The sequence below is a fragment of the Neolamprologus brichardi genome, chromosome 15 (assembly GCF_056152115.1).
Source record: "Neolamprologus brichardi isolate AB-2024 chromosome 15, ASM5615211v1, whole genome shotgun sequence".
Classification (NCBI taxonomy): Eukaryota; Metazoa; Chordata; class Actinopteri; order Cichliformes; family Cichlidae; genus Neolamprologus; species Neolamprologus brichardi.
In genome coordinates, this window is record NC_142118.1 from 27549523 (window position 1) to 27692939 (window position 143417).

Here is a 143417-nt window from a genome sequence, read left to right on the forward strand (position 1 = left end):
TCAGTATGGTGACTGGCACATTGCCTATAAATATTCCTTCAATATGAAGAGTGAAAATAAACTAAAGATAATTATTTTTGAATGCTCGGGCACCAAGTGAAGTTCTTGGAAAACATGCAAAAATGACATTATAGATAGTGAAGAAAATGACAAAGTCATTTGTTTTTTATTACTGTATATACCATACAGTGCTTTTACTCTCACAAACATGCTACTGACTTGGCTGTAACAATGTATCAGGTTTTTTACCTATTTTTTTTTCTAATATTATAGTTTTCTCCGTTTTTTGTAAAATATTCTGCTCTGCTGCCATGTTGGTGAGTCATCATATGCTGCCAACACCACCTCTTCTTATGTAAACATGCTTCTAAATTGGGAAAACACTGGGTTGACTTACTGAGTTGACAACACCTTCACATAGCATCAACTGTTTTCCCAAGTTTTGGCAATCAGGTTGCTCTATAATGACTTAGACATTACATAGTTAATATGTCACAGCGTAGAGCACTCAAACAGCCATCCGTTACCATATTTTGCCATATCTGACTTTTTAAACTTAATGCATCATATTCATACAGCCTTGAAAAAATAAACTGCGCTAGGCATTGTTTTAATTTATAGATGGGATGGTTTTGACATGTCTTATATTTGGAGAATATAATCACAGACAGATACACACTAAAGCAGAAACAAGCACACACACACACACACACACACACACACACACACACACACAGTGCCTCTAAGGATGGTAGGAAACATGAAGCATCACGTCTGAGTCACAAACAAATCGATTACTGTGTCCTCTTCACTTTTCCTCACGGTGCTCAGGGGCCGGACGGCAGTGGGGAACCCTGTAGGAGTCAATAAGCTCAGATATCTGACACACACCGCTGACGACAACAATAGCAAGGCAAGCTGTGTGTGTGTGTGTGTGTGTTTAGGAAAGATGGAAATAAATAATAGTCAAGTAGTCAAATCCTTAACAGAGACCTCCAATAAACTGGTTTTAGGCTAGCACAGACTGTTTATGGGCTAATCTGAATATCAGTTTTAGCTCAGTAAAATGGCCCTCAAATGACTTCACCTCCATCAAATGCTCCCCCCCCCCCTTTCTTTCCTCCACTGTTTTTCTCTCCCATTTACTCTCTAAGTGACCGCTACAAAATAAATGCTCTTCTGCAGACATAAAAAGTGACTTCATTTGCCCGAGTGATGTGCACATACTGCACTACAAGGCTTAATGGATACTCAGGGAATGACATACATTATACATTATGTGTGTGGTGAGGTTCATGTGAGGATCATGTGACCTGGGAATGTTTTTGAAACCTTGTTGGAGAAGGGTTTAAAAGACTGGAGCCAGATTTATGCACTGGAAGGGAAAATTATGTTGTGACACTTAAAATCAGAATCAGAATCAGAGAGACTTTATTTATCCCCAAGGGGCAATTAAGATATAACAGAGCAGCATGACATTAAAAATAATATGTGACATAACCCTTAAGTGCGCCTATTAAAAGACATTTATTGGTGTTTAAACAGTGTAATTAAGCCTTAAGCAATGCATTGTAATAAATTCTTATCTAAAACAGTGGCGAAGACCATCATTACACAAGTGAAGGCTGGCCGCAAAACACTTGACAGGGAGGTCAGTTTACCTGTAGGCATGTCCAGTGTCATTTCAGGGTTATATTCTCTTATTGTTTGTTCCTAATTTTTGCTTTAACATGTTTATAGTCTCATCCCAGTTATTTCTTCTTTGCCTCATATTTTACTGATGTTTGATGATCATCGAAATAAGGTTGCATTTCCTGTGGCTTGTTTTATATTAAAAGCTTTAAAAGGAATTCTGAGAAAAGTTTGAGTTTGTTAGGATGGTTGAAATAACTCAAAGTGAGCAGCAAAACTTTTTATTATGACTAGCAACCATAGACCGCATGTAAAAGATGGATGCCACAGTGACATCAGTGGTTTTGTACCCTGGCTCTCACCCTATTGTAGCTAGGATAGGCTCCATCCCCCTGATAAGGATAAGCGGAAGAGAATGAATGAAAGAATGAATGAACTATTAAAAAAAAGGGTTACCAAAAGCAACCAAATTCAAGTGTCCAAGTTTGTGTATTCTTTAAATTCAGTGTTATTTTGCTTGTTTTTTAAAAAAAGGTCCATCCACAATTTGTACGTAATTAATGCATGTAGGGTGTAAACTGTCTAGCAATATAAGCCACGTCATGAAAAGGAGTGTAATAACATGATTTATTGATGTATGAGGATCAGAAAAGGTTGTTTTTATTGCTTAAAGGGGAACACAGTACTTGTTTTTTGTTGTTGAATGAATTATTCATTTCCATAGTTCCACATAGTTCCATTTCCTACATTTAGGTACATTTACGTATTAGTACCACTTTGAGAGCAATGCATCACAGGCTGGACTTACTTGAAGCTTTTTGCTATTTTAGTCACTGCTTTTAGGCTATTCACTCATTCACATTTCCCTCTTACTTCTATTCATGACTCAGCATCACTCATGCAAAAGTCACTGAGCAAAAAGTCACCTTTCCCTACAGCTGTAGGGACGAGTAGGTGATGATGGCTTTTCGACTGGACCTTAATCTACCTTTGATTGGGTGGAGTGCACCATTAGGATAGGGGATTCCTGTTGATTTATTCCTCAACAGCAGTGTCCGTAAAAAACATCTGTCAGCACTCCATTCCAAATGACCAGCCTGTGAGACCAGGGAGAGACCAGCCAGCCTTTGAGGGAAGCTCATTCCTGCTGGTTTCTGCAGTGTCATTCTTTATGTCACTACCCAGAGCTCATGGTCATAGCTGCTGCCCTCTGCTGGTCATTAGAAAGAATGGAGCACTTCAGTATCGTTGGGCTAACACATGAATTATACTCTTGCGTTAGATCTGCATCGTAACTTACACCATAACCGGAAAACCATTTTGGCACCACGCCGCAACCTTCTACGTAACCTGATGTGCATCTACGTGTCAGGTCAACACATACAACAATGACTTAAATGGTGTACGAGTTTCCAGTTACTACGTAAGTTAGGACATAAATTTCCCGCAAGTATAAATCAAGCTTAAATCAAGCATTAACACCAAGACTTAACACCCTTGTGAGATGTCCTACGAGATGTGTCCTCTTACACTTTGAGCTGGAATCCTATATTTGTTGACGCTGTTACCTACTGTCACAATAAATGCTATATGATATAGCAGAAAGATGATTTCAGCTGTTTTAGCCTGCTTACACTTGTTGCAAGCTGTTTTACAACCCACCTCCATCACAGGTCTACCTTTCTGGCTTAATCAGTGTCATATCTGTTATCACTGATGCCTCCTCTATAATGTGATTTATTTAACATGTTTTTGGTAATATAGTGGCCTTGACTTAGCTTAAAAGCATTATGCAATAAACAAATGAACAAACAAAACAACAACAAAATGACAGCAAAGACAACAATAACCTCAAGATAACAAAGAAAACAATACCTCTTTTAGATACACAAAAACTACAGAAAAGTTTAGAGACCAGAAGAACAGGTTTAAAAAGAGAAGCAAAAAGAGTTGCTTCAGTGTCTACAGTTTTCTTTGTTTTGTTTTTATTTTGGGTTTTCAAAATGAATGGAAAAAGGGATCAACATCGATACAACGAGACATAAATTAATCACTACCAAATACAAAGCAACCAATAAGTACTTCTTTTTAGTCATCATTTTTTATCATAATCATGTCACAGAAAAGATAACTGTTTGTATAAAGCCAGTGTGCTGCTAGATTCATGGTACAGATAAAAATACAGATCCTAAATGCAGATGACAATTATATTAAAGCAAGAATAAAAAAATAAACAAAAAAACAAAAATGAGCTCTGTGTCAGCCTGGCATTCAGACTCTATGTCAGCGTCACACGTTCTCAAATGTGCATCCGGTTGCAAATATCTAAACAGCCACCAACCACAAAAGGAGACATTTTTAGATATTTTTCAAGCTACGGTGCCATAATCAATTACCAGAGATATGAATGGTTGTTACGCACAGTCAAATTGCTGGTGACACATTGACAGCGTAGCTAGCAGCACCAACAGCAATTTTATCACATCCCTACTCCTCCCAATTACTCATTTTAAGCAACGACCTGCTCCCGGTAATCACAAGGTAGTTAGAAGGTGCACTGTTATTTAAACTCAATGTGATCACATTAGTCCGTGCTTATCTGTGCTTGACACCATCCATCTTACCTAAATCCAACAAATTCGTACTGTGTTCTTTAAATATTGAGTGAATCTGACGTTAAGGCAATGAAACAGTGTGTTGTTACATTTGATACCTCAACATTTCTACATATTATTCAGTTTAATGTGTCAAAACAGTGTTATGTCAGTAACTTTTGGCAGGCTGTAATAAAGTAATAAATCATACTTTCTGTCAAGGCGGTGTAGCTGACAGTTCGATTTATCACTGCACATGGTTCAACAATAAGACAAGGTCTTCTTGTGAGACACACATCTCTTTCGTATGGATGCTATTTAGCAATGATAGGTGGGTGCCTTGTTGATCTGGCCTGTGCAGCTGCAAATAAAGAAGGCTGGTAAATAAAAGATTTGCATGGGTGCAATGTAGGAATCCAAATCGTAACTAAATCTTTTCTTTATATTTTATAAAGTGTGTACTGAAACAAATAAAAAATCAGTTGCATGCAATAAAGTTTTATTTGCGCAACATTTGTTTTCTAACTTATATGTACTGTGACGCAGACAGCTGACCTGAGCGCATACACGCACCACCACCATTAGATTCTACACTGGCTCACAGGACAAGGCCACATTCCTGTCCTGCCAGAAGAGAAGAGAAACTTCAGAGTCTTCATGCAGTTCAACCACACCTGTCATATTCCGTATGACAGGGGTCTCAAAATCTAGTCCTCAAGGGCTGGTGTCATGCAAATTTTCCATGTGTCCCTGGTGCAACACACTTGAATACAATTAGTAGGTCATTAGCAAGGTTATTATCGTTAACGAAAACTAATGAAATAACAAAAACTAGAAGTGAAAAAACATTTTTGTTAAGGGAAATAAAAATAAAAACAAAAAAAGGAAAACTAACTAAAACTATAATGAGTGTTCACAAAACTAACTAAAATTAACTGAATTTATAGCAAAAATATCTTTAGTTTTCTTGATGTGTGCGTGTCATACAGTAGTCAAGGGTGAAAATGAAGTTTAGTTTACAGATTTTTTTCTTGCTGTGTCTCATTATGCCAGCAGGTGGCAAGTACGTTAGTCGAGTCGTCTGTGTTGCTGCTCCGTCCACGCGCAGAATCATGTCAGGAAAAGTTGGGAGCCAGAGTCCAATTTGGGATTACTTTGAATATGACTGTGTTTTGGATAAAGCAAGTGTCTTGTAGTGGAAAGAGACAAATTATGAGGGACATTTCTAAAGGGAAAAAAATCCCACAAACCTTAAAGTGCACTTGAAAAGCTCACACAAGAAGGCTAACCTAGCTTACCTTGAGAAGGTAAGGGAGCACACTCAACCCTCATCCCCAGAAAACAGAAGCTAACCCCAGGCAAGGCAGCGTGATGCATCCCGAGACAACAGGACGGGGATATCTACATAACTGTGTGAGTCAATTGCCTTCAAAAAGTTTATCAATTCACTTGAACCAAAATTACGAACACCCGGTGCTGCGAGAGTTAATAGTCTCATTGGGGCCAAGATATACATTTTATAGTTGCCTGGTATCAATGGTTGTTCATCTGCCTTTATTTATTTATTTATTTAAAGAACCCATAGGTGGGAATGTGAGTTGTCTGTCTCTGTGTGTTAGCCCTGCGACAGACAGGCGACCTGTCCAGGGTGCAGTATGGTAGCTGGAATAGCAACATACCCAAGGATGAGCAGAATGACTGATATGAAACTGGGATTTTGTTACACTTAATTATTGCAAACACAACTAAAACTATAACTGAAACTAATCAAAACTAAACTGGAACTAAGGATTTTCAAAAAAATAAAAACTAAACTAAACTATAAAATTGAAAATCTGAAGTCAAAACTAAATAAAAATAAAAACTAATGAAAATTGCAAAACTATTAAAACCCTGGTCATTAGCAAGAGTATAGAACTTGACTGCGTGGTGAGGTGGCAACCCCTAACCCCACTCAAGTAAATTTAAGTAAATGTATTTGGAAACATATACTTCTAAAAATACTTTTATTGCACCATGTTCATTCACTCATGAGCTGCTGTAACATGAATCAAATGGCTGAATTGCCAACTCAGCATGCAGTCAAGTTCTTTAGTCTTGCTAATGACCTATTAGGTGTGTTGCAACAGGGACACGTGGAAAAGTTGCAGGACAGCGGCCCTCGAGGACTGGAGTTTGAGGCTATGTCCCAATTCAGGGTCTGCACGCTTGAAGTACGGATTTTAAGTGCGATTACGTCACTGGCATGCAACGACGGCTGTCCCAATTCGAAGTGTACTTCAAATGCGTACTCCAAATGCGCCGTCGATTTCCCCAAATATAAAGCGTGGTCCGGTGCACGCTTCGTGGTCCCATATATCCCACAATTCATAGCGCGGCGGTGGGTGTGGATAATTTTGCCGCAAAATACGGCAGAAGGGAGCGGCCAAAGAGTGAACTGTCAAAAGTAAGTGAATATGATGTCACTTATTTATGTGTGAATGTTTAATAACGAAGAACATTAAAACATCACTGTTGGCCACATGTCGGCAAAGTTGTGGGACATTAGTGATGTTTGTACTTTCAGCGTTAACTTGGTTTTAAAGCCTCTACTTCAATATATATATATATAGTTGACCTTAATCTTACAGAGAATGTGATGATTTCATGGACAATTAAAGTCAGTCATATATCCACAAACACAACAAGCTGAAAGTCAGTGATGCTGCTCGGTTTGCAGTCCTGAATATCACGGTACAAGCAGGATTCACTGCACTGTTAATGCTAGCTATGTTATATTGCTGCCTCTGTTCGGTGGTGTCGAGCCAAACGGAGTTTAACGTGTGTTTGAACGAGCTGATGGTTCACTCGTTAAGCTGAATAAAAGATGCTTTAATCACAGGAGTCACACATGTGTCCACTGTACCATCTGGGAACTCTTCTTGTTTAGCACTCGTAATAACACAAACACAAAATCCTCCTTTCAATTCAATTCAATTCAATTTTATTTATATAGCGCCAAATCACAACAAATGTCGCCTCAAGGCGCTTCATAGATACAGAGAAAAGCCCAACAATCATATGACCCCCTATGAGCAAGCACTTTGGCGACAGTGGGAAGGAAAAACTCCCTTTTAACAGGAAGAAACCTCCGGCAGAACCAGGCTCAGGGAGGGGCGGCCATCTGCTGCGACCGGTTGGGGTGAGAGAAGGAAGACAGGATAAAAGACATGCTGTGGAAGAGAGACAGAGATTAATAACAGATATGATTCAATACAGAGAGGTCTATTAACACATAGTGAGTGAGAAAGGTGACTGGAAAGGAAAAACTCAATGCATCATGGGAATCCCCCGGCAGCCTACATCTATTGCAGCATAACTAAGGGAGGATTCAGGGTCACCTGGTCCAGCCCTAACTATATGCTTTAGCAAAAAGGAAAGTTTTAAGCCTAATCTTAAAAGTAGAGATAGTGTCTGTCTCCCGAATCCAAACTGGAAGCTGGTTCCACAGAAGAGGGGCCTGAAAACTGAAGGCTCTCCCTCCCATTCTACTTTTAAATACTCTAGGAACAACAAGTAGGCCTGCAGAGTGGGAGCGAAGTGCTCTAATAGGGTGATATGGTACTACAAGGTCATTAAGATAAGATGGGGCCTGATTATTTAAGACCTTGTATGTGAGGAGCAGGATTTTGAATTCAATTCTGGATTTAACAGGAAGCCAATGAAGGGAAGCCAAAACAGGAGAAATATGCTCTCTCTTTCTAGTCCCTGTCAGTACTCTTGCTGCAGCATTTTGGATTAACTGAAGGCTTTTCAATGAGTTTTTTGGACATCCTGATAATAATGAATTGCAGTAGTCCAGCCTGGAAGTAATAAATGCATGAACTAGTTTTTCAGCATCACTCTGAGACAGGATATTTCTAATTTTAGAGATGTTGCGCAAATGGAAGAACGCAGTCTTACATATTTGTTTAATATGTGCGTTGAAGGACATATCCTGGTCAAAAATGACTCCAAGGTTCCTCACAGTGTTACTGGAGGCCAAGGTAATGCCATCCAGAGTAAGAATCTGGTTAGATACCATATTTCTAAGCTTTTCAGCGCCGAGTACAATGACCTCAGTTTTATCTGAGTTAAGAAGCAGAAAGTTAGTGGCCATCCAAGTCTTTATGTCTTTAAGACATTCCTGCAGTTTAACTAATTGGTGTGTGTTATCTGGCTTTATGGACAGATAGAGCTGGGTGTCATCTGCATAGCAGTGAAAATGTATGCTATGTCTTCTAATGATGCTGCCTAGGGGAAGCATGTATAATGTAAACAGAATTGGTCCTAGCACTGAACCCTGTGGAACTCCATAATTAACCTCAGTGTGTGAAGAGGACTCTCCATTTACATGCACAAATTGGAGTCTATTAGATAGATATGATACAAACCACTGCAGTGCAATACCTGTAATACCTACAGCATGTTCTAATCGCTCTAACAGGATATTATGGTCAACAGTATCGAATGCTGCACTAAGGTCAAGAAGGACAAGCACAGAGATGAGTCCACTGTCAGAGGCCATAAGAAGATCATTTGTAACCTTCACTAAAGCTGTTTCTGTGCTGTGATGAACTCTGAAACCTGACTGAAACTCTTCAAATAAACCATTCCTCTGCAGATGATCTGTTAGCTGTTTGACAACTACTCTTTCAAGGATTTTTGATATGAAAGGAAGGTTGGAGATTGGCCTATAATTAGCTAAGACTGCTGGGTCTAGAGATGGCTTTTTGAGTAAAGGTTTAACTGCAGCCACCTTGAAGGCCTGTGGTACATAGCCGATTATTAGAGATAGGTTGATCATATATAAGATCGAAGAATTAATCAATGGCAGGACTTCTTTGAGCAGTTTTGTAGGAATGGGGTCTAAAAGACACGTTGATGGTTTGGAGGAAGTAATTATTGAAGTTAACTCAGAAAGATCGATTGGAGAAAAAGAGTCTAACTTAACATCAATGGAACTAAGAGTAGCTGTAGATAATATTACATCTGTGGGATGATTATTGGTAATTTTTTCTCTAATGATAAAAATTTTATTTGTGAAGAAGTTCATGAAGTCATCACTAGTTAACGTTAAAGGGATGGTTGGCTCAAAAGAGCTCTGACTTTTTGTCAGCCTGGCTACAGTGCTGAAGAGAAACCTGGGGTTGTTCTTATTTTCTTCAATCAGTGATGAGTAGTAAGCTGTTCTGGCTTTGCGGAGGGCTTTCTTATAAAGCAACAAACTATTTCTCCAGGCTAAATGATGATCCTCTAAATTTGTGACACGCCATTTCCTCTCCAGATTACGAGTCATCTGCTTTAGGGTACGTGTTTGAGAATTATACCACGGGGTCAGGTACTTCTGATTAGAGACCTTAGTTTTCACCGGAGCTACAGTATCCAGAGTCGTACGTAGTGAGGAGGTGAAATTATTAACAAGATAATCGACCTCTGTTGGGGTAGCGTTCAGATAGCTGCTCTGCTCTGTGTTGGTACAGGGCATTGACGATGATAACAGTGGCTGGATTATATTCTTAAACTTAGTTACAGCGCTTTCAGAAATACATCTACTTTGATAAAGTCCACTCTCCACTGCTGCGTAATCAATTATTGTAAATGTAAATGTTATCAAGAAATGATCAGACAGGAGAGGGTTTTCAGGAAACACTGTTAAATGTTCAGTTTCTATGCCATATGTTAAAACAAGATCTAGAGTGTGATTAAAGTGGTGGGTGGGTTCTTTTACATTTTGAGAGAAACCAATTGAGTCTAACAACAGATTAAATGCCATGTTGAGGCTGTTATTTTTAGCATCAACATGGATGTTAAAATCACCCACAATAATTATTTTATCTGAGCTCAGAACTAAATTAGATATAAAGTCTGAGAAATCAGACAGAAACTCTGTGTAAGGCCCAGGTGGACGATAGATGATAACAAGTAAGACTGGTTTCTGAGTTTCACAGCTGGAGTGGACAATGTTAAGCATCAGGCTTTCAAATGAATTAAAAGTCTGTCTTGGTCTTTCATTAATTAATAGACTGGTGTGAAAAATTGCTGCCAAACCGCCCCCTCGACCTGTGCTTCGAGATTTCTGGTAGTTAGAATGACTCGGGGGTGTTGATTCATTTAAACTAACATAAACATCCTGCTGCAACCAGGTTTCTGTAAGGCAGAGTAAATCAATTTGTTGATCAATTATTAAGTCATGTACTAACAGAGACTTGGAGGAGAGAGACCTAATATTTAATAATTCACATTTCACTGTTTTACTCTTTGGTTCAGATGTGGATACTGTATTGTTCTTTCTTTGTAAATGTTTAAGTTGTTTGTTGCTGGTTTTTAGTTTGTTTTTTGTCTTTTTGGAAGCAGACACAGTCTCTATGGAGATGGGTTTTTGGGGGGGTAGCAGGAGGAGAGAAGCTGCAGAGAGGCGTGTAAGACTGCAACTCTGCTTCCTGGTCCCAACTCTGGATAGTCATGTTTTGAGGGGTTTAATAAATTTGTCGATATTTCTAGAAATGAGAGCTGCTCCATCCAAAGTGGGATAGATGCCATCTCTCCTAACAAGACCAGGTTTCCTCCAGAAGGTTTGCCAATTATCTATGAAGCCCACATCATTTCTGGGACACCACTCAGACAGCCAGCAATTTAAGGAGAACATGCGGCTAAACATGTCACTCCTGGTCTGATTGGGGAGGGGACCAGAGAAAACTACAGAGTCCGACATTGTTTTGGCAAAGTTACACACCGATTCAAGATTGATTTTAGTGACCTCCGATTGGCGTAACCGGGTGTCATTACTGCCGACGTGAATTATGATTTTACTGAATTTACGTTTACCCTTAGCCAGCAGTTTTAAATTTCCTTCAATGTCGCCTGCTCTGGCCCCTGGAAGACAATTGACTATGGTTGCCGGTGTCTCTAGCTTCACATGTCTGAGAACAGAATCACCAATTACCAGAGTTTGACCCCCAGCGGGTGTGTCACCGAGTGGGGAAAAACGGTTAGACACATGAACGGGTTGGTGGTGTACCTGGGGCTTCTGTTTAGGACTATGCTTCCTCCTCACCGTTACCCAGCCGCCTTCTTTCCGCAGCTGCTTGGGATTTGCCGGGGAACAGCTAGCGGGGCCTACGCTATCTTCGGCTGCACCAGCTACAGGGGCCTGGCTAGCTAAGGGTGAGAGAAGGGTGCAAAGCCGAGTCTCCAGATCAGTAATCCTGGCCTCCAGAGCTGCAAATATGCTACATTTGTTACAGATATCATTACTGCTAAAGGAGGCCGAGGAGTAACTAAACATCTGACACAATGAGCAAGAAAGTGCAGAAGGGACAGGTGAAGTAGCCATGGTGCTAACGGGTCGGCTACGAGCTAAGCTAGCGAAACAGTACAGAGACAGTGAGTGAATACTTTGGCTATAAATTAGGTAGTGAGTACACAGAAAGTGTGCTTCGGATGAAGCACGTGAAGATTATACTGTGAAAAAAAGAATGTATTTAAAAGTTGTTAATTAAACTGCTAAGCAAATAAGCTACTCAGAAACACCACTGTGTTTGAGCAGGAACAGGAAGCGATACTATACCACAGAGCGAGCGAACACCAAGTGACAGCGCCACCGACAGGATCAAAGTCCTTCTCTTGTGCTGTTTTGTAGCAGTGTATACACCTGAGACTGTCACCTGTCTGTCTGTCCTGCACTCTCTCTCTTTGTCTTTCTCTCTGATTGTGGAATAAAAGTATGAACATGTATTTATAAGTTACACTTGTGTTTGAATCCTGCAGCTTATCACACATTTGATTTCCATGTGTGACAACTGCAAGTGTCCAGAGTGAGGACAGACTGAGGGACCCACTGTTGCACATCATGTGTGAGGCTTTGCAACCCTGATGATCCACCAGGACAAACTCAGCAGTGTGTGAGGAAGAGGAGGAGGAAGAGCCAGCAGCCGCTGACAGATGGAGAGAATAGACAGACTGTTCCCTGTTTGTGAAGGACTGCTAGGAAAGTTTAAAATAACTAATTGTCTGTCCTGAATCCATCTTATTAGGTAATGTTCAAATAATTTCATCATTCCAGTGTTTTCAGTGTGGGAGAAAGTACTCAGGGCCTTCAAGTTACACACTATGAAAGGCAGAAACAAGTTTAATATTCAGAAACCTAAAGTATGTATCAGCAGCAGAATGGAGCTAAAAATAAATGTTTGTTTCAGTTCTATGAAGCTTTGTATTTTGCATTAGTAGTCCTGCTGTGTTTTTTGCATCATATTGCTGTAATTGTTTATATGCTTTATATATTCTGAGGTAAGTTGATCTATAGTGTTACATCATATTCTATAAGGATGTTATGTGTTTGTATACTTTCTGCCCAGTTTGACCCATTTAGCAGAAGTCAGCCTGTTTAAGGCTCTGATATCTATTCTGTATGACTTAAAGCAGTTATGACATGGTATGATTTTCTCACCCAATACAGGAATATTTAATATATCAGTCTACTCTTCATTATATCAGAAACAGTTTTCACAGCTCGTACATTTGCTTTTTACACACGTATGTAAGCATTGAGCTAAATGTAATAATGCCAACATATTAAATGAACAATACTTGTCTCTTATGTATAATACATCTGTATATACACTTTTGAGTGAAGATTTAAGGTGATAGGAAATATGAATAACTGCAACTTGAATCTTTGACCCAGAGTTCAAGCTCACTGCTGTAATATATATATATATATATATATGTATAAACACCCAGCACGCCCCTGCGGGCGGTTTATCCTTCAAGCTCGGGTCCTCTACCAGAGGCCTGGGAGCTTGAGGGTCCTGCGCAGTATCTTAGCTGTTCCCAGGACTGCGCTCTTCTGGACAGAGATCTCCGATGTTAGTCCCGGGATCTGCTGGAGCCACTCGCCTAGCTTGGGAGTCACCGCACCTAGTGCTCCGATTACCACGGGGACCACCGTTACCTTCACCCTCCACATCCTCTCGAGCTCTTCTCTGAGCCCTTGGTATTTCTCCAGCTTCTCGTGTTCCTTCTTCCTGATATTGCTGTCATTCGGAACCGCTACATCGATCACTACGGCCGTCTTCTTCTGTTTGTCTACCACCACTATGTCCGGTTGGTTAGCCACCACCATTTTGTCCGTCTGTATCTGGAAGTCCCACAGGATCTTAGCTCGGTCATTCTCCACCACCCTTGGGGGCATTTCCCATTTTGACCTCGGGACTTCCAGGTTATACTCGGCACAGATGTTCCTGTACACTATGCCGGCCACTTGGTTATGGCATTCCATGTATGCCTTGCCTGCTAGCATCTTGCACCCTGCTGTTATGTGCTGGATTGTCTCTGGGGCATCTTTACACAGCCTGCACCTGGGGTCTTGCCTGGTGTGATAGACCCCAGCCTCTATGGATCTTGTACTCAGAGCTTGTTCTTGTGCTGCCATGATTAGTGCCTCTGTGCTATCTTTCAGTCCAGCTTTGTCCAGCCACTGGTAGGATTTCTGGATGTCAGCCACCTCCTCTATCTGCCGGTGGTACATACCGTGCAGGGGCCTGTCCTTCCATGATGGTTCCTCGTCTCGCTCCTCTTTTTTGGGTTTCTGCTGCCTGAGGTATTCACTGAGCACGCTGTCAGTTGGGGCCATATTCGTGATGTATTCTTGGATGTTTGTTGTCTCATCCTGGACTGTGATGTTGACACTCACCAGTCCCCGGCCCCCTTCCTTCCGCTTAGCGTACAGCCTCAGGGTGCTAGACTTGGGGTGAAACCCTCCATGCATGGTAAGGAGCTTTCTTGTCTTGATGTCAGTGGCTTCTATCTCCTCCTTTGGCCAGCCTATTACCCCAGCAGGGTACCTGATCACGGGCAGGGCGTACGTGTTGATGGCCCGGATCTTGTTCTTATCGTTCAACTGACTCCTCAGGACTTGCCTGACCCTCTGCAGGTACTTGGTGGTTGCATCTTTCCTAGCGGCCTCTTCATGGTTCCCATTCGCCTGCGGGATCCCCAGGTACTTGTAACTGTCCTCTATGTCTGCAATGTTGCCTTCTGGTAGTTCAATCCCCTCAGTTCTGACTACCTTCCCTCTCTTTGTTACCATCCGACTACATTTCTCCAGCCCGAACGACATTCCAATGTCATTGCTGTATAGCCTGGTAGTGTGGATCAGTGAATCGATGTCTCGTTCACTCATGGCATACAGCTTGATGTCATCCATGTACAGGAGGTGGCTGACAACTGCTCCGTTCCGTAGTCGGTATCCGTAGCCAGTCTTGTTAATGATCTCACTGAGGGGGTTCAGGCCTATGCAGAACAGCAGTGGGGACAGAGCATCTCCTTGGTAGATCCCGCACTTGATGGTGACTTGTGCTATGGGCTTGGAGTTGGCCTCTAGTGTTGTACGCCACATCCCCATTGAGTTCCTGATGAAGGCTCTTAGGGTCCTGTTGATCTTGTACAATTCTAGGCATTCCAGTATCCAGCTGTGGGGCATTGAGTCATAGGCCTTCTTGTAATCAATCCAGGCAGTGCACAGGTTGGTCAGTCTGGTCTTGCAGTCTCGGCTGACTGTTCTGTCTACCAGTAGCTGGTGTTTTGCGCCTCTGGTATTCTTGCCAATTCCTTTCTGTGTCCCGCTCATGTATTGACCCATGTGCCTGTTCATCTTAGCCGATATGATGCCTGACAGGAGCTTCCATGTAGTACTGAGGCAGGTTATTGGTCGGTAGTTGGAGGGGACTGGTCCCTTCTTGGGGTCCTTGGGGATCAGGACCGTCCGACCTTCGGTTAGCCATTCCGGGTGTCCCTCGTTAACTAGCAGCTGGTTCATTTGTGCTGCCAGACGCTCGTGGAGTGCAGTCAGCTTCTTTAGCCAGTAGGCGTGAACCATGTCGGGCCCTGGTGCTGTCCAACTCTTCATACTGGAGACCCTTTCTTGGATATCTGCCACTGTGATGGTTACTGGACCCTGTTCAGGGAGGTCGCTATGGTCTACCCTCAGATCCACTAGCCACTGAGCATTGCCGTTATGGGTTGCGTCCTTCTCCCATATGCTCTTCCAGTATTGCTCCGTCTCCAGCCTTGGTGGTGCTGTTCTCTTATTATTGTTCCCTTGCCACTGAGAGTATACCTTTTCTGGTTCTGTGGAGAACAGCTGGTTTATTCTCCTGCCTCCTGCTATATATATATATATATATATATATATAGGATGTTATGTGTTTGTATCTGACAATACTATAATATTGTCCATATTATATTTACATTACCACAGTGAGATGATCTTAGTCTCATGACCAACATTAGCTAATTGTTATTTACTAACTAATATTAAAATGACTGTTTAGTACAGAAATGAAGCCCAACAATCATGTTTTACAGTCCTGTGGTCTCAGCCTCAGATACTCAACTAATCAAAGTGATGTCATGACAAAAATGAATGACCAACAAAACATTTTTTCTCCTTCATTTCTGTCAAACAAAGGTGTATGTAACGTTTCCAGCGGTTAGTATCATGGTTGCTAGGCAACCTGAACAGGGCGACGAAGGCTAGACCGTCCCATTTCACAAGCCTCTCACTTCCGCACTTCTCGTACTTATAGTACGCACCGTACGTAGTGCGCGTACTTCAAGCGTGCAGACCCTGAATTGGGACACAGCCTGAGAACCCTGCCGTATGGTGTTCATGCAGTTTTCTACCCCACAGTTACAGCATGTCTGACTGCCTGTTCAGCATATGCAAAAATATAGGAGGAGTTTAAGCATGTGATGACAAAGATCTTCCATTATGGTGTTTGTCATCACATGTCACAGACATCCGGATGATCATTTGGAAAAAACTAAAAACTTGTTACTTCATTTTTTATCTTTATTATTATTATTGTTCTTATTTTACATTTGTCATTGTTAGGCATTAGCTTTATTTGTAGTAGTCCTTTCCAACTTCTTTCCCTCTTCCATGTTACTGTGTCAGCTTGTCAGCATCTATTTGGGGTTGGGAGTGGAACAGAAAGTAAGGAAATCCAAAGTGCCATTAAAACCAGGAGAGGTTCTTATATTTCAGAAGAAGGCATTAATTCAAAAGAAATTACCTCAATGCCATATTTTATTTAGAAACCCTAGAGAGCACTTTGCAAAATAACACATTCTTATAATTTCACCCTCAGATGAGCCAAGCTACGACTGTCAGGGAAGGTGATGTAGGTACAGAGCATGTGAGAGTGGTTAAGTTAATGTCTCTTGTCTAGATGAAGGCACAAGAGGGATCAATGGCAAGGCGTAGAGATTCAGTATCTTCAGTCTTCAGTGGACACTCCATTTCTGACACAAAACACCTGTGGTCGATTTAGGAGGTGACCTGACAACTTCAGCCTATCAAACATAGCAATGGAGTAGTATGTTAAAAAAATAAATAATAATAATTAAGCATGCACTCAGTACCCTAAGAATTATTATGGTAGTTAAACACAGTGATAGTTATATATCATATTATATCACTTCAAACAGAGGTGATCCAGTAATGCTGTATTAATGAATTAGACTAACTATTCACTTCAATCTGAAATCATTTGAGAGCTAAATTTTTAAAGGATAAAATACGGTTTCAAAGCAAATTAATTCATTTTCAAAATCTAAAATTCAATTTCAATTTAGTGATGATCATTTTCAAACCAATAAATTGAACTTCAAATTAGGCTAATTCATATTCAGTTTGTAAAAGCATTTATTCAAGTTACAATTCAGATTCAATCCTAGAAATTCAAATTTGAATTTAACGTATTCAAATTCAGTTTCTGATGGCACAGATTTCTGCCCATATTTCAAGGCCTACCTGTGCATTCTGTGAGATGTTACAGTGAGAGTAACATGCAGACTGGCTCAGCCACTTCTGTTTTGTATGTAGATTTTTGTGTTTTGTTTTGAATTAAGTCAGTTGTTTATTTTCTTTGTAAATAATCTTTTGTGTACCTGGGAGGCCGGCAGAATAAACTATACACACCGAATGCTTCCTGACTACGCCTGCATTTGTTCGGGAGATTATCTCAAGATCTTGAAGGATTGCATGGGAGCAAGTCTCAGGTGGGTGAAAACCTCTCTTCCCTTTTTGTTCAAACAAAAAGTGTACGTGGACTGACATATTTGTGGGAACATAAATTCCGCTTGAGTTGTCACACAATCAACATGAGCCATGTGAAAAAAGGAACAAGTTTTTACGTTAAGGGCCAAGGTCTGAAACTTCTGTAAGACAATGCCCAACCATCTGTCTTAGCTAATTATAGGCCAATCTCCAACCTTCCTTTCATTTCAGAAATCATTGAGAAAGTAGTTGTCAAACTGCCAGCAGATCATCAGGAGAGGAATGGCATATTTGAAGAGTTTCAGTCAGGTTTCAGAGCTCATTACAGCACAGAAACAGCTTTAGTGAAGGTTACAAATGATCTTCTTATGGCCTCTGACAGTGGACTCATCTCTGTGCTTGTCCTGCTAGACCTTAGTGCAGCGTTCGGTACTGTTGACCATGATATTCTATTAAAACGATTAGAGCACACTGCAGGTATTACAGGTATTGCACTGCAGTGGTTTGTATCATATCTATCTAATAGATTCCAATTTGTTCATCTAAATGGAGAGTCCTCTTCACACACTATGGTCAATTATGGAGTTCCACAGGGTTCGGTGCTAGGACCAATTCTGTTTACATTATACATGCTTCGCTTAGGCAGTATCATTAGAAGACATAGTATACATTTTCACTGCTATGCAGATGACACTCAGCTCTATCTGTCCATGAAGCCAGATAGCACACACCAATTAGTTAAACGGCAGGAATGTCTTAAAGATGTAAAGACCTGGATGGCCTCTAATTTTCTGCTTCTAAATTAAAATAAAACTAAAGGTTATTGTACTCGGCCCTGAAAATTTTAGAAATATGGTATCTAACCAGATTCTTACTCTGGATGGCATTACCTTGGCCTCCAGTAACACTGTGAGGAACCTTGGAGTCATTTTTGACCAGGACATGTCCTTCAGTGCACATAAAGCAAATATGTAAGACTGCTTTCTTCCATTTGCGTACTTACAGAGACTAGAAAGAGAGAGCAGATTTCTCCTGTTTTGACTTCCCTTCCTGTTAAATCCAGAACAGAATTCAAAATCCTGCTCCTTACATACAAGGTCTTAAATAATCAGGCCCCATCTTATCTTAATGACCTTATAGTACCATATCACCCTATTAGAACACTTCGCTCTCGCACTGCAGGCTTACTTGTTGTTCCTAGAGTATCTAAAAATAGAATGGGAGGGAGAGCCTTCAGTTTTCAGGCTCCTCTTCTGTGGAACCAGCTTCCAATTTGGATTCGCAAGACAGACACTATCTCTACTTTTAAGATTAGGTATAAAACTTTCCTTTTTGCTAAAGCATATAGTTAGGGCTGGATCAGCTGACCCTGAATCCTCCCTTAGTTATGCTGCAATAGACGTAGGCTGCCGGGGGATTCCCATGGTGCATTGAGTTTTTCTTTTCCAGTCACCTTTCTCACTCACTGTGTGTTTGTAGACCTCTCTGCACTGAATCATCCTTGTTATTAATCTCTGTCTCTCTTCCACAGCATGTCTTTTATCCTGTTTTCCTTCTCTTACCCCAACCAGTTGCAGCAGATGGCCGCCCCTCCCTGAGCCTGGTTCTGCCAGAGGTTTCTTCCTGTTAAAAGGGAGTTTTTCCTTCCCACTGTCGCCAAATTGCTGGGGTTTTCTCTGTATCTATTATTGTAGGATCTACTGTACAATATAATGCGCCTTGTTGTTGTGATGTCAGCTTTTGAGGTCGCCTGACAGAAGGTATGAATGGGGATTCAAATTCAAATCCAATTTATTTATATCGCACGTTTAAAAAAAGAAAGTTTAACCAAGGTACTGTACAGAAACAAAAACAACGTATAAAACAAAAGATAAAACCACTCACATAAAATAAAACAAAGACAATAAAAAGAGCATATTAACTCACACCAGTCCAAATGCTACTGAAAAAAGACATGTTTTCAAAAGAGACTTAAAAACAGGAAGTGAAGATGCCTGTCGAATATTTAAAGGCAATGTATTCCAAAGTTTGTGAGTCACAATTGAAAAACCTTGTTCTCCTCTAAGTTTCTAGCAAAGTGGGTCTAGTTTGCCAGTGATGCAGCAGCAGCTTATGAGTGAATGAACATGGTGCAATAAAAAGTATTTTTAGAAGTACATTTTTCCACTTACAACACTTACATTAACTTAAATTTACTTAAGTAGGGTTAGGGGTTGCTACTTCAGTATGCAGAGAAGTTATGTACTCTTGATAATGACCTACTAATTTTATTCAGGTGTGTTGCAACAGGGACACATGGAAAAGTTTCAGGACACCGACCCTCGAGGAGTTAAAGACCCCTGATCTAGCAATCTAAGCTATGATCAGGGGTTTTGTTGTTGGGCGATCGTGGCTCAAGAGTTGGGAGTTTGCTTTGTAATTGGAAGGTTCCCAGTTCGAGCCCCGGCTTGGACAGTCTCGGTCGTTGTGTCCTTGGGCAAGACACTTCACCCGTTGCCTACTGGTGGTGGTCAAAGGGCCCGGTGGCGCCAGTGTCCGGCAGCCTCACCTCTGTCAGTGCGCCCCAGGGTGGCTGTGGCTACAATGTAGCTTGCCATCACCAGCGTGTGAATGGGTGGGTGACTGGATGTGTAAAGTGCTTTGGGGTCCTTAGGGACTAGTAAAGCACTATACAAATACAGGCCATTTACCATTTTGTTGTTTTTTTTGTACACAGGCTACTTTAAAATTTACAGCCATACCATAAATGTTGTCATATTTTTTGTAAACAGATGAAAAAAGTTTAGTTCATTATCTTAGATATCACAGAGCTGCACTGATGCTGCTTTCAAAGGCAGGTACTGAATAAAAAGTGCTGTTCTGCATAATTATAAGCATATTTTCATCAATACTAAGTTTTCATTTGTTTCATAATTCTCCATGTACTGCTTTCTGTTTCTGTGTCTGTTACCACACAAGCAATCAGCATGGTGCCGCTCACTGCTGCCAAAGCTGCCTCTGTCCAAACAGACAGCCAGTGTCTGAGCAACACTATATTGATTCTCATCAAATTTCTATCTTTGCTGAGAGCTACCACATCATTCTAAGGAACATGGGGGAAATGGGTGCAGGTTTAATGGAAAACCAGTCTGTCTTTGGCCAGAGCAATAATAATAATAATAATAATAATAATAATAATAATAATAATAATAATAATAATAATAATAATAATAATAATAATGTATCCGTTATTGATCCCCGTGGGGAAATTCCTCTCTGCAAATAACCCATTCACTCAGTGAAGTTCATAAAATCACTGCTTCATGTGTCCTCAGACACATAAATTACCCTAAATGGGCAGTTTATTATACTATTAATCGTATCTAATAAAAAAGAAATGACAAAAAATGAAAAACTATGAGAAAAATGTCTTTAGCAAAATGTCTTCTAGTTCCTACTGACTTTTGCCACAAAAACACTCAGTTCAAAGAGCAAATCATTTTCTGGCTTGATATACTTCTATGTGGGTTTCACTTTTCAGACAAGCTACATCCATCTTTTATTCTATCTATGGCTATTATATGATTTGCTGATAGCTAAAATGTACAATATGCATAAGTGGGTATCACAAATCATGCTGGCTGGTTATATTATTCAGATATAGCTCTGCCAGTGAGAAACAGTTAGCCAACTAGCTGTCACTTAGAATTAATATTGTTAGTGCACGATGTTAGCTGATGAGGCACAGAAGTATTGATGAATTTTATCTACCCAAGATTTTGTTATGTGTGATAGCTTGCTTTTGTACATGTAAGCAGACATGCTAGTTTAGAATGAGATTTGATCCCCAAATCCAAACAGTTGTTCCACATATCAAAAGGCTTGCTAATGTTGACTGTTTTCCTCTGATGTCAAATTACATTTTGGCCAGACAAAGTATACAAAACTGTTATTCTTAATGTAAATGCCAGTAACACTGTGTTAAATTTAATTTCATATAGTGCTACTTTGGCAGCATAGCACTATTGCCGCACAACAAGAAGGTCCTGAGTTCAATTCCGCCATCGGGCTGGGGTCTTTCTGTGTGTAGATTGCATGGGTTCTCCCCGGGTACTCTGCCTTCCTCCCCCAAAGACATCCAGTTAGTGGGAATAGATTAATTGATCAATCTAAATTGCCCATAAGTGCGAATGGTTGTCTGTCTATGTGTGTTAGCCCTGTGACAGACTGGTGACCTGTCCAGGGTGTACCCTGCCTCTGGCGCTATGACAGCTGGGATAAGCTCTGGCCTATGACTGAGTTAACATTAGCTAACATGGATAAATAAATCTAGTTGTTGTTGTTACAAGGAAAATATATCTGAATTTGTATCAGTATTCTTTTTGTTGTCCTTTTTTGTCTTCATGGTTGTGCTAGAAGCTAGCAGTTTCTTAATCTTTGTAGTTAGCAGAATATACTCGCTATACCAACCAGCTATTATTGCTCATTGATAATAGTGAAGGTGGAAACAAGGAGAGAATCAAAAGTGAGCATAACTGGGATTGCCTTTTGATTTGTAATAGATCTCAAGCTGTTGGAGACACCCAAAATAACCTAAGAAAGTTTATTTTTGGAATTACATTCAAGTCATTTCACACATTGTTAATACAAAGTGCTAATACTTGAAAGGTTGCCTAATACATAGTTAAAATACTTAAAAATCATAATTATAATAAAAGAGTCACTGGCCTAATTTTTGAGCTTTACCTATCATTTCTGCCATTTTATTTCTCGGTTCATTTTCATGCATTCCCAGACGTTATATGCCCTACTTAACATTGCTGGTGAAGAGGCTCATTAGTAAAATTAGACTTGATTAGTTCCCCATCCAGTTCTTCATCAAAGCAGTCTTCTCTCAATTTGGTCAAATTTCATCTTCACTGCACAGAAAAGTTCCTGACAGTTTCAACATCTGTGCGCTGTGCAGCTTCGCCATCAAAGCTGCCTCACATGTACCGATGGAACTGTAAAAGGCAGAAAACAGAAACAAAAAGTCAAGCAGAGAAACTAGGACGAAGCATGAAAACAGACAGACAGGGAGGGAGACATTATTCCCATATCTAGCATTTGAAAAGCTTTGACGAAATGATTCCTGATATACAAGTCAAACGTGTCTGGGAAGGTTATTGATTTCACAGCTGCTGTCAGACATTAAAAAGAGTCATAAAAAGCAGCTGCACAAACCTTTTGTCACTGAGTGGCATCATGAACAGAAAAATGTTTATTTATATAACCATGTTAAAAATGTATCAAAAAGTTTAGAAAGGTTATCAATCATATAAAGAGGAAATACTTATTCAGTAAATAAAATATAAATGAAGAAAAACACAAGCCATGTCTAAATAAGAAGTTCTGTACTTCTATACTTCTGTACAGTGACCTCGCTCCCGGAGATAGGTGAGTCGTCTCCCTCATCCCCAGACTCTGTCTCCTCCACGGAAGACGTGCCAGTGCGATTAAGGAGCTTCTTGAAGTATTCCTTCCTATCAGCTGCCTCCGAAGTCCCAAAGGTTAACTTCACCTCTGGTGTCCACCATTTGGTTCGGGGGTTACCTCCACGACAGGCAGTACCTCGCAGCTGCAGCTGAGTGCAATGGCTTCGGCAATGGAGGTGCTGAACACAGTCCATTCGGACTCAGTGTCCCCAGTCTCCCTTGGAATACTGTTGAAGCTCTGTTGGAGGTGTGCATTAAAGACCTCGTTGATCGGGGCCTCTGCTAGGCGTTCCCAGCGCACCCTCACTATGCATTTAGGTGTGCCAGGACCTGCTTTCTCCCATACTAATTAGAGGAAGAGAGGTGAGAGATACAGGTCTACCAATGATAATGATCTTTCAAAGGCATGTTAGGTTCCACTGGTTCACTGAAGGCCTTTCGATGATTAAGGTCTATATGGCAGCCATTTAAGCCTGCCATGAGGACTACATAGATGGTTCAGTGAGTTAATACCTGCTAGTCTGTCATTTTATGAGAATCAAATCAAATCAAATCAATTTATTTATATAGCACTTTTCACAGGATAAAAACCACAAAGTGTTTCACAGTAATATAAAACAGAAATACATAAAATACATTCATAATAAAACACAGCACAAAGCTAATTAAAAGCCAATCTAAATAAATGAGTCTTAAGTTGCTTTTTAAAAGAATAAATACAATCAAGGCAACGTAATGATGTAGGGAGAGCATTCCACAACCTGGGGGCCACCGCTCTAAAAGATCTATCTCCTCTGGTCTTAAAACGAGTTCGTGGGACTACCAACAGCCTTTGATTAGAAGATCTCAGGCTGTGAGAGGGAGCGTGGGGTTCTAAAAGATCAGAAATGTAGGCAGGGGCATCACAATTCAAAGCTTTAAAAGTCAGTACCAAGATTTTAAAATGAATTCTAAAATGTACTGGAAGCCAGTGTAATGAACGTAACACTGGTGTAATGTGCTCTCTTTTTCAGTACATGGGCTCCTCCCAAGTTTCACAGTCACCATTTGAACCACTAAGTTAAGTGGTTGTAAAAAGTTGTCTTTAAAGATGGTCCTTTTCCTGGCTCTTACATAAGAAAAACACATCAGCAGTATTCAAGCACATAAATCACACAGGGTAATTCCAGGGTTACACTCAGGCCTTCAGGAGATCTAACCAGCTAACCACCATTTATTCCATGAGCTGATGTTTTCAGAGAACAGGGGTTATGAGATAAGTATTCTTAAGTTTTAATGACTTGTCACTAACACCAAGAATTTCTCCTCTACCACTTTTGACAGTGTTTATGTCCTAAAGCCCACCCAGTTTTGATTTTGACTGAGTGGTGAGAAAAGCAATAATGAAGAGTGCAGTGGTGTTCTATATGCTATATATATGCTTAATATTAAAAAGTGTTTTTTATGTTTATTAAAAAGAAATCTAGGATAAGGAGGTACAGTTTCAATAATTGGCTGTTATCATCTGCAGCAACTTAAGGTTTGTAGTTTGCCCAGTATATTTGGCATGCAGACTGTAATAACCAGGGATCAAAAAACCAAACCTCAAGTAAGTAAATGACCACTTCTAAATGACAGCTTTACTAGAGCACATTCTGTGTGTTCTAGTAAACATACAGAACGTAGAACTGAATTGAATACATCATCCTAATCAAAGAGTGAAGTCAAGAGTGAAGCTAATATTGAGTCTGGTTTAGTGTTGTGATTTTATTAAATTGCCCATAATATGACACTAAGACAATTAAACCATCAACCTTCCGATTAGTAACTGACCTGATCTACCTCCTGAAGTACAGCCACCCCTAAAAACTAATGCCACTTGCTAGAAGCGAACAAAACTGGCTCTTGCTTCCTGGCAATTTGATACCTATTACTCCGTGTCTTTCTGTCACTTTTGTTATTACATGTTACTTTTTTCATACAATTTGGTGTGAAGAAAAAGTGAAGTCCAAAGCAGGTCTACATGCTGACAGCACTGCAGCTATACTTGCGTGTCTATAAAAACGATCATGTATATTTATTAGGTTTTTTTTTTTTGGTGTTCTGTAAAAGCCTCATTTACTGTGGTTTTGGTGTTTTGCTTGTGATTTTTGACACTTGACTAGTTTGTAATATGTATTTTTTTTCAAGCCCTGTAATCTGAGTTACTTTCGAAACTGTGGCGCTATAATTTAACTGTCTTGTCTTTGTCTCTGAATGCATGCATCAATGAGAGAATTCAGTCTGTGACTCTGGCAGGCACAGAACAGGAACTGAGTGGAAGAGTGTATGACAAACGATTTCAATTTATGAATGCAAATCACATCCCAGTTTCTCTGTCCTTGCTTATCGCTTCCTTTTTTGTGTATAAATATATGTTGCTTTGTGTATACACAATGCAGCTGTATTTTTTTTTTACTAAATTGGTGTCTTCATGCTTGTGTGCACAATCACACATACACATACAACAACCTGGGGAAACTGTGTGTTATTGCTCTCCCACTAGCTAAAAAGGGATGTGCACTGTTGATGAGTTTAACAATTTAATCCAGAGCAGATGTAGGCTCGGTCTTCAAGTGCAGACACACATCTGTACATACAGTAGCTTGCAAAAGTATTCGGCCCCCTTGAACTTTTCCACATTTTGTCACATTACAGCCACAAACATGAATCAATTTTATTGGAATTCCACGTGAAAGACCAATACAAAGTGGTGTACATGTGAGAAGTGGAACAAAAATCATACATGATTCCAAACATTTTTTACAAATAAATGACTGCAAAGTGGGGTGTGCATAATTATTCAGCCCCCCTGAGTCAATACTTTGTAGAACCACAGCTGCCAGTCTTTTAGGGTATGTCTCTGCCAGCTTTGCACATCTAGAGACTTAAATTCTTGCCCATTCTTATTTGCAAAACAGCTCCAGCTCAGTCACATTAGATGGACAGCGTTTGTGAACAGCAGTTTTCAGATCTTGCCACAGATTCTCAATTGGATTTAGATCTGGACTTTGACTGGGCCATTCTAACACATGGATATGTTTTGTTTTAAACCATTCCATTGTTGCCCTGGCTTTATGTTTAGGGTCGTTGTCCTGCTGGGAGGTGAACCTCTGCCCCAGTCTGAAGTCTTTTGCAGACTCCAAGAGGTTTTCTTCCAAGATTGCCCTGTATTTGGCTCCATCCATCTTCCCATCAACTCTGACCAGCTTCCCTGTCCCTGCTGAAGAGGAGCACCCCCAGAGCATGATGCTGCCACCACCATATTTGAAAGTGGGGATGGTGTGTTCAGAGTGATGTGCAGTGTTAGTTTTCCGCCACACATAGCGTTTTGCATTTTGGCCAAAAAGTTCCATTTTGGTCTCATCTGACCAAAGCACCTTCTTCCACATGTTTGCTGTGTCCCCCACATGGCTTGTGGCAAACTGCAAACGGGACTTCTTATGGTTTTCTGTTAACAGTGGCTTTCTTCTTGCCACTCTTCCATAAAGGCCAACTTTGTGCAGTGCACGACTAATAGTTGTCCTATGGACAGATTCCCCCACCTGAGCTGTAGATCTCTGCAGCTCGTCCAGAGTCACCATGGGCCTCTTGGCTGCATTTCTGATCAGCGCTCTCCTTGTTCGGCCTGTGAGTTTTGGTGGACGGCCTTGTCTTGGTAGGTTTACAGTTGTAACTGATTGAAGAAAATAAGAACAACCCCAGGTTTCTCTTCAGCACTGTAGCCAGGCTGACAAAAAGTCAGAGCTCTTTTGAGCCAACCATCCCTTTAATGTTAACTAGTAATGACTTCATGAACTTCTTCACAAATAAAATTTTTATCATTAGAGAAAAAATTACCAATAATCATCCCACAGATGTAATATTATCTACAGCTACTCTGAGTACCATTGATGTTAAGTTAGACTCTTTTTCTCCAATTGATCTTTCTGAGTTAACTTCAATAATTACTTCCTCCAAACCATCAACGTGTCTTTTAGACCCCATTCCTACAAAACTGCTCAAAGAAGTCCTGCCATTAATTAATTCTTCGATCTTAAATATGATCAACCTATCTCTAATAATCGGCTATGTACCACAGGCCTTCAAGCTGGCTGTAGTTAAACCTTTACTCAAAAAGCCATCTCTAGACCCAGCAGTCTTAGCTAATTATAGGCCAATCTCCAACCTTCCTTTCATATCAAAAATCCTTGAAAGAGTAGTTGTCAAACAGCTAACAGATCATCTGCAGAGGAATGGTTTATTTGAAGAGTTTCAGTCAGGTTTCAGAGTTCATCACAGCACAGAAACAGCTTTAGTGAAGGTTACAAATGATCTTCTTATGGCCTCTGACAGTGGACTCATCTCTGTGCTTGTCCTGCTAAACCTTAGTGCAGCATTCGATACTGTTGACCATAATATCCTATTAGAGCGATTAGAACATGCTGTAGGTATTTCAGGTACTGCACTGCAGTGGTTTGTATCATATCTATCTAATAGACTCCAATTTGTGCATGTAAATGGAGAGTCCTCTTCACACACTGAGGTTAATTATGGAGTTCCACAGGGTTCAGTGCTAGGACCAATTCTGTTTACATTATACATGCTTCCCCTAGGCAGCATCATTAGAAGACATAGCATACATTTTCACTGCTATGCAGATGACACCCAGCTCTATCTGTCCATGAAGCCAGATAACACACACCGCACACCAATTAGTTAAACTGCAGGAATGTCTTAAAGACATAAAGACCTGGATGGCCGCTAACTTTCTGCTTCTTAATTCAGATAAAACTGAGGTCATTGTACTCGGCGCTGAAAAGCTTAGAAATATGGTATCTAACCAGATTCTTACTCTGGATGGCATTACCTTGGCCTCCAGTAACACTGTGAGGAACCTTGGAGTCATTTTTGACCAGGATATGTCCTTCAACACACATATTAAACAAATATGTAAGACTGCGTTCTTCCATTTGCGCAACATCTCTAAAATTAGAAATATCCTGTCTCAGAGTGATGCTGAAAAACTAGTTCACGCATTTATTACTTCCAGGCTGGACTACTGCAATTCATTATTATCAGGATGTCCAAAAAACTCACTGAAAAGCCTTCAGCTAATCCAAAATGCTGCAGCAAGAGTACTGACAGGGACTAGAAAGAGAGAGCAGATTTCTCCTGTTTTGGCTTCCCTTCATTGGCTTCCTGTTAAATCCAGAATTGAATTCAAAATCCTGCTCCTCACATACAAGGTCTTAAATAATCAGGCCCCATCTTATCTTAATGACCTTGTAGTACCATATCACCCTATTAGAGCACTTCGCTCTCGCTCTGCAGGCCTACTTGTTGTTCCTAGAGTATTTAAAAGTAGAATGGGAGGGAGAGCCTTCAGTTTTCAGGCCCCTCTTCTGTGGAACCAGCTTCCAGTTTGGATCCGGGAGACAGACACTATCTCTACTTTTAAGATTAGGCTTAAAACTCTCCTTTTTGCTAAAGCATATAGTTAGGGCTGGACCAGGTGACCCTGAATCCTCCCTTAGTTATGCTGCAATAGACGTAGGCTGCACGGGGATTCCCATGATGCATTGAGTTTTTCCTTTCCAGTCAAGTTTCTCACTCACTATGTATTAATAGACTTCTCTGCACTGAATCATATCTGTTATTAACCTCTGTCTCTCTTCCACAGCATGTCTTTTATCCTGTCTTCCTTCTCTCACCCCAACCGGTCACAGCAGATGGCCGCCCCTCCCTGAGCCTGGTTCTACCGGAGGTTTCTTCCTGTTAAAAGGGAGTTTTTCCTTCCCACTGTCGCCAAAGTGCTTGCTCATAGGGGGTCATATGATTGTTGGGTTTTTCTCTGTATCTATGAAGTGCCTCGAGGCGACTTTTGTTGTGATTTGGCGCTATATAAATAAAATTGAATTGAATTGAATTGAACTTGTGCCATACTCCTTCCATTTCTGAATGACTGCTTGAACAGTGCTCCGTGGGATGTTCAAGGCTTGGGAAATCTTTTTGTAGCCTAAGCCTGCTTTAAATTTCTCAATAACTTTATCCCTGACCTGTCTGGTGTCTAAATCCAATCGAGAATCTGTGGCAAGATCTGAAAACTGCTGTTCACAAACGCTGTCCATCTAATCTGACTGAGCTGGAGCTGTTTTGCAAAGAAGAATGGGCAAGGATTTCAGTCTCTAGATATGCAAAGCTTGTAGAGACATACACTAAAAGACTGGCAGCTGTAATTGCAGCAAAAGGTGGTTCTACAAAGTATTGACTCAGGGGGCTGAATACTTACGCACACCCCACTTTTCAGTTATTTATTTGTAAAAAATGTTTGGAATCATGTAGGATTTTCGTTCCACTTCTCACGTGTACACCAATTTGTATTGGTCTTTCACGTGGAATTCCAATAAAATTGATTCATGTTTGTGGCTGTAATGTGACAAAATGTGGAAAAGTTCACTGTAGCCACAGTTTCTGTATATGTACAGCCACTGTACATATACAGAAAAAAATGGTAAAAATGATATTTTCTGTATTAAATTACAGAAGATTTTTTTATTTTCATGAGACATTAAATTAAAACTTGTGACTTCAAATTTACATAAAAAAAATGTGTATCGGTAAAAACAACAAAATTAATAATATGGTCAAGTGCTGTATGTCCAGGGTACACCCTGGACATACACATTTCTATGTGAAAAAGTAATTGCTCCGCTGAATCTAAAAACTTGTATCACCCTTGCAGAACTGCTGCATTACAATTTGCAATAACTGGCAATGAGTCTTCACATTTGTGGAGGAATTTTGGCCCATTCTTCTTTGCAGAATTGTTTTAATTGAGCCGCATCACAGGGTTTTCAAGCATGAACAGCCTGTTTAATGTCATGCCAAAGCCCTGAGATGCTTTAATGCTTTGGGATACACAGAAAAATGTGGGGACACAAGCAAATCAGTCTACAGGGGAACATCCACAGAAAACACAAAAAGCTCAGGGCAAGAAGTCTCTGGGAGGACCCAGCAGAGAGGGGCAGACAGAGGCTTGGTGTTGTCAGATCCAGAGGTAGCTGCAGAGGTGGCTGGCAAGAAACCTGTTAGGTATTATAGTGAATAACAGCTTAAGAATTTAGATGTCTATATAGTGTTTAGTTAAAAATGGTGATAGTGTAGATGCTTCAAGGTGAAGGGACGCTAAGTCCTATGACAAGGTGGGTCATCGTGAGATAAAAACAGTATCCAGTCTCAGCCAGGATTGCTCTCATGGTCACTAGAACAACAAGTTATCAGGCGAGAGACGTGAGAGAAGCAAAAGGATCTGATACACTTATAGCAGTGTAGGAACCCCTTCTAGGTGCAGGTCAGCAGGATTGGATGAGATGGAGCGCTGAGAGGCTGGGACTAGCCTAAGTGCTAAAGAAGAGAGAAATTAGTTTAAACCATGGCTCCTCCCCACCTCTTTTAACCAATCAGATAGATGCACATTCTTATACACAAAACTCTGTGTAATGATAAGATAGTTACTTTCCTTTGGGAAGTTGGCTGCAGTTAACTGGTTACAGATTCCAGTGTTCTGAACAGAAGAGAGCCATGTACATGTTAATTATTAATCATCCAATGTTTCTTGATAAATACACTAAATGAAGAAGAGTTTTGATTTGTGATTGCTTAAGGTGGATAAATAATAACGTTAACAAACTCTAAACCACAATACAAATCTTTCAGGATCTTCATTATAGCAAAGTTCTAGTTTTTAAAACATTTCAAATGGTTACACAATGTGAACAATTATAGCAGAGTAAATGAGGCAAAACTAATCAGAGGTCTGCAAAAGTCAACTCAGAATAAGTGATTTCACCTTAATTAAAAAGGTGTAACACAAAGAAGGATTGAAGGGCACACTTAAATCAAAGTGTGAAGAAAAATGAAACGTTAATGGTAATAAAGGAGGAAGATGGAGGATGGTTAACCAGAAAAAGCCCTTTCAGCCTGGAGTGCGATATTTTCAGATATGCTGTGTCAGCATGGTAGTGGATCAACTTCCACAAGTGCTGATTATTAATGGGGTTAAGATAGACTGCTCCGATGCTGTCTAATAAGAAGCAATGTATTTTCAAGAGCAGTTTACAGAGCATCCTGGAGGTGGATAGATATACATCCTCCAACATTTTCTCCAAAAAGACTGTTTTACCAAAACAGAGAGTTAGGGTTGAATTAGGGTGATGACATGAAAACATTAATACAATAAAATAAGGACTTGATTGAAAGTGAAAGTGAAAGAGCAGTGTAGGACTGTTGGGATTTATTATATAAACATGTATAACTATTACAACTGTATAACATCGTCCTCAGTGCTATATCATGAATGTTACTATACCATCTATAGTTACCAATATTAAATCAGCCTTATTTGCAATTAATCTGGGCATTCAAAGCAGTGGTAGGAAACATGGTGCATCGGGGCCTCGCACATCTGTTTCCTGGTGTTATTATTTACAGGTAATAACATAAAGCAAAGCACCTTTAACTGCAAGTCAAAATCACACAATCATGCTGCACTTTAGAATTAACAGTTAGTCTAACATCAGAATCAGAATACTTTAATTAATCCCTAATGAAATTATGTAGTTACAGTTGCTCCAGTAACAAAATCAACTAATTAAAAAATACCATATATATTACAAAGTTTACTAAATATAACAAATGGATTAGCTCAATTATTAATATCCAGGATATTACAAAGATGAAATATATATGATTAACATTTTATTTCAACCTATAAAACTTTATTTTCATTGTAACATGCATGTTTTGGACTGTACAGGAAGGCACAAAAAATCTAAAGGTATCTCAAGCAGAACATGAAAACATCCCACAGAAAAGACTCTTACTAGGACTAGAACCTCCTTGCTGTGAGGCAACATTGCTGTCCACTGCACCACCATTTTGTTGTTTTTGGCTAGTGGTTTTTGTCTCTGTCAATCCACTCTCTGACCTCTGTGACATCCGTGGACCTTTGTGCTTGTGCAGTGATTGTACTGAGCAGTCTATAGATAAGAATTCAGTGGAAAAACTGGGAAGTGCAACAGATAATCTTAAAACAGATAATATTTTAGCAATTGGTCCCAAACTTGTCCACCCCAGTTTCTGCTCAGAAATTAGGAGCCATAAAGCAAACTAATTAAAAAGGATGGACTGACAGATTTAAACGTGGCGTAAAACGGGTGAACACACCTACATGTGGGCGGTGTGTGTGTGTGAGGAAGACAGGTGACATGCCTTCAGCTCGTAATAATCTAGGCAGAACAGACAGAGAGGACAAGTGGTGCTTGGAGAGTGTGACACACGGGCATGTTTTATAAAGCTGGAGATCCTGCCTGCATGTCCTGCATCTGCTACCTGCTAGTTCTACTCGCACAGAGACATTGCTCAGTGATTTCTGTTCTCCCTGCAGGTACGGCGATATGATGTTAGAACAACAGAGGCCAGGAACATGCCAACTCCACACCGGGCTTCCCCTATCCCCCACACAGCAGTGTTTGACTTATATCATCTACCTCCTGCTTTTTATTCTACTCCTTTGCTGCGCTGCTCTGTCTCTGAGGAGTGAAAGCTCGTTTCATGTGGTTGAGTGGTGGAAAAAAATCAAGAAGAGTATCTGTAGTCTTCACGTCATCCTGCAAAACTTTAAATCCAGTCCTTCAGGGGGTTGTTACACACTGCAGCTGCAGATTCACAAAACTGCCCCATTTTCTTAGGATTCCTGTGTCAATTATTAATGGCATGCATTTGTTTTTCCACAGTTCTTATTTAAAAGAAAACAACAAGAATAAAAGAAAAGTGAAGGAAGAAAGGAACACATGCTATGAAGTTAAAAGACATATGGCACATCAGAAAACAAGAACAAAGCACTGGAAAAACAGACGCGTGAATGTTTAACTGCTTGTAGTAAAAACACTAACGAGGCACTTTCAACAGTTCAGCATGTTAATAATCCTCTGATTTAAAAAACAGACTTGTTATAATTGCTTTGTTTCCCTTTTTGCTTTTTCTGATGGAATGGTTTTAGTCTTATCATGCATACTAAAAGTTGTGAAGTTTTGGATTTCTCCACATGTGGAGTGGGCTAAAGACTATAACAGACTACAAGGGGAGGAGCTGCAGCATGGGGGTGGTGACTGCTTCTGTACCTGAGGAGCTGAACTGCTTCTATGCCCGCTTTGAGAAGCACAGCAAGCCAGAGTTTCTGTCAGAGGAGGACAGACGCGCAAATGCATGGAAAGCTCCCAGACTGGACAACATCCCAGGTCATGCCCTCAAAACATGCACTCACAAACTGGCAGATGCTTTTGTCTGTAATTCCCTCATGCTTCAAGAGGACCACCATCTTCCCTGTCCCCAAGAAACCTAATGTAAACCACCAGTTTCCTTATTTCTGTCTTCATGTTTAGTGTAAGACTTCTTTTCTCCGTGTTCAGTATGTTTGTGTTGTTTCCCCAATGCCTCACCCACCTGAGACTATCTAAATAAGGGAATTAATATGTAGTCCTGTCATGACTGATAAAGGGGAGAGTTCAGAAATATATGTATACACGTGAGTGCACTGATGGTAATTTTGCTTGAAATGCAGTATTTAAAAATAATATATGTGCTAAAGGGGCAACACTGTGACTCAGTGGATGGTACTGTTGCCTCACAAAGCATGAAGATTCTGGGTTACCCTCTGGACCTTACTGTGTGGTTTGTAAGTTCTCTCCTGGTACCCGGACTCCCTCCCACAGTCAAAGACATGCAGCTAGTGGGGTTAGGTTAACTGGTGATTCTAAACTGCCCATCGCTGTGAATGTGAGTGTCAATGGTTGTCTCTCTGTGTTAGCCCTGACATACAGGTTACCTGTCCAGGATGTACCCCACCTGGGATAGGATCAAGCCCCTCTGTGAAAGGATAAGCATAAGAAAATGGATGGATGTGATAAATTGAGTAAAAATAATCATTCTGTAATGATTGTGAATGACAGAATGGAACGATATTATGAATGGGAAGCCATGGGGGCCTGTAACCAGATATAACATTTGTGCAACTGGAATCCTGTCAAACACCAGTAAGAACCATTAAAGCTTATGGATTAAAAAACTTAAATTTTTTTAATGGTTCTTCAAGGTTATTCTTGCCTTCATAATTAACAGATCCCTGGGCATTTTTTTCCCCGCCAACCAAAGTAAATATCCAGGAAATCACAAAGTTCCCAAATCATTGAAGGAAGAGTTGCCAGGTGCGTCAACAGAGGTATGCAGGGTAGGCATGCCCACCACAAGCCCTTTGCAAATCCTTTTAGGGCATTATCTTTTAGGAGCAGAGACTCTTTGACCCTTTAGATGGCAACCTGGTCCAGACATCTTGTTCAGGGGTAACTGAAATGTAACACCATGCACATGGACATTTTTTTTCTTTCAATCAGCAGAACTTTAAAGGAAACAGAGCGGTTTAATTCTATAAACCTAAGTAGCTTTCCCAAGGTCCCATGCAAAGCAAGCAGTCTCACTATACACCAAGTTGGACAGAAAATAAATGTTTGAAAATTTTAGACATAATTAGTTCTTTACTGTATTTTTTTTTATTTTTATTTTACTGTTTTTGAAATACCTAACAATTGAATGAGTAGTAAAAAAGGAATAACTACTCGTTTGTGGTGTGCAGCTGTGCACATGGATTCACAAGCGAGTATATTTTTGGCCTTAGGCTTGGCCATCCAGGACCATACTTATCAGAGACACCTGAAAGAGGGCTGCTCTAATCTGAGAATGATGAAGGAAATAAGAAAAATGTTCTCAAACAAGTTGCTTGTTGGTGAGGAGTGGAGCTCTTTGTTTGAGTCTATCAGGATATGATGGCCAGTTAATGACACCAAATTTGGGTTAAGTGTACTTACTATAAACAGCAGAAAGCTCATTAGAGTTTAGTCTGCAGGGAACAGTGGGTACAAGTAGAATCAGTCAGTGATATCCACTACTGAACCATTAAGCAAACCTTGTAGATTTTTTTTTGTTACATAACCAGGCAGATGAAAAAGTCTTGTCTTATTAAGATTTATCGAGAATCAAGAGGATGCTAAATTTAGCTGCAACTGGATGATAAATGCTTTCTCTGGAAATTACTGATCATTAAAGAAAAATCTGAAGTGAATAAGAAACATAAATTCACTGACAAAACCTCTTTGTTCTTGACGAAACTGGGTGAAGGGCATCTCTGTGCACTTCAGGTGGTATACACTTGTGGTCAGAGGTTTTGGCAGCAGTGTAAAGTTAGCTATGTTTCTATGACATACTGGGGAACAATCAGAAACATTTCACAAGTTTCAAAAGTTTTATAGGCAAATACATAATAATTTTGTTTTGCAGTGGTGCAAGTGCCAAACATTTTGGTCACAGTTTTTATCCATGTCCATCAACCAAGAGAGAAATAAATAATAACTGGTATGCATACCATACAGTGCTGCACTGGATGGATTCAGCACTTTTAGATGTGTGGTTATGAAACAGAGAACGAGCATTCATTAACAGTCATTGTTCCCTATGCTATTGATAGAGCAGAGACAAAAATAGCATCATAAAGGCTGTTATTTCCAGGTATTTTTAATATTTTCTTCTTGTTCTGACAGCAGTTTTCCTTTTTTTTTTTTTCCCAACATACGGGTGTGTTTTTAATTCCAAAACCAGACCCTTTGAGGAAAGTAAATACACAATAAAAACCAATTATTTACATTCCCGATATATTATGAATGACTGTGGTAGGGTAGCATTTTGATGGCTCCAAGAACAAAACAGACTAGAAAGTAATTCTGGTTGAACTAGAAATGTATGGTTGCTCAGAAGTGAATCCTCTGGAGAAGCTTGGTAAGCTAATGAAGATTTTGCAAAATAAATAAATAAATAAATTAGTAGTGGGACCACTAGCACCATTGCAGTGTATTATATCGCTATTCAAGCTATGGTAACTCCTAACTCCAAGAACCTCATTAAAAGAAACCACATTCCTCAAGGTAGTTTCAATCTCCTGATTAGATCTATGCCTATCAGTTTGAAGTTTGACGTGGTTGACAAAATTGGAGCCCTCTGTCAGTTGCAATGTCTACGGAGATGCTTTGTAAATGGAACATGCATTGGACTTGGACAGGGGTCAGCAATCCACGGCTCTGGATCCGGCTCTATTCATCTTTATACTGCGGCTCCGCGTGGCTTGGGAAAGTAAATAAGTACTTAGCCAAAGTGTATTTTGTGTGTTAGTTTTTTTTAAACTTGTAGTTCTAAATTGGAAGATTATTATGATCTTGAAATATTAAAATTAAATTATATTTTATAATTTTTCATTGCTCAAAAAAAAGCGTCACACTCACAGAAGCCGGTATACTCGCCAAAACGCAATGTATTTATTGAGAATTTCAACCCCAAGTGGGCCAAGTATGGAGAAATGTAAGAAAAGAAAAATAGAACATTTAATGATGCCTTGGCAGATTCATTTGCATTTACTTCTGATGAGAGTAGCCTACCAGTATGCCTAATTTGTGGATTGTCGATCTTCGGATCCACATACGTATGTGAGCAGCTGTTCTCCACCATGAACTATGTTAAAAACAAACACCGCTTATGCCTCACAGACTACAGCTTACAGTCCTGATTAAGTGACTTCATACAATGCCAATTTGCAGAAGCTGTGTGCAGAGGTTCAGGAGCAGAAGTCCCATTGTAACCATATCACGGGAAACCCAACGATGTTCACATGAACATGCTTTTCAGCATCTCTTTATTGACCACTTTTCACAAACGGTTGCTGTACACATACAGCCAGCTGTAGCTTTCCAGCTCACAGCCCAACACATACCAACACAACAGCAGACAGAGCACAGACTATAAGCTGACAAGGCGTGATTGCGGATGCCACTCAGGTGCGTCCGCCTCCCCTGCACCAGCACCGCAGACCATGCGGACCACATTAACCAGGTAAAATAAATATTTATGCAGATATTTTGCAAATATTTTTTTCATTGTTTAATGATGCAGTTTTAACCCACTCCTGGGTAAGCACACCTCTTTCTGGGTTCAGGGAGGAGCTGGACATGAGTGCGCATAATCATAACACCCAGGAACTTCAGTTAACTGTGACTTTAGTTTTAACTAGGTAACAGTTTCACAACAAAAATAACAATCAGAGCCCTTTACAAAATTGAATGAAAATGAAACACATTGTCCTTAATCATTTGAATTGTCCCTTTGAAGGTATTTTGTTAGGTTGCAACCTTATATTTTAGTTTGTTCCTCAGAGTTTTATAGAGTTGAGGGTCAGTCAAGTCAAAGCACAGATCAGGTGAGGGAATGATCCGTAATGATCTGTCAGTCAGCAACTCACAAGTCTAGTGAAGTTTCACGCTTGGTGTATTTATAGTCTAGAGCAGGGGTCAGCAACCCTACGCACGTGTGCCACTGTTGGCACACGAAGGGTTAACTGATGGCATGACCATAGCTGGACTGGCCATCGGGCATACTGGGCATTTGCCCAGTGGGCCAATAGTGATTTTTCGTTTTTATGAATTTTATTTTTTTTGTAACGGTATAAACAATGAAAGGTCTTGGATTGGCCAGATGCTGGCCGATGTATAAAAATAACCCAGTTATTTGGTGGTGGCTATGGCGGAGCTGCCACAAGAGGCCAGGTGGATGAGGGAAAGGTGAGGCAGGAGGAGGAGAGGAGGAGAGGCGGCTGCCGGTCCGAGTGTCAGGTGAACTGAACTTCAGGTAAGAAGTTATGACCTGCAGTCTATCTGGGTCCGATATAAACCGAGTTTAGGTGTAGTTTATTTTCGTTGTGCTGACTTTTTACAGTCAGTTATAATAACTTGTACTGCGTATTATCTAGCATGACAGTTTCTACAGCTGGGTGGGTGCTATGATGTTACTGATAGTGAACTTTATTTTATTCATAAGGTTAGTTAGTAGAGTTGCCAACCGCCCTTTAAAAAACGGAATCGTCCCGTATTCAGAGAAAATATTACATGTTTCGTATTGAGGTGAAAAGGAGCACAGTTTGTCCCGTACTTTAGCTAGAATGAAAAAAGACACAAAGCTGGAGTTATTCTGCGTCTTTACGCTGTCAGCTGCCTCTTCTTCTCTCATTCAATCATGAAACTGATCAGTCCCGTCTCTCTTGCTTGTTTATCTCCCACTTTGCGCCAGAAAGAGGAAACCAGCGGATGTCGTGCTAAACAACAGCAGCGCGTTTAAGCTTGATCAGCTGTTGTTAGAATTTATTTAATATTACTTTTTAGTATCAGCTGATGTTTGCTGGAGCCACAGCTGTAAGGCTGCTAGCCATGATGTCGGTTTGGATATCTGGGGAGAGGGAAACATGAAGCTGAAACCAGGAGATGTCCTTACTGAATCATCAGAGCTGAATAGGTGATGGAGAAACAGGTTTACCTTTTAGGTGACATGAATGAGTTGAAGGGAAGTTATGAACTGTTTCTGAGAGACAAATAACACCAGGGTCATTTTTTTATCTGATGTACAACATATAGAAATCATACATATACCAACAAGACAGTGTACATCACTGTCACAACAGCGTTTGTCTTCATTCAAAGGCTTTATGGCTTTTCCTATAATACCTGGTGGGCCGGTCTCTATTTAAAATGCCCGGGCCAATTTTTTGTCCCAGTCCAGTCCCGGGCCCTGGTGAATTAATCTGAGAGGGTGCATTAAAAAATAAATGGCCGGGCCAGCGATGCACATCGCAAATTAGTTCGCATAGACACATTAGTTGTACCGCTTCTTAATGACGGTATCTTAGCTAACAACTGGGACGTTGCTAGCTGTCAATTTTTTCAAGCGATGAAATTTCCACATTCCGACACTTGAAATGCTTTAGGAGCTCTCCGCTCAGCGCAGCAACTGTTAATATAGAGCGTAATTAAATTTATTGCTAATGCAATTATATGGCACATTGACTTCTGAGGAAATTTTAGATGGCACGCGTCATCAAAAAGGTTGCCTACCCCTGGTCTAGAGTGCACTCTTTTTGTCTGTTCACTGTTGCCAGTCAGGATGACTGGTGTACATTTTAGGACATCGTCAGGTCTCAGGAAAAAAGTTGTCAGGTATCAGTCTCACACGACAAAATGACAGGTCTTAGTCTCACGCGAAAAAATGTCAGGTCTCAGTCTCACGCGAAAAAATGTCAAGTCTCAGACTCACATGAAAAAATGTCAGGTCTCAGTCTCAGATGGAGGCTGCCATCTTGCAAATTTGGAGTAGTGACTTGAGGTGGAGCGACTGTGTAACGCTCCCGCCCACACACCCACTGGACGTGACCGCAAACACGGCCCCCTACACTGCCTGGCTGCTCGAGTTTTTTTGCTGGTTTACCACGACTGACGACTTGTTTAATTAATGCCGGGCTCACACTGTGCGATTTTTTCAGTCGCGCGATTCAGCTCCTGCTCAAACTGTACGGTTGACTCGCAGGGGTTAGAAGTTCGTAGGTCACGATGCAGGGTCTCACACTATACGGCCCGATGCTCTGATGCGACCCGAGTGCTCACACTGTGCATCCATAAAATGAAGGTTATAACAGAAATTCTGTCGCTCGCTCTCCCTCTCTGTCTTTCACTCACACAGACACGCACACCACCGCCATCAACTTTGCTAAATTGCTAATGAAAAACACTGATCAGGCAGCTGTGATTGAGCAGCAATGTCCATCCAACTATTTTCACGGTTGGTGTGGTCGTGATAATTTTGTGAGGCCACATCGAAAAAGGTTCGACAAGTTCTACAAGTGCCTCCATCGCTTGTGTCCAGATCACACGCTGCACTGCCGTGCTGCGCCGTCTTTTTCGCTGACATTTGTGTTTGCGCGTGCGCAGTGTGAGAAACTGCGGTGACATCCGCACGATGGTCGCGAGGATTTCAAGCAGATTTGAAATCCTCCCGACCAAGCGATTGATGATCAGGAGCTGGTCGTGAGGTGTTAATCGCGTCTCGTTACCCCACGTATACTACACGATGCACGACGCACGATGAAGGCCAAAATCGGGCCGATCGCCAAAACGGTCGCACGACTCAAAAATCGGCTCAAAATGGGCCAAAAATCGCACAGTGTGAGCCCGGCATAAGGCAAATACAACCATGTCACTGTTATAAAAAAAGACACACAGTTTACCATCTTATAGTTCTAAAATCGCTCTGTTGTTAATACGTTTGCTAGATTAGCTGCTGGCATACGCATTGTGTTGGAGGCTTGTTGCTAGCTAGTTAGCGATGCTACACACCTGCTACTCTAATAGTCTGTGTTATTGAAGCATTCAGCACTCTTTAGGTTTTGTTATACATTTTTAGACAGCGATGAGATCATCTGCACACTCCACAGAGGCCCAGAGTTACTGTTAATATCAAAAATATAATGCTGTCCTTTAAGATTTTAACATAAGACTGTGAGTGTAATGGATCTAAAACTGTTTAAATCTTTAAAGCCCTCTACATCCTGGTAACATGGAGACTTTAAAAACATCAGCAGAACGTCTCAGTAGTGTAGTCTAATTTGTTCTTTTCATTTAATAATAGAGTCCATATTATATCAACAGCTACATTCACCCTGGAGAGAAACTAGTGAGGGAGACCATCAGGACCAAGCTGGGTTTCCTGGGTCCAGAGGTTTGGAGAAACTTCTTCCCTTTCTTTCATCACAGCTGTCCTGTGCCAGAAGTTCTGTTGACCCACTCAAAAAGGCATCATTTAAGAAACACCAGGAACACTGAAGCTCATCGCATTGATCAAGCAGGACTCATCTCAGCATGCGTGATTGTTGTTTTTGTCTGCTTCCACTTGTCTTTGCAGGTTGCGGCGGGTTTGGTGACGGAAGATCTCAAAGCTTGCCCTTCGCTTGAAGGAGGTGGAGCTGGAGGCTAAGGCTAAGGAAGTCGAGCTCATGCATCTCCGCATACGAGCTATGGAGCTGGATCCTTCTTGAGCAAAAGACGCTGTTCCTGTCCCTGTAAGAACCCGACACTTCCATCATAGACCAGTTTAACGCTAGCAAGCAGATTGTTTTGGTGCCTCCTTTTAGGGAGGGAGAGGTTGACTCCTATTTCACTGCTTTTGAGTGCATCGCAACCACTTTAAAATGGCCAAAGGATGTCTGTAGTCTGTTGTTGCTATGCAAATTAGTAGGAAAAGCGCAGGAGTTTTTCCATTGCTGACAGTCTGGATTATGAGATTGTCAAATCCACTATTTTGCGGGCTTATGAATTAGTACCGGATGCGTATCGGCAAAAGTTTTGTGCCTGTAGCAAGTTCGATAGTCAACCTTATGTGCGTCTCTACATGCCTAGACTAGGGGCGTAACAACCACCAAACCTGCAGCAGCATCGCGGAACATGCCCTGCCACATACCCCCCTCGCCCGCTTCACCTCACCCCGCGAGCAGGCGAGGGAATCGGCCCGGACCATCGGCGCCCCATGCCCCAGCCCAGCAACGGGGGCTGGGCTGGGGCTCCGGCTCACCCCGAGCCACGCGCTGTCCACGCTCTGTAACAGTAGCCTAGATTCAATGGCTGCAGCCCTCCTGCTGCCAGCTGTACACATCAACACCAAAAACAACAACAGCACAAGCAGCGCACAGGTTTTAAGCCGGCGAGGCATCATTGTACATGCAGTGAAGGTGAGTCCATCTCACCTGCAGCGGCATTGCAGACCACGAGCTGCCACAATAATAAAATTTTTTTATTTAATTATAAATAAATTATTTCTCCTAATTATGTCCTGGGTATCGGTATTGGTATCGGTGATACTGGCCCGAATTTACTTGGTATCGGATCGATACCAAAATATGCAGTATTGCACACCACTAGTCTGAACAGTTTATGGCTGGGGTGACTGGAGTCCTTGATGATCAAGCTATTTAATAAACTCAGCCGTCTGCTCCTTGCTATCTAAAATATAACAGGACACTGGCGTAAATTCTCAACCATCTCAGACTTCTGTTTAATCAGTTTTCCGTTTGATGTTTATTCAGCTGTACTCTCAGCCAAACCAATTTACTCAGGAACAAATAAAACACTGAAAAAAGCCAAAAAAATAAATTTTTTAAGTTATCTAAGTGACTTATACATCGTGTTTAACCTGAGTAGCGAAAAACCGCGGGGATCTGGAAACAATGTGCCGGGAGTCCAGTGTTCTCGCCAGCTCTAGTGAGCCTCGACCTCCCGGTCAGCTTCAAACTGGTGGGTAACAGACGTCTACGAAACACTTTTGCAAAACCGAGATAAACCGAGCAGATATTTGAAATTTCTACATCTACAGTCTCGCCTGAAAATATCTTGTGACCCAGAAAGAGTAATATGAGGAATATTAAACTAAGTAGCTGCCGCCATTGCTGGAAACTGGGATTGGCTGGGCTGTACTATGAATTCTGGGATAGTTTGGGCCACGAAGGATACACCTGACCCATCCTACAAATTCGGGGAGATGAAAGACACATTTGTCGGCTGCATTTGGAGCAGTCTTTGAATTGGGACAGCCTTCGTCACCTGGCTGTGATGTAATCGGCCTACAAATGCGGCCTCCGAAGGATGCAGCCTGGGTTTTGGGACAGACCTATAGAGAGTATAGCAGATTAATGTAGCTACCATGACATCACCAGTATTTTAAAACCTAGTGTCAGAGTCTCAGCTCAACTCATCGTAAAGAAGATATAGACTGCTTGAGTTGTTCAGTTCTCTGTCCCACTTACAGGCAAAGTGTTATGATCCATGACGACCATGTGCCATGTTTCTTTATATTTTCTGGCTCCCCCCTTTAGAATGTTTGTGGGTGTGTGTAGCTCTTTCTCCTCACTTCAAAAACTCTTGTGTATGTGTTTGTGACCAGTGTTGCCAATTTAGCAACTTTGTTGCTATATTTAGCAAGTTTTCAGACCCCCTTAGCGACTCTTTTTCTAAAAAGCAACTAGTGACAATCTGGCAACTTTTTCTGGTGTTGTTGGAGACTGATGATGACTTTTTGACATGAACGCATGTATCGCTCTTACTCTAAACAAAGCAGCAGGTGCTGCCATGGGCACCTCGCCCATGCCAAAGTGCTCACAGGCGGCAGGTAGTCCTCATGCAGCAGTCGCCCCCAGCTGATGTCTGAGCAGGAGATATTCACCCCTACGAGTACAAACTGCAAATGAATCGCGCATGAGCGAAGCCGCTGCTTTTACTGCTCTTTTACTATTACTTTTTATGGATCACAAGGTATAAAACTACGCACACACACACACACACACACACAAAAACTCCACTAGAGTGCCTATTTCTGGTCACTTTTGCTGGTTGCAAGTCCGCATAAAGGAGGAGGGTTGGAATTGTGACATTAGCAAAAGCAATGTCACAAAAGCAATAATTGCTAAAATAAATTTTATTTGTAGTTCTAAATGTATTCTAAATGATTTTAGGGTATTTTTACTCACTTTATGTCTCTTCCATGATGTTATTTCTCTCTCCTACAGCATCTGTTACAATTACATAGGCATGACTAATTACGCAAATTAGGTGATGACGTTATTTAGCGACTTCTAGAGACTTTTAGGACAGCCAATAGCGATTTTCCTTACTGAGGAGTTGGCAACACTGATTGAGACAAGTTGGACTGCTGATTGGCTGGTTTGAAAAAGTTCCTGAATGTGGATTGATTGGTTGGATGGATAGCAGTCTTTTAGCCTCAAGACATCCACCTCGCCCTCTCCTTGCCTCTTCTTCAATTCAATTCAGTTTTATTTATATAGCACCAAATCACATCAACAGTCACCTTATATTGTACGGTAAAGACCCTACAATCAGATGACCCCCTATTAGAAAATACTTTGTGACAATGGGAAGGAAAAACTCAATTTTAACAGGAAGAACTCCTACCGCCATCTTTGGTGTAGGGAGAGGGAGACAGGACAAAAGACATGCAACACCCAACAAAGCAGCCAACACAGAGCCAGACATTTGTTAGTAGCATTCAGTGTTTGTGTGTAAAGCCTGAATAGAAAGGAATTTTGAAAGCTGAGTTGTACTTCAGATATATTTGTTATTACATGAAAGCATTTTGTAGATAGTCTTTGTAAATAGTGATTCGTAAATACCACTCTACATATGGAACACCTTGTAGCAGTTCAGTAGTAGTGAGAAGCGTTTTTTGTTTGTTGGTTAGAAGCCTAGTTTAAAGAACTGTCATTTCTTTGCCTTTTATTTTCTGTTAAAAAACAGGGATCATTAGAAATTGTTTTGTTCTTTTGGCATTGCTCCCCTTTGAAGCCAAAAAAAACTGCTGTTCAGTAGTTTTGTTCAGTGCTGCTGGGCTTTCCTTAGGAGTGTCTGGCGTGGAGGACTCGAACCTCATGTTATGTCTCAGTTACTGCTAGATAAGGTTATAAATGACTGTAGCTACTACTGCCTCTCATTTGTGCATTGGATGGCTGATAAAAATATGGAACCTTTTTAACATGTACGTAAAGCGCTTTTGTATGATGTTTTTATGTAAAGGGGAAATCCCTGATTAATTTAATAAAGGTTTTTATCCACTTGACCTTTTGATCATTGCTGCTTACTTTGTTTTTGAAATTTTTGGATGTTTGTTTGGAAAAGTTGGTTCAAGAACTTGGGAGTTCTTGAAGGAGTGACTAGTGTCAGTGCTTTAAGAGTGACTACCTACACACGGATGATCTGATATCGTTGTGTTGGTGTTGTTACCAGATCATCATGAAAATGTTGTTCGAGGTTCAACATCGCAAGTGACCAATCACATTGTTGTGACGTTATTCTTTTGCGTGCCAAGCCATTCGTGCATTTATGAAATTCCAATGTTGCAAGGACAATATCAATTCTGCTTACCGTTTATTAAAGGGTTACGGTTAGGTTTAGGGTTAGGGTCAGGGTCCGTTGATTGGCGGACAGAAGCGGTTTCTCGCAGCTTAAGTACAGTCTTTGGTTTTACAGCGTTTTTTCCCGAAGTCGCAAAAGTATGACGTCACAACATTCTGATTGGTCACTTGCAATGTTGATCCTGGAACAACATTTAGTATGATGATCTGGGAACAACTCCAACACGACAATATCAGATCGTGCACCTACACACATCTTCAGAAAGTGGGGTAGAACTGTCACATTGCTGATATCAAACCACTCCGGAAGCAGAGATAACAACAGAAGCATCTTACATAGGCTATGGAGAAAAAGGATTGGACTGTTGTACCGGGGTCCAAAGTCCTGGTTTCACATGAAAGTGAATTCTACATTTCTTTTGTAACTCGGCTCCTTTTGTCTGGAGGAAGAATGGAGAGGCTTTGAAGTTCAGTGTGAAGGTTCTATAGTCTGTGATGACTATGATGATTATTTGTTGGCCCACAGTGTTTTATCAAGTCAGCATAGCATAAACCAGGACCTTTTTTAGAGGAAGATCAGAAACAACCTGGGCTTCAATAACAGCTCAGCAGTGCCAGAAGCTTATCATTTTAATACAATATAGATGCAGTTATTCACTGTAAAGGAGCCCTAACCAAATGCCGAATGTGTAAATGAAGGTACTCTTCAGAAGAAAAGATTTTTTTTGCAATCTTGGAAATAGAAAAAAGAGAGATATAATCCCTGATGTGTCAATAGATTAATAAAACTCACTGTAACCCACTCTGCAAGACATAACAAAGATTTACCAGTACCGATGCTCTCCCAAGTAACCAGAGACTTTGTTTTTAAATGGGAATTGCTTGGCATCCAGTCACAGGCTAAGTGGAATGCGGTCAATGTGTGGCCTTTAATTAAGCCCTTCCACAAGGGAGAATTTACTGCTTTGGAAGGAGACAAGAATACGTACATGGTATTTTCCTAACCCACTTAGGCCAGTAAGTCATAAAGCATGTATGCTGTGGGTACACAAGGGAATTCCTGCTTTACTGATGCATACAACAGCATTAACATAATGCACTATATCTCCAATGGGATGACACCGAGTAGCTAAATTTGAAAAGACCTTGTCTCAAAGGGCAACACATATGATATGATACAAAAATGTCTTGTGCCCCATTTCTTTCTGACTCAGCTATGAGCTCTTTTTGTGATTAGATGAAGGTCTTTTCTGAGGGCTACTATGGATGAGCTGATAGTGTGTCACAATAGGCTAGGTTGTTCTTCTCAAGTCCTCAGCAATAGTTTCTACTATGAAAGTATTTTTGAAATACCCCAAAATTCTAAGGAGATACTTTTCTTCAAATGTTTGCAGAGATTCGTGGTGGTCTAACGGGCAGGGACCGCCGTGTATCATTTAAATCAGCAAATACATCCAAACAGCTCCTGGGATTAAATAAAGGTACTAAATCTATTTCTCAGGAAACCTATTTGGCAGACTCACTCTGAAAAAGCACTGCAGGCTTTTTTCCAAGTAATAAAATGTTTTATAATTTTTCAAAGTTTTAATTCCACATTTAGTGGTAACTCAGACTGGCCCACATATTAACGAAGAAATAGGGTATATGCAGCCATATACATACATACAGTCCTTATAGTAAGATTGTCATGGTCCTGGGTCATGCGACCCAGTGTTTCTGAGTTTCATGTTGTTTTGTTATTTCATTAGTATTCCATTTTCTTTTCAGTTATCTAGTTATTCAGCCATGTTTAGTTTGCAGTTTAGTTCATGGTTTATCAGGTTCCCCTGTGTGTCATGTCTACGTCTCCATGTTTCCTGTTTTACTTGAGTCCAGTATGTTCTTTGTTCATTGTATTTAGTTTCCCTTCCCCTGCCCTGTCATTAGGTTCATGTGTGTCAGCTGTGTTCCCATGTGTTAAAGTTCCCATTGTTGTTTATTGTGTCTTATGTGTCATGTTTCTGGTATGCCCGGTTAATGCTGTCATGCCTGTGTCTTGTCATCTTCTTGATGCATTCTCAATCATCCAGGAAAGTAAATCTCCAAAAGTTGATTCTGTTCATCTGGACGTAGCGTTTTGTGGGAGAAACGTTTTGTCACTCATCCAAGTGACTTCTTCAGTCTCAGCTGACTGCAGGTTTCCCCAATCTTATAAACAGTTCATTTGCATAATGAAACCAGCCCACTGAGGAACAATGGGTTGGGAGGTCAGTTCCTTAATCTTAATTATGCAAATTCTCATGACCATTGATCAACAACCACTGACCAAAACCCACTGATCAAAGATCACTGATCAATGGCCATGAGTACCATTCACAGAGAGTTGGGGAATGGCTGCAATCACAGCATTGCAAGATGGCGAAAGATGTACCCTTATGCCCCCTCCTCGATTCAGAGATGGTCTTTCCCTTTTCACGTAAATGGCCTCCTTGACTCCGTGCTCAAACCAGCATTCCTCCCTGTCCAAGATGTGTACATCCTCATCCTTGAAAGAGTGTCCACTGGCCTGTAGGTGTAAATAAACTGCAGAGTCCTGGCCTGGGAAAACCACATTTACCCAGGGCCTTCTTGATGTGCTGTTCTTCTGCCTCCCTTGCCACTGTGTCAGTGGGAATGGTGTTCACTGTGTTGTAGCGTCCTAATAACACCCAGTTTGTGCTCCAGTGGATGATGAGAGTCAAACCTTAGATACTGATCCGTATGCGTAGGTTTACGGTACACGTCAGCTTTTAGATGTCCCCCATTACTGATGGAAATCTCACAGTCTAAGAAGGCTAACCTGCCACTTTTCATATCCTCCCTGGTGAATTTGATGTGTTAATCCACAGTTAATGTGTTCCGTGAATTGTGGTACGTCCTGAGATTTAATTTTCACCCAGGTGTCATCCACATATCTGAACCAATGGCTTGGTGGTGTTCCAGGGTAGGATAGCAAAGCTCTCTTTTCCACTTCTCCCATGCACAAATTGGCCACGATGGGTGAAACTGGAGAGCCCATGGCACACCCATGTTTCTGCCTGTAGAACTGACCCTTGTATGTGAAGCAGGTGGAATGAAGACACAGTTCCAAAAGCAAACACACTTGGTCGATGCTGAGAGTGGTCCTGTTGCTGAGGTCGGTGTCATCCTGTAATCTCTTATGGACTACCTCCAACGCTTCCATGACTGGGATGCAAGTGAAGAGAGATGTAATGTCATACGAGACCACTCTGCAGTCTATTTACACCTACAGGCCAGTGGACTTGGGGATTGGGGAAACCTGCAGTCAGCTGAGACTGAAAAAGTCACTTGGTTGAGTGACGAAACGTTTCTCCCACAAAACGCTACGTCCAGATGAACAGAATCAACTTTTGGAGATGTGTCTTGTCATGTTTTCCTGTTTATTTTGAAAGTCCAGTTTTCATGTCGTTGTGTTTTAGTTTACATTTCCTGTGCATCGTTATGTTCATCCTAGTCAGCTGTTTCCTCATGTGTCTCCACTTCCCCTGATCACCTCATGTGTGTATTTAAGTCCTTTATCTCTAACTGTTTATTGTCAGGACGTCTGCCAATTTCCCTCATGTCATCTAGTCACAGTCATAGTTCCTGTAACAGTCATAGTTTTACCTTTTGTTATCATGGTCAGTCATAGGTTCGTCATAGTTTATCATAGTTATGCTTGGTGTTTCATAGTTTCATGTTTTCAGCCGAAATAAAAGCTCGCCTTCAGTTTGCAAACCATCTCCTTGCCTCCAGTGTCTGCTTTTGGGTCCGCTCCAACAAACACACCGGCGCACCCCGCTGTGACAAAGATAATTATAGTTATTAATATTTTAGTAGAAGTAGTGGTATTTTCTTCCTAATTAGAGGAAGTGGTGTAAATTCCAGTCCATTTATAGATCTTTTGGGATGTTTTCGCATTATTTATACTCTTTGCTAGTGTTATTACATTCTGGAATTTATTATTTAAATTATGCTACTAGCAACCATTACTAGCCCCAATTTTGTATATCTGAGCTGAGTGTGTCACAATAGGATAGGTTGTTTATCTCATATTGCTAAGGTGTTATTGAAGCCCAGGTCACTTTTGATTTTTGGCTCAGATGTCCTTCCTCTGGACAATGCCCCACAGATTCTCTATGGGCTTCAGGTCATAGAGGCGGATTGGCTGGCCAGTCAAGCACTTGGTAGTAATTTTGACACATTTTTGTCTGTTTTATATTTGTCTGTGTTTTAAAATCTATCAGTTGAGCCCTTGGATACAGGATTTGCTGAATTACATTATTTTCTGCTTCCACGATTACAACCATATTCTTCAAATTTGTCCCTTCGTTTCATGATGGTCCATCAGCCATCAGTGAATAACGAAAACATTTAATTATCCCAAACTGATGATCAGCATGCCAGTAGCAGAGTAGCAATTAAGTGGAGAAATACTAGATAGACTCTATAGAAATGTATTTCTATACCTTTGTTTCAGGGGTTGTCTAGTGTGCTCAAAGTGCCTTAGTTCCATCGTTTCTCATTGAGATGAATCCAGGTGTGGCATAACTTCAATGAAAAAACATTTTAAGCATGGCACTAACAGCAGACACTAAAGTAGACTTTGGCTAGGATTTACTCAAGTTGCAAAACAAAAGGAAAAAAAAAAGAAAATTGTCAAGTGTATTATTTCCTGGGGTAACTATTCTGCAAAAATCTTAACACTTTTGATTCTACAGTTTTTGACTGATAATATAATTAAAAAAATCACCTGAATTAAAAAGCTTGGACAGTCTATGACATGGGTAATTGTCCATATCTACAGTGGGGATTAAAATATGAATGAAAAATAAAGGCGGAGTGTTGGAAAAATTGTTGGTTAAACATATTACATTAGAACAATTTTTTTAATAGATCCTAATCTGAAAAAAGCTTTGCACCTGATCAACTTGCCTGCTTTGATAGAATGGTCAGAGCTGCAATCATCTTTCTATTATTGTCACAGATTTTATTGCTAATGTATTATCTTAGTTAATAACAACTTTTTCAGACTCCATTCTCTACATCACACATTTGTACAAGCTGTCCACGAAGATGAAGTTCCTCTGTTACAGTGATAAATCGCTAAAGCTCTTTCACTTGCTAATGCTAGCTGTGTTTCCACACAAAGGGCACAACGGAACTGACCTCAGAGCAATAAAAAGCTGAGCCAGCAGCAGCTTGTCTTGCACACTGATCTCCCATCAATTAACCGTGAAAGACCAGAGGTTTATCCACAATGTACAAGTGCAATCACCAGAAAATGCTCCTGGACTCAGATTGTCCAGAATTGAGACAGCTGCAGTTTCCTATGAACACAACCCAAGTGCAGCGTTCAGCGGCAATAGCCAACTGTGGCTACAAGATGGCAGTAATGTAAAGGATAGATGCAAACAGGTGAGAAGTTTTATGACAACACTGTTCCCACAAATGGACAGAAATTATCCAGCCTTTTCAGAAACAAACGTCCTGATTAGAACTGGATTACAAAGTACTCTCACAACAGGTCTACACCTATTGTAGCCCATGTTACATATGCTGATCAGAAGTTCCTCTTTCTGCTATATTAATGGGTGTCTTAAAGCTTACCACTGTACATCTACATTAAGAGACTCCTTTACCAGCAAGTCAGACTCCACACAAAGTCATACTTGTCATTGAGTGGGGGGTGTAGAACCCAATTTGGAATTGTTCCAGTGTGTCTATGGACAAAAGCTTAACTAAAAGGTGTTCTAAATTACCACAGATGTCATCTGCTCCACAGACATAGTGTTACTATTCTTCACACTGTCCATCAATCAGTTAATTAATCTTCTCCAATTCAGGGATACTGGGTGGCAGAGGGGGAAGTGGAGCTTACGCTACTATATGTGGAGAACATGTGAACATCACACAGAAAAGACCCAGTCAGATGGTGGATTCAAACCCAGGACCTTCTTGAAATAAGGCAACTGCACTAACCACCACATCACCATGCACATGAACTCTATGCTATGGGTTTGCTGTTACAGAAGTAGACATCTTATGCTAAGAGTCAAAATCAACAGCCTCCTATTAGTATATATATTCTTTTGTTAATAAACAGCCTTTTGTGTGACTGTGTTTTATATGGAGAGAATTGCAACGATCACATCCACGATCACAACTCTACTCAGGTTCCTGTTACTAAAACTCAAAGATTCATGTTTGTTTGAATAAAAAAACAAAAAACCACTTCATATTAATTTTCTCATTTTTGTAGTCTAAGTGCCAGTTGGTGCTGGTAAACTATATAATCCGTTTTCTGGTTTGTGTACATTTTGTGGGGGGCAGGATATATTGAAAAATAACTAATGTCACTAAGATCTCTGGACAAGTCCCAAGGGAAGGTTTGCAGTATATGCTGACTCATGAGTGCCCATATGCACTTGAAGACTTGAGAGTAGGACAGGCCCCATACATTTGGCAGGAATGAACCTCAGATTCTGTGAGTTTGCAGATTGGGATTGCGCCACTGAAGAGCAGGTGCATGCATTGAAACTTGCTGTGACGAGTTCTAATACTGCGCCAAAATAAAAAAGAAAAAAGAAAAAAGCCATGGCACCTGTGTCTCATGATTATACACATGGTTTCCTTTGGCACAGATGTCTTGATGCACCAGCATCTACAATATTAAGTCCTTGAGAGATAACTGTCGCCCTAAGATCTGAGATGGCAGGAACTAGCGCAGATTATTGGCTAGTTGGAAGGTTGGTGGTTTAATTCCTGGCTGTTGCTCCAGGATGCATGCCAAAGCATCCTTTGGCAAGATACTAAACCATGTAACTGTGTGCAAATGTTAAATATGAGGCATAGAAAAAAGTGATTTTGTGAATGAGGCATGTTGTTTAAAGAGTGCTTCGGTGGAGTAGAAAAGCCCTACACAGGAACCAATGAATTTACCAAGACAACCTGCCATTTGGTGTTGTTGGACCTTTGCTCCCTTTAGCATGTCTATACCAATTCTAAGAAAAGGATGAATCAAGGTCATTTCTGAGAACTGCAGTCCATGTTAGTGTCCAAATACAAAGATATATCAAGAAATATCTTTATGCACTTCTCAAGGTCCATTTAAATTGTCGAGGATTTTGGCAATATGAATGTGAATAACTGGACAACTTACAAAGACATGCTTTAAAAAAAAAACATCAGGGAGGTCTGTGCTGAATGATCCATTTACACCACCATGCCTGGCTTGCACAAACCACTCAGCGTGAAGCACTGCACAAGTTGGGTTTTCCCCATTCATGAAGCTAACACTGACTCATTTCTCCAAGTGCTGCTGGTCATTCAGCCACCTGCAGGAGCATTTTACAACTATCATGTTGCCTCCGCGGTTCCCCCCCAAAAAACGGGTCACCCCTCTCCTCCCTCCCTCCACATCCATCCTTCCTCTTCAACCCCGCCACATGGTTACAGTTAAGTACATAAATCAGGCGCCACCGCTGGTGTGAGAGCTGTAGAGGCAGACAGAAGGCATACACACACATACTCACACACACATGCACATCCCACTGCCGCGGCTCGTCGCTGCTACTGCAGCCGGTGCAGAGCAGGAGACTCGCAGCATTCTCTCCATCACACGCAGGCGGAATGGCTTGAGATCAGACATCGTGGACTCGTCTCGTTCGGCTCACGCACTATGATTTTGTGACTGTCTGAGTATGCGTGCGTGTGTGTGCGTGTATGCGCGCGCGCGCGCGCATGTTAGCCCGCCTTGCCGCGAATTGCTGCAGTGCTGTTTTCCAGGTGTGCGAGTGCGTGTGTGTGAGAGTGTGTAAGCGTGTGTGCGTGTAAGAGTGTGTGCATGGTGTTGTAGCCTGGTGTAATTCTCTTACGAATTGTACTAAGCCGGGGAACGGAGTCTGATGTCACATGTGCTTCATCGGAGGAGACGGGGCATCTGCAAGCTGGATTTTGTGGAGGATGCTGCGGCAAGTGATACACAGAGGGCTCAAGGCTTCGTTCTACTGGCTGGGCTTATTCGTTAGCAGACATCCCGTTTTCTTCCTCACCGTCCCTGCGGTGCTCACCATCATTTTCGGATCTACAGTGCTGAGCCGATTCAAGCCGGAGACGGACCTGGAGGTACTGGTCGCCCCGACTCACAGCCTCGCCAAGATCGAGCGGAGTCTCGCTAACAGCTTGTTTCAAATCGACCAGTCAAAGCACAAGCTGTACTCGGATTTGCACACCCCGGGCAGATATGGCAGGCTGATCCTGCTCGCCAAGTCCGGGGGGAACATCCTGGAGCTGGCCGATCAGGTCCTGCAGGTCCACAAGCAGGTGTTGGATTTGCGCGTCAATTACAAGGGATTCAATTTCACGTTCGCGCACCTCTGCGTCTTGAGCCACAGGGACAAGCGCTGCCTACTGGATGATATCATCACCATCTTCGAAGACATCAGGCAGGCTGTGCTTTCCAACAGCACTTTCCACAAGGTGCCCATTAGTTATCCGAACACAACATTAAAGGTGAGGTTTTTTTTTTTCTCTCTTTCTCCCTCTCAGCCAGGCCCTTCACGTGCGCATACACGCTCCCCAAACCCATCTCCATCAGAGCAGCAGCCCCAGCAGTCAGCATGTGAAGCTCTGAGGCTGGCCTTCAGAGCTTGTTCTGAATGAACAGAAAACACTTGTATACCAGACTGTAATTTGGGGCTGCACAGTGCATAATATATCAGCCAGCGAAGGGGAAGCCTCTCCATAATACACACACAGCCGGCTTTTTCACCCTCCCTTTTTGGTGCAGGTGAATTGATTGGCTGCATGCTGCTTGCCCTGATCTGCTCCTCCACCTTCACTCACATCACACACACACACACACACACACACACACACACACACACACACACACACACACACACACACACACACACACACACACAGGGATATCCTATGACTTTTTTTTTGATGCAGTGTCTCCCTCCTGGCTGCACAATCATTGGCCACAGTAGCTATGGCCTTACAGGTATCCCATCTTGGTTGCCTGTAGCTTCATCTGTACTGGATCTGCAGCTGTATTTATTACAGGCCACCCACCACAACATAAAAAAATAATTCTAGATGCAACATGTAGACATTAAGGTATATTGGAGCTCAGAAGGCTCACATATATATGAGCTGCAAATCTGCTGCACTCTTGCATGATTTTCAATAAGGAATATTCATTTCCATTTGTTGTTGATAGAGATTAGCACACTTTGCAGTATTGTCACTCCACAAGGCAGGCAGTGGAGTGCATTGTCGGTTCAAAGTATAGACTGGATATAAAAGATGGACAGATCACTCTGACATCATCCATTAGTTAGCAAATGACTTGTTGTAAACATTCAAGCTGAGCGTTTTGGTTGTCAACATTAGTGACATCTTAGTGTTTTGAAACTGGTAATGACAAGTCAGCATTAGTATTATGGCCACAACCATGCTAATCAGCTAATGCTAGCTTTGTTAGCAAGCCATATCAATAAACATAACTACTGCGATGCACAGACATAGAAAATGCTAATTAACACTAAATAATAGACTAATTCTGAAATTTCATTAAAACTGAAGACTTTGGCTTTGAGTATTTGTCAGGTAAAAATCTCTATAACAGCACAGACATGGTGGAGGGGTCTATCTCTGGTGAAGCATTCTCCCTAAATATTGGACTTCGAATAGATGTGTAGGTCATATCTATATTGGCTCTGTTGGTCCATGATCAATTCTGGACATCTATATGGCGTCCAAACTAGGTTCACAATTTGGACGTCCAACCATGGCCTATCTTGGACATGAATATGATGTTCAGCATTTGAACTTTACAACTGGGTAATTTTTTTGGAGGTCATGGGGATGTCTATGGCGGGTGCAAGAAATTTACATTGTTAGTAAATGTTATATTTTTTTTATTTACAAATATCAGTATTGTGTTATCAACATGATATGCATGAATACAAATTATTTATAAACAAACACAATCTATTATGTGTTAGTCTATTGATTTATTCAGTACCTTTTTTTTGTTATTTTACATATTCCTGTTTTTTTTAACTGGTTTATCTGCTTCAAGTAAACAATTTAATTGTTTGTAACCAGGTTAAATCTGTCATATCTGTGATTCCTGAGATTAGGGACAAAACAGGTTTTAATTTTCTAGGTTTTTGTCAACACCGTCAGACACAAAGAAATGCAAAAATATATATTTTAAATTAAGTTGTTTCAGCTATTTTGACTATTAGCAGCTTCTCTGTTCTATTGTTTATGCACATATGTTTTCAAAGTAATTATACCACATTTAAAAGTAAGATTGTTTTGGCTTTTTATTATTAGAGTTACAGTCATACATATTTTCAGAAGCTTGTATTTAATCTGTATAAGAAACAATCATATTAAGCAGCATGCAAATTACACATTTATTGAGAAAATTACGTATTTTTATTGGAAGATCATGAGGGAGGACTATATGGTTCTCCAAAAGAGAAAAATAAACAAAAACTCCATATTATGGAGTTGACAAGGTGCTGACGGTGGTGACACAAATCTGACGGTGGTGACACACTAGTAGAAAACAAGATATTATTTCTTTCAAAATGACAATTAAACCTTAACAACCTTTGTAATATCACAGGACACATCATAACAATTCTGTTTTTGCACATGTCAAGTTCTACATCTTAATAGTTCACCAGCAAGTAGCTACCTACTACTCCTTGATTCCTAAAGTTCTCTGTGGTTGTGTGTTTAGACCCTGCTGGACTTTCTCTCCTTTTGACTCTCTGTGCTTGTTTCCAAAACCTTCTCTTCTGACTTTCTTCTCTTCCTTTCAGATCACTGGTGTTCTTTATTTTTCCCTCTTTCACTCTATTTCTCCATCTTTCCCTTTCCTTTATGAGAAACTCTTTCTTCAATTCAGGCTGGCTGTTAATTTTTTTCTCTCTTTCTTTTTTGATCATCCCTGTTCCTTCTCTTTCGTTCCTCTGCTGACAGGTTCCCCTTTGCTATTCTAGCCTGAAATGTACCATTTTTTTAATTACTATAATTCTTCTGAACCTTATGCTTTTTCACAGATTAAGGATGAATATTCACAACACAATTATGCATTAAGCAATAGAAATGCTATCCAGCCATTAAGTTTGATGTCATTAGCCATTTCCAGGTCTAAACTCCGCTGCAGATCCCAAAGTCAAAGGAACTCTGCGGCATCACTGAGAGTTACAAACTGTCTAAATTCTTTCATCTTTAATAAAATGATCAGTGTGTGGCTCTACCAGGTGTAACATCCAGGCATCCATGAAGACAGAATATATGAAATTTAACATAGTTTAATTAGATTGCTTGTTTCCACCTGAACATGATATACCAGCTCTGCTACCACTTCCAACATAAATGGAGACAAAAAACTAAACAGCAGTGACTATTGTCAGGATACTGAAGTTGGGCTAGCTGGTATATAGTGATGTGCTACGTGATCGCTAGCGACACAGCTGTGTTAGCATAATATAAACACAGTGAAGCTGGAGGATGAATGCTAACTTTTTTCCACTTGATAAAAGTTAACATGAGGGTTCCCGATGGTTAGGCTGACAGTGATCACTGGCTGTTTTTAGGGGCTTGTTCAGATGTAATAGAACAAGATAAAAAGCATTAAAACATTTTAACAGCACAACAGGCTTAATAAACACAGAGTAGTTTGGGCCCGGAAGCAGGATTCATACATCATCACTTAAAGAACAGCTCTCGGGTCACAGCTAGCTCAGTAGATGGCACATGATCGAAAGGTTGGGCGTTCAAATCCAACGAACAGAGGCTATCCTGGATTGGTAGCTGCCCACTGAATCACTGAGTGAATGGGTTAAATGCAGAGGACTAAGCATTTTCTACGGAAGCGTAGAGCTGCCATCCAGGCAAAACAAAAATAGAAGTGTATCATGTTATAACGTGAAAAGTTTATTGTTCTAACACGATACTTTTCCTGTTTGTACAATATACTATCATGTTTGTACAATATTCTTTTCACGTTTGAACAACATAATATCACGTTATTACAATATACATAATCATCACGTTCGTACAATATAATTATCACGTTCGTACAATATAAATACTATATTGTACGAATGTGATAATTATATTGTTTGAACAATAAAGTTTTCACGTTATAACATATATTTTATTGTTCGAGCATGATATATTGCCGTAAAACTACGGAAGCGTAAAACATAGTGAAGTGGGTGACAGTGCAGATCAGAGTGCGAGAAAATGGCTCGTTTATTGGAATTAATTAAGTTCTATTTTATGCTTGGATTGAGGCATGGGGAGATTTTGCTGTTATTGAGCAGTTTGGACAGTATTGTGATAAGCATGCGGACACTTAGAAGAAACCTAAAACGCATGGGACTGTACAGGAGAAAGAATGAGTCCGATCCGATTGAGGTGGCACGATTTCTTATTGATCAACTGGAGGGACACGGGAGGCTCCATGGATACAAACTACACCACCTGAACTGCATTCAGGCAGGTTATGTTGTCACGCAGAGTACTGTGAGACATTTACTGAAATATCTTGACCCTTACGGTGTTGAGCAACGACGCAGAAATCGCCTAATGCGACGCACGTATGTAAATCCTGGACCAAATTTCATGTGGCATGTTGACTCCTATGACAAACTGAAGCCTTTTGGAATCTGTATAAATGGAGCTATTGATGGCATTTCAAGAGTTATGATTTGGCTTCATGCCTATTCAACAAACAATGATCCCAAAGTCATTGCTGGATATTTCATAGCAGAAGTTGAAAAGAGGATGGGAACACCTGCTAGGATTCGCTCTGATTTGGGAACAGAAAATGTCATAATGGCCGAGATGCAACGGTTCTTGCACGGACTATGGATCCGAACGTCAGAAACTGTTTTATTACTGGATCCAGCAATCACAATCAGCGTATTGAAGGCTGGTGGGCCTTTCTGAGACGACATCATGCTCAGCACTGGATAAATCGTCTCCAGGAACTAAAAGACCATGACTGCTTTTCTGGATGTTTTTTGGACAAGCAGCTTATATTGTTTACGTGCCTGAACGTCATCGAGGTATGTAACCATGTTTATATTCTTTTAATGAGTCATTGTGTGTGTGTGTGTGTGTGTGTGTGTGTGTGTTAGAGAGAAAGAGAGACACGGAGAGAGAATAAAAAGTTTGCTTTAACACCCACCATGCACCATCCCTATTATCACTGCGTTCAGGATATGAAAAAATGCATATTTCACTGGCCAGAAACATAAAATCACACTGTCTAAAACAATTCATGTTTAATAATTACTTTAAATTTTACACAGTATCACGTGTCTACCACTGTTATTCTTGTTGTTGAGTATTTTTGATAAACTCTGTTTTTCTGACTGTCACTGTGTGGTGCTTTTGATTGATTGATCGTACTTTATTCATCCTGAGGGAAATTGGGTTAAGGCTGCCAGCCGTGCCAGCGCCGTTTTGGGTAACATGTTGAGCCAAGAGAAATGTGTTCTTTTACTGATATGAGATTTTTTAATTAATTAATTAATTAATATTAATATTTAATTTAATATTTAATAGGAAGAGCTGCAGCAAGTTGCACATATGTGGAACACCCACATAATACGCAGAAGCAGAAATGCAGTTGCTCCAAGTGGACGTCCGATTCTCATGTACACCATCCCTCATCTCTTTGGAGGACAGGATCATCTGAAAGAGGTTTCTCGGGAGGCAGTGGATGCTTGTAAGCAAGAATGTCAACAGAGAGGACCTTATACCTGTGATGAAACCGTTTTCAGCTTGTGTTGCCTTATAATGTCAGAGAACTTCTTACTTCCACCAAGCACAGCAGATGAATCCATTGAACTGTATCTCTTCCTGAGAACCTATATACTGAAGGACTTATAAACCTAAATATAATTGGGCTTTGGGAATTTTTACGCACATAATTTTTGGTACAATGTTTTATTTGTGCAATAAACAATAGAAAAGACAATCATTATTATTTTGTTTGGATTTTCGGTTCAAGATAGTAGCAAGCAAGCATGTCTAAATATATTTAACCAAATCTGCGTACTCCAGTGAAGAATCAAAATTAAAGCAGGTCCTTGTATTAGTATTACTTTTCTTTTTTTAATATTTTGACTGAGACATTTATGCAAAAAACAGGTGTTTGCTTCCCATCTAAAGAAAACATCTGACACCTGTTTATTAATTCAAATGAGAACATTGAAGTAAATGCTTGAATATGCAAAATGTTTTAAAAATAAATCAGTAGAAAGACTTGCATTGAATAATCTCAACCTTTTGGCATTTCCAATTATTTTTTAACTGAATTTCTATTATATCTGATTTCTGCTTTAAGACTGTCAAAAAAACATTTTTTAAACCGCTGATCCTATACATTCTCATTCATGAAATATTGTTTTCAATTTTACTGAACACATTGTGCAACTGCTATTCATCCACAAACAGTTTCTTGTAAACTGGTAAATGTAAAAATTCTGCACTATTTAATAATTAACAAACACTGTTAGATGTTAAATATGTTCTAAACAAATGACTGGTGGAAAGGTAAAAAAAATATACTTGAAAATAATTAATATTAAGTCTTTTGAATTATTACTAAACAAAACATCCCCTCTAGCAGACATCTTGTATCCTACAAAACTGTACCACAGACCTGTGGAAAAGGACCTTGACACATAATAAGAACTAATAATAAGCATAGTTCACCTCTTGCTGCTAACCATATGAACTTATTAAACATAATTAGTTAACATTTAAACTAGTAAAACTTTTAATAATGAAATTTTAAACTGAAATTTACATTTTTCATGGTGGAAACAAATTGATGTTATCCACAATTTTTTGAAAATAAATTCAAATATCCCTGAAATTTAAGCTCTTTCTTTTTTTATACAACGATGTGTTCCCAGTTTCCGGGTTTAACAAACTTTAGAGCTTCATAGCCAGTCATTGTTAGTGCAAACCATTCATTCTTTGGTTTAAACATGATGGACTTTAATCAAGCTATGCTGAACTCATAAGAGCTTTTAGCAGCCAAAACATTGTCCAGTTCATTTCGTAGTTCTGGGTAGGACGTGTATGTCCATGGTAGTTCCAGAAGAGGGCCGCATGTGTGTGCCACAGGTCGTCGTGCCAGTCCATCCACAGGCGTGAACAGTACCTCAACCTTGTCAACACTGATGACATCTGACCCAGTAAGAAACCTGAACATCCTTCTGAGCCCTGTATCGTCAAGTCCTCTGATGTACTGGTGCAGAAATCTGAAGCTTTGCTTCTCTGCTTGAGTGGTGGGAGAGGCAGTAAGCAACTTCAAAAGCTTTCTCGTTGTTGGCTTTTTATCTTCATACATTTGTAGGACATCTTGTGGGCTTTGAAAAATTCTTTAGGAAGTGGCTTGCAACTAAGGACATTTTCTCTGTGGCATATGCTGGTTTTTGGATTAATTGTTTGTGTGCGACTTTCAGAAGAAGGCCTTTTAAGTTCTCTTTGGTTGGAAGCACTGATACATCCAGGCGATCCATGAGATCCAGCACTTCATCCCTGTCTTCATCTGAAAGATCTTCTTTTAGTGCCCTTGTTATCAGATCCCTATCTGATTGACTTAGGTAAAAGAGAAGACTTTCAAACAGCAGATCATCTGATACTTGATTCTCACCGAAGATGAATGCCACTGTGAAAACAGGAGCAAGGCGACAAGGGAAATATCCATGGTCTTGAAATCCCTTCAGTAAAATTCTACCCATGGATTTCCACTCTTCTTCCTGCCATTTAGGAGACATGGCACTCTGAACTCCTCTCCTTCAGCTGTGTTGTCCACAAACTCTGACCAAAATGCAGCATACACATCTCTTGATACACCATCTGCATCAGCTCCTTTTTCATCAATGTAGGTGTATTTTAGAGGGTGTATGAGGAGTGCTGGATCTTTGAACTGGCTGATCATCTCCTCCAGAATAGTAACCCTGTGAAGTTTGATGGTAACACAGACTTATTGCTTCATTGCTTATAGATGTATCTGGACTACTGACTGCTGTGTTTGTTGGAGGAAGTGTAATGGATGTGATGACCAGATCATCTTCCTCAAACTGCAGCAATGGTTAATCTATTACAGTGTCATCAAGTTGACAAGGCAGAGGCTCTCCAAGGTAGGGTCCAATCATTACCTCACATGTGTCTAATAATACATCTTCATCAGCATTCCTAGATTCTGATGATGAGATCACAACAATGTGGGAAGCTTCTTCATCTCCTTGATGTGAGTCAGTCAGTTGTGTAACATTGTTTACATGTGTTTTCCCTCTATTATAAACTTCTTCATCATCTTCATCATTGGAAAATCTTCTTGTGCACAAGTAAAATCTCAACATTCCCATTTTAAGTGCTGAGTAGAGTTCTCCAACTGTGACATCTTCATCAAATACGGCCTCTTCCTGATAGTCTAATATGTCATGACTGAACACCTCCCATCTTCCAAATTTGCTTTTTCCACTTGGAAAGAAAAGATCTTTAGCATACTGTAATATGTCAGCTTTTTTGGAGTCTTTGGGCACACCTAAGGTCCTTGTTCCTCCTCCTCTGCGCTTTCTCACTTGCTTACCTTCATGGATCCACCCTAACTCAATTTTTCGAGTCTTTTTCTCAGCCCATTTGTTGTTTTTTGCATATGTTCTTTTTCTCTTAGAAACAAATGCCTCCTCATGATCAGGTTTCTTCTCATTTTCATTGATTCCCATCTTTTCCTTCAATTTTTCGAGCAATGAGCTTTTTCTTGATTCCTTAGTACTTGCACCACTGTTTTCCAAGCAGAACCGTCTGGCAGCTATCCGATCACCATATGTTGGGATGTAACCAGACAGGGTCTTGTCATCCATGAAATCAATCACTGTGGCATCAATCTGTAATAACAGAGATATTTATTACTATACAGAAGTACAAGGTATACCTGCTGCCACACCACACGAGGTACCTCACTAAAAAAATGTATGTACATTTCACATGTGTTTTGATAATTGTCTGTTATTATTTTAGTGGCAGCCATCAATATTTAGCATTTATTCTTTTCCTCTCTCTATGCCAGCAACATTAATGAGATTATCTAACATGTTATTAATAGAAATATTACAGTATATACACCGCCCACTTTTGAAAAAGTAAATTAGTATTCACGTATCTTTCAGTTGCACAGAGCACAAAGGGTTGAACTCACTGGTTTTTTAAATTGAAGCCAAATATCAATATAAACACAATTTAATTCATTTGTTTTTAGATAAACAAGGAAACATTGTGCATCACATAATATAGCGATATATTTAAGAAACCTGGAATCTGCATACGGGTTAAGCAGTAACATGTGGTCATACAACGACCCAGTTTTATACAGCGGGTTAATTTGTTTTACATTCTCCATTCCATATAGATCCACACCAATGCAGCTTACCGTTACGTCCTTACGCACTCAAAGCGAGAGAAGCGAAAACCGCTGTGGTTGCTAACTTAGCAATATGTCATATTTTTAGACGTTGTAACTTCGTAAAAAGCGAGTTTTACAAATTTCCCCCTCACGAGAGCACTTACGCGTTCTTGTAGCATTCGTAAAAGACAGTCCTCAGGTACACCACGATTCCGAAGAAATCTCAGAATTGGGCTATCAGTGTTTGTGTCCATGTTGAAAGCAGGGCATTCAAAGTTAAGTGCCAGTTCTGAAGAGCGTGAGCTCTCCACACCTACCATGGATTTGGGTTTCTGAACGCAACACGTTTTACGTTCTTACAATAAAAATGTTATTGTAATGGTATTTTTTTTTTACGTTTGTACAATATATGATCACGTTCGTACAATATAATATTTATATTGTACAAACGTGATAATTATATTGTACGAACGTGATGATTATGTATATTGTAATAATGTGATATTATGTTGTTCAAACGTGAAAAGTATATTGTACAAACATGATAGTATATTGTACAAACAGGAAAAGTATCTTGTTAGAACAATAAACCTTTCACGTTATAATGTGATACACTTCTATTTTTTTTTTGCCTGGGTGGCAGCTCTACGCTTCCGTAATTTTCCTACAGGATTAATAATGTATACATAAATAATGAGATTCAAGATAAGGCAAATTTGATAATATTTGACACATCCATGAAGCAGAAATATCAGTAAAATACACAAGAAGTAATATGACTGAAATATTAGTAAAAAACAACTTAATATAAATGGTGAATAGCACACTTTTGTGACATTTGTCAACACCATTAGAAAAAGGGTCAACACCGTCAGATAGGGCTGCTCAATTAACCAAATTTTAATCTCGATTACGATCTGGGCTTTCAACGATCATTAAAAATGACTGAACCGATTATTAGCCCCTCCCTCGTGCTTTACTCTCGCGGTGCTCCATATGGCAAATCGAGCGCACCTCTCTGCATTTCGAACACGTGTCACAACAATTAAGAGCAGCGGTCCCCAACCAGACAATATTTTCATCCGCGACATCCGCGACACCTAGTACCGGTACCGAAAAAAAAAGAACATTTATTCATAACACACGTGAAAAGACCAAGGAAAACCGACTAAACTATAAAAACGATAACAAAATAACGCTGAAAACCGATAAAAACCCTGAAAACTATACATTTCACACCTGAGCCTCAACTCTCGCGGCTGATTAAGAGGACCCAAGGGAAGCTCGGAAAGCTAAGCAGAAGTTGTTTGGAGAGGAGAGTGACTGCTGTTGGTTGAAAAGAGAGGTAAAAAAAACTTCAGTGATGTGGAAACATTATGGGTTCGCGGAGTCAGACGTGGATCAAGTAGACCTAGTGTGTAAACTTTGCTACAGTGTCGTAGCTGCACCACAGAGCAACACTGCAAAGTTCACTAAACATAGATGTTTACATTTTTCATTTATTTTTTATACTGCAAACATTTGCACTGTTATCAGTATTTGCACACTATTTTATATTATTTTTTGACAATCTTTAAAGTCATTATTCAATACATTGTTATTGTTAAATAAATATCGTCAAATAATCGAGATCTCGATTTCAGTGAAAATAATCGTGATTTTTGCCATAACCGAGCAGCCCTACTGTCAGACAAAAATCCTGATGGTGTTGACATCTGATGGTGTTGACAAAATACCCTACTTTCTCTCATAACACATGTTTTTCTGATAGAAGCCATCTTGTTTTTCATCATTTGCTTATGGCCTCTACAATCTACCTAAATGAGTTGTTTTTACAAAAAAAGAATAATAATTAATAATTTAAAAAATAATTAATTCTTGGATTACATCGACTTTGGTGTTGACTCACTATGGTTGTGACAGAGTTTTATCAGAAAGGTGTGCAATAAATGAAATATAAACAAACAAATTATCACAGCAGTGACCTCATGGCATGTGTATCAAACAGGAAGTGGTAAAGGGGTCCTCAGAGTGTAAGCTACCCACAATAATTCCTGATTTTTTGTACTTGTAATCTGACGGTGTTGACAAAAACTCTGGACACGATTTTAATCACTTAAAAAATATTTATTTACCATTTAAAATAAATATATATTCATAAAAAATCAAAAGTTTTGTTGTATAAACATTGCCTTGGTTTGTCTTTTAGACAGTTGGGTTAACACTTGTATGCATATTTTTAACCACAAAATTGGGTTTTATCTGCCGGACATGTTTTGTCTCTTATCTCAAGAAGCACTGATTTATTAAAATGTGTTGAAATATTAAAAACATTGTTAAAATGTGAAAATAGCAATGGTTAAACTATTTAAAAAAATGGAATGTCTTTTTAAAAAAGTACAATGTGTTTAATGAGTTTAAAAGGGTATTAGTGTTGTATATGGTTAATTTTCACAAGTATCCTCTAAGAGGAAGTGAATGTGGTTGTGATCAGTAGCAGGACTGACGGAAGTTGCGACGGAAAGTAGGAGAAGTTTATGCAAGTGTATATGTATGAACTGGACTATCTGCTCGACGGGATTTTTCAATGAGCACATTTTGCAGACTGCCTGTGAGAAGCTCGGGACATTTGTGTTTGAAATCCACCGTGCAGCTGGTCATTTTTGTTTAAGCTCAAAAGCCTGCGCCATCTTGGAGATGTCTGCTGATCTCTGTACAGAAAACATGCCCTCCACCCTCTGGAAACAGAGGGTGGAGGGCATAGCAGATACTATAGAAGCAGTATAAAAATGATGTGTAAGTTGTTTGATATTAATAAGTCATCCACAATGGCCACATTTGGACTATAGGTAGCCTGTAACACAGGTCAGACAGACGGCAACATAACATTCGGAAACAATTCCTTCAGTGGACCAAAATTGTACATCCAAAAACAAATTATAAAAGATGTCACTCCAACGTCACTTTGCGCAGTGGGCATAGACTGCTTTGACTACCTAACTTGAAGTGCTACGAGTATATACCAGAGTCTATGAGGATTGACTTCCTGTTGGAGCCAGCCAAGTAGCTAGTAGAAGAACTAGAGTTTCGTGTCAGCTCCAAAGTTTGTTGCTTACAGTAGGTAAAGCATATGCTGCTTTACTGTCCTCCTGGACACTAATGTTATCCTTAATTTACAAAATGTACTTACTATTGTGTTCAGCGTGGCTTGAAAAAGTGACTCGGCCTGAAATCTAACCAGAAGAGTATTTACAGAGGTAGGAGAGCAAAGAAGTTGAGGATCAGTTTTCCATAGAACCACAGGTCTTTTTCAACTACCGTTAACCAGTGATGGGAATAACGGCGTTACAAGTAACGGCTTTACTAACGGCAAGTAATCTAACTAATTACTCTTTCTATCATTACAACGCCGTTACTATTACTAACAAGAAAATGTGGTGCGGTCGCGTTAATATTTTTCAACAAACAGACGATTGAAGCTGTGTTCAGCTTACCACATCTTATATCAGTTGCACGGAAGTAGCTGTCTACATAAGTAATCTGGACACTACAGCTTTAAGCAGCTGCGCACACTCCAGCGGACGGGAATCACTTTCTGGCAGACGATCACTTTTTGGCACAACACCTGGAGCTAGGGGGCAAAGCAATCGCATGAGTGCTGCTGTTTGACTGAGGAAGAATAAAGTAGTCGTGGTAAGCCAATCACATGACCACATCAAGATGACAAAGCAACAAGGTGATATATACCAGTTTTTAAATTGTGTTGATAGGCCACGTAAAATCAGACTCATGATAAACAATATATACGCATGTTTTTTCCTTAATAGTTTCATCACGTTTAATCTCTAAGGACAGCGCTAGCAAGCACTCTCTGCTTATGACCAAAAAATAAAAAATGAAAAAAACCCAGCCTTTTCGTGTTGGTGGAAAAATGCACCATGTCGACCAATCAAAAAAAAAATGATATGGCAACATGAGATTTGGTTGTTTAGGAAAAGGGGAAAGTTTTAGGAGTGACGGCGAGAGGAAGAGAGAGAGAGAGAGAAAGAAAGACAGCAGAAAAAGAGAGAGAGCGAGTTTTGTGATGTGAGAGATTTGTGATGTTTAGCATGTTTGTAGTTAATGTGTTGTCTTGTAGTTAGTGTGTAGTTTTGTGGATAGTTTTGTGTTGTGTGACAAAGAGGTGACTGCTGTCTGCAGGTATCAGGCTTGTGATGTTCTCCTTTATAGTGGGCAGAAATTATTTTTTTGGAGTTGTACAAATAATTTGTGTGGCATCTTATTGAATGCAGAACACCTGATTGTTATGTAAATAGTTTGAAATGGTTAGAAAAAAAAAGGATAAAGGGTAAATGGCTGCAAATAACATTGTTGTTTGCAAAACTTGTGCATATGATTTTCAAAATGACTATTTATATTTGCATTTAAAGTTATGAAATATGATTCAATAAACATGTTTGTGGTTGTTACAGTAAAACATATAACTTTTTCTCCTCTGATTTTATGTTTTTTGTCTGATTCTAGATCAATTGTGTTAATACAGTATGTCAAAATGAAAACATAACTGTAAATTCAGACACGTGAGGTTGTGTTGAAAAAGATGATACCAAACAAGGCAAAGTAAATAGTTTTTAAAGGTAAAATGCAGAGGTAAAATCAAAAGTTGGGAAACTTGGCCAATTATACCCTGAACCCCAGAGGGTTAAACATTTTTTTAAAAGTAACGCAATAGTTACTTTTCAAGTAATTAATTAATTTTAGAATCTTGTAACTCAGTTACTTTTTTGAAGAAGTAACTAGTAACTATAATTAATTACTTTTTCAAAGTAACTTGCCCAACACTGCCGTAAACCCCTACCAGCATTAGAAGGAGTTCAGATTTAGGTCACTCTCACATTGGCTTTGACTTTGCACCACCTGGAAGCTGTGTCCATCTTTCATATACACTCTATTGTGGTAACTACATAACATATATGGTTTTTGAACCATATACATCTTTTTTGCACTCTTTATTGGCTGTGACAGAACACAGAAATAGTCACTTTAATATCCATTTTATACACCACTAATTAATTTCATTGTGATGTACAGGCCACTTTACACTTTCTCTATCTGCAGCACATGTACAGTGGGCTCAGACTGACATGAACACAAATTCAGAGTATCACATGCCTGGATTCCAGGATGGTGGGTTGTAACTTCCTCCGAGAGCTGCCACAGCAGAGCCATCCGAGCAGCATCAGTGTCTGAGCACAGTGATGAGGCCATCCATCGCACTGTTACAGACTGTTTGGCTCCTAATATTCAGTTAGATAGATAGACAGTGTATTCTTCTTTTGGATGTCAAGTTGTAGCCCAGCGTGGTTTTAGAATTTGTGTTTTCTCTTCATTGAGCCGTTTTATTCAGTTTCATGTCATTTCCCAAAAAGAATGATAAAGCACTCTTTTAGAAGATGGAAAACCATGTACCTGCCAATGTGGTACTTTAAAAAAGACTTTAAAAAACTTTGTGTTGTAGATTGACATAGGCAAGTGCTAAATTATCACATAAAGCAACAAGTCATATTAGCAATATGTCACCATAAACCTCACGCAGACACTGATGCCTGCTAACTATTGTTTTGTCATATACAAATAAAGTAGTTGGAATTTCATTCACCAAAACTGAAACACAGACTTATTTGACAGGCTGTTACAACAAATAATAATACATGAAGCAATTCTTCAGATAACTGCATCCAAAATGGTTCAAAAGGCACCAACAAGAGGCACGCAGTCAAAAAGTCAGGTTCACTTCAATTAGCAGGGGTGACACATAAGCAAACAGCTGCAGCCAGATGTTTCAGAACCCACCACAGATTCAATGTGACCATGTTTCTAATAATCCATAATTCTTCAAGCCTTAATACGATTAATACAAGTTGTTTTAAGTCTAAAAAAATGGAAGAGAAAAACAAGCTTTAACAAATTTTCCAATCCCCATGAAGTTAAAATTTGGCAGTCTATGGGGGTTGACTGTCTTTTTCAGTTAGACTCAAGTGGACACTTTAGGAACTGCACTGGCTTCAGTTTTTAGCCCTGGAGGCTGATTTTTGGACGTTCAATCCCTCTACCCCATGCTTTTCCCTTTGCTGGCCTTCATCTTTTTCCTATTATAGTTCCTACAGCCACAAGAATCTGCTGTTGCACAAAAGTAAATAGAAAAAAAAAAAGATCTTTTGAGGCTGTTTTCTGAATGACAGCTACTGCTTTATGTAAATGATCAATGTAATGCTAAAAGAAAATAAATGGTAGTACTGAAGAGCTACTAAATTAGAATGAGTAATTTCACTGTCATTTTCCACTTCAGAGTGAGGTAGTTTATTACATTCTTTATTACATACTTTTTTTTCAGTGCCATTTCCTACCTTGCCATCGTGCTGTGCCACTTAATATAAACATGTGAACATGTTAACGTGGGGTACAGCTTCAGTAAAACAGTAATTTAATGTTTTTGTACATTCCTATAGCTGCAAGTTTATACCTTATATGGACAAAAGTACTGGGGCACCTACACATTACACCTCAAGGAGATCCTCAGCCATTAAAGTCCCATGCTGTAAAGCTCCTGGCACACAGTTTTTGTGCTGATGTTAATGACAGAAGAGGTTTGGAACTGTTAATAACTGAACTGAGCTCTGGCAACTTTTATACACTACCACTCTCAGCACTCTGCCACCCTACTGTTTGGTGTGTTGGAGTGTTGTGCTGTGATGGAGATACCACACTTCCTGGGGAGCTGAACAAGTTCTACACACGGTTTGATGCACTGAACAACACGCAAGTGAAGAAAGCCATGCCCCCCACCACCGACCAGACCATCTCTCCGCCTGCAGCCGACGTGAGGAGAACTTTCACCAAGATCAACCCACGTAAACCTGCTGGACCAGACAACATCCCAGGTCGTGTGCTGCGAGACTGCGCTGATCAGCTGGCTGATGTCTTCACAGACATCTTCAAGTCTTCACTGAGCCAGATGATCGTCCCAGCGTGCTTCAAGTCCACCACCATCATCTTGGTGCCAAAGAAACCTCAAAAACTGTTTGAAAAACTCAGCAAGTTGGGACTGAGCACCTCTGTTTGAAACTGGATACTAGATTTCCTGTCAGAGAGGCCTCGGTCCGTCCGAATCTGCGACAACATCACCAGCACCATCAGGAGCTCCTCAGGGCTGTGTTCTCAGCCCACTTTTGTTCACCCTCCTGACACATGACTGCACCGCACTACACAGCTCTAACCACATCATCAAGTTCGCTGAAAACACAACCATGGTTGGACTCATCAGCAGCAACGACAAGTCACCGTACAGAGATGAGATTCAACAGCTGGCGTCCAGGTGCTGCGAGAACAACGTGTCACTGAATGTGGAGAAAAACCAAGAAGATGATCGTTGACTCGGTCCACCCACACACCACCACTCAGCATCCGCGGTTCCATGGTAGAGACCATTAACAGCATTAAGTTCCTGAGAGTTCACATCTCAGACGACCTCACCTGGACCACCAACCACCATCATCAAAAAGGCCCAGCAGCGCCTCCACTTCCTGAGACTCCTGAAGCAGGCCAACCTCTCTCCTCCCATTCTCACCACATTCTACAGGGGCACCATAGAGAGCGTTCTGACCAGCTGCATCTCCGTGTGGTTCGGCAACTGCAATGTTGGCGATCTCAGCAAACTACAACGAATTGTTAAAGTAGCTGCCAAGATCATCGGAAATCTCTCCCTTTGCTAATGGACATCTACCACAACCGCTGATATAATAATAAGGCCTTTGGCACCATGCTTGACCCCTCACACCCCTCACATGGACTCTTTTCTCTCCTTCCATCCAGCAGACGCTATCGCAGCAGTGGGGCCCAATCCTCCAGACTGCGGAATAGCTTTTTCCCACAAGCCATCAGACTCCTGAACTCACTACCAGACCTCCCTCTCACCCCCACCACACACACCCACACAAACTGTTAACCAACTCTTTTGCACTTTACATACCACTGCCTCTGTAAGACATGCTGCTCTATGGACAATTTTTTTTACTCCATTTTATAAGCTGCTACACTGGTCACTTTAAACCACTCTAAACTGTAAATTGTAAATTCTAATTGTAACTTCTCTTGATCCCCTAAGACTTAAGTGTATATTTATTTTCCTCTCTTTTTATATCTATTTATTAGCTTTTTTTTTTTTTTGCACTGATGTAACCGGAGACTTGTCGTCTCATCTCTCTGTATGCTGCAATGGATATAGCAGAGATGACATTAAAGTTTAGTTTGACTTTGGCTATGACTTTGGTGGAATTACTGTGGCTCCTAAACATTTCTACTTTGCCTTAACACCACTTACAACCACTGAGTGTGGAATATCTTGGAGGGAAGAAATTTTACGAACTGAGATGGGTTGCAAAGCAGTTTCCAGAACAACAACTACACAACAACTTTGAGCAAGTTAAAACAGCTCAAAAAGATAGTGTGCTCTATATGGTCAATTGGATCTGCAGAATGTTGGCTTACTCTACTATGTGGGCTGGGCACTGAGATAAAATAATCTGCCGGGATTGTGGTTGAACTTGACTTCATGCCCTCCTGAACTGTGCTGAATTTTTTCACTTTGTGCCAACTCTAGAAAGTACTGCTGGTACAAATGAAGGAGAATCAGAGGCTGTTAAGATCATTGAAGGTACCTCCATAAAAAAAGTGTATGCTGCCAGAGTAATGGATTACACACAGCATTTGAAAGATTTCAGCTTTCTTCAGTATCATAAAATACTTTCTTTAGAGAGTTTCTTCAACTATTTGACTTTTGATAGGAACAACAAAACAATTCCAAATTCAGTGTCAATTATCAAATTTTCTCATCTTGAAAATTCACCATACCATCGTCCAGCCTTGTCTTCAGTCTTGTCTTTAGGTGAAAAGAATATGTAAATTACATACAAGTTTACAAGTTTTCTTGAAAATAATATAATGAATTTAATGTAATATATTTTCATTCTTACTCACATCACTCTCTCAAACTAAAATATCGAACTACAATATTTCTGTCTTGAAGGTTTATGTGACCTCCAGCTCTCCCTGCACTGCGTTAGTCACTCTGTACTCTCCGTGTTCCTGAATCCTCCCCCTTGCTGTTTGCCAGTGTGACGAGCTGTCTGGGCTAATTCATTTTTCTGACTTCTAATGCCTTATCCTACTCTTTGATGTTACAACCAGGGTTATTTCTGTACATACTTGTATACAGAAATAACCTATGAAAAAAACTTTTTGCCAAGTTTTATTCCCAGGAGAAAAAGCTTAAAATAGATGTTGCTATTTTAATCTGTCTGCTATATTTTAATTCTCTAAATAAAAACACACAAAATATTATGAAAAAATGTAGAAATGTAGCCACTGAAACAACAGGAGAAATGTTCATGATACTTAAGTCGTCTATAATAATGCCAGTAGAATTACACTCTCAGTACTTATTCTGATATTAAAAAAAAAAGATTTTCCCATGTAGTTTAACATAAACTGCTTTATTAGAAACTTGTATATAACATTCTACTTATTTAAAATGTTAAAATTCTATTTTGTTGACAGGACAGATTAAGATGTTGGGAAGGTTAGAAGGAACTAGGGATGGGAATTGAGAACGGGCTTTTGGAGAGAACTGAATCCTGGTAGTTCAGTTTGAATTGTTAATCTGCTTCAGAACAGCCGCACTAGATGCCATCTTTCACATTTGCTGTGCTTGTGGGCATCATTCTTCTTTTTTAGCCTAAACTAGAACACCTGTCAGCATATTGTAGCCTTGGCATATATGCTTCCTACGTGCCTGTAGTAAAGAAAAAAAAAGTTTGACAAGTATTAGTTCCAGTGACATCCCTTGAAATACATACTTTTCTATTTAACCCCTAACCTTAGGGTAGAGCTCTAAGGTCAGTAGAGCTCCCATTTCGACCACAGTTATTATAATTTTTATTTTCTAATTAGCTTTTAATTTGTCTTGACATTCTGTTTTTACGTCACTTCAGTTTCCACAGTAGATTTTTTTTTATTTCAGATTATTATTTTTTATCATTTGAAAATGTCCATCCATCCATCCATCCATTCGCTTCCGCTTATCCTTTTCAGGGTCGCGGGGGGCGCTGGAGCCTATCCCAGCTGTCATAGGGCGAGAGGCGGGGTACACCCTGGACAGGTTGCCAGTCTGTCGCAGGGCCAACACACAGGGACAGACAACCATTCGCACTCACATTCATTCGCACATTCACACCTAGTGGCAATTTGGATTATCCAATTAACCTATTCCCACAAACTGCATGTCTTTGGACGGTGGGAGGAAGCCGGAGTACCCGAAGGGAACCCACGCAAACACGGGGAGAACATGCAAACTCCACACAGAAAGACCCCGGCCTGATGGTGGAATTGAACTCAGGACCTTCTTGCTGTGCGGCAACAGTGCTAACCACCGTGCCACCGTGCTGCCCCATTTGAAAATGTTTAGTTTTAATTTAGTTAAAGTGTTTTTCAGTGTAAGTTTTATTCATTTATTTTTTAGTTATTTTTTTTTAGCAATATTTATGAAAATTAGTGCATGTGTTACAATAAAAACACACCTTTTTGGAAAAAGTGGACTCACAGTCTTATAAGCATTCAGACTCAAAAAAGTCTATCAGTGACTCACTAATAGAGAAGTTGTAATGTTTATTTATTTTTACATAGCTAACAGATACCAAAACTAGGGATACTTCCTCTACATTTGTATTTTATTTTGGTTAGTTTTAGAAGTGGACAAAAATTTTTCAGTTAGTTTCAAAGATTTTGTAGAAGTATAGTTTTTATTTTAATTTGACTTAACCTCTAGTTCGAGTTTTGTTTTAGAAACTATACTAACCTAAGTTTGAGCAACATTTAAGTAATAAAAAATATCATAAATGTTAACCTTTCAGCTTAGACATTTACCATTTAACTATTAGCATTTTCGTGATAGCCACATTACATTGGGTGACATTAACGTAGGAGTTAGCACATTACAGGCTGGGGATATAATATTAAGCTCAGTATTGTATAGTGATGCAATCTGAAAAGTCTTGTACATAATTATAAGCAGTCTGCTTTCCCTGATAGCCTTTTACCATATCTGCAAATATTCCTGTTTTGCTGTTTTCTACCAGAAAACTCTTGTAATTTATATGACTGTTAAATTTTATTATGAATGACTGTAGCATCCCTGAGTTTTAAGTGTTCATTTGCAGGATCATTTAGAAAACCCCATTGGTGGTTGTGGGGGTTGAGCTGAATGGGGTTAAAAGTATTTCAGCAGTCAACTTCTGGACAGAAATGAAGACTTTTGCCATCTTAGCTGTTCTTAGCTAAAATGGCAAAAGTTTCTTTAACTCTTATTGCAAAGACACAGTAAAAAGCAAGAGTTAAAGAAACCCCAAACTAGCAAGATGAGCTTTTTAACAGACAAAAGCAAACCATGACAAAAAATATACCGTAGGACCTCCAAAACACAGGTTTAGGATCCAGGAATATGGTTTGGTTTGTTTGTTTATGGAACTACACGTTGAGTTGATGCAGTCTGCAACAACTTGAATGGCGTGGAAGGTTGTGGTGTAGGGTTAAGAAGGTTTTCTGGTTACATCGTAAGTTAGAATTCAGAGTTCCCACAGAAGTCTAAATCCAGTCGTATGTTTCACCTCAGAAGGTCACTATGAGTGAAAACATGTTTGGGTAATTTTTTTCTTTCTACTCCTCAGTAATTTTGACTTGGACATCTTTTTGCACGTCCAATCACTTTAATTTCAATAATGACTACTGTTAGGTTTATATTGTTGGATTGTGATGTATGTTTAGAAATATATACTCATATATGCTTATATGAGTATATAAGTATATATATGCTTATATGAGTATATATAATCGATTGCATATCAATAGGATGTCTGATCCTTAGTAGTCTGCAAAGACTCTGTGTGCCTTCCAGAGGGTTCTGGCATGCACACACATCCTAAGGTCATGAGAGAGGTCGTACCTTCTCTTACTGATTTATGGTATAGGAGGACACCTACTCTGTATCTGTTTAAGTATAAGAGCCCTTTGTTTAGGTGGACCGCTAGACTCCTGGCACCAGCTCTGGGGAGTTGTTCACAGGGTCACATCTTGACACACACACAAACACACACACGCATACCTACACATACACACAGATGGTACTCTTTGTTCACGTGTATGCCTATGTAAGATGCCATATGTTAATGAACCTATGCGTATTCATTAGGGATGCAACAATACCAATTTTTTCAAACCGATACGATACCGATACTTGGATCTGAGTACTTGCCGATACAGAGTACAAAAAACGATACTTCTACCACACACACACACACACACACACACACACACACACACACACACACACACACACACACACACACAAATGCAATGAATTGGAAGACAGGTTTTATTTTATTCTCTGGCGATAATAAATAATATCTTAATAAAAATTACCACAAAAAAATTTCAAGTGAAAAATAAGCACTTCTGTTAAATTATTCTCCACATTGTTATTTAACAAAATATTGGCACTATTGGCACTGTCTCGAGCTTTCGGAATAATAAATAAACACTTCTGTTTGGAATAAAATAAATACAAATTAGGTTGGAGAATAAAATAAACTTTTAAATTGTTGCAGAGTGTCCATATTGTAAACAAACAAACAAAATAACGAAAGTATTTGGCAATGAAGAACAAACTCCCCATCTGCCCGTGGATCATCAGTCCACTGTGCCGTTAAACCAAGGACTGACATTGCGCACACACTGCTTGTCTTTACCTCTTCAGAAACTTTTGGCACCATTATCTCCCTGATGTGTGGGCGGCTGGGAATTTCATATCGCAGCTCGAGTATGCTGAGAAGAATCCTATGTTTTCCACGACTGGCATTGGCTGGTCATCCAGAGCGATAAAATGAGTCAGAGCCTCTGTTATTTTAACTGCCCGTGGATTTTCTCTTGACATTTTTCATCGCTTTTCCAAAACCTGAGTTAAAGTTGGCTGTTCCGGTCCACACTGCTGACATTTTGTTTAGCCTAGCTACAGCAGCCTCCAGTTTCTCTTTTTATATCTGGAGCTGCCAGTCTGACTCGTCTAACCCTGTGCCTGTTTAGCGTGGGATGTCCCCCTAGTGGCCAATCTAAAAAAACTACAACAAAAATGACAAGCCACCCTCTGATTAATGAAATAAGTTAGTATCGGTTCATGGTATCGGTTAACTTTTACGAGTATGAGTACACACACATTTTACAGTATCGGCCCTGATACCCGATACCAGTATTGGTATTGGTGCATCCCTAATATTCATGTAACCACAATAAAGAGCAGTGCTATGGGGGAGCTAACTAAGAGTGACTGGGGTTCGAGCGTCAGGAGCAGTCACAGTTCTCTCCCTCGTGCACGAGATCACACAAAGAGCTCTGCCTGGTTTCCAGTGCTTTTTGCCATTGTAGTAGAATTGTCTCTAATTATTCCAGCGAGGGGTTTGTGCTAGACAGACCTATCAACTACCTGTCTTAGGTGTAGGATTTGGTTTAGGTTACCATCTTAAAATCCACCCGGTCAGTGCCAAACCAGCTACAGTTAGGTTTGCCAACAAATATTCTGAATTTTATTCTGCAATCAAATATTTAAAACATTTGCTCGATCACAAAATTTGTGAGTGGGGTGTGGGGGTGATACCCTTGGCAGAACATAATGCAAAGCTGGATTTTCACAACAAACGTTGTTAGAGACTGTGCTGCTGGGGAGCTAACAGAGTACTAGCCACCTTTACTTTCAAAACCACATACTGTGTGTCAAAGTCAGAATAGGTGTGTGGTGTAGGACAAGGTGTAGCTCTCACTGCACCAGTCTTCAGACACACTGCTGCCAGTAAGAGGGAAAAGCGAGAGAGTGGTGAGTGATTACCATATCACCTAACACATAAGCTGTGAGAGACAAGCTATAAGCTGATGTAAGCATAATAACTGAAGGTAGATGGTTTTCAGTAATCTTTAGAGTAGTAAGTCTTTTAGAATACAAGTCTTTAGTTCTATTAACTCCTTTAGGCTGTATTTATCATTTATGTAAAACTATCCCAACATAACAGGTGGCTAATAATAAACCTGGGCTAGCATAATGGTTGTAGCATATGTTTGAAAATTCAAACCTTCCTGATTCTTACTGTAGGTCTTCTTACCCATTTTTTAAAACCTTTTGCTTATTTAATAATGTGTTGGTTTGAACCTAATTTGGACTTACTGAACATAATGAAAAATTAGGTCTTTTAAAGAAAACTCCAATACTAGTAGTGGTTGAACCAGGAAAGCTCTTTCTCCACCTCTTCCACCATCACCACCTCCATCTCACCTCAGATAGCAGTGAGGTGTCACCTCCCTCTTTCACACATCACTCAGCACATTTATCACACACAGTTCCTTTTTTGTCTCTCTGTGCTCACCTGGCCTCACTCTCATACGCAACTATATTTTGTCTTATAAGGACTGCCACAAAGAAGAATAGAGAACAAAGCTGACAATTCTGCAGGCACAGAAATTGTTGCCCCGATTATGTCTCATTACTCACTTTCTTTAAAGCTTCAAAGGCACGCATGTTTAAGACTGCACACACTCTGAGCGTGTATTGGCTCAGTGCAGATATTTATACATAAGTGTGCTGTGACTGTTGAGATTCATTTGAAATGCTTTAGTGAAACCAGGAAGTGAGTGTGATAGATTAATTTGAGCTTTGCGAAATTACACAAGGGAAATTGGAGCAAAAGCTTTTTAAGCTCCCTCAGCAATGGAATGTAATTACATTACATAAACATGTTCGTACACTGTCACGAAATGACAAATCTGAAGCACCGAGTTGGGATTGTTTTCGAAGAATGATAAAGCTCAAAAATAACATGCAGATCTCGCTCTTATAAATGGATCGATTTGAAGCAGACAGTAATAAAAGTCTCAGACTCTGACAGAAAACCTGACTCTTGAGCTCAATCATGTCACTTCAAGGTGCAGTGTCCACCACCAGTTTATTCTGCTGTTCACATAATCCCAGAGTGGAATAACTCCTTTCTCCTCACACTGAAGTAAATTATTTACTGAAAATGAAGCAAACAATTGCAGGGATTTATTTATCTAGAAGCCTCAGATTTATATCAAGCTCCCTGCTGTGAAACAGTACATTGCAACTATTTGATTGTGCTGGATTATTGTGTTTGTGACAAGATAAAGCCCATCTACAATAAGCTGCAAATTAAAACTGAAACTGTTCTGGTTGCGGCAACCAGGCAGGAGTTTCACAGTTTCACTGGTGCGTGTCTTGATTTAGTGATTAAATAGACCAATACAATATTTGCGCTGCAGTTTTAAATAATTGTATAATTACTTTTGATGCATAAGCTTATAGCTATAATATAATGTGTGCATTATTAGTTTAATTACTTTACCATACAGTCACAATAAATACACATATTTGGACACATTACCTAAAAATCTAAACCAGGCAAGGGAAATAAATGATGAACAACAAAAACTATACTATTTTTTTTATGTCTTTCATATATACTTTCAATGCAGGATCCTCATATAAAAAAGAAAGCCCACCCTTTTTTATGTATCAGGGTAAAATGAGAAATTATTTGGTTCTAAAACAATTTAAAGAGAACATCAGCTGAAGAATAACATGAAATATTTTACTATGTAATTATTGTATTGTTTTTCAAAAACTAAACCAAAATCCAGAAACAGGATGGGCAGTATAGTCTCAAAATTGTGAACATTTTATGGACTCTTCAAGTTTATAGCCTTTATAAGTGCAAGTAAATGAAGACTATTTTCGATCCATCTTTCCCAAACATCTACTGTCACTGAGGACAGATTTCCTCATTTGAATTTGAATTTCCATTGAAATAAGGTCCCATTGTAGTGCAATATTAGTCGCATGTTTTAAATAAAAAATGTAGATTGATAACAGGAGTGTGTGTAAAACTTTGGTTTAATAATAACTAAAGTAAATACTGTATCTCGTAACTCTGAGCCGACAATATTATGACAGAATAAAACTGAAAAATATTTTCTATTTTCTGCTTTTACACCATTTAACTGCATTATTATTGTCCATCCAGCATATATTCTTCGTGTCATCTAGAGTGTAAGTAGCATGTGTAACCAGTGAGGCTGCTAGTTTTTTGTCCTTCACAGCCTGGTTCTGTGCAGCAGTATGTTTTTGCCTCAAGTGATGAAACATGTTCGCTAAGTTGTGCTGCCGTGCTCTGTTTAAAGAAAGGACCTTTCAGACCCTTCCAAATAGACTCTACTTGTTCAGTCTTTTTCTAACTGTTCTTTAATCTCCTAGGACCTGGCGTCCACATATGTGGATATCACATTTTGGGTTGTCTAGACCAAAATAGTCAATTTTGCTCTACAAGCCCATATGGAAAAGAAATAGTAAAAACTTTGCACAAGTCTTAGTAAAAAGACTTGCATAAGATGTGGCCTACTTCATATAGTGAATCATATAAGGCTTATATGATTTACTCATGAAAGTGGCCACGTTCTCATTACTTTCATATATTGTATTAGTAAGTATCCAAAACATACAAGTTTCATTTATATAATTTTTCAAGGGATCTTATATCTGTTTTCACTCTTGTATGCTTTTCATACAAGTTTCACACAAGACAGATACAAACTTTATAAGATTTATATATATTTTTTCCATATGGAAAGGCCTGATATCCACTATCCACGAGGACGTTCTACTGCCACTGTTCTGTCGAAATTTAAAGTGAATGTCCTCTTATGTGGATCTCGTTTTTTCTCAGAAATAAAATCAGGTAAAAAAAATAAAATCACGTTATTCTTTGTTTTTACATTCATCAGGTCCCAATCAGCCCAAATAGAATAGAATAAAAATGCATGCCATGAAAGAGTTTGGGTCTTAGGAGGTTAACAGTGAAGTTTAACATCTGAAAAGTAACTTTTGATTCATTTCCTTTATTTTATTTATTTTTGTGCTTTTTCTTTGATCATTGCACAATCTTACCTTGGGGTGAAAATGCCAGAACACCCTCTTCTGGGAAGATTAATAGCTGTGTTAAATTGTGAATAATTAAATAATTAAAATAATTAATCTTAATGTTTTATTAATGAATTTTGTTGTCATTGCCTTTTTCTCTCAGAATTGCTTTTAATTTCGTTTTTAGTTTGCTTGACATCATCACTGGTGTGATAACGTTGACCTACCTCAGGATGCCTTCAGCAACCATTTCTGAAAAGAGAAAAAGTTATAATGTACCAGTGGCATTATAACTTTTTTTTTATGTAGTCTGTGGCAGTAATGGCTAATATAACAGGAACAGGTTTAAGGTAATTGTGGAAACCCCATTACCCAGTGACACATCTTTTTATTTCTCATTTGAAACAGTTCAATTTTTCTCAACAAGTCACCTTTTACCTGGGTGAAGCCAGGAGATGCATATTTTTCATGTTTCTGTTTGCATCAGACCCTTATAGCATGTAGCATTATTTGGTCATCCCTTGCCTTTGCTGGGCTGCGCTGCGCTGCTGTATCATTTGGCACCTTATACATCAGTAGTTCTGCCAATACTTTCAACTTAATAATGAATGGTTGTGTAACAACAACCAACAGGCTTCTATTATAATCTGACTTCCGTGTGATAGACTAATGCTTACTCACTTTTATTGTTCCAGCAGGCTTATTGAATTCCTCCTGTGCAATTTTTCTTGGACCATTGCATTATCTCCAAGCTCTTGTCACTGTGACGTCTTGTTTGTGCTGTACAATCTGATTAATTAAAAAATTAGTACAGAACAGCATCAGTCCTGTCCGCAGCTGTGAGGTGGGTTCATATTAAAATGTAAAGCAAATAGAACAAAAATGAAATTTGGTATCAAAGAATGTATAGTGAGAAGCAGGACATTTGCTTTGAAGTTACTGGACTCCTGTGCCTTCCATGGTATAATACTTTAATTGCAGCTAATATCTAATACCTCTGAATTCTGTGCAGGATGGCCGTGTGGCCTTCATCGGGCACCAGCTGGGCGGTGTGTCCTTCTCACCCAACAGCCGTGACCAGCAAGTCAAGTTTGCTCGTGCTGTCCAAATCACATACTACCTCCGAAATCATGGACCCGTGGTGCAGGATGCTATTGCAGAGCGCTGGGAGAATGAGTTCTGTGCCCTGGCCAGTCGACTGTCCACAGCCGAGGTCCCCCATGCACCAGACCAGCTCCACATCCAGTCACTCACATCCTTCAGTCTGTGGCGGGACTTCCATCAGACGGGCCTGCTGGCCAAGGGTGAGGTGTTGGTCAGTCTGGTGCTGGTGCTCCTGGCCGCCACCATCTCCAGCTCTATGCGGGACTGCCTAAGGGGGAAACCTTTCCTGGGACTCCTGGGTGTGCTGACCATCTGCATTGCCAATGTGACGGCTGCAGGGATCTTCTTCATATCAGATGGGAAGTTCAACTCTACATTACTGGGGATACCATTCTTTGCAATGGGTGAGTGGCAATATGGGTCATAACAGAAAATGTGTGTTCATGTGTGTGTGTGTATACAGTTGGGTAAAAATGCTTATCTTAGGTTCACACTGATAGTGAGTTGATTGTGGTTTGCAAATTGTGATGGGCAACACTGCTGCAAAGTAATAAGCATAATATGTGTGTCTCCAAAAGTTGATTCTGTTCATCTGGACGTAGCGTTTTCTGGGAGAAACGTTTCGTCACTCATCCAAGTGACTTCTTCAGTCTCTGAAGTCACTGAGACTGAAGAAGTCACTTGGATGAGTGACGAAACGTTTCTCCCAGAAAATGCTACGTCCAGATGAACAGAATCAACTTTTGGAGATTTATTTTTCCTGGATGATTGAGAATGCATCAAGATGATATGTGTGTGTTTGGCTGATCTTTATCACCACAACCTTTCTCAAGGCAATCCTATCCTTACTGAACAGAATTTCATGTTGAACTCCATCAAAATCCAAACCAGAATTTACCATGAAGTCACGTCCAATATAATTAAAATCTAAATTTGAATTCAAAGTTATGTTTAACTCATGGCACATTTCAGTCATTTGATAGTCTTGATTCACTGCAGGAAACTCCTTTTTGTGTTTTTTAAAACTTTTTTGTCTGAATCATGAATGCCCAAGTCATCAACATTCACGAGTTTCTACTGCAGTGATGTTGTGGGTTTTATTTTTTAAGTGAATGAGTTATTGTTTGCAAATGTATACATACCACCGTGTACAGTAAAAAAAAAAAAAGACATTTACTCTTTTCTCTGTAGAGATCACACTGAAGTCCCATCCAAACCAGAGGGCAAAGCAAGTTTACTGAAATACTGTGAAGGTGCATCCTTATCTGGTAGCACAAGACTAATTAACGCCTTAAAGCTTTTGTGTGATGAGACTCACTACCAATAAGTTATGCCCATGAGGTCCAAGTCATCCTTGGTGATGACTCTATCCTATGGGATTATGTCTTTATTTTAAAAATTGTGTTCCAGAGTCTTAGCAATGAGACAAAAAACATTCTAACATTCTAACTGAAAATCAAAAATGTATTTCCCCCTTTTTTTTTTTTTTAAATAAAAAAACCCTACAAAAATCAAACAGTTTGCTAACATACTAGCTTGCTGTTCCTGTTAGCTAAGGCCATATACATCTTTCAAATAACAAACTATAGTATAGGATGCCAATGCAGTAAAATGTTAATGCAATGTAAATCTAAGATGTAATATTTTCAAAAAGGCTAGAAACATTTACTCAGTATTTCATGGTATCGTAAGTTACATGTTGTAGTGGAGAGTTTTCCCCTCCAGCAGGCTTGTTTTTGTTTTGTATTTTTTGTTTGTTTGTTGTTTTTTGTTTTTTAGAAAATTACAGAATATGTCTCGATTGCATAAAGTGTCATAAGATTTTTTCCCCCTTTTCAATCCTTTCAATTTTATTATAAAAATGGAAAGCAGTACAATACAATATCAGTATTTTAATCCTTGACATTGACAACTAAAAATGCAGGTACTGAACATTGAAAATTAACATAAATATTACTTCAAAAAGTGACCTGAATCACATTGTTTCTTAATAACCAGTTATCAGTATAAACCTTAAGCTACAGTCCCACACACCAACACAAATCCCTATCCTTATGAAGACACACATATGATCTTTGTTTTCAAACTTACCTATGAACATAAAGTCGACAACACCAAGCAAAGATGAAAACCAGCACAAAGAGACTTCAAAGCGATTGCCACACTGACTATACTTTAGAAATATGAACAGGTAGAATTGGAGGCTGCGGCCTGACTTCTAATCAGTCTGTTACCTGTTGAAGTTCACTCTGGCTGCTGGCTGTTAGATGTACACTTAGCTTTATCATCACTCATTTTTGGCTAGCTTTGCGTTGGTGTGAAGATAACTAAAGAAACCTTGTAACATGATTAATGATAGAAATGTAACTGTGATGTTATTAATGAATTTAGTTCAGTAATGGGTTGCTGTGTTATTGAAAAATGTAGTGTGATTACAATAACTCAACAGTGTTTGCCAGCAGAAAAACTGCTGAATCAGCAACAAAGGTATTTAGGTATTCTTGATGCCAAATTGGTTATCCAGTTTTGGATGATGTGGCAAGGAACAAAGATTATTATTGGTTTGTAAAGGTAGGAGTAGGGCTGGGCAATATGGCCTAAAATCCATATCACGGTATAATTTGAAGCATGTATCAGGGTCATTAGCATCCTTATGTATGAATTCTGACCTCGAACTGATTTTATGTAGTACACGGCGCGCAGAAATATGTCAAAAAATGTTTTAGTACAACTTCGGTAAGCTATGAAGGATGGATTGCCAGAGCATTACAGCTGCTGTAGTCAGAAACCTTGCAGAGTAATCTGGGTCCAAAACTCCGTCTGCTTCAGGTCCCGAAGTCAAACGAACACTGCGGCATCACTGAGAGTTAAAAACTGTCTAAATTCTTTCATCTTTTATTATTATTAAAATATTAAAATTATTATTAAAATTATTAAAATAATCAGCGTTGCTGCTTTACCAGGTGTAACAATTAAGTTTAACATCCAGGCATCCATGAAAACAGAATTTATTAAATTCAACTTTGTTAGAAGTTGGCAGGAAGTTAGCTCGCTAGTTTCCACCTAAACATGATATGCCATGTTCTGACTGAGAGATTTCTGAAAAAATTAAACCATACAGCTCTGCTATCCCTTCAAACATAAATGAAGACAGAAAACTAAACAGCAGTGACTTTTGTAGGGTTACTGAAGTTGGACTAGCTGGTATGTAATGATGTCCTACGTGATCGGTAGCAAAACAGCTATGTTAGCATAACATAAGCACATTGAAGCTGAAGGACGAATGCTAACTTTTTTCCACTCGATAAAAGTTAACGTGAGGGTTTCTGGTGGTTAGGGACAAATGCACTTGCATGGCAGGATGCTATAAACGGACCAAACTTCAGTTAGGAGAACAACTGAGATAATCCATCTACAATATGAGGTTAGTGGTTAATATGCTGCAACAACATGGGAATAAAGCAGCTGCGAGAGAATTAAAGATTAAAGAAGCATTAAAGAATCAATGGTACGGAAGTGGAGGAAGTGCAGTTTTTGGCTTTCCCCATATTCCAAAAGTGCTTTGTCTCTTTGCTATTACTGTCGCCCGGCATAATTTGCAGATGATGTTGTTTGCAGCCGCTGCAATGCTTTCGACCAAAACAGGCGCAGCCTGATGACATGCGCTATCAACATGCACTATTGCAGTAGAACAGTATAGTCAAAATCTCTACCGTTGGCCAAATTTATATAGTTTCTACCATATACCGTTTATACCGCCCACCCCTAGGTGGGAGGTGGTCTAGATTCTAGGTTAAAATGAAGGCTGGCAAAATAAGAACTGACTGAGAACTTATTTAAGGTAGTTTTCAGGATTACAAGCTTAATAACATGCATCACATTCAAACATACATTAAATTTTCCTCCATCATATCCTCTCTTTCCTTATCCTTTCGTTCTTTAAATATACCTTGTCTATTTACTCTACAGTATATCTTTCTTCTCTATGTATTACTAAGGTCACCAGATCCCCAGAGCTTTGGTAGAGCTTGGCTGCATGCCAGCTGACATAACTTAAGTTTAAGTAAGACTCAGGAACAAGAGACTGGCTCAGCTCCCTCCTTATGACCTAGAGGCAGAGGAGAAGGAGAGGAGAGGAGAGGAGATGAAGGGCTAGAGGTGTGAAAAAAGCTAAAAAAAATCAAAGAGGAAAAAAAGAATGTGATTTATTGGAAAGAAAAAGCTCCCTTTTTTCTTTCCAATAAATCACATTCTTTTTTTGTCTCTTTCCTTTTCCTCTTTTCCTCTGCAGAAAGGTCGGACAGAGACTGAATATTAGGAGGGAGGAGAGAGGGGAAGAGGAAAAGGGAAGATGAAGATGATGAGGAAGAGGCAGGACAGAAGAAGGAGATGGAGAGGACTTGATGAAGTCTGTAATTTCATGTGACAGGGCCTCAGAGGTAGCAGATGTCCACCCTCCTTTTGGGAGGTTCTGACTGAGGCACACCCCTATCACTATATCAGTGCCACATCAGGACAGACACTGAGAACTGTAATAGAAACTGATACCAAATGTGTCATGCCAGTGTAGCACCCCCTGTGGACATATTTCAGTTAATTCAATTTTATTTATACAGCGTCAAATCAAAACAAGAGTATCTTATATTGTAAGGTAGACCCTACAATAATACATACAGAGAAAAACCCAACAATCAAGTGAGCCCTGTGAGTAAGCACTCTGGCGACAGTGGGAAGGAAAAACTCTGTTTTCACAGGAAGAAACCTCCAGCAGAACCAGGCTCATGGAGGGACAGCCATCTACATACTGCTCCCGGGGCGCCCAATGGCTGCCCACTGCTTCACAGAGTGAATGGGTTAAATGCAGAGAGGAATTTCCCCACGGAGGATCAATAAAGTATACAAAAAAAGACAAATCAAAAGACAAAAAGATATCAAAAGAAGAAAACCTTTTTCCTGGATCATCATTAAATTTTAACTTATCCATCCACTCATTTTTATTGAATTTTTGGTTATGTGATGTGCCCAAACAGAAAAGCTTTCAAAATGCATGTGGGAAACTTCATATGAAAGATAAGCATTTATAGTTTCTGAAAAAACTTCAGCATTTGGTTAAAACACAACAATATTTGGGAAAAAATAGGGCTTACCATTGTGCTGTTGAGTTTCTAAGCTACTACTGGGAGGTACCAGTCTGAGGTGTTTAACTGTGCCCCCTAGGCACATTAGGGGCTTAATATGAGGGCCCAACTGAAATCAAAATGAGATATCCCCTTTTGCAGTCAAAAACTTTTGAAGAACCAGAAAGCATATATGATTTACATACAGGATTTACACATGTGGTTACACATGCATCTACAGAGAAACAGTGTGTGGTCCATGTGGTAATAGAGCTCCCAGAAAACTCTCTAATTGTCTGCGAATGACCAAAACGTCTATCTCTCTCTTTGTGCTGGTAGAGTGGCCAGATGAAAGCCATTCCTGCGTAAAAGCCAAAAATCTCTTCATCTGTCTGATGGGATGGAAATTGATCTCTGACCTACTATAAAGGCAGAATGCTATGCATGTTGAGGCACCAATCTTCATTGTGAAACGTAGCAGTTACACATAGTAATGCAATTTGGAAACTTATCAGGGCTAGAAAACGCTAAGGTTTGAGAGAATGATGGTTAAGGCCAACTAAAAACTACATAAAGGAATTTAAGGTGACATAATTTGTAGTACAAGACGCGTGTAACAAGGGCAGCACTTTCTTTGGAAATGTAGTACTGTAACACTGGTAAAATAACATGGTATAAAATTAGCACAAAAGGCCCAATGATTATAACGCAAGACTATGAAGACAACAGCAGAATTTCACATAAATGTAGCAGAGAACAAAGTAAATGATTTTTGAAATAGTGTCAAAAAAGTCCCATCCTATCCAAATAATACAAAAGAGACGTCGCTCCTCTCTAAAGTTGTATTGGCTTGTTAAGTGTAAAGCTGTGTCATGGTTTCTCTTTATCTGCTTCATCAAAGCCTCCCTTCACACTGTAGTAAAATTAATCCATTATTCTCTCTCAAATGTCTAACTAATGTCATCTGTGGCCTTTGAATCATGTAGTGGAAGCAGATTTGCACAGGGCAGGTACCTTCAGATGTCTTTGGACCTTTGTTTAATATGGAGCACCCTCTCCTCTTGTCTGTCTCCCTTGTGCCTATCTGCCGTGTCATATGCGAGCTGGCCAATTACTGCTGAGTTGAGCTTGTCACTTTCTTCTCTCTCTGGATATGTGATGGCTGTTAGAAGTGTAAAAACAGGCAGGAGGAGAGAAAAGAAAGCAGAACAGCACTCATGAAACATACATGCTAGGACGTTGCAGAGGAAGTGCTGGCACTTTTTTCCTTTCTCTTGCTGATAGGTTTATATAAATTCAGGATATCGACCATCCAGACCTGCATTTTATTTAGTTAATACAACAGGCAGCTATTGTTTGTTCCTCTGTTGCATGATGAAGCTCCACAATGCCAGTCTGTATTCATCAGAAGAATGTTGGAAGAATGTGTTCCTTTTAGGTCAACCGAGAAATCTCAAAACCAGTGAGACCAGTCACAATACCAAACTCTAATACTAAAATCCAGATAGCAATGAGGTCTTACTCTGTATACTATGGAGACCAACTGTGAGGTTGGAGTCGGTACTAACTTCAGCTGTGAGATCTTTGTTTTTCCTCTCATGGACACAGTGTTTATGTGGGATCTACTTGTTTAACAGTTCCTGCGTAAGTTCAGTCAGCGTAAGAGGCATCATAGAATGGAATAGAAAGTAGTGGGAGTGAAAGGAGACCTTACATTTAGAATGTTAAACAAGCAAGTGGTTCTTTTGTAGGCACAACAACATAAGCCATGGCTGTCCAAGAAGGTAAGAGGAATATTACAACCGTGTAGTTTTTTTTTTTTTTTTTTAATATTTATGCTTTTAATTGTCTGTAGGGTGAGCGGTGCTACCTCTGCTACTGCTCAAACAACATAACTGGTTAATGGTGTTAGCATTTAAAATAACATAATGATACAGTTCCAGTTTAGGAATCATAAGGTGTTACTCAGTAATTATAGACTTTTAAACCTCTTCTGGCATTAACATCAGCACAAAAGCTGTGCTGGTAGCGTCCAGATTTCATGAAGCTCATGTAGATTCAGATTTTACACTCCAAACAGCTGAGATGACTCTTTAAAATTCAGCAATTAAAGATTGTTGCCTGAATTAAATGGAAAGTATTGATTGGTGAGCTTCAGTGCTAATGGGCTGGTGTTATTGCCTTCACCAGAACAAGTCAAAGGAGCTTGCAAAGAAAAGCGTCTGGACTTCTTTAAGTTACTTGAAGATGTTTCACCTCTCATCCGAGAGGCTTCTTCAGTTCTAAGGTCAAATGGTGGAGAGTCCCAGATATAAACCTGGTGGGAGTGTCCCCCCACAGAGTGACAAAAGGACCCCCTGATGATCCTCTAATCGCCTGAGCCAAGGTGTGGAACTGGGTGTGGGTCCCAATCAGCCAGAGTTTCGGGTGAGTTCATTGTGAAACCTGGCCCCACCTTATCATGCGAATTCTGAATCTGCCATACGGATTAATAAATTATCACAGACAGAAGCAGAGCAAATCAGGATGAAAGTCTCAGCCACCCTCTCCAGTGCCAGTCCCTCCGTCCAACCTTACAATACAGGAAAAGAAGGCCGTCGCTTCCCTGAGCAAAGACCACAACATCACTGTTTTACCAGCGGATAAGGGAAGATGCACCGTGGTCCTAAACACTACAGATTACCATACAAAGATCACTACTCTCCTCAGTGACAACAATACCTACGAAGCCTTAAAGCGAGACCCCACAAGCAGCTACAAAAAGAAAGTTATAGCTTGCCTTCAAGACTTGGAAAAGGACAAAGTCATTGACCGCCTTACTTATCACCGCCTTTACCCAGGGGATGCCATACCCTGCATTTACGGACTTCCAAAAATCCACAAGGAAGCTGTCCCACTCAGACCCATAGTCAGTAGCATAAACTCAGCCACTTATAACATTGCAAAACACCTTGCTACCATCCTTGCTCCTCTCGTGGGGAACACCCCACACCACATCAAGAACTCCACCGACTTCACTGACAAGGTCCAGAAACTTACCCTGGATCCAGATGAAACCATGGTGTCCTTTGATGTAGTCTCTCTCTTCACGTGCATACCCACCACGGAGGCAGTGGAGACTGTCAGAAAACGACTACAAGAAGACAACTCCTTGGAGGACAGGACCAACTTCACACCCGACCAGATTTGCACACTGTTAGACCTCTGCCTCACCACTACATATTTCAAATACAACGAAGGCTATTACAGACAAAAACATGGCTGTGCCATGGGCTCCCCCGTGTCACCTATTGTAGCCAACCTTTACATGGAGGAAGTGGAAAGGAAGGCTCTTGGCTCTTTCAAAGGAAGAGTACCCAGCCACTGGTACAGATACAGTGGGGCAAAAAAGTATTTAGTCAGCCACCGATTGTGCAAGTTCCCCCACTTAAAATGATGACAGAGGTCAGTAATTTGCACCAGAGGTACACTTCAACTGTGAGAGACAGAATGTGAAAAAAAAATCCATGAACTCACATGGTAGGATTTGTAAAGAATTTATTCGTAAATCAGGGTGGAAAATAAGTATTTGGTCACCTCAAACAAGGAAAATCCCTGGCTCTCACAGACCTGTAACGTCTTCTGTAAGAAGCTTTTCTGTCCCCCACTCGTTACCTGTATGAATGGCACCTGTTTGACCTCATCATCTGTATAAAAGACACCTGTCCACAGCCTCAACCAGTCAGACTCCAAACTCCGCCATGGCCAAGACCAAAGAGCTTTCGAAGGACACCAGGAAAAGAATTGTAGACCTGCACCAGACTGGGAAGAGTGAATCTACAATAGGCAAGCAGCTTGGTGTGAAAAAATCAACTGTGGGAGCAATCATCAGAAAATGGAAGACATACAAGACCACTGATAATCTCCCTCGATCTGGGGCTCCACGCAAGATCTCATCCCGTGGGGTCAAAATGATCATGAGAACGGTGAGCAAAGATCCCAGAACCACACGGGGGGACCTGGTGAATGACCTGCAGAGAGCTGGGACCAAAGTAACAAAGGTCACCATCAGTAACACACTACAACGGCAGGGAATCAAATCCCGCAGTGCCAGACGTGTTCCGCTGCTGAAGCCAGTGCATGTCCAGGCCCGTCTGAAGTTTGCCAGAGAGCACATGGATGATACAGCAGAGGATTGGGAGAATGTCATGTGGTCAGAAGAAACCAAAGTAGAACTTTATAACTGTAGAACTTATAGAACTGTAGAACTAGGTATAAACTCAACTCGTCGTGTTTGGAGGAAGAAGAATACTGAGTTGCATCCCAAGAACACCATACCTACTGTGAAGCATGGGGGTGGAAACATCATGCTATGGGGCTGTTTTTCTGCCAAGGGGACAGGACGACTGATCCGTGTTAAGGACAGAATGAATGGGGCCAAGTATCGTGAGATTTTGAGCCAAAACCTCCTTCCATCAGTGAGAACTTTGAAGATGAAACGAGGCTGGGTCTTCCAACATGACAATGATCCAAAACACACCGCCCGGGCAACAAAGGAGTGGCTCCGTAAGAAGCATTTGAAAGTCCTGGAGTGGCCTAGCCAGTCTCCAGACCTCAACCCCATAGAAAATCTGTGGCGGGAGTTGAAAGTCCGTGTTGCTCGGCGACAGCCCCAAAACATCACTGCTCTTGAGAAGATCTGCATGGAGGAATGGGCCAAAATACCAGCTACTGTGTGTGCAAACCTGGTAAAGACCTATAGTAAACGTTTGACCTCTGTTATTGCCAACAAAGGTTATGTTACAAAGTATTGAGTTGTATTTTTTTTATTGACCAAATACTTATTTTCCACCCTGATTTACGAATAAATTCTTTACAAATCCTACCATGTGAATTCATGGATTTTTTTTTCACATTCTGTCTCTCACAGTTGAAGTGTACCTCTGGTGCAAATTACTGACCTCTGTCATCATTTTAAGTGGGGGAACTTGCACAATCGGTGGCTGACTAAATACTTTTTTGCCCCACTGTATGTAGACGACACCTGGGTCAAAATCAAGACACAAGAAGTGGAATCCTTCACTGCGCACATCAACGCTGTGGATAAAAACATCAAGTTCACCAGGGAAGACACGAAGGATGACTGTTTGCCTTTCCTGGACTGCGCTGTGCACATTGAAGAGAATGGCAACCTCAACATCGAAGTTTACCGGAAACCCACACACACGGACCAGTACCTCCTGTTTGACTCCCATCACCCTCTGGAACACAAACTTGGAGTAATTAGGACCCTACACCACCGGGCAGAACATGTTCCCTCTAAGCCTGAAGGGAAAAAGAAGGAACACACACATGTAAAGGAAGCACTCAAAACGTGCGGCTATCCTAAATGGGCATTCTTAAAGTCAGCAAAGAGGCACAGAAAAGAAGATCAAACACCAGCGAGGGAGGATAAGAAGGACAGACACAACAACATTGTCATCCCCTATGTAGCTGGTGTATCAGAGAAACTCAGGAGGGTTTTCTCCAAGCATGACATCCCGGTGTACTTCAGACCCAGCAACACACTCAGACAGAAACTGGTTCACCCGAAAGACAAAACGCCAAAACACAGACTTAACAATGTGGTGTATGCCGTACAGTGCAGCGAGGAATGCCCAGACCTCTACATTGGAGAGACCAAACAGCCACTTCACAAGCGCATGGCACAACACAGAAGAGCGACCTCCACAGGACAAGATTCAGCTGTCCATCTGCATCTTAAGGATAAAGGACACTCTTTCGAGGATGCCAATGTTCACATTTTGGACAGAGAGGACAGATGGTTTGAAAGAGGAGTGAAAGAAGCCATCTATGTCCACTGTGAGCGACCATCTTTGAACAGAGGCGGTGGTTTACGACACCAACTCTCTGCCATCTATAATCCAGTTTTGAGATCCCTTCCCAGACGCCTTAACGCCCACTCACATCCTGGGCCATCTGACCTCAGGAATTCGCATGATAAGGTGGGGCCAGGTTTCACAATGAACTCACCCGAAACTCTGGCTGATTGGGACCCACACCCAGTTCCACACCTTGGCTCAGGCGATTAGAGGATCATCAGGGGGTCCTTTTGTCACTCTGTGGGGGGACACTCCCACCAGGTTTATATCTGGGACTCTCCACCATTTGACCTTAGAACTGAAGAAGCCTCTCGGATGAGAGGTGAAACGTCTTCAAGTAACTTAAAGAAGTCCAGACGCTTTTCTTTGCAAGCTCCTTTGACTACGATGACCTGGATGACTGAGAACCTTCACAGACACACTTCACCAGAACAAGGTTGGCTGCTTGCCGGCTGTTTTCACCGTTGCTGTCTTGACTGAAGTTTTTGACTTAGAAACTGAGGGATAATTCATGTGCTCAAAAGCTATAGACTGATACTATAAAGTCTACCATGCTTTATCTACTTTTTTCCTTTAATTTGTACAAAATTTACAAATTTAACATCATGTTCTTTTCATTCTGACTTTAAAGTAGCAACTGATATCATAATCCCAACAAGTATTTACTAAGGTCATAGAGCAAAGAAGCTGAAGGGTCATGTTTTCCCGCGACTTTTATACAATCAGAGTAGTCTTCCCCTACTGGGCACAGAAATACAGATCTAAGGCAGTTCATTAATGGCTTCACTACCTCGTATCTATGTCCAGTTTCGTTTATGGGTATAGTATTAGGATTACCTTGCTAATTACATTATTTTAACCTGATAAATAAGTTTTAAAAAGTGTCCACAAATCCATCAGATTATAATTTTAAAGTTTGCTGCTGAGGTTCTTATTTTGTGATCTTAAACTGACAATAAAGAAATTCTAGTTTCTGACCTATAAGGTCCCATGTAAGGAATATCAGCATATTCTGGCTTCACCTATGGGGAACTGTCATGTCATGTCTAGCCTGTGGTCTTTCTATCTGCCAATATGTCCATCTGCTTCCTCTCAGAATATGTATACAATAATGGATATAATGCGTTTACCTGAAAGTTATCTGGTTGCCAAACTGGTGAGCTGCTTTTGCAAGCTCGCCCAGAGCACTTGAGTGGGTGAAATACTGGTTATTAAAATTTTTTCATGAAAAGTTCTTAACCATGCTCTCAATCCTCATCAATCCAGGCAGTGATGTTCCTGTCAGCGCCGCTGCATGATTTACAAGGTGGTTGGAGCTTTCTCTTTCTGGACCTTGATGCTTTTATGGACTGATATTTTCTTATCCTGTGAGGGCAAGATGGATAGTGACACTTAACATTCGCAGCCAGTCACGCGCCATGGCCGTCTCTGCTGATGGTGAAAAGCCTTCTAGGAATTCCTGCCTGTTTCTATAAGTAGGGCTGGATGACTGATGATCGATCTGTGGATGTTATTGCCATGAGTACCTCTGGGATGGTGGTAGCATGACAGCTTCAAGGTCGTTATTAAACCCTGCACAAAGGAGTCATAAACCACTTCTGCACATCAATTAATAGTCCTCCATGATGATATGACTTAATGGAAAAATACACTGTTTCTGGGAGAGCGAGCCATTTGGAGTCTATATAATATACTTCTTTATATGTTTCTAGCATAATTGGATCTTGCTTTGGGGAGAAGAAATTTCTACTTGGAGTTGTGTGTATTCCTTGTATTTTCCTTGGATTTATCTTTAATACATATCTTTAGGTTTTCAACTGATTGCTTCCCGTTCTCATAACATCATCTCTCAGTATTCAGAAGCACGAGCCTCTTGGTGTGCCTCTAATTGGCTGTGTGAAATTTTACACCTTACTGCATTTACAGTGTAAGAAGCCTCCATGTTTCCTGCAGCTAAAACTGACTGCAATGGTAGCAGTGAGTGTTAAGTTGAAGTAGACAGCAAAAAGAATAATACAGTTCATGACTGCAGCGTTTCTCCCTCTCCATACAATACATCATATCTACTCGGCTTCTTTGAAATAATGCTTTGTATACACAAAACAGGCCAACTGTGAAATAGGTTATGGACAAGACACACGAAAAAAGAAAAAAACAATATATCAAGCAGTTTTTCTTCTTAAATAAAATGACAAGTTCTGCAACATGTTGAATTTTGTAAATTCTGTCACTATGCAAAACAGTTTCAGATGTTTTCAGAGACATTTGTTGTAAGTAAGTTAAAATTCGGTTGGAACAGATTTCCAGGGGTCTGAATGGCGAAAGGGAGCTGAATATGTGTAACAGCGTGTTTGTGCAGATTTAAAGAGAGATGTTATGGTGCAGCTGCTCCTTTTGACGTCAAATAGTATTGATCTTCACATCACTGTCAGGGTAATGTCATTTAGGAAATAGCAGACCTAGAAACACACAAACAGCACTTGTGTATTTAGCACTCATTACTCACCATTGCCATGAATACACCTGGTCAAGAAAATCAGGGAAGCAGGGGAGAGAGATACGAGATGGCACAGATACATAATCATGTCAGCTGTGACATGGAAGTGATATGTGCATGTGGAATATCCTTTTATAAACGTGCGTGCTCTTCAAACAGATTCAGAGTTGTGCATAAAAGATAGTTTCATCTATTGATTTACCAGCATGCAGCAAAATGTGATGAGGAATGTGAACTCCTACCTGGATCGGTGACATGGTCTGGGGTTGGTGACCCATGATTTTGAGTTTTGGTTCTGGACTTATTTTATTTTAGTGTAGGATGATGATTTCTGGTTCCTTAATATGTTATTTTCTGAGGTTTGGGGTTGAGCTTCAGTCTTCTGTTTATGTCTGTTATCCCTGGTTTCTCAGAGTATTACCATCTTTCTGTACATAGAAAGTTATGTATAGTCCACCCGGTTGTGTTCCTGGTCTTGTTTGTGTGTCTGTCTGTTCTCTGCATTCTGTCTTCATGCCTGTTTCTTCCTGGTTCCAATGTCAAGCCCCTGTGTCTTAGTTTGTTTCTCAGTGTGTGGGCTTTCCTGCTTTACTCTGACAGTCTCTGGTACTGTGTGTATCTTGTTCAGTTTAGCTTCCCCTGTCTCATCAGTTAAATTATGTCCAGCCGTGTTCCTCATGCGTTGCCTCTCTCTCCCCTGATTCCCTCTTGTGTATGTGGTTTGTGCCTCCTTCCATCTGGTGCTGGTCCTCAGCCAGAGAGCTGTGTGCTCTGTGAGTTTGTGTTTCTTAAGGCAAGTTAGTTTCCGGTTTGAGTTGAACCTGGGTTTTTGTGTTTTGAGCTTTTGGGAGAGCCCAGCAATAAAGCTGTTTATGAGCTTACCTCTGTGCTCTTGGAGTCCTGTGTTTGGGTCCTAACTTGCCTGCCACACAGCGGATTATGACAACTGGAGCTATCTTTAATGTCGTCCTCATATTCCTCCAAGTTTAACATATTACCTACCACTAATTGGCCAGCCATATAATTCATTATTTATGAGTGTGACAGGGATTAAGGGAATCTGAAGCTTCTACTGCAGGCAGAAGCTGTATCAGACTTGCTTCAGGTTCTTAAGTTATCATGTGCCTTGTTTGAAGAACCTGTAGGAGGGAATGCAAAAGTGTGTTCATATACAAATGTATCATAAGAATTAATGTTTCTGTTTCTATGAAGGAAATCAATTGTGTTTGAAATTACTAGGCCGTCTTCAAGGTCAAACAAAGGCAAACAATTTATGTAAGTTATATGTCTATTAAGTAAATTATATACATTTATCTTGATTATTTTTATGATTAGTTAAACAATGTTAAACCTAAACAATGATATTTTAAGTATTCTCAAAGACAAAGTCTACGAAATGCAATAAGGTGTCAACATTTTCATGGAGGCTTTAAGACATCCTCTTGTTTGATGTGAAAGATAAACCAAATACACCAAACAGTTGAATTAAAGGGCTCGAATAGTGTGTGATATGGTTAACTGTTGATATCTATGGGGGATTAAACTATTCATGAAAAAAGGTTTTGTGTTGCTTGAACAGCTACTTGAACTTTGTACATTTAGTCAACTAATGTCTCAGATTTTATCATCTCTGCTCTGTACATGGATTTATATGCATATTCTATTTAAACACCTTTGTATATGTAGGAAATAAGTTCTTATTAAAAGACTCTTCTTTACACATACAGACAGCTCTATAAGTGTTATGGAGTTTTTCTATTTCCTAAATGTTGCATCCAGCACGGTGAATTTTAAATCAAAGTGAAGCACATATTTTCAGCTTTAATTTAGGGATTTAACAAGAGTATTGTATTAAATGCATCACATGAACTGTTTAGGAATTTCAGCCATTTGTGTACATAGCTGCACACTTTCAGAAGCTAAATAGTAACTGGACAAAGTAACTAGTGGCTGCCTTTATATGCCTTCAGAAACTTTTGGATTGCTTTTGTCGTGGTGTTTTGGATCATTGCCGATTTCCACTTTGAAGCATTTTTCAATCAATTTATTTTTTTGAGTGTAACCAGTGGTTTGCACCTTTTTGTAAACCTTCAGTATTTATGGTCATAAAGGCATGTCTCGATTGTAGACTTTCAAAAACACACACCTTGATCATCCAAAATGTTCTTTACTTGTAGATGTGATGGTTTTCTTAAACAAATAAGGATTTATGAGACCACCTAGTTGTTATCTGTAGTCTTTCAGGCCTTTTGCATTTGCTGAGCTGGCTTTTACGTTATATCCTTTCAAGAATTTACCAGATGGGTAGTGAGTTAGCTACTCCTGAAGTTTTCATTAACTCTCTGGTAGGTCTGTTTTTTTCAATAATGATTAATCATGACCTCCTTTATTTGTCTCAAGATCTTTTTGGACATCATATTGAGAGTTTCAGTGAACTAACAAATACAAGCTCAACAGCTGGAATCAACTCCAGATGTGTTTTCTGGAATAATTGGGTCTCACCTAGCATTGAAACAGTTTGTTAATAAATTGTTCAATTACTATTAATCATCTGGTGTACAGAGTCAAAAATAACATTAACTATCTACACACTTCTGTACCTGACTGTAAGGCAAAGATGCTAAGACTTACAACACAGATTGAATAAGTTTTGAATCAGATCGTAATCAAAGTTATTACAAATTAATCACATGAAGAACTGATTTTTTATTTTTTTTTAGATAATAGAGAAAAACAGTCAACTTCACTATGTCACTATTGGTATAACAATCTTTATTCTTTAATAAAAGCACAAATTCAAATTTGGATGAAAATGTGTAATAAACAATTTTACATTTATATAGCCAATGCTGTTAATTGTCTATATGTCAGAAGTTATGTTGTCAATTTGATTTGATAACAGCATTTTTGGGGTTATTTATTTAGATTTATTGTCACTGATTTATCGAGAGTTGTTCATTATGGATTTAATTTCCTGCATTTAAGCATTTAATACATATTACCTTTAGAAGACTGCATTCCCCCAAATCCCTTTCAGTAGAGATGGAGGGTACTCATGTTTACCTAGGGGGAAAAAATCTTGTAGGAAGCCGTTATAAATCTTGCTTTGATGTCGGTCAGTTTTTTTGTGTTGTACACCCCTTTTTTGAAGTCTCATATAAAGACTATTGTTTCTATAATTGATGTCTGGTCCATTTTCCTGGCCTCAGTGAATTTGCCACAACAAGTTAACCTATTTTGCATGTTAGTATCTTACTGAGAATCTTCAAAGGCACTGAAAGTTGTATATTTTACTAAAACGAATTTTTATTGCAGTCCCTCCCATAGCTGGACTGGCCATCGGGCATACCGGGCTTTTGCCCGGTGGGCTGATGGTAATTTTTCATTTTAAATGGGCCGATGTTTTGTTGTTGTTGTCTTTTTTTCGTAACCGTGTAAACAGTGAAAGGTGGCGGATTGGACAGATGCTGGCAGACGTGTAAAAATAACTCAATTGTTTGTTAGTGGCTATGGTGGAGCTTTCACAGATTCAGTAAAATTAGCAAGTGGTGGAGGCCAGCAGGTGGATGGGGGAAAGGGGAGGCGCAGGTGGAGAGACCCAAGGACTGTCAGGTGAAATGAGCTTCAGGTAAGAAGTTATGACCTGCAGTCTATCTGGGTCAGATATAAACCAAGTTTAGGTGTAGTTTATTTTTGTTGTGCTAACTTTTTACAGTCAGTTACAATAACTCGTACTGTGTACTAGCTAGCATGACGGAGTTTCTATACAGCTGGGTGGGTGCTCTGATGTTACTGATAGTGAACTTTATTTTATTCATATGGTTAGTTAGTAGAGTTGCTTCTCCCGCTTTGCGCCAGAAAGAGGAAACTAGCGGTGGTCGCGTTAAACAGCAGAAGCGCCTTTAAACTTGATAAGCTGTTGTTAGCATTTATTTAATATTACTTTCTAGTATCAGCTGATGTTTGTTGGAGCCACAGCCGTAAAAGCTGCTGGTCATGATATCGGTTTGGTTATCTGGTGAGAGGGAAACATGAAGATGAAACCAGGAGATGTCCTTACTGAATCACCAGAGCTGAACAGGTGATGGAGAAACAGGTTTACCTTTTAGGTGACATGAATTAGTTGAAGGAAAGTTATGAACTGTTTCTGAGAGACAACTTACACCATCCTTTTCTATGTAGCTGACAGCTGGTAACTGTGCAGGGGCGGGTCTAGCAAAGTTTTGCCATGGGGCCAGGTAGAGCATTAACAGGGAAAGGGGGGTACAAAGAAATACTTTTCTTTCTTATTCTCATTTAAAATTTCTAGCTTTTAACAAATAATTATCCAAATCTTACAACCAAAGTTTTCATCTGATGTCAAATTTATAGAAATCCATTATTGTACATAGTAAGTTTTTTTTAGGGTCCCAACATGAGAAAGTTTACATAGTTTCTTACCTCGTTTTCCTGTTATGTAGAAATTAAGGGGGTATACACTGAGTGTTTAAATAGCTACATTACTACAGTTCAGGACAATCATTGTCCTGGAATCTGAGTAGGAGTATGGCACTGCTTTAAACACATCCTCCTGAGCTGCCCTGAGGTGTGAAATGGCAAATTTGGTCTTTTGCATTTTCAAAGCCAACTCCTTCTCAGTGTGTTCCTGCTGCTTGACTGCTGCAAAATGTATCTGTGCATGTATATTTTATATGTATATGTGTTTGACAGCCTGTATTTGTTGAAGCCAATGAGAATAGGCACTTCACTGTGTGTGAGTGAGCTCCTTGCATCTATGTGCATGAATATCTGCATCTGACCATTTCTTTTATGTTGTGTTTGCATGAAAATAAATACAGTCGGGTAAAAAAAAAAGTCTTATCCAGGGTTGGAAGTCGTTGTCATTTCAGTGTTACACCAGGTAAAAATTCTGTAAAGCCCTAACCCTAGATTGATCACCACTTACCTGATGTCAGCATGTTTTCCTAAGAAGACGACTGTGCTGTTGGATTGTTATTAGATTCTAAAAAATTTAACGAGGTGACTGTATATCATTATAACCAGTCTGAGTGATGTAACACTGCTTGCAAGAAGAAATCCTTTGAATTTTGCTTCACGTTGACTCTTTCAGAAAGGTTTGTGATGTAATCACAGCGAGTGTATGTTTTTGTTGGTGTTGTGCTGAATTGTTAATCTGGCGAAGTGAAAATGAACTTTTGGGATTCATAAATTGAAGAAAGTGCTTTAATGTTTCTGAAAATGTCTGAAGTGATTATTTGTCAGAAACACCCATGTTTGAGTACCATTCCTAAAATAACATAAGAGAAAACAAATCCTATCACTCGCTCATCTTTGATGTGAAAAAATTTGACTTTTTTCCCTCTGTGCATTTTTAATAGATCAACAATCTTACGGCTCTTTGATGCTATATTTAGAACAGTTACGCGGGGTCCTTTTGAGACTCCACTTCCTGCCGAATATTGCATTAAAAATGGATTACCCCCTACCTTTAAACACACCTGCTTATTGACTTGTATCTTTAAACGTGGCTCTCAACCCCCAACTGTCCTCACTATTCACAGTCACACAAATGAGAGAGTTGAATAAAGATGGTAATGTTGTGTCCCAATTATACACTACAGGATTGGAAATATAGGTACAAATATAAGAAAAACCACATACAATGTACCCTGCATCTCACCTTGATAAGTGCTGGGATACGTTATAGCACTGTTTGCCAAACTTTTGGAGCACCGATTTTCACATTTGAAAAATTACATGGCATACCACCAAACAAAAATGTCACAAAAAGCATATTGATTATTTTCCCCTGCGCACCAGGCATAGGTTGGTTCGGTTTGTCCCCAGTATACCTTTTTAGCTTTCTTCTCACCACTACTCATGCTAGGGCCTTTATCTGGGTCGGAATTTTCTCCGGGACGCAAATCACACTGACTGCTTGTTCTTTTCAGATATTTATCTATTGCTATTACGTGCTGCCTCGTCTCACAGCATGACTATTATGTAAATTCTTCTTTGTCTTCTTCTGTTTTACTGCCAGTTGGCAACCCATTTAATTAGAGCAGGTAGTTGTACTTCCCTCTAGTGGAAAAGAATGTAATTGTTCTGCTCATTACTCACCTTGATAGCTTAGAGTACTAATCAGGTGGAACCAGATAATCTTCCACGGCACAGCTGATCATTGGGGTGCCGCGGCACAGTGGTTAGGAAACACTAGGTTACAGCATCCTACTGACCGTGAACTGGATAAGTGGGAAAAAAAAAATGAGTGGATGGAATCAAATGCGACTGGCTTGCATTTGAAACCAAATAATTGTTCAGGAAAACTTTCTCAATTTCACAGAAAGTGCTTCTTCTTTTTTTTAGAGGAAAACGTGGCTCAGGGTGGTGAAATACATGTGTATTTGGGGTCGGGAGGTTTGAAAGTAGCCAATCCAAAAGTGTTATTCGTGTCTCCTTATTGCATCCCCGGCAGATGCAGTCCAGCATTCCCACATCATAACAGTTTACTGCGTGGACCTATCTCGAGTGTTTTTGTGTTTTTGGTTTTGTTGTTCTTAAAGCCCTAAGATGCCACCCAACAATAAGCATTTACAGGATTTTTTTTTGACCACATCAAAGATTTGCAGAACGCTCCAGGAATATTTTCACTTTTATCATTTGAACAGGGTTGAGCTCACATCTAAGTAAAACACAGCATGGGCAACCAGTTGCAATTAGCCAAGCAGGTACTATAGAGGTTAAACTTGGGAGAAATTTACCTGTTGCTTGCAAAAAAAGCAAAGTGGTGTTTATTGGTATTGTCATCACCTAGATATTGATTTGGATGTGAAGATTGCCCCTGGGTTCCCCAGTGTTCGTCCTCACTTTCATTCCGCTCATCGGTTTTTATTGAGTTTGGGTCACTTTTCTGTTCTGAGACCTCCTCCTTGTGATATTGGCTCCTCTGTCATCTCCACCTGCGTGATAAGCCAGTACGTTTAACAGTCATCCTGATTAGGAGAATCCACGGTGGGCGGGAGCAGCTGGCATGCTCTCTCAGTATGTGATGGATGTGTTTTGGAAGTGTGTGTGCCCCAGAAGTTTTAGAGCAGTAATTTAGTGTAATTACTCGGTAGCTTTTTGGTATGGGCCAGAGGAGGAGAGGGCAAATGCAGCCGAGACCTTCATTATAGGAGACCAATGGTCAGACTGTGGGACAATAGGACTGTTATTTTTTACCCTTCCACCTCCCTTCTCAGCAGAAAATAGCCTGCTGGACAGCTGGTGACAAACTGCCCTCTTACAATCCATTAAGGATTGTACCTGGAGCCTGGGAGAGGCTTGAGATACAACACCACTCGCCTCTTCCTTCATTTTATTCTGAGCTACAGCTTCTCATCTGTTGCCCTCTCTTTATCCCTCTCTGATTCCTGACTAACTGCTGTAGTGGTTGGCAGGCAGCACAGGCTGTACCACATTAGACAGAAAGGTAAAAGGTGAGTACATGCAAGTGTTCAGAGGGTGTATAGATGTGTTGAAGCTGCTGTCTCAGTGCAAAAGTTGATCAGTGTTGTCAAAACAAATTATTAAAGATGATCACATCACAAATTAGTAATTGTGACCAGAAACCGGCCCGAACGAAACAGCCAGTGCTAGAGACAGGAAGGTCATGAGTGTAAGTACCAGCTTACAGCAGATAAAAGCTTGCCTGACCTCTTTTGGTTCTACAAAAAATAAGATTATGACCTGATTTTCGTGATTTGCCTTAATTGAAACAAAAGAAGACTGTAATGCTTTAGTGACCTGAATGTCACACTAGTGCTCAGAATCAAAAATCTACAATATTACATGCTTCTCTTTTAAATAGAGCACCCAGACTAGACATTAGAAAATATTGCAGGTACTGCACACCAGTACATCTGTGCAATGACTGAGGACAAATACACACCCACCTTGAGTTATGCCAGCCAAGGGAATTATGTTTTTTGTAGGATTTGCGTTTGTGTATGCATGTCATGTTTTCTGTCTATGAACACAATGAATTATGATAACACTTTATAGGAGTGTGGACTGTAGTATTTTAATCATTCATTAAATTTTGGTTTATATCCACCAAGATCTTCAAGGTCAACTTAATTATTTTTATAGAATCAACATAAAGCCTTATAACTTAGAAACTGTGATTCTTACAAGTTTGGTGTGTACTGTGATCATATAGAAAGTATTGTGTGAAGAATTAAAATATGATTTCACTCTTGACCTCTCCTTCAAGGTCAACAGGTTGATCTGAAGGTCAAAGTGACAATACAATATATAGTGGAAACTTACCACCAGTGTTTGTATTGACATCATATAGACTAATAGGGAATGATAAATGTGGAATGGTTGTCCGTGTTAGCCCTCCGATGGACTGGTGATCTGTCCAGGATGTACCATGCCTTTTGCCCTTTGGTAGCTGGGATAGGCTCTGGCCCTCCCACGACCCTGATAAGGTTAAGCGGAAGAGAATAGATAGATGGATGGACATTAGTTTAAACTGCTGACCTTTTCTTTAAGGTCACATAAGGTCACATTTTCATAAAATGTGCTATTTTAAAAACTATGATTAAAATTCTGCTGCCATTTAGGAAATTATATTGGTATATGGAGTCAAAGGAGCTTGCAAAGAAAAAAGTTTCACAGACATATTGGTATATGGAGGATTCTAAATATTAGATTATAGTTTGCGTCCACACATCATGTCATATTTGAAATCTAAGAAAACAAAATGAATATATACAAAACACAATACTATTCCTTTAAAACTGCCTGAGTGGGGTGCCTTTATGAGTGCTTCTTGTTGCTGCCTGTTCCCCATAGAAAAAAATGCATCTAGGTAGATATAAACTAACAAGGGATCTAGGATTAACCTCCTTGGTAACCCCACTATCCCAAAGGTCTAAGTTGTCATCAGTGACCATCCCTTCCTTAACTCTAACCCCAGGCAATCCAAATATTTAAATTTAGATTTTGATACACTGTTTCTCCAAGTTATTCCAATTAGGAACAGGAAAATAATCATGCTAACTCAGCGGTCCCCAACCCCTGGGCCTCGGACCGGTACCGGTCCGTGAGTCGTTTGGTACCGGGCTGCGAGAGTTGAGGCTCATGTGTGAAATGTATAGTTTTCAGGGTTTTTATTGGTTTTCAGCGTTATTTTGTTATCGTTTTTATTGTTAACTCGGTTTTCCTTGGTCTTTTCACGTGTGTTATGAATAAATCTTCTTTTTTTCGGTACCGGTACTAGTTTTATTTTGTTGTATTTAAAGGCTTAAAGGCCGGTCCGTGAAAATATTGTCGGGCATAAACCGGTCCGTGGCGCAAAAAAGGTTGGGGACTGCTGTGCTAACTGACAAAAAAAAAAAATTTCAAATTTTTTTCCAAAGACGTCCATTATGCTCTATTTCATAATATAGGGTTGTATAGGGAACAGTTGGGGTTAGAGTTACCACCTATAATCATTTAGAACTCCAAAAGTTAATTGCCTTTGCTGGTTGAAATTGGTTCTAAGAAGCTGTTATTCTCCACCTTCAGTCAGTATACTTAGCTGTTCAGATACTGCACAAGAACCAAGTACTGAAGTTCCTCACTGTAGTTACCAAATGTATGTTAAACCACCTGCAGACTTTGAGCAAAGAGGAAGATGAAAAAAGCCAGAGTCATATTATTTGCCATTTCTATTTGGCGTGCTTGTTCTGTAGTGCGTCTGTGTGTAGGTGTGTTTGTGTGTGGGTGAGGATGGCGAGAGCAAACAGCAAATGAGAGTGTGGTCTTTTCTGCAGACTTGCAGTCATAGCTCTAAAAAGATGGGAGTCACAGTGTTATTGTGTAGAGCAGCGGTCCCCCACCCCCGGGACATGGACCGATACCGGTCCGTGAGTCGTTTGGTACCGGGCCGTCAGAGTTGATGCCCCGGAGCTGTGAATTTTATGGTTTTCAGGGTTTTTATCATTAACTCGGTTTCCCTGGGTCTTTTCCCGTGTTATAGTTGTGTGTCTTATTTTGAAAGAAATATTTACGCGTTACAATAGCGACCAGAAGGCATTAAGGGGCAGAGAGGAGGATGTTACTCTCAATGTTGTTGGCACATTTTGGGAGGACGCTGCTAATAAAGTTACACAATTACAGAGTGAATTCATGTTTATTATTATATTTACAAAATAAAGTTTTGTCTTGGTTGTATCATTTTATTTTGTTGTATTTATCCGCGACACCTTAAAGGCCAGTCCCTGAAAATATTGTCTGACGTTAAACCGGTCCATGGTGCAAAAAAGGTTGGGGACTGCTGGTGTAGAGGACATCACAGTAATGCAACCGGACCCTCTGTTCCTCTGCTGATGTGTTACCTCTCACCAATCAGTCTTTGTCATCCATTTGTATTAGCAGGGATGCACACATTAAAATTTGGACATTCAATTTTGCATAATTCACCATCGAGACAGTGAGAGAATTGTCAGTTTCCTTCAAAGATGATTAGCATTGAGTGACAGTCATGCTTCCAGCCACGTGCTATTCTCCCTCCTGCTTCTACACTCATTGAATAAATTCCCCCCGCTGCCTGCTCATAGAAAATCTCTAACCACAAAAAAGAAAGTTTGGAGTTTGAAAACAGTGGCTGGCTGGGGAAGTTTTCTGAATGGTATCTTGGATTTTCTCTCACAGTCCGAAGACATGGGCTTGTTGTTCATGAAATTGGAATGAGTAATGACTAACCCAATCCTATAGCTATACCTCCAAACCCTAAACAAAAAGAGAGAGAAGCAAAAGGGAATATAGTGATAATGTGAATATTGCTTCATGCAAATCAGTTAGATTAATTATTTTTTTCCCCACTGATCCTGAAGACTTTTTTGTTTTGTTTTGTTTTGTTTTTAACTCTCTGAGGTCTAAGTCATCAGTGGTGATGACCTAAACCCTAGGTCCAAACTCTAAACTGATGTTTTTGAGAAAGCAAATGGAAAAATTCTAGAATAGACAGAATTTATTGAGGGAATGGAGGCATAATATGGTTTGACATGGTGACGAGTCGTAGTTACAGAGGACTCACAATTAAAGAACCATTAAAAACCATTAAAATACAGTTTTCCCCCCTTATTGTAGTTTTACCTTCAGAAACAAACCAAAAGAAGCAACAGGACACATGCATGCAAAAAAACAGATTTGAAATGTAGCATCTTCTACTTTGTAAATAAGTCTTGCTGGCATGTGGCTATAACAAAAAGCAACTTTAACTCTAAAGGCCTTTACCCACTGAGCACACTGCAGAAAAAATGACATGAAATTTTGAATTTTTCAAATGAAAACTTGTCGTGTAAAGTATATACACATCAGAAGTATTTTGCGAAAATATATTCTCAAAACATAAAGTACGAAAAAAAAGGAGCTGTAGCTGCTTTTAGATATTTCATAATGTCAGTTGGGCAGTTTGAGCTCTTGTTGGCAGAGTTGGGACCACATCTGAAGAGGCAGAGAAAGGATTGACCCTGAGCAGCGTTTAGTGGTGTGTCTGAGGTAAAAACAGGATTATTTTATTGTTTCCATATCTTTGTATATTCAGTAAAGTATTGAGCTATGAGTGCACTTGTTGCCAAATGAAGGGTGTCTGATTGGTCAGATTTGTTTATTTGCTTGCAAAATCAGGAAAATTGAGAAAATAAATGCTGCAAATTTGTAACGTGAAATTATGGTGTCTGTGTAAACGGCTGAAGAAAACGTGAGTCAGAAAAATACTTTTTTTCAAAGGCCTCAACCCATTACAAGTCTCTACTAAGCCAGTAGCTGCTAGGAGTTTTACGAGTTCCTCAATAAATCCTGATCAATTTCCGTTGTGTTAAAAAAGCAGGTCTTCGGAGGTATTCATCAATGCAACTGTTTTGTCACCTCTGAGATAAAGTCAGTGTAGAAAAAGAGTAGATAAAAGGCTTGCATTCGACCCAGATGTTCAAAGTCAAATGTCATGAGTTTGACATCATAGTGCTGTGCAACTGTTATCAGAACATTCATGAGAAGAATTGATACTCTTGGAGACGTACGATTTCAATGGACTGGACAGTTTTCAGGTGAAACCATTACATCCCTGTTCACGCCACATGAAGCGTCTGACTTGGTTTGACATGGCTGTGAACACCCATTACCTCAGCGAGCATGTCACTGTTTTTGATCTTTCCATGCACTCTGCTACATCATTTCTACCTTCTAATTGGGATTCTTCTCACAGCGGCACAAGCTTTCAAAGACAAAGGCATTTTCACAGAGACAGGTGTGAAGCCTCCCAAGTGTTTGTCAGTGATAAAATGAATTATACTCTTACTAGAAAGCAGCCTTGATCATAACACTGCCAAACTTACTGTCTTAATGCTTCTTAAATCTGATCTGTTTGAAGAGTCTTACCAGTGTGCACTACATCAGAACACCACGTGCTTTTTAGACTGTTATTTTAAGCAGACAGCTGCTGGTGTTTGACCATGTTGGTTTAGCATCAGACAAAATATGGGACTGAAACCAAGATTTTTGGTGTTGATGCTATTGTTGTTTACTTGTAAACTGTAGATGGATTTTGTCTTGTTGTGCTGATTTGGAAATAAAGGTTTAATCATATTTGTCTAATGTACATTGGAATTGACATTGGATTGAACAGATGATTCTAGATCTACACAGTGTTAAAAGGAAGGTCTGGGGCACCAGTTCAGCTCAGTGCATTGAGCATGGGACCACATGCCATGTGGCCGAGAGTGGCCGACCTGGGTTCGTAGTCCGACCCGCGGCCCTTTTCTGCATGTCTGCCCCTGCTTTCCTATCCTCTCTTCATTGTATCTGTCAAATAAAGCTGAAGATATGGATCCCTGATTTTAAATAAGAGTAAATTTACTGTTAGGTACTTACACTGTGTTCTACATATTCTCTCTCTCTCTTACTCATATGACAGTTTTGTTCTCTGCTTTTTTTTCTGATGAAATAAAATGATCCACCAGCAAAGATTATTCAAAACAAAAATGCAAATTTGTGCAGTCATGAAAATATCTTGGTTAGAAATGTTCTCTTTCGATGTTAGTACTGCTACTAACCAGGGATGCTTTACCAGATGGGCTCATTATTTTTATCCACTTCCACCTGCCAGCAATCAGTCACCGTAATGAATCCCAGAGCTTTTCCAATCATGTCTAGAAAATGACACAGTACTTAACATCCTATTTGGTAACTGGTGAGGGGTAACGCATGTGGACTCCCTCAGTTTAATGCTGCAAAAACCAAGGGAGTAAATTTGCACTCTCTCTCTCCACCTCTAAACCAGCTGACACTAACTAATTGACTTGCTGTACGGCTTAATAATACTAAAAGCAGGAAGAGCCATCTAGCCAACTCATTACATAGGACTAATCCTTTATAGTTAATTAACTTTTATTTTTCCAGTGTGTCAAACAAGGGAAAATGTATAATGCTGTCAAGGGTGGCAATCTTTTTTACTTCTATATCCACCTGCTACATGTGAGAGGGACATTTTAATGCCAATGTTGGCACAGAAATGTACAAATAGGCTAAATGCAGTATGCTGAGATATTTTCATGCTGGAAAAACACTAAGTTGATTCTCGTGTTCAGAAATTCATAACACATTTGCTTGTAGCATTCCAGCTCCAGCATCTTACAAATAAATGAACAGCGTGCGTGGGTGGGCGGGTGTTCCAGCGTGGGAGGTTTTGCACTGTGGCTTTTCTCATGCCTTTGAAGGTTGTGCATTCATGGCCGTATTTTTGACTGGTGAAAATCCCACAGATTTGACTCACATGAATGGGCCTGCTGCAGACATATGTGGATGCTGTTTAGTGATGCGTGGTAAAGAGGATGGTATAAAACTCTATCTCATAAATGAAGAGAGATGGAAGAGCCATTACCATGTTCAGATTTGAATTTGAACTTTTATTCTGGTTTGTCATGGTGAGACTTCTCAGCAGTTTGGCTCACTAATAAAAAATAAGAGTGTACTAATAATCATGGTCTCTCTCTTTCACGAGGGCGGCGTGGACACCCAAGTTTGTGTATGTAATCCTTCGTCATTTCAGAATGAGGTGATGTAGAATTTTGAAATTGATACAATAGTACTACGAAAAATATTGAGTTTGAGGTTTTCGAAAAAGCGGGCAACACAGAGTTTTCAAATTGATACCATAGGTGCATCTATTCGAAGGATGGCGCCTGTACATTATTTTAATACTGAGTTTAGGGATTATTGTTAATTGCTCTTATTTGGCTTTTTTAAACTCTGACATGTTTAAGGAAGAAATACAGAAAAATGATGACAACTGCAGATGTCTATCCAATGCATGTGTATATAACCAAGTTCCAAGTCCCTCATTGCATATTTAAAGATTTTAAAGATTTAAAGTCCTTCCATCCTAGACCCCCGGTTTAGTGTCTGAAAATGTTTAAATAAAAGCTTTGTGAATATTCTGTCAAGTCATTACATCCAAAGCAGATGCTTCCATATATAGCTTTTGTGTGTGCAAAAATTAACAATGATTGCGATAACTGTCTTTTGTTGTTTATCTTTTTATCAATGAAGTTGGATTTTGCATTGGTGGTTGTTGGGAAAAAACACATACGTGAACATTCAACAAGTCCCATGCTAGAAGTACCAGTACATTGTGAGAATTTTCAAGGTCACTTTGATTGGATTCTTCTTTGGTTCTTTGGTTCACATCAAACAGAACTTGAATGAAAAATATTAATGAATACTTTCAAAAGCTCTTAATCTGTCACAAATCTTACTTGCTGTCAAGGTTTCATAGAAACACAGATAAATAAATAAACTGATGTAATCATTTCTGTGTATGTATTATTTCTGCAATATTTTTAGTTCTTCAAGTTAATTTTTATTAACTTGTGTTGCGGATTTGTTGTTTTTCAATTCAGTCTAATCACAGAAATTACACCATTAACCACATTGCTTAGAGGTAAAAAAAAAACAAAAAACGGTACTTTTAAAATCTTTATATAATGCAAGTAGAGTAGTCGTATCCTGCTTTGGTAGCATGTACATATTAGAATTTACACATTTCTCTTTCTTGCTTCTAGGTCATGGAACCAAAGGGGTGTTTGAGCTCCTGGCGGGCTGGAGGAGAACCAGGGAAAACCTCCCCTTCAAGGAGCGAGTTGCAGACGCGTTTGCCGATGTGATGGTGTGCTACACTATGACCAGTTCACTCTACATCATAACGTTTGGCATGGGAGCTAGCCCTTTTACTAACATCGAGTCAGTGAAAATCTTCTGCCAGAGCATGTGTGTGGCCATCCTGGTCAACTACTTCTATGTTTTCTCTTTCTATGGCTCCTGTCTGGTGTTTGCTGGACAGCTTGAGCAGAACCGCTACCACAGTGTTTTCTGCTGTAAAATCCCCTCAGTGGAGTACCTGGACCGCCAGCCCACATGGTTTAAAACCATGATGAGTGATGGCCACGACCTGTCCACACACCATGACAGTGTACCATACCAGAATCACTTCATCCAACACTTTCTGCGAGAGCACTACACAGAATGGATTACCAACACCTATGTCAAACCATTTGTGGTCATTCTCTATCTTATTTATGCTTCTTTCTCATTCATGGGATGTTTACAAATCAGTGATGGATCAAATATTGTGAACCTGTTGGCGAGTAACTCTCCAAGTGTTTCGTACGCTCTAACTCAGCAGAAGTACTTTAGTAACTACAGTCCAGTGATTGGATTTTATATTTATGAACCCATTGAGTACTGGAACTCCACAGTGCAGGAGCACTTGAAGACTTTGAGTCACGGTTTCAACAAGATCTCCTGGATGGACAACTTTTTCCACTACTTGCGGGTAGTGAATGTGAGTGCGTCGACTAAGAACGACTTCATCACCATCCTTAAAGGTTCCTTCTTGCGTAGCCCAGAGTACCAGCACTTCACAGAGGACATCATATTTTCCAAGAACAGCGAGACTGACGAATATGACATCATTGCTTCAAGGATGTACTTGGTAGCGCGAACCACTGAGAAGAAACGTGAGGAGGTGGTGGAGCTTTTGGAAAAGCTTCGGCCCTTGATGCTGATCAACAGCATCAAATTCATTGCCTTCAATCCAACGTTTGTGTTCATGGATCGGTATAGCTCCTCTGTCATCTCCCCCATTCTGACCTCAGGCTTCAGCGTACTCACCATCCTCATCCTCACTTTCTTCCTGGTCATCAACCCATTGGGAAATTTTTGGCTCATCCTCACAGTTACATCCGTGGAGCTGGGTGTCTTGGGTTTGATGACTCTCTGGAATGTCGGCATGGACAGCATCTCAATCCTGTGCCTTATTTATACCCTCAACTTCGCCATGGATCACTGTGCACCACACCTGTACACTTTTGTGCTGGCCACCGAGCACACTAGGACGCAGTGCATCAAGTTGGCACTGGAGGAGCACGGGGCTGCCATCCTGCAGAACACATCTTGCTTTGTGATTGGGATCATGCCCCTGGTGTTTGTGCCTTCCAATCTGACCTACACACTGTTCAAGTGCTCCCTCCTCACCGCGGGCTGCACTGTGCTGCACTGCTTTGTCATTTTGCCTGTCTTCCTGACCTTCTTCCCGCCGTCCAAAAAGAGGCACAAGAAAAAGAAACGGGCCAAGCGGAAAGAGCGGGAGAGGGAGAGGGAGAGGGAGCGGGAAAGAGAAAGGGAAAGGGAAAGGGAGGAGATAGAGTGCATTGAAGTCAGGGAGAATCCGGATCATGTGACAAACGTCTGAACAGTTTGTAAGGATAGCAGTCAATAGTAGTGCTGGATGCTGAGGTACCTCTTGAGGTGCAGGGGAATATGACATTTCCCCTGAGGAGTGAGAGGTCATCACTCCTAGCCAATAGCAGCTAAGCTGGCCAGAATCGAGTGCAGCCCTACTGGTCAGTCGTGTAGTCCTTCAGTCTGGACAGTGTATCTCATTTGCGCAAACTGCAACATGGTCATGGTTCTAAGGCTCTTTTCCAACTCTTTGGTCTATAGAAACAAGTTAGTTAGCAGAACACATGCTTGCTCAATCTGTAAGTAAATCTTGAACACACAGTATGTTATTCCATTTAAATATTAGTAATTATGTGTTTGTCTCCTGCAGCCCTCTTCTCAAAATGAGTGAGGATCATAGCAGTCTATTAAGCCAAGGACATTCAAACAAGTTGGCAAAAGCAGCAAGAGCGATAAAGAGTGTACAAATTAAAACTGTGCAAACAATGACTGTGCACGCACATTACTCCTCACACCTTGATAAAGGTGAAAAGAAACAAAGCCAAATTGTGTGGAAAGAGAGAAACAGTGGGCTGAAAGCACACTGCATGCTTTTCTGTATCATTATAAATAACCGAACAGCTGAACTGGGCAGATGGCATACACTGTGTCCATTATGAAGAATTATCTTGCACATTGCAGTGTGTGATTAGAACTGTCAAGGTTTATATAAGCGGGAAGCAAATATTTCTGCTTTAATTCAGAGGTTGTATCAGGTCTTAGGCAACAGCAGAAGGAACTGCAGTGGGCTGCAGCATATGAAGAGGAAGTGATAAGTGACAGTCGTGCAGGAGTCTTTGAGAAGGCAGTAAGCCTGATTCTTAGAGTATGACTTAACTAAATCCTAAACTGCTTTTGAACCCAAGCAGCAAAACCAAAAGTAAAGAGTGTTTCCGTGGCTTGAAACGTCGAACTTCCTACCAGAAAATGTTCCCAAAAAAAAAGTGTGTAACTGTCCCCAAAAGCTTACTGTTACTGAAATTGGAAGGTCTGAATATGAGTCAGTACAGCGGTGGTGCCAAACAGTGTACAGAACAAAAGTCTTGGCAAGATTGAACATTTACATGAAGTGACAAGTTATTTGAGCTTATTTAAAGGATTGCTGGTTGATGTTGCCCAGGTTGTGATGTGAATTATAGCACTGGCTGTAAAGTATAAGGTCAGTGTGAAAAGAAGACAAAGGAATCTAGCTGTTGTTGCACAAGTAGGAAAACAGAAATCAGGAAAGCAAGAGTTATTCAGAGGTCAAGTTAAAGAAATTGTTAATGAGTTATTCCATCAAGGTTACAGAAAATAGCGGGCAACAGTTAGCATGGGAAGTGACAACAACACTGTAAAAGTCAGGGTGAAGACCATTACTGCCACCTGCAGGGTTGAAGCTGGTCTTGTCAATATAGTATCAGTGCATTTGGATCTAATCCTTCAAAATAAAATTCCATCAAAAACTTGAGTTGTCCTCTGCAAATACCCTTTTCAAAATTCACTTTTTGAAGTGCAAAAATGGCTCCCGTCTCCCCCAGAAGGTAAACAGAATTATCTACGTGTGCCAAGGCCCGATAAGGATCTCTGTTGCAGCCCCAAAACAAACACACCCAAGGTCAGCTGCCCTCAAAGATACCAATCACACTCTGACCTCTCGCAGGCAGGTCTTAGCTGGTGGCATGTGATAGAGACACCCCATATGTGAGCAGATGTGGCTGATTAAAGGCGAATACCTTCTTAGGGGACGAGCTGCTTCTTACAGGGCTGTCATTGAGGGGACACTGCTGTTTCATCCCTTTGTGCTGCCATCAAGAAACTGACTCACACAGGGAAAATAATCGGGCAGCTTGGGGGGTGGGGAGGTCAGAATGTTCATTTGGACCAAATGTCAGTGTGAAATATGTGCATATGTTCGCGAAATGAGTGCATACATCTGTGTGATGAATGGCTCGTTCTCAAAAACACTATTAAAATGACTTAATGTGTAAATCAGTGAACGAATGATAGACAATTGTGGAAAGGAGACTTCAGCCTGTATTACTTTACCATGAATGGATTATTTAAAGTTTCTGCTATTTGAAAATTGGTGTAGTTTCACTTTCATCAACCAGGCCCTACTAAGAAATGATGAGTTTTATACAAGCTACTTGCTGCAGCAGCTGCAGTCTTATGTAAAAGCCATGGTGTGTATGTATAGCAAGAAGGCATGAAACGTTGACAGAAATGCAAATAAAATGGGAAAGAAATGCAAATCCTAAACAATTTACTTCCCAGACTGGACTGTGTTTGCATGGCACTGTATTGTATGTATGCATGTATTTAATTTCTCTCTATGAAGACTATGTATTTTTTTCTTTTTTCTATTATTTTGCTACACTGTAGTGACTTATGTTTGTTGTTTGGATGCATACTCTGTAACACCATGTGCTGCAAAAGAACAAAATGTGTCATACTTGTTTCAAAACAAAAGCCAGAGGATATTTGTGTAATATAGCTGTAAATTACTCTTTTCTATATTTTCTAAGAAAACAAATATACTATAGAAAGATTTTTAATGACAAATTTTCTTAAAAAAACAAAAAAAACAAAAACAAAATAAAAACAAAAAAGGGGAAAAAATGTTGAACACAGTAGGCCAGTAATAAACAGTGGAATGTTACCAGTATACTAGATCGTATTTCTTGCAAACTGCAGTGTCAATGTTGATGATTCACGTTTTTATATGGGAAACTGTGGCCACCATTTATTGTTTATGTGTCTTGACTCCATTATAATCTTTACTTGGTACTCACATTTAAGGAAATCGAACCTTAAACAGCCCTTTGTCAGTCTTTTGAACAATCTATCAAGCTTTGTAATGATTACTTTGAACAGAAAACCTAGATTAGAAATTTACACAATATTGGGAATAATGTTGTGATGAACATCTATTATAGTTTGCTATGTGACAAGTCAAGCTTAGCAGCAAAAATATAAATATCTAGCTTAACTCTTCTGGAACTTTGGTCCTAAATATTAGTGTCCTCTTACTGTATGGAACCTGCCATCACTGCCTGACGAGCTGTTGTTTGCATCATATCCACATTCAACTCTTTTTGGCTTTTTTGTAATGACTTTAATACCTAGTGCCATCTGTTTCAGCTAAAGTCTGCTCAAAAGGGATACTAAAACATAAATAGAAATGAATCTTCTATGACAACATGTAGAGTCTTTCCAGTTGAATGCTGTATCTTAATAGTTTCATTTTTGAAGAAGGAAACCTGAGAGGAGCCCTGCGTTATTTTGATAATGTAAAAAATCCTTTGACAACCCCAAAGCAACAGTCTCTGATATCCTTACACTATCTGGGCACATTCTCAGCCCCATTTACGAAATGCAAAATAATGACCTGTAAATATTTAGGGCTGGGTTTGGGTGTTGTTTTAGCAAAATGCTGAATAGACCAAATTGAAAATATATATATATATAAATTAAATATATGCTAGATGAAAAAAAAAAAAAGCCAACCCCAGCCCTAATCATAAATGGGTCACAGGCTGACCACTTGGGGTTAGGTTCCATTTTAGTTGATGTTACAGTTCAAATAAATTTCCTTATTCTGGTATGAGAGCTTTATATGCCCAAAATAGGGTCTTGAAATATTTCTTTGCAAGCTCCTTTGACTATGATGACCTGAATGACTGAGAACCTTCACAGACATCTTGAAATATTCCATTTAAGGGGTAGATGTGAACCTAGGTATAATCTTACTTGTAAACAGATTGTCAACAGCTTTGTGGATGTAGAAGGTCAGTTATCAAAGGAACAACAACAAACTAAAAACTGTCTGATTCAAATTTTTGCTTGTTCCCTAACTCCCAGGCTTGGAGGACAAGTTGATGATGGCTTGAACCTCAAAGTGTTATTGTGTGGCTCATTCAAGTTGTTGATAGTTTCTGGACATTGGTGGCGCTCAGTGGCACAGAAGAAATAAATGAATTAGTGCTTGGATACAATATATGGATTACTTTTTATAATTTTGGTTTGCATTGAGTTTGATTAGAAAAGATACAGAACTTTGCTAGTCTTGGTCTTTTATTAATAAACTCACACAGGATATGCTCTTAAAGGTAGTGCACACTATGTGTTTATTCACGTTTTGATCTGAGCACATGTGCCTGCGCATATATAATTCATTTGTACTATTATTTAAAATACAGGAGTGTTGTGCATTTTCTAATATTCGCATCAGTGCTTTTCTATAAGCTTGTGCTATATGTGTGCTTTTGTCCATGTTGTCATTTACGTGATACTGTGACATTACAGGAAAATATCAATATGACAAATTAACCTCAAACACTTTATGTTAGAGGAATATGATGCACAAAAGCAATTCAAAAAGAAAAAAGTATTTGACCAAAATCTTTGATTATTTTAAGAGTCAGTATTTAGGCAGGTAGATGAGTCTACTGTAAGTCTCATGGAATCCCTCGACCATGCACCAGCACATTTTCAGTTTCTATAACCAGGGACAGCACAATATTTCCACAATACAGGGCAATAAAATTATGCAATCACCGCTTTGCTTGCTGAATAATCTACATGGAAAATCTGTTTCAACCACAGCCTCAGAGGAAAAAAATTCAAATTTTACTGCAAGTCATTGATCTAGTACATCAAGTAACTAAGTCACAAGAATAGGGTGTTGCTGGCCCCGTTCATCAAACCTGGAAATTACAAGTTTCATATTTTATGTTGAACTTCAACATTTTGCAGGAAATCAAATGAAAGTGAGGTTATTTGGGTAAATTGGGGCCCCTTAAGGTTTTTTTTGGGAAGTCTCTCTCTCTCTCTCTCTCTCTCTCTCTCTCTCTCTCTCTCTCTCTATCTATCTATCTATCTATCTATCTATCTATCTATTAGAAAGCTATTTTTTGCTACTGTTTCTCCGTCCATATCCATACAGTGCTGTCAGCTGAGGGTGTATAACTTGCTTAAAATGTCTAGAACAAGGACCAATATTGAGTAGAATAATGCATACGTTTGGCGGATTGTTAGAGTTAATATAAATGTGTAAGCAGAGGATTCTGGTTAGTTTTTACCAAAGTCTAAGCCTACTGTGTCTTAAAAGATGACACCACTTAGATTAAGAAGGCATATATTCTTTAGATTGATGTGGGCTATGCAGTCATGATGTTAGCAGAATCAGATCTTCTTCAAATCAAAGACTATTTTAGATTTTTTTTTGTGTGCAGCTAGATCTACATTAAACTACTGTGTAAGACTTGCAGTAACAAACTAACTGCTTAAACAAAACTCTGTGAGTCACAATAACAGAATAAATGTAAAAACTAAAAGCTAAAAAAGTAGCTTATGAACAATTTTTCAAGTTATTAAACTGGTAACTTCAGCTATACAGAAAGCTTTGATCAGGAAACATTAGCTTGACTAATTTGTAAGAAGAAGAATGTGTTATTTGGCTTTAGAAATACGCATAGTATGTAAGGTTACATAATAATATCATGGTTTCCTTATCATCAGTGATGGCTTTCAATTTATGCTATCAGAGTATGATGTTTTTTCTTAAACTGGGTGGTGTTCTCTTTTAAGTGTTGTTAAGCACCTGTTAGTGTTGTAAATCTGTGCTTTTTACATAGGGGGTGTCATTGCCTTACATATATTTTCCAATATTCGAGTGCAGATGTTGATATTGTTAATGTGGAGTATTTTTCTTAGATTGTGACTGCATTTAATACATCTTTAGAACCAGCTGTAGTAAAGATACACTGTGATGAGATGGCAATGCTGTCAAGTGGATTTTAAAGTGCTTTTCGTTCTTATTGACCTTTTATACATTGGACATACAACAATCAAAGTAAGAGACAAAAATACACGTTTGTGCCCAAAAAGGCTGTAAGAATAGGCACAATCCCCTTGCCGCCACCTGGAGTCACTGCTAAACATTTTCTATTTTATGTAAATGCTAACATCACCCAGATATTAGATCAGTGTACAGCTCTGCATGGCTTTACATTTTGGGTGCATTCCTTAAAAAAGACCAGGAAGTTACAAGCTCTAGCTTTATGTTGCTTGTTTTTCTTGTTGCCTTGCTAGGTGTTGGCAGAGCTTTAATTCTCTTTTGCTAATTTATGCCTCAACAGAGAAAGAAATCAAGGGAGGAAAAGAGCAGAAGCAGGAATGAGGAAAATGTTTGAGGGAGGAAGAGGTAGAGAAAAAAAACGGATTCAGGCAAAACAGGAGGTAAGCTCTTATTTGAATTTGAGAAGATTTGAGCAGCAGGAATGATGGGAAGGTTTCCAGTGAAGGGAAATGTTATATGAATCCAGGGTGATTGCAGTGCTTTGAAAAATGTTCCCTTTGAGTGCTTTGCTGGTGTAATGAGACTTACCGGCTTAGTTTACTCACAGAGCTTCAAAAGTTCCTGCCTGCGGTGACAAATGCAGATTTTGCTTGCTTCTGAGGAAACTGATTCTATCTTGCGAACACAGATCTTTGTAAGTACTCTTTCCTGAGAAGAAAATGGTATTACAACAAGGCGTCAGAATAGTCACATAAATAGTGGTCCATTTCATCGAAAGGAGAAAAGTTATGCTGGGACAAAGCACTCAGGTGACTTAAATCTCTGAACTTGCAACCAAAAACTTTATGTTCACTCTCAGATGGCATGACACTAAATAATTTATTAATTTTATCTCAGAATTAGATTGGGGTTTAACTTCAGTGACATGGTGGTGAAGCAAGAAGGTTTAGGATTCAAACCCATTGGCCAACCTGGGATTTTTTTCATGTTCTCTGTGTTTTGTGCAGGCTCTCTGTTCCTTCGCACTCCCCACAATTTTTGTGTTTTAGATTAACTTTTGAATGGTTCTTCTCTGTGTTGGCTGTACTCAGTCCCTTGATACAAAATTAAGGGTAGTTAAACTATCAAAGAGCTGCAAGGAATTATCTTTTCATTCAGTGATTTGAAGCACCACTTTGGGCCAAACAGAAATACCTTAGCTATCGAATAGATTACTAATGTTGTGTTGAAGCAGTCCAGTTCCATAAAGGATGTACCCTACTGACGTGAGTGGCTCTCTAGCACCGGTCATCAAAGGATCATGCCACCAGGTCTTCAGTCATAAGACTCATATCATTTCCAGTAAAACTATATTAATGACTTTAGGTGATCAACAAATGTTTCAGTACATATGTGTATTATCATCTCTCAAACTCCACACTAGATGGTTAGATAGCTTTAGATAATTAGCCATTACCACTGTTCACGTGCTGTCACGCTCATATTAGCAAAACACCATTGTGTTGCTGCCTGATGAATCTAGTAGCAGAATTTTCTTGTTTATTTTGCTCTGTGGACCTAACCACCACTGGAGCCACTGAGGGTATAGGACCCCAGGAAACCTCAATTCATTAACATCTTTCAGTAGATTGAATAGTAATTTGTTAACACTGTGATGTCTAAGTTAGTCATCAGTGGTAACCCTAAGCCAGTCTTGGCAGTCAGAAGACAAAGAATGTAATAATTAGTTCATCAAAAGTTATTTATACTAATTAAGTATTACATTAAGTAAGACAGTTAGAGCTGTCATTGATGATGACTTAGACCTCACAGGTGGTTATTTTACAAACTCTACCAAAAATAGATTGGATCTTTGCAAAGATTTTTTTTTTTTTTGCATTGGGATGTGAGGCTTCAGTTAGAGGGACAGTTTTTCTTCTAAATGTCTGTTATATACAGGCTGAAGAGAAAGTCTAGGCCTTATGTCAATTGATACTGGGGTTTTTACTGTATACGGCAACATCACAGTAACATTTTGTAATCCCCTCCCATTTTACTTCCTGAGCTGACAGAGGCTGGCAGTAGGAGTGGCTGCTGTCGTGTTGTGCTCCATTGCAGCGTTGTTGCGCCAAGCTGCCTTGGCTGGGGTTATTTTTGGCTCACACCTAGTTTTAATCCTGTCGTGATTCTCCTACGGATTATTCCTGCTTCCTCTCCCCTCCACACCTTCTCCCGCTTCCACTTTCACCCCACCTCCTCTCTTTCTCACCTCCTCTTCTCCCTCTCTCTTTTGCACTTTCTCACCCTCTCCTCCTGTGTGTCTTCTTTTAACACCACCACCAGTCTTCCTCTGCATGTATCTGTGTCATCATTAATATAATATCTTCAGCCATACTGTTGACCAGTCACGTCAATGATTAATTCATTCATTAGGTTTTATACATGCTGTTGTCCCTATACACTCCAAATATACAAAGAAAAAACATTATCAGTAATCCTGTTAACACCACTGTTTGCTGTGTAGTGTGTCTCCTTTCTCCTATAGATAAATATATGTTTGACACAACAGAGACAGAAAGTCTGCTGGAGTAAGTGACTGCACTGTGAAATGAATTAGTGTTTTGGTGTGTTTGGGGTTGGCTGCAGTTTGTGACTATCACTGTGCAAAGTTGTTAACAACTGACAGACTGATAAAAGTGTTTCTCTTGTAGAAAAAGACTGTGAGGTTTTTTGTGGGGGGTTTTTTAAACATAAATGAATGCTCCTTGAAACGTCCTGTTATGTTACCCAAGCATTAGTGCCTATGGAACCTGGTCTTTGGCGCTGCTGACACACACCAACAGAGGAAGTCAAAGCTGTTTTAACCCTCCATGATGACTGCAATCCCAAAGAGTTTTGGGGAAAGTTTTTGGCCTTGGTTTTTACTCTTGAGCTCTGCTAGAATAGATTTGCACAATTCACAGTTCAAAATAATTATGCTATAATCTGTCCTCAGTTCATCCTCTGTACAAGATAACTTAATTATTTACCTTAATCTGATTGGAGTTTTGAAACACATGTATGTAGGGCTTCTGTCCTCATGCCTCAGATGACCATGTGAACAAATTATCTCTGTTTGACAGCTAAGTATTTAGATAAGTCTGGGTTTTTGGTTCAGGCTGATATTCTCACACCGACCATGTCTTTAATGCGCATGTGACAGAAAAATAAAGATAAAGCATAATAGGGCCACTCTAAAAAAGCAGCACACATTATGAATCAGGTGCTATAGGCAAGGTGTTTGGATAAAATAACTGTGTTTCTGTTTAAAAACTTGTTTTGCTTGGTTACTCTTTAGCATGAAAGAGGGAATTACAAAGGAAATATCTGCTTTCAAAAATCTGGCTGACTTAGTTTTGATAGACCGGTTGTTGGAGTGGCTGGTAGGTAAATTCGGAGGTCTGCTATATACAGAGTTTTGAGCTGAACCAATACTATCACACATCATTTCAAAATGAATCTAAAATTTTGCCTAGGACATTTAGAAAGGAGTCTCAGTGACCTTTGCACCCATGTTTTGAGTCTCTGATAGAAGTAAATGTTCTTTGAACACATTATCCAGTAAGCATTAAACAATGTACATTATATCAGCTTGCGTGTTTTCCGTGACTTGTGTGACTTAAATGCAGCTTACCTCTCAGATGTGAAATAACACAAACCTTCCCGGCAGCAGAAAAAGGAACAAGTAGTCTTCCATAAATGCAGACATCTAGGTGTTCCGCTGTTGACAAAACTCTAGTTAGCCATGTCAGCTGTGACTAAAAATAGACAGACAAACTTTTAATTTTTTAAAACTTTTTTGTGGTATGTCAAAATGATATTACCTGGGCCAAAATATTATCCTGAATCCTTTTCCAAAAGGCTTTTACACTAACTGATGGAGCGCACACACCACATTTGCAGCCCAGCTCTGGCACTGACAGCCGATTTTAAAATGCTCTGGACATGAACAGAAGGATTTTGGATGGACTTTGAGCCCAGGCTTGCATACTGTACACGTGTCTCTTGTAGCTGAGGAGCTGAACAACACTGATCAGACCAGCTAAAACTACAACCGTTAGTAAGAGGACAATGTACGGGAATGTCTCAGTTTCAATTTATTAGAAGACATATGCTTTTGAATGCTCTGAATATTTTAAATGTAAACTCCTTTTCTACTGCCTGCTGTTGACGCTATAAATAGTATGCATATGATGAACTTTTTTTACTTGACAAAAAAGATTTTCATTAAAAAAGCTTTTGTCTATGAGTAGCCTGCGTCTTTTTTGTTGTCTGCATTATTTTTAAAGTCAAGGTCAGAAAAAAATGTCATACTTTAGTGTTTTAGTGGTTTATTCTTATTCTTATTCTTATTCTTCTATGCTTAATTGTTAGAGAAGTCCAGTATTTTTATGTTTATTCTTTTTTAATATGATACAAAATGGAGAACTCATTTTGCTAATAATGTAAAAATATATATATATTTTTATTAGTTAGCCATAACATTATAATTGTAGTCAGATTTTTCAGTCTTTGATGACACACTTAACTGCAACATCGGTCAGTGAGTAAATGTTATAGATAATTCGATTAAAAAATAGATAGTAATAGGTGATTAATAAAAAAAAAACATGCTGCTTAAATGGGGAGGCTGGTATCTTCCTGTGTGTCACAGCGGTGGAACGGACTCAGGCACAGACTGAGAAAGCAGGGTTCAAACAGTTCTTTATCAATCACACTGGTGCACTATATACACGTGAAGGGGGGAGGGGGGGGCACAAGGGTCCCGGGGTTCAACAAGTTGGGGAAACACACGCCTTCGTACTCGCTCCGCTTCTTGTCCAAACAATCTCCACACAAGCAGCTCCACTCTCACTCACGGGGTCCAGGGGTCACAAAGAGGGTAGGTAAACCAGATAAACCTATTTACAGAGACGAGGATTAATCCGAGGCAAGCACGGGAACAACGGAATCGTTATAGAGCCAGGCAGTACTAACGAGAGTTACTCAATGTTCCAGCGACGAGTAGCTCAGAGCCCCGGCCTTAAGAACAGCCAGCGATCAACTGCAAATCACCGGTGATCAGCTGCAGGTGCATAGGCCAAGGGCGGGAGCCCAATCTGAGCTCCGCCCAGGCCAGGGGTTGGCAACCTGCGGATTTGCGGCTTCCAGTGTTTTCTTTTGCATGGAAACCAGGTCCAAATGGCTCTTTGGTTCTTAAAGGTTGCTGACCCCTGGCCTAGGCAGACAGGCAAGAGAGAGAGAGCAAGGCGAGGAGAGCAGAGAGAGCAAAACAACAAACACTTGTGGCCACACTGAGCTGGCTGGGGAGGCACAGGGACCATGACACTGTGTGTTTTCGGGTTTTATGTGTGAACACTGTTGCTTGACTAATCTGTCTTTATTAGCAAGATAGGTCCTGAGTGGCTGGTGTCCTTTTGCCCTTTAGCTCAGTGTTGCAGTCTCAGAAGCAGAATAAACACCCCTGACAGCACTTCACAAAGAAACTGAGTTGAATTAGAAAGGTGAGTCAAAGTCAAACATGCACCAGCGGCCCTCGCCTACAGAAAAGATACTGGCCTGAACAAATTAGTCAGAAACAGGCTGTGTGCTGTGGGATAGCAGCGGTGGGGGGTGGTGAGGTGGGCTGGGGGGACAAACAGCAAAAGATACTTGGAAAGGAAAAGATAATATAAGCTTTTTTAAAAAGTATTTCGCTAAAAAAAGGACTGGCAGCAAAGACCACTTAAATAAATGAACCAAATTCCCCAGTGTGCCTTTAAGGGGGCAGGATGCCAAGCCTATTGTTACTGCTTTAATGCCGTTTATTGATTAGGTGCATATTTACATCAAGGTGAACTCTCTGAGAGATTACAAGCTGCTCTAAAGTGGACCTTTCATTCAGTGTCTTTCTTCTCTTTTTTGGTGGCAGTAAGAGGTTTCTGATGTCATGACAGGAAACTCTGAGATAATGAATAATACAGGTAAGCATGGGGGATGTGAAAGGTTTGGAAGCAGATGTGGCACAATTAGAGCAGAATATCGAGGGGACAAGAGAGTAATTGTAACTGTAAATGGCTACTCTGGAGACACATAACCTCAGTAGAGTTTTCTCTCTGTGTCTTCTTTGAGCAAAATGCTGATGCAGCAAGGCTCTGCCCTGCACAGATTTGCCCTGATGCTAACTGCCACACTGAGAAAGACACTCTGGTACATCTTTTCTTTGCTGCTACAATCCCGAAGGCTCAGAAACATTGCAGTCAACACTCATTGAGAAACACGCTCTGAACAAATAAAGCCACACTGACAGATATTCGGTCAAGTGCAAAAAATTGCAACGCCCGTCTTTGCATATTTCTCTCTGCTGGAGGGAGCATTGCTGTGACTTTGCAGCAAGGCTTGCTTGCTCGCTCAGGTGATGCTTCACAAGATCATTGCTTTCTCTTTGCCAGGTCCCTAATCGGGTTCTCTATAGTCTGTCACATTGTATACAAACAGCAAGGCTGCAGGTGATACAGGAGCGATACAGAGATGCCACTAGTAAAACCACAGGAATTACCCGGTACAAAAACAGGATGTTGTAGCATTAGGGGACATGTGGATATACATCTGCAGGTTCGACTCACTCTGGCAAATTTCTTTTTATTGTCCCATAAGAAATATTTATGAACTTTTTAACCCTCTGAGGTCTGAATCATTACCAGCGATGGCTCCAACACAAAACCTAGTGTTGCCATTTTTGTTGTTGCACTTAACCATCTTAGATAGTTAAGTGCATGCTGATGCTTTGTGTTACAATAATTGTGAGGTCTGCATTTATTTGAGTGCTCATTAAAGTCTGGCAAAAAACACGAACCTTCTTAACACATTGTTTGCACAGGGGAGAAGCAGATCTGCACAAATACTTGGTAATGTCAGTGCCAACACTCCAGACTCAAGACATCTTGAATCTATACATGTCTGTGAGTGTGTCTCCTTTGCCTGTCTCCACAGTCATTCATCCAATGGACTTTAGTCTGCAGCTGTACTGCCCAAGTAAGTGCACTTTCATCCTGAAATGATGTCTGTTTGCATAACTCTGTGGCTGTGCATACAGAGAGACTGAGAATTCAACCATAAAGGAGGCTGCAGGGGATTCCATGCAGAATTGACTCTACTGGTTCAGTGGAGATGTAGCTGATGGATGTTTTTGACTCATGATTGTGTCAGTTTTCTGTGTAATTAGTACTAAATTAAATTTTAATTAATCACAACCACCTAACTGGGCAATAATTGGTTTTCACATGAAAACAGTGGGCCAGTTAAAATAAAATATTACTGTGTTTATATAAATTACACTGAAGGTACGTTGTCTTGCACAACGTGCTTTCCCTCTCCTAATATCTCTCTCTCTTTTTTTAGCTTCTAAGCTTATTTCTTTCCCAAAAAGGCAAAGTAACGAATAAACTGAAAGGGAAAAAAACATAAAAGTCCATCTTAGGTGTCAGATGTCACAGCCCCACAGTTTCTGCTTGCAGACAAAGAGGATGAACAACTCCAGGTTCAAACAACATTCTATTGATCAGTGATTCATCTTTAACACAGAGCAGTGTGGAATCCTTCATAGGCTTTTCTGCAATACATGTCTCTAGCAGGAGTACATTATATTATCCACTACTCTGTATCTGCATCTTTAGAACCAACTGGCAGGTTGTCTCTATATCTTGTATGCTGGACAGTTCCCACAGGACACAGCTGATAGGAAGCTTGATAAGATACAAAAATGTTATGATAAATTCATCAACCGTGAAAGCAAAGAAATTAAAGACTGCCATCTGGTGGTGAGGATGAAAATTAACCTGGGGTAAAAGGTTTAAAGCAATAATGAACATTTGCTTCGTTGGACAGCTAGGCTGCTTTCCACATGTTCAAATTTGTCTTTAGGTTAAAACTGTATAAATAGCTGCTTCTGGATTCTTCCTGATTTAAACAGAACCGGTATCAAGAGGGAGCCCCACTGAAAGAAATCACAGGAAAATGTATTTTTTTTCTTTTTTTAGAAATGAGGATATATTTGAACTTTTTCTCCCACCAAGTCTCTTATGTTAATTTGACCATTATATTGATCAAAATTTCAATTTAGCTTTACCCATGGGTCCAGACTTTGCATAAAGAGGTGGGTGTCAGGATAACCCTACTCTGAAACTTATCATTAGCATGTTAACTCTATGATGTGATGACCCAGCCCTATGGAATCATGTTAACAATGCATTAAAATTTAGTTTAAGGTCCTCAATGAGAAATTAGTAATTTATTGGTTTAAAATAAAAAAAACCTTATAAGTATGATTCGAGTGTGTGTGTGTACTGTCAACATATAGAAATAACTGTATAAAGATTTAAATATCATGTCACATTTGATCTCTGACCTCTCCTCCATTTATCCTTTAAGCTCAGGTCCTCTACCAGAGGCCTAGGAGCTTGAGGGTCCTGTGCAGTATCTTTGCTGTTCCTAGGGCCGCACTGTTCTGGCCAGAGATGTTGGAATGTTTCCTGGGATCTGCTGAAGCCACTTGTCTATATATGCCTTTAGCTTGGGGGTCACTGCACAGAGTGCCCCTCCACATCTTCTCGAGTTCTTCTCCTGCTCGTGTTCGTTCTTCCTGATGTTACTGTCACTCAGTATAGCTACATCTGTCACTACGGCCGCCTTCCTCTGCTTGTCAATTCCTCTACTTGTTCGTTAGCCATCACCATTTTGTCCATCTGTATCTGGAAGTCTCACAGGATCTTAGCTCGGTCATTCTCGACCACCCTAGGGGACGTCTCACATTGTGACCTCAGGATCCTGTATACTTAATGAGAAGGTGTGTCCAAATTTTTGGCTGGTATATAATCACCTTTTATGACTAATCACTGACTTTCCATCCATCCATCCATCCATTTTCTTCTTCCCCGCTTATCCGGGGTCGGTTCGCGGGGGCAGCAGCCCAAGCAGAGAAGCCCAGATCTCCTCTCCCCAGCCACCTCCTCCAGCTTATCCGGGGGAACACCAAGACATTCCCAGGCCAGCCGAGAGATATAATCTCTCCAGCAGGTCCTGGGTCTGCCCCGAGGTCTCCTCCCGGTGGAACATGCCCGGAAAACCTCGCCCAGGAGGTGCCCAGGGGGCATGCTTGTCAGATGCTCAAACCACCTCAACTGGCTCTACACTGAGCCCCTCCCGAATGGCCGAACTTCTCACCCTATCTCTAAGGGAGAGACCAGCTACCCTTCGGAGGAAACCCATTTCCACCGCTTGTATTCGCGATCTTGTTCTTTTGGTCACTACCCACAGCTCCTGGCCATAGGTGAGGGTAGGGACGTAGATTGACCGGTAAATTCAGAGCTTCGCTTTTACACTCAGCTCTCTCTTCACCACAACAGACCGGTACAGCATCCGCATCACTGCAGCCGCTGCACCAATCCAGGGGCTCTGCCACCAAGGTGTTGTTTAACTGCCTCTGTGACCTCGCCCCCAGAGATTGGCAGATCATCCCCTTCATCCCCAGACTCTGCTTCCGCCACGGAAGATGTGACAGTGGGATTGAGGGGGTCCTCGAAGTATTCCTTCCACCGCCTGACGATTTTCTCAGTCGAAGTGAGCAACACTCCACCCGCACTACACACAGTGCAGGTAGAACACTGCTTTCCCCTCCTGAGTCACCTGACGGTTTGCCAGAATCTCTTCGAAGCAGTCCGAAAGTCTTTTTCCATGGCCTCTCCGAACTCCTCCCACACCCGAGTTTTTGCTTCCGCCACCGCATGCGCCGCATTCCGCTTGGCCTGACGGTACCTATCAGCTGCCTCGGGAGTCCCACAGGCTAACCAAGCCTGGTAGGACTCCTTCTTCAGCTTGGTGGCTCCCCTCACCTCAGGTGTCCACCACTTGGTTCGAGGGTTACCACCACGACAGGCACCAACTACTGTGCGGCCGCAGCTCTGTGCAGTGGATTCGGCAATGGAGGTGCTGAACATGGTCCATTTGGACTCAATGTCCTCAGTCTCCCTCGGAATGCTGTTGAAGCTCTGCCAGAGATGTGCGTTGAAGATCTCGCGGACCGGGGCCTCTGCTAGATGTTCCCAGCACACCCTCACTGTACGTTTGGGTGCACCAGGTCTGTCCAGCATCCTCCCTCACCACCTGATCCAACTCAACACCAGGTGGTGTTCAGTTGACAGCTCAGTCCCTCTCTTTACTCAAGTGTCCAAAACATATGGCCTCAGGTCTGGTGATACGATTACAAAATCAATCATCAACCTGTGGCCTAGAATGTCCTGGTGCCACATGCCCCTGCGCGTTCAACTCTTTCTGTACAGCGTTATATTTGTGCCACTAAACCAACCAATCACAGACTTGGATGTAAAAATTCTGATTGGCTGTTTTGGTCTCCAATCAGCTCGCTAGCTACTGTAGCCAAACCCAGGCAAATATTCCAGAATGCATTTCGTCCAAAACTCAAACGAGTCTTGTGTATTCTTTGTCCACCTGTTGACATTTTCATAGTAAATGAATGGAAAGACATTTGATGTTCTGACATTTATTAAGAACAAAGTGATGCCCAGACAAGAGCCTCAAAAGATTACCTTTGAGAAATCAGCGATACAGAGCAAACCATTCTGCATACCAGTTTTGAAAAACAGCAAATATCATGGTAGACGATTGTGGCGGGCATGGTTCGTGGTGCAGCTGTGGGGAAGGCTGACACACCTGAGCTGCATCAGCTCGTGACGCCTTCCCTGCCTATGAGAGCAAACAAGGTCCTGAATGTTGTTGTTGTCGTTGTTGTGTACATGTGGCTGCAAGCTGGAAAGCTGCAGCCAGGAGTGTTCGAACAAGCAACCTGGAATAAAAATGTTAAAAAGCATTGAATTGTGGTCTGTTCCATCCTTACTGCCACATTGGTGCCGAAAAGGTGGCCGAGCTGGTCACACAGAGGCAGCACAGAGACCACATCGAGCGCAGGATGCAGGTGATTGAGAATTTGGAAACTCGGATTCGGTCCTGGCCGACACTGCCGCCACCCCCACGGGCGTTCCCCACCAGCGTGTTCCAGCACCCATGCGGATGGCTTGGGGATAGAAGCCCCTCTTGAGTCTCTCTGTCCTTGCCTGGATGGTGCGGAACCTTCTGCCGGATTGCAGAAGTTTTAACACTATTGTGTTAAACGCTGTACTATAATCAACAAACAGCAGTCTCATATAGTTGATTGATCATACTTTATTCATCCCAAGGGAAATTGGATTAAGGCTGCCAGCCGTGCCAGCGTCTTCCTACCCTTCCGACCATACATACATTACACAAACATCACATGGGGAGGACAGGTCAGAGGGGTATAACATGGAAAAATCACAACATGAGCAAAGATAAGGAGAAAAAAACAACTCTCCCCCCCCCAGACCGAGCTCCAAAAGGGAGATCAGTTTAAGAACAGAAAAAGACACCTCTGCACATAGCACATGAAAAAACTTGTAATACACCAAAGAAACACATGACAAGCAACAGGGATGGGTAAAGGGTGAGAGTCAGGCAGTGTAGACAGTGCATCCGGGCCTGCAGCATAAGCGCTGGTCTCCTTGATCCACCGTCAGTATCGGAGAGGAATAAGCATCGAAGGCGTTTGGAGGGGGAGGGGGGATAAGTGTACATCTGCATGTGTGTATATATGCTAAGTAAACAGTCTTCCAGCCAACCCAGGTGGCCTTGCATTGAATGGGAAGAACAGTCTAAACACAGTCCGTATCAGGGTGTTGTTGTTCAGCTCCAGCCTTGAGACCGCAGCTGGCGCCGATGGGGTATCCACATGAAGTGATGGTGGTTTTTACTTTAGTGCGAACAACTCATATGAATTTCAAAGCTGTTCTAACAGTCCGACACTGGTCTCTCAATCTCCCCTTGGAGAGCCGTGAGCTTCTCCATCATGTTATCAAACTTACGCTCCGTGATTTTGTCATTCTTGTGCTCAGACACAAGAGAGAGACAGTTAAAATAAAGTTGGTTATTTCATGTTTTTGTGATAGATTCATGCTTAATTTAGTTCATTTATTTACAAGATAAGATGATAAAAGTGTAACATTAATTAAAAAACATGTCTAAAATATGCGATTACAAAATATGGCTTTGTTAAATATGTAAAGTGCTGTAAAGTTTGTATGAGGTAAAGTTTGTAATTGTCACATGACCAGAGTTTGGTTGAGAGTGCAACCATGGCATTGTGGAGCTAGCATGGATACATGGCTACAGATGCATCTACAGCCTGAATGTTAATGTTATTCTGCATGTGGTCCAAGAGGCGTACACGGTATGGTTTCATGTATATTGTTTGTATAATATTGCATACGTGTTCTACACTGGTAATGAGAGGACATTTTTGTGATATCCATTATTGTGCATTTTTTCTGTTCTGCTTGCACAAGACTGTTTATGGACACTGATATGAGAGACTGATAAGCTCAAAACATTTATGTTGTAAACTTTGTGTTTCTTCAGTTTTCACGGTGTCTGAAGACAATAAGAGTGAGAGAGAGAGAGAGAAATAAATTTCCGAAGACATCAGTATGATGCGTGGCCATTCTTTGTTGGACCCCTGTAGTTACACAGCCGATTCTGAGAACTCACGACCTGGGCCCAAAAACCCATCTCCATAGAGACTGTGTCAGCTTCCAAAAAGACAAAAAACAAACTAAAAACCAGCAACAAACAACTTAAACATTTACAAAGAAAGAACAATACAGTATCCACATCTGAACCAAAGAGTAAAACAGTGAAATGTGGATTATTAAATATTAGGTCTCTCTCCTCCAAGTCTCTGTTAGTACATGACTTAATAATTGATCAACAAATTGATTTACTCTGCCTTACAGAAACCTGGTTGCAGCAGGATGATTATGTTAGTTTAAATGAATCAACACCCCCGAGTCATTCTAACTACCAGAAACCTCGAAGCACAGGTCGAGGGGGCGGTGTGGCAGCAATTTTTCACACCAGTCTATTAATTAATGAAAGACCAAGACAGACTTTTAATTCATTTGAAAGCCTGACGCTTAACATTGTCCACCCCAGCTGTGAAACTCAGAAACCAGTCTTACTTGTTATCATCTATCGTCCACCTGGGCCTTACACAGAGTTTCTGTCTGATTTCTCAGACTTTATATCTAATTTATAGTTCTGAGCTCAGATAAAATAATTATTGTGGGTGATTTTAACATCCATGTAGATGCTAAAAATGCAAAAACAGCCTCAACATGGCATTTAATCTGTTGTTAGACTCAATTGGTTTCTCTCAAAATGTAAAAGAACCCACCCACCACTTCAATCACACTCTAGATCTTGTTTTAACATATGGCATAGAAACTGAACATTTAACAGTGTTTCCTGAAAACCCTCTCCTGTCTGATCATTTCTTGATAACATTTACATTTACAATAATTGATTACGCAGCAGTGGAGAGTGGACTTTATCAAAGTAGATGTCTTTCTGAAAGCGCTGTAACTAAGTTTAAGAATATAATCCAGCCACTGTTATCATCGTCAATGCCCTGTACCAACACAGAGCAGAGCAGCTATCTGAACGCTACCCCAACAGAGGTCGATTATCTTGTTAATAATTTCACCTCCTCACTACGTACGACTCTGGATACTGTAGCTCCAGTGAAAACTAAGGTCTCTAATCAGAAGTACCTGACCCCGTGGTATAATTCTCAAACACGTACCCTAAAGCAGATGACTCGTAATCTGGAGAGGAAATGGCGTGTCACAAATTTAGAGGATCATCATTTAGCCTGGAGAAATAGTTTGTTGCTTTATAAGAAAGCCCTCCGCAAAGCCAGAACAGCTTACTACTCATCACTGATTGAAGAAAATAAGAACAACCACAGGTTTCTCTTCAGCACTGTAGCCAGGCTGACAAAAAGTCAGAGCTCTTTTGAGCCAACCATCCCTTTAACGTTAACTAGTGATGACTTCATGAACTTCTTCACAAATAAAATTTTTATCATTAGAGAAAAAATTACCAATAATCATCCCACAGATGTAATATTATCTACAGCTACTCTTAGTACCATTGATGTTAAGTTAGACTCTTTTTCTCCAATCGATCTTTCTGAGTTAATTTCAATAATTACTTCCTCCAAACCATCAACGTGTCTTTTAGACCCCATTCCTACAAAACTGCTCAAAGAAGTCCTGCCATTGATTAATTCTTCGATCTTATATATGATCAACCTATCTCTAATAATCGGCTATGTACCACAGGCCTTCAAGGTGGCTGCAGTTAAACCTTTACTCAAAAAGCCATCTCTAGACCCAGCAGTCTTAGCTATATCAAAAATCCTTGAAAGAGTAGTTGTCAAACAGCTAACAGATCATCTGCAGAGGAATGGTTTATTTGAAGAGTTTCAGTCAGGTTTCAGAGTTCATCACAGCACAGAAACAGCTTTAGTGAAGGTTACAAATGATCTTCTTATGGCCTCTGACAGTGGACTCATCTCTGTGCTTGTCCTTCTTTATCTTAGTGCAGCATTCGATACTGTTGACCATAATATCCTATTAGAGCGATTAGAACATGCTGTAGGTATTACAGGTATTGCACTGCAGTGGTTTGTATCATATCTATCTAATAGACTCCAATTTGTGCATGTAAATGGAGAGTCCTCTTCACACACTGAGGTTAATTATGGAGTTCCACAGGGTTCAGTGCTAGGACCAATTCTGTTTACATTATACATGCTTCCCTCAGGCAGCATCATTAGAAGACATAGCATACATTTTCACTGCTATGCAGATGACACCCAGCTCTATCTGTCCATGAAGCCAGATAACACACACCAATTAGTTAAACTGCAGGAATGTCTTAAAGACATAAAGACTTGGATGGCCACTAACTTTCTGCTTCTTAACTCAGATAAAACTGAGGTCATTGTACTCGGACCTGAAAAGCTTAGAAATATGGTATCTAACCAGATTCTTACTCTGGATGGCATTACCTTGGCCTCCAGTAACACTGTGAGGAACCTTGGAGTCATTTTTGACCAGGATATGTCCTTCAACGCACATATTAAACAAATATGTAAGACTGCGTTCTTCCATTTGCGCAACATCTCTAAAATTAGAAATATCCTGTCTCAGAGTGACGCTGAAAAACTAGTTCATGCATTTATTACTTCCAGGCTGGACTACTGCAATTCATTATTATCAGGATGTCCAAAAAACTCACTGAAAAGCCTTCAGCTAATCCAAAATGCTGCAGCAAGAGTACTGACAGGGACTAGAAAGAGAGAGCATATTTCTCCTGTTTTGGCTTCCCTTCATTGGCTTCCTGTTAAATCCAGAATTGAATTCAAAATCCTGCTCCTCACATACAAGGTCTTAAATAATCAGGCCCCATCTTATCTTAATGACCTTGTAGTACCATATCACCCTATTAGAGCACTTCGCTCTCGCTCTGCAGGCCTACTTGTTGTTCCTAGAGTATTTAAAAGTAGAATGGGAGGGAGAGCCTTCAGTTTTCAGGCCCCTCTTCTGTGGAACCAGCTTCCAGTTTGGATTCGGGAGACAGACACTATCTCTACTTTTAAGATTAGGCTTAAAACTTTCCTTTCTGCTAAAGCATATAGTTAGGGCTGGACCAGGTGACCCTGAATCCTCCCTTAGTTATGCTGCAATAGATGTAGGCTGCCGGGGGATTCCCATGATGCATTGAGTTTTTCCTTTCCAGTCACCTTTCTCGCTCACTATGTATTAACAGACCTCTCTGTATTGAATCATATCTGTTATTAACCTCTGTCTCTCTTCCACAGCATGTCTTTTATCCTGTCTTCCTTCTCTCACCCCAACCGGTCGCAGCAGATGGCCGCCCCTCCCTGAGCCTGGTTCTGCCGGAGGTTTCTTCCTGTTAAAAGGGAGTTTTTCCTTCCCACTGTCGCCAAAGTGCTTGCTCATAGGGTGTCATATGATTGTTGGGTTTTTCTCTGTATCTATGAAGCGCCTATAGGCGACTTTTGTTGTTATTTGGCGCTATATAAATAAAATTGAATTGAATTGAATTGAATTGAATTGAATTGGGTCCTCCAATTCTTCATTCTTGACCCTTGGCTAATCTCCTCACAGGTCACAGTGTGATCTGTCGCCAAGAGGCAACCCTTGAGGGGGGAATCTGTCATGAGTATCATGAGTGCCCCATGGCAGGGTGTGAGGAATGGGGATGCTCCTGAGCCAGTCGTTTGCCAGATCTCTCCTTCTGGGGGTAGTCCTCTACCTTCCGGTCTTACCTGTCCCTGCCCTCCCCTCTCCCTCATACAACACCTTACTCACACACTAAGGGTCCCCCATATGAGGGCTCCCTTCTTGTCCTGCTGGCATGGGCACGCACATGTCACTGAGATGTGTGGCCTCACGTCTTTAGTACTCATAGAAGCTGCGGACGGCGTGGTTGTCCTGGTTCTCTGTGTGCCTAACCCTGACCCTTACCCTAATCCTAACCATAACCAGATTGCAACCCCGACACTAAAACCACATTTTGAGACTCAAAAATGCCTTCAAACTCGTGGGGACCAGGATTTTGGTCCCCACAACTATAGTAAATTCCAATTTTTGGTCACCACAAAGATGTTAACACACACTATAGGAAGATTGTTGATTTTTGTATCTGTATTTTTTGTGTGTGTTTCGGGTGTTTTAAGTGTGTTTGCTTTGTTTTGACTCTTACAGGTCAAGTTGAGGCAGCAGTTGGCGATACGTTGTGCGTTTCTATTTGTTTTCCCCATTTCTAGATTTTTATTTAAAAAACTTTTAAAAAAATCAAATAAAACTAATAATAAATAAAAAAAGATCACTTTCACATAGTTTGTGTTAAGGCCAGGAGGCTAGGACGTGTGACTCAACGTGCCCAGTCTTTGTAATCAAATTGTAATCTAATCAAAATATTGACGTTCTTATAGGTTTTAGCTTTTAAGTTCATCAACTTCAAAAACTAAAGGATCTTGGCAGCATAATTTTTTTTTTTCAAACTTTTACTAACTTCTTTGGGTTTACAGTGCTGTGGGAGTCTGTGGGTACTGTCATGTTCAGAATTTTTGGAAGGAATCTCAGAAGAAAGGTTTGTCTTTTAAAAAAGGATTTGCTTTTGGCAGTTGAAATTACAAGTTTACACAGCTTACACAGTGCTGTGGACCTCTATGTGAACCTGCAGCATGTTTCACAAAAAGGATGACCCTCAAGTGGGCTGTACAACATTATATAGTGAGACAAAAACAGATTATAACAGCTATCTTCTTATCGCACAGACGTGGTAGTCTTGGTGTCTGCTCCGAAGGATCCTCGTATCTCCATGACCTCATCTGGTATTCGCTCCCTCCTCTGTAAGAGACAGAAAAGTGAAACACCTCTCTGCCTAGCCTTGATAATCTTATGTTATTATCCATTGTTCTTCTAGTGATTCAAAGTTGGTTTAGAATATCATATTCGGAACTCTCTGACCCAGAGACTTATTCTAATTATTATCTATGTGTGTAAGCGTGTTTGCAATTACCCCTCTGCACTCTAAGTCATTTCTTACAATATATCAGTCCGGACAGTCACGCTGAACGAAGCTTATAACCTTCAGAAGACTGAGTGCCAACTCATTATGAGCACATTTGCACTAAATGTATGAAAATGATTATAACCACTTATTTTAGTAAGAGAAATCAAACATTTTCAACCCTAACAGTACACAAGGTATCTGTCATGGCCAGGGTATTTTCTGTTTCTTCCTCTTTGTGTATTTTTTTTCTCAAGTTGGCAACGGTGGACATGTCTTTGGTTTGGTCGCATTTCGACACTTATCCTTGCATCTGATATGCAGTCTGTGGTTGAACTGTATTTAACTGTAGTGTGCACAACAGTTCACCCCTCTGGTGGTAATCAGACTCTTCCATTAGCAGGTATCCACAATCATAGCTTACTGTGTGAAGAAAGGTTGGTTCATAGAAAGTAGCACAAAAGTTTAAAAATAAATTTTAAAAAAGCTGCTTACATATTGTCAGGGTTCCTGGGTCATCGACCCAGTGCTTTCGGTTTTGTTCATGTTCAGTTTATTTTGCCACTGCCTGTTTCACTTCCTGTTTGTTCCTGTGTCAGCTCGTCTCGTGCCATTAGCCAGATTATGTTCAGCTGTGTACTCACCGGTCTCTCATTATCATCCTCATCAGTCTGTGTATTTAAGTCTTCTGTTTCTACTCGTTCTTTGTCGTATCATTGATGTTGATGTTATGTCGTCGTTTCCGCCAGCCAGCCAGCCAGCCACTCAGTCCGTTCGTCCTTCCTTCATTCATTCAGTCAGTCGTCCAGCCAGCCAGCCAGCCAGCCATTTCCTAGCGGACTCGGACCTCTACGAGCGGCAGGAGGCAGCGCTTTCCCGTTGGGCAGAGGTGCTCAGGGGAAAACAGCGGCTCTTCTCGGAGAGAGAGCACGTCTTCGAGGGGACTCGCCTGGCTCTGGGCGGGCCTCGGAGACGCCGCGTTCCCCCACCTGCTGCCTCACCTGCTGCCTCACCTGCCCCGGAGCATTTGCTGCGGAGAGCGGACGTTTCATGCCACGTTTCGGCCGCTCCCTCTCTCGCCGCTCCGCTCCTCGTTCACACACCCGCCGCCTCATTCGCCGGACCTCCACCTTCGCCACGGCACCGCGGCTACGCCTCCCACCTCGGCTCAATGGAGGCTACCGCGCCAGAGGCTCAGCTGTTTACCCCGGCCGCTTCCTGTTCCCGGAGAAAGCGGCGCACACGCCGCCATAATATGGACCATTTTCAGCAACCCCCGGTGATGAGTTCCGGTAACTGTTTTCCACCCTCCTCATTTGACTCTTCACCCAGATTAACTAACAGATTCACCGCTGACTCATGGGGAGTTTCCCTCCTGGATGATGTAGACTGGGAAGAATTTTTCTGCTCTGCTCCCGCAAAGACTGTAAATCGTGGTGGCAGAAAAACCAGACCGATCCCTGATAAACCTGCCAGTTGCACACACCCGGTCACCCTTTCTACACCCATTACTCAGCCATTTCCCACCAGCACGGCAGCCCAGATTCGGCCTTCCTCTTCAGCCATTTCACCTCCTCAGATGACTAGGGCCGGCCTACACCCACACCAGTGCCAGCTCCCAGGAGGAAGGCAGCTGCGACGCAGTCTACCTCCACATCCGCTCTTGTTTCCCGGGTGGGGGTGACTGGTGTCCAGCCACCTCCCGTGCCTGTCCCAGCGCCCAGGCTGAGGGCAGCCTCAACCCAGCCTGACCTCCCTAGAGGCTTGGAATACCTAACCGGTCAACCTGCTACTTCACCACTTCCCCCCTGCCCTCCAGTCTCCAGTCAGTCCAGTCGCCTCCCGTCCAGTCAATCCAGTCGTCCCCTGTAGTTCAGTCTCCTGTTCTCCAGTCTGTTCCTGTTCAGTCTCCTGTCGTCCAGTCTCCTCCTGTCGTCCAGTCTCCTCCTGTCGTCCAGTCTCCTCCTGTCTCCCGGTCGCCCGTCCTCCAGTCTCCTCCTGCCTCCCGGTCGCCCGTCCTCCAGTCTCCTCCTGCCTCCCGGTCGCCCGTCCTCCAGTCTCCTCCTGCCTCCCGGTCGCCCGTCCTCCAGTCTGTCCAGTCTTCTGTAGTTCAGTCACTCATCCACCACCCTGTTCAGTTCCCGGACCTGCAGCGACAGCACCCAGAGCCAGCTGTGAGCCCTCCTGCTCTCCAGCCAGGGGCCTCTGCGCCCGCTGGCCCGGCCACTCTCCAGCCAGGGGTTTCCGCGCCCGCTGGCCCGGCCGCTCTCCAGCCAGGGGCCTCCGCGCCCGCTGGCCCGGCCGCTCTCCAGCCAGAGGCCTCCGCGCCCGCTGGCCCGGCCGCTCTCCAGCCAGGGGCCTCCGCGCCCGCTGGCCCGGCCGCTCTCCAGCCAGGGGCCTCCGCGCCCGCTGGCCCGGCCGCTCTCCAGCCAGGGGCCTCCGCGCCCGCTGGCCCGGCCGCTCTCCAGCCAGGGGCTTCCGCGCCCGCTGGCCCTGCCTGTCTCCAGCCAGGGGCTTCCGCGCCCGCTGGCCCTGCCTGTCTCCAGCCAGGGGCTTCCGCGCCCGCTGGCCCTAAAGCTGTGGCTCCGTCACCCCCGGCTCCCGTGCCATTGCCTGGTCCAGCCTCAGCCTCAGCTTCAGCTTTGCCTGGGTCAGACTCAGCCTCAGACTCAGCTTCTGCTTCGCCTGGGTCAGACTCAGCCCCAGACTCAGCTTCAGCTTCTGCTTCACCTGGGCCAGCCTCAGACTCAGCTTCTGCTTCGCCTGGGTCAGACTCAGCCTCAGCCTCAGCTTCTGCTTCGCCTGGGTCAGACTCAGACTCAGCTTCAGCTTCTGCTTTGCCTGGGCCAGCCTCAGACTCAGCTTCAGCTTCTGCTTCACCTGGTCCAGACTCAGCCTCTGCTTCAGCTTCTGCTTCGCCTGGTCCAGACTCAGCCTCTGCGTCTGCTTCGCCTGGTCCAGACTCAGCCTCAGCTTCAGCTTCTGCTTCGCCTGGTCCAGCCTCAGCTTCAGCTTCTGCTTCGCCTGGTCCAGACTCAGCCTCAGCTTCAGCTTCTGCTTCGCCTGGTCCAGACTCAGCCTCTGCTTCAGCGTCTGCTTCGCCTGGTCCAGACTCAGCCTCAGCTTCAGGTTCTGCTTCTCCTGGTCCAGACTCAGCCTCAGCTTCAGCTTCTGCTTCGCCTGGTCCAGACTCAGCCTCAGCTTCAGCTTCTGCTTCTCCTGGTCCAGACCCAGCCTCAGCTTCTGCTTCGCCTGGGCCAGCCTCAGCCTCGGCGTCAGCCTCTGCTTCGCCTGGTCCTGTGGCTGCCGCGCCGTCGCCCCAGCCACGTCCTGGACGTCTTCGCTGGCGCGGCCGCCCACCGGACCAGCTCAGCGGCCGCCGCCGCCTTCCTCGCGGCAGCCCGCCTGAACTGTCTCGCCTCGGCCACCGGCCACGCGGCCGCCCGCCTGACCTGTCTCGCCTCGGCCGCCGGCCACGCGGCCGCCCGCCTGACCTGTCTCGCCTCGGCCGCCGGCCACGCGGCCGCCCGCCTGACCTGTCTCGCCTCGGCCGCCGGCCACGCGGCCGCCCACCTGAACGGTTTCTGTTTTGGACCCCGTCCCTCCGTCCTGGGCCCCCTCCGCCCACCCTGTTCTGGTTTTTCTTTCTTTTTGGCCGTCGGGTGCCGGCCTTTGGAGGGGGGGGTACTGTCAGGGTTCCTGGGTCATCGACCCAGTGCTTTCGGTTTTGTTCATGTTCAGTTTATTTTGCCACTGCCTGTTTCACTTCCTGTTTGTTCCTGTGTCAGCTCGTCTCGTGCCATTAGCCAGATTATGTTCAGCTGTGTACTCACCGGTCTCTCATTATCATCCTCATCAGTCTGTGTATTTAAGTCTTCTGTTTCTACTCGTTCTTTGTCGTGTCATTGATGTTGATGTTATGTCGTCGTTTCCGCCAGCCAGCCAGCCAGCCACTCAGTCCGTTCGTCCTTCCTTCATTCATTCAGTCAGTTGTCCAGCCAGCCAGCCAGCCAGCCAGCCATTTCCTACCTCTGTTCTGTTTGCTCACGCCATCACAATAAACACCAGTCTTCACCTACCTGTGAGTCCTGCGTTTGGGTTCCTTCTTCCTCGCCTCAGCAACCCCTGACACATATCATCTAAGATATACAGAAGATGGACCAGCAGCAGCAGGGTGTGTGATATTGAAACAGTAATTCTGCTTTATTCTGCTGGCTTGAGGGGCCTTGGGGCAAATTGATTAAATCATTATCACAACATTGGTCTGTTCAGATCAGTGAAACAGCCAGCATATAGCCAGCATAGGGTGCCTCGGTCCTGGTTATTGCTGTGACCATATATTATTAAAGGAGAGACTTGAATGGTATTGAACTGGCTTAAATGAATATAAAGCTGATCATTTAAAATGAATTACAATGAGCTACAATTACAGGCAGAGACAAAGAGCCTCTTTGGGCTAAGCAAAACTGCAAGTAGGTCAATAATGCTGACAAATTTCCCAATTAATGAGCTAAAAATGTAATCACTTTTATATTCTAGTATCTAAAAACATATACAAAACACCCCATTTATATCAGTCTATATGTATCTATAACTATTTTTCTATGTTTTCCTTTTGTCTAATAATTAACTAAAAATACAAGTGCATGGAGGTAGCGAGAAAGTGGGTGGACATTACAAAAGCATACAAAAAGAACAATTACACAATATTTATATTATCATTTGTGTATTACTGATTTGATGATATTATATTATATCAGTGTTTCATTTTTAATTAAAGTTATTTCGAATACACATAATATTATGTTTTTTGTTAATTGTTTTGGGAAACAATATTTGTAAATAACTCAAATAGATAAAATACAATTAACTACTGTGTGGTCAAATCTACTCAAAGAACATATAGAGTTTTGTGTTTCATAATGACTCAGTGGCTTCTATTTTTTTTTAATATTATTGCTGTTGTTCTGAAAACATTATTTGTTATATATATTAAATATGGAAAAACTCCTTGAATGTGTGAACATATTAAAAAAAAAAAAGCCAAATTGTTGAGGTACCCCTGAGCAAGCTACCGTCTCTGCACACTGCTCCCCCAGCGCTGGATTGGTGGCTGCCCACTGCTTCACTGAGTGAATGGGTTAAATGCAGAGGGCTCATTTCCTATGAGATTAATAAAGTATACGTCATTATTAATATGAATTAAATGCTGAATTGTTAAATATCAAAATTCTAATTTCTGTGTTTACAGATTATTTTTATATGGTAAATGGACTAGTACTCAGAAAGGCTCTATCCTTTGAAGCCCTATTCACCCAACCACACATACATTTAGCACTTCTTTCTGTATCTGTGTGTTGTCTAACATTTACACACACTCATACTATTGTGGAGTCATTGAGCAAAACTCATGGTTTATTATGTTGTTCAAAGATACTTCCATTAAAAAGACTGGAGTAGCTAGGGAATCAGTCCAAATTTTCACAACACTTATGAGAGTAAAAAGAGAAAGAAACATGGATGTGCCCTTTGGGAAGATGTTTTGACCATTTTCTAATCTGATTACAACAAGAAGAACATCTGGGGTGGCTGTGGCTCAGGTGGTAGAGCAGATCACCTACTAATTGGAAGGTTGGTGGTTCGATCCTTGGCTTTCCTGGTCTGCATGTCAAATATCCTTGGGCAACATACTAACCCACGTGAGTGTGTATGAAGTGTTAGTTGTGTTTAGACGTAGATGGGTGAATGAGGCATGTTGTATACAGTGCTTTGAGTATTCTGGGAGAGTAGAAAAGCGCTATATAAGAATCAGATCATTTACCATCTGTACAGCAACAGAAGACCACACTGGGTGACACTCCTCTCAACTAAGGAGTCAGATTTGGTGTAAACAATACAAAAGCGTGGATCCATTCTGCCTTATCATTACTTCAGGCTACTGGTGGTAGTGTAGCATTTAAACACCTCAGCCTACTTACATGCCATCTCACAAAGTTCAGATCATCTCAAAGTGGTTTCATGAATATAACAATACTGTACTCAAATAACCTTCACAGCTCAGGTGACAGATGTAGCAGCTCACAATCTGCAATGACTGCATGATGTTATCAGGTCCAAAATATTAAATTCTATTCAATTCAATTTTATTTATTTTAGTGCCAAATCACAACAAAAGTCGCCTCAACGCGCTTTATATTGTACAGTAAATACAGAGAAAAACCCAACAATCATATGAACCCCTATGAGCAAGCACTTTGGCGACAGTGGGAAGGAAAAATTCCCTTTTAACAGGAAGAAACCTCCAGCAGAATCGGGTTCAGGGAGGGGCGGCCATCTGCTGCGACCGGTTGGGGTGAGAGAAGGAAAACAGGATGAAAGACATGCTGTGGAAGAGAGACAGAAATTAATAACAGATATGATTCAATGCAGAGAGGTCTATTAACACATAGTGAGTGAGAAAGGTGACTGGAAAGGAAAAACTCAATGCATCATGGGAATCCCCGGCAGCCTACGTCTATTGCAGCATAACTAAGGGAGGATTCAGGGTCACCTGGTCCAGCCCTAACTATATGCTTTAGCAAAAAGGAAAATTTTAAGCCTAATCTTGAAGGTAGAGAAAGTGTCTGTCTCCCGAATCCAAACTGGAAGCTGGTTCCACAGAAAACTAAAGGTTCTCCTTCCCATTCTACTTTTAAATACCCTAGGACAGGGGTCAGCAACCTTTAAGACCCAAAGAGCCATTTGGACCTGGTTTCCATGCAAAAGAAAACACTGGGAGCCGCAAATCCTTTTTGACATCTAAAATGAAGATAACACTGTATATATTGTTTTTTACCTTTATGCTTTGTGTGAACAACTAAGGTGTGTTGCTTATGAAATCCATGAAGTGCTACAGAGAAAATTACATTTTATTTATTTAATTAACACATTTTGAACTCTTAAAGAAATATAACAACAGACACCAACCTGAACTAAAATGATGCATGTAGCAAACAGAAACTGTTGTGAGCCGCCACCCTTATATCGCCTTTGGGCTTTTGGAGCCTTGACCTGACTTTTAAAAATAATTGGAAAAAAAGCACTAGGCTGCTAAAAAATGAAAAACAGATATTTGCAAAATTCTGCCTAAATATGTATTTTACCAGGTTAATGTGTGTGGCGGGGCGTCGTCTGCAGTGCCGCTGCAGGTGAGGCGGATGCACCTGAGCGGCACCCGCCTAACGTCTGTGCCATCTACGCTGTTATTGGTATATGTCTGGCTGTGAGCTGAAAAGCTACAGCCGGCTGTATGCATACAGCAACCGTGTGTGAAAAGTGGTCACTAAAGAGATGCTGAAAAGCATGTTCATGCAAACATCGTAGGGTCTGCCGTGATATGTTTACAATGGGACTTCTGCTCCTGAACCTCTGCGCATATCCCATATGCGCACATCGTCTGCAAATCGGGGCTGTACAAAGTCACTTTCATCTTTACGCAGGACTGTAAGCTGTCATCTGTGAGGCGTGAGCGGTGTTTGTTTTTAACATAGTTCACGTTGGAGAATAGCTGCTGACATAATGTGGATCCGAAGATCCATAATTGGCCTACCGGGGGTTGAAAGTCTCAATAAATGCACGGCGTTTCGGCGGGTATACCGGCTTCCGCGAGTGTGATGCTTATTTTGAGCGATGAAAAAATAATAAAATATTATTTTATTTTTATATTTCAATATCACAATCTTCCAATTTAGAACTACAAGTTTAAAAAAAAAAAGAACTAACATAAATAAAATACACTTCAGCTAAATACTTCTAATTTATTTTCCCAAACCACGCGGAGCCGCACTATAAGGACTAAAAAGCCGCATGCGGCTCTGGAGCCGCAGGTTGCCGACCCCTGCCCTAGGAGCAACAAGTAGGCCTGCAGTGCGAGAGCAAAGTGCTCTAATAGGGTGATATGGTACTACAAGGTCATTAAGATAAGATGGGGCCTGATTATTTAAGACCTTGTATGTGAGGAGCAGGATTTTGAATTCAATTCTGGATTTAACAGGAAGCCAGTGAAGGGAAGCCAATACAGGAGAAATATGCTCTCTCTTTCTAGTCCCTGTCAGTACTCTTGCTGCAGCATTTTGGATTAAGTAAAGGCTTTTCAGGGGTTTTTTTGGACATCCTGATAATAATGAATTGCAGTAGTCCAGCCTGGAAGGAATAAATGCATGAACTGGTTTTTTAGCGTCACTCTGAGACAGGATATTTCTAACTTTAGAGATGTTGCGCAAATGGAAGAAAGCAGTCTTACATATTTGTTTAATATGTGCGTTGAAGGACATATCCTGGTCAAAAATGACTCCAAGGTTCCTCACAGTGTTACTGGAGGCCAAGGTAATGCCAGAGTAAGAATCTGGTTAGATACCATATTTCTAAGCTTTTCAGGGCCGAGTACAATGACCTCAGTTTTATCTGAGTTAAGAAGCAGAAAGTTAGCGGCCATCCAGGTCTTTATGTCTTTAAGGCATTCCTGCAGTTTAACTAATTGGTGTGTATTATCTGGCTTCATGGATAGATAGAGCTGGGGGTCATCTGCATAGCAGTGAAAATGTATGCTATGTCTTCTAATGATACTGCCTTGGGGAAACATCTTCGGTGCTAGGACCAAACAGAATTGGTCCTAGCACCAAACCCTGTGGAACACCATAACTGCCCTTAGTGTGTGAAGAGGACTCTCCATTTACATGTCCTTTTATGATGAACACAGACTGCTCGTGAGGTGAAAGTGTTTCTGTCGGGTGGTTGTCTTGGGAATGTACTTACTGTAGCGTCTCTTGTTTCCAGGAGGATTGCGGAAACATGTGGAGGGAGCTGGGCACTAATGTACATAGACACTGAAGGAGGCGGAACATTCACCACAGAGGAAAATCACTGCACAGGAATTGAGAACTGACACACAGAGAAACATGTGCACTGTGGATTACTGGCACCTTTGTTGTAATTTTAGCTGTAAATGCATTGTGTTCATACAGAAAGTCATGCATTTGGGTCCTGCTTGTGCCAAACCTGACAGTAAAGTGCATCTAACAAAGCAGTCAGTGAGTGTTAAGTGCTAGATCAGGTGCTAGACCAGCTACATTCTTACTCTGAATGGCATTACTTTGGCCTCCAGTAACACTGTGAGGAACCTTGGAGTCATTTTTGTCCAGGATATGTCCTTCAGTGCACATATTAAACAATGTAGGACTCCTTTCTTACACTTGCGCAATATCTCTAAAATTAGAAATATCCTGTCTCAGAGTGAACCAGCTTCCAGTTTGGATTCGGGAGACAGACACTATCTCTACTTTCAAGATTAGGCTTAAAACTTTCCTTTTTGCTAAAGCATATAGTTAGGGCTGGACCAGGTGACCCTGTATCCTTCCTTAGTTATACTGTAATAATGGCCATGATACATTGAGTATTTCTTCTTCAGTCACCTTTCTCACTCACTATGTGTTAATAGACCTCTCTGCACTGAATCAT

General features: G+C 40.7%; 2 protein-coding genes across 2 annotated transcripts; one reads left to right on the forward strand and one right to left on the reverse strand.

Annotated features, from left to right (window-relative positions):
- Window positions 1-52228: 52228 nt before the first annotated feature.
- Window positions 52229-120592, forward strand: ptchd4 (patched domain containing 4). The gene is made up of 3 exons (XM_006796207.2): window positions 52229-53181; window positions 80233-80728; window positions 108892-120592. Exons 1-3 carry the CDS (start codon window positions 52582-52584, stop codon window positions 110577-110579), a joined length of 2784 nt encoding a protein of 927 aa, XP_006796270.1. The 5' UTR covers window positions 52229-52581; the 3' UTR covers window positions 110580-120592.
- LOC148098547 (uncharacterized) lies at window positions 60825-62316 on the reverse strand. Its single transcript, XM_087852437.1, has 2 exons — window positions 62302-62316; window positions 60825-61622 (listed from the first exon to the last, which is right to left on the reverse strand). Exons 1-2 carry the CDS (start codon window positions 62314-62316, stop codon window positions 60825-60827), a joined length of 813 nt encoding a protein of 270 aa, XP_087708563.1.
- Window positions 120593-143417: the final 22825 nt, after the last annotated feature.

Bases quoted from the DNA above. Each gene is read 5' to 3' on its own strand.
- ptchd4 (XM_006796207.2), top strand. From the start codon at position 52,582: ATGTGCTTCATCGGAGGAGACGGGGCATCTGCAAGCTGGATTTTGTGG. The intron at 53,182-80,232 runs GTGAGGTTTTTT...AATTCTGTGCAG, and splicing joins ATCCGAACACAACATTAAAG to GATGGCCGTGTGGCCTTCAT. The intron at 80,729-108,891 runs GTGAGTGGCAAT...TCTTGCTTCTAG, and splicing joins GATACCATTCTTTGCAATGG to GTCATGGAACCAAAGGGGTG.